The sequence below is a fragment of the Pelmatolapia mariae genome, linkage group LG3_W, assembly GCF_036321145.2.
Source record: "Pelmatolapia mariae isolate MD_Pm_ZW linkage group LG3_W, Pm_UMD_F_2, whole genome shotgun sequence".
NCBI classification, from domain to species: domain Eukaryota; kingdom Metazoa; phylum Chordata; class Actinopteri; order Cichliformes; family Cichlidae; genus Pelmatolapia; species Pelmatolapia mariae.
The window spans coordinates 21395870-21540048 of record NC_086229.1 but is presented as its reverse complement, the minus strand read 5'-3'; the positions used below and the strand labels follow the sequence as shown (position 1 = coordinate 21540048).

Genomic DNA, 144179 nt, shown 5'->3' with positions numbered 1-144179 from the left:
CTGAGCATCTTCATCAGTGTGCAGCTGATCTACAGCTAATGTGCTGATTGATGAGCAGCCTGTTCATGGTGATGATGAGGAACAGATTTGATTCAAAGCACAAATGAGTGAAAAAGGAGCAGCAGCCATGATAGAGCGAGTCATCTGCTGACAGAAATAGTGGAGTGAAGGATTTGTGCAGCGTTTCTCTGTGAAAACAGCTGATTCAGATCAATGAGAGGAGGATGAAGGAGAAGCAGCATGTTTCTGATAGAAGGATCACTGCTGTGCTACAAACTGCTGGGACTGTGTGTGAATGTGTGTGTGTGACGGCTCAGCTGGAGGCAGGATTGGTCCAGAGGAGAGCTGCTTTATTCCAGACTAACTCTTCTAGAAAGCTGAAATCTGTGTGGAACAGCTGACCTGTACCATGTGGAAAAGAACAGCAACATGATTCAGCGTCAGATCCCGACACATCCACGGATTCATCCCGTTACAGGAACTGTGCCACACGTGGCCTCTGTTTGTTCTGCATGTGATGCTGCAGGGATTTCTTCAAGTCACTATAATATAGTGTCAGATGGACACATGAAGCTAACACGGCACATCTTTGTGAGTCTGCAGCATGTTGACACACATGTCAGTGTTGTACAGATCTGAGAGCAGCACAAACAAACTCCATCAAAGTGATTTGTGCTGTTGCAGAGCTGTGTGACTGCATTTGTCTTCATTATGGACACATTTCTACAAATGGGACTAAACATGTGACCCTCTGCACATCCATGGGCTCAGGCTCAACAGTGCACCCATTGGCTGGATGCAGCTTGTATTGTGGCTCCTCCCCCTTGACCTCCGTGTTAGCTTCAGGTCAGTTTAGCTGTGTTTCCTCCAAATCCCAGAATTCCTGAGGAGCAGGAATATGTGGGGCTGGGCTCTAAACACTCAGGGTGAGGACTGAGTGAAGAGCTACAGGACAGAGCCAAAGTTTCAGCACTGCGCTCACAGCTTTGAGACGTCCAATCAGCAACTGGTCCTGATAACATCTCCCCTCTCATTCCACATACATGAAGACTGCTAGAAGCAGCTATCAGCCACATCAGGCTCACATCATGCTTGGTATTAAACATGCTGCAGTCTGCAGTAAACTCCCTGCCACAAAGCTTTGAGTGCTCTGAAAGGGAATCTCCTCCAAATCCACCTGTAACAAGGTCACCTGCAGAAATAACTGTGTCCACGGGCAGAGTCACTAACACTCTGCACCAGAGCTAAACCTGCTTTGGAGCTAAAAAGCTGCTGTCAGGGTTTCCTGCAGAGGTTCACAGTAAATGTGGAGACTGAAAGCTGTGGACAGTTTCTGTGGCTGGATTATTTCATATGTGTTTGTAGGAGTTTCACTTTCAAAGTTTGGAGTAAAGTGTTGAAATAAATCAGGTCTGTGACGCACACTTTACTGCAGATTGTTCTCAATGGAACACAAAAAGCAATCAAAATGTGATTGATCCTGATGTGATTGTTGCTTCTAGCAGTGGTCATGTATTTGCACAGAGAGGGGGAGATGTTATCAGAGTGTGTAACTGATCAGATCTGATGCTAAATCATGTTCATGTACAGTCAGCTGATCCTCACAGTTCACTTTGTAATCATGCAGCTCTCCTCTGATCAATCCTGAGCTCCACCTGAGTCTCAGTCCTCAGGACCTCACACAGTCCCAGCAGCTTCTATCAGCAGAGTTCTCCCTGATATCACAAACATATTGATCCTCCTTCAGCCTCCTCTCATTGATCTGAACTGTTTCCACAGAGAAACTCATCAGTGAAACCTGAGCTTACTGTGGATTATTCTGGTTGCTCCATCACTCTCTGCCTCACACTCCCTCATCTGCTGCTTTCCTCTGATTGGCTGCTCTGACAGAGTCATGATTGGCTGCATGTTTGTATAGAAAGCAGCACGTTGCTGGTAGATCAGCCATCAGCTCATGTTTGTGACTGCAGCATGGCACCAGTTTGCTCCTCGTGTTTCAGTCCCAGACTGACCTGCAGCTCTTTAGTAAATTCAGACAGCAGCTTTTGAACTGTTAGTAAATCTGACCATGAATCTCATTATGACACCTCTGACCACTCATTCTGTCTTTATTGGCTTTCATACATGAAACACGCTTAAAGTCACCATTGAATTTAAACTGGATGAAAGCAGCTGTGAGTCACTGCAGCAGCTCTACACCTGTGCCAACAACCAACCAACACCTGGGTGGAGTCCCAGCTGAAGCTGAGAGATACTCAGAGATCAGAGACAGAAGCAGCTGTATGTGTGTGTGTGTGTCTCTCTCTCTCTAACGGTCTTTTGTCTCCTCTGCAGGGAGAGTTCAGAAGCGCATCGTCAAAATTGTCGTTGAGGAGATCCTCTGAGGAAGGGGAGCGTTCCTACAAACCACATGATCACATGACCTGAGGGGCGTGGCCTTCAGTGGTAGTAATAAAGGAACAGTCCACATGTTCCACTTTGAAGGCTCATCTCCAACAAAGCAGACCTGTGATCACTTTAACTCAGTATGATGGATTGTTTGGATTTGTCTTTGTTTCTCTGGCTTTTCTTGTGTGTTTGTGTGTGTTTGTGTGTTGGATAGAGTCATGTGACCTGCCCAGGGACTACACATGGAAATGAGCAGTTTAGCTCAAATCTGGCAGGTTTCCATCTTCTGTTTTTATCCTGATGTCCATGAACATGAACACTGTCCCTGTCAAATACATCCAGATTGTTAAAGGATTTTTATATGTATTCTGCTCTATTGTAGTTAAAAATCCCTAGTTGTTTAGCTTCATTTAAACTCCTGCATACATTGTGTTTTGACAAAAGCTTGCATGAGGAAAACTACCACAGGAATCCTCACCCTTGCTGAGTTTGCTGAGATAAGCTTGACCAGTTACTATTTTTAACTGTTTGAACATATGTTTCATGCTTATCACCTTGTAAGGAATTGTCTTTACTCACAAGGGGCGCCGCCCCGACATATTTTAGGAAGGAGCAGTGTATAAATAAAGAGGGAACTGAGGGCCTTAAGTGTGAGTCTGCTCTAAGATCACCCATGTATACATGTCTGAGTTGCATCTTTCTTTGCCTGCTGAAACAATTCTTTGACACAGATACAAAGATCAAATCTACTGAGCATCATCAGCGTGTCAGCCGCTAACTGCATCTTCAAATAAATACAGGGAGTGCAGAATTATTAGGCAAATGAATATTTTGTCCACATCATCCTCTTCATGCATGTTGTCTTACTCCAAGCTGTATAGGCTCGAAAGCCTACTACCAATTAAGCATATTAGGTGATGTGCATCTCTGTAATGAGAAGGGGTGTGGTCTAATGACATCAACACCCTATATCAGGTGTGCATAATTATTAGGCAACTTCCTTTCCTTTGGCAAAATGGGTCAAAAGAAGGACTTGACAGGCTCAGAAAAGTCAAAAATAGTGAGATATCTTGCAGAGGGATGCAGCAGTCTTAAAATTGCAAAGCTTCTGAAGCATGATCATCGAACAATCAAGCGTTTCATTCAAAATAGTCAACAGGGTCGCAAGAAGCGTGTGGAAAAACCAAGGCGCAAAATAACTGCCCATGAACTGAGAAAAGTCAAGCGTGCAGCTGCCAAGATGCCACTTGCCACCAGTTTGGCCATATTTCAGAGCTGCAACATCACTGGAGTGCCCAAAAGCACAAGGTGTGCAATACTCAGAGACATGGCCGAGGTAAGAAAGGCTGGAAGACAACCACCACTGAACAAGACACACAAGCTGAAACGTCAAGACTGGGCCAAGAAATATCTCAAGACTGATTTTTCTAAGGTTTTATGGACTGATGAAATGAGAGTGAGTCTTGATGGGCCAGATGGATGAGCCCGTGGCTGGATTGGTAAAGGGCAGAGAGCTCCAGTCCCACTCAGACGCCAGCAAGGTGGAGGTGGAGTACTGGTTTGGGCTGGTATCATCAAAGATGAGCTTGTGGGGCCTTTTCGGGTTGAGGATGGAGTCAAGCTCAACTCCCAGTCCTACTGCCAGTTTCTGGAAGACACCTTCTTCAAGCAGTGGTACAGGAAGAAGTCTGCATCCTTCAAGAAAAACATGATTTTCATGCAGGACAATGCTCCATCACACGCGTCCAAGTACTCCACAGCGTGGCTGGCAAGAAAGGGTATAAAAGGAGAAAAACTAATGACATGGCCTCCTTGTTCACCTGATCTGAACCCCATTGAGAACCTGTGGTCCATCATCAAATGTGAGATTTACAAGGAGGGAAAACAGTACACCTCTCTGAACAGTGTCTGGGAGGCTGTGGTTGCTGCTGCACGCAATGTTGATGGTGAACAGATCAAAACACTGACAGAATCCATGGATGGCAGGCTTTTGAGTGTCCTTGCAAAGAAAGGTGGCTATATTGGTCGCTGATTTGTTTTTGTTTCGTTTTTGAATGTCAGAAATGTATATTTGTGAATGTGGAGATGTTATATTGGTTTCACTGGTAAAAATAAATAATTGAAATGGGTATATATTTGTATTTTGTTAAGTTGCCTAATAATTATGCACAGTAATAGTCACCTGCACACACAGATATCCCCCTAAAATAGCTAAAACTAAAAACAAACTAAAAACTACTTCCAAAAACATTCAGCTTTGATATTAATGAGTTTTTTGGGTTCATTGAGAACATGGTTGTTGTTCAATAATAAAATTATTCCTCAAAAATACAACTTGCCTAATAATTCTGCACTCCCTGTAAATGTGTCTGATCAGCGGTGATAAGAGGAGAGACGCTGAGCGAGTGAAACCTTAAAAACTGACTGAAAAAATTCTTGTTGGCTTCATTTTTTCCTTCCAGTCTGAAAAAAACTTCCATTTAATGATTTTGTGGAAATATGAGACATTTGAAGACCTTCGTTTATTTGAATTTCAGAGTTTTTAATGAGCCACAGCAGCCCTGAATAAACACTTGAATTACTGTCTGAGCTGCTGCAGTTTCCTGCTGCGTCCACTGGGTGTCAGTAAAGCTGCAGGTGTCTCACCTGTGAGTCCAGCTGTGGGGAAACAGTCCAGCTGCTGGTTCTGCCTCCAGCTGAGGAAACACTTCATTCCTTTTATTGCTGATCTCTCTTTATGAATCCACCTGAACTCGTCTGATCCTGGAAACCTTTCACTTTCCTTCCTTGCTGTCTCCGTCTGTCTCTCACTTTCACATTGGTTGGTTCCTCTCTGAATCTCTCCTCTTATCTGTGAACATTCATGAGGAAAAAGCAGAATCAGTTCAGGCTTCGCTCTCACAGGGTTTTAATGTTTGTGCTCAGAGTCTTTTCAATGAGCTCCATCTTTTTCCTGGAATCATCTCCAGAAGGAGCTGAAAGGATCCGTGTTACACAACGTGGCCACTTTAAGTCCATGAAAAGGATCCAGGAAATAGTCAGAGCCCAAAAACCATCAGGGGGAAGTGAAAGTTGTGTTTTCTTTGATGACGTCACCAAAATGAGAGCTTTGTAAAAACAGGAGAAAGAAATGTGCCAGTTTATTAAACACGTCTCATTTCAACTTCCCGATGAAAGTGTCGCTTTGAAGTCAAAATCTGAATCCAAGACTGAGCTGTGTTTTTGTTTCTGCAAAGTTCTTCCACAAACTCAGGTTTTCAAACAGCTGTGACAGCTGCCTCTGTGTGTCAGTAAGTCTTTGAGCTTCTTTATCATAATATCAGCAGCCTTAAAAATAAAGACGGACTGATGTGGACGATTATCAGTAATCAATGAGACCGATCACTGATATCTGGAGCTGACACAGATTTAGAAACAAATCAAATCCAGCAAAGAAAATGTATTTTTCTGTTGTGGCAGAAACGGTTGGTTTCAAATATCTGATGATGTTTAAGTGTTCATGCAGCTGTTACACATCTGTACTCACAGCCAGCTGTAGTGCTCAGGCCTGCTTAGCCTCTAATCTGCTGGCAGAGAGCTAATAATCTACTAATAATCTCACTCATACGTTACAGGATGGCTGACAGTGAACATCACAGCAGTTGTGTTACTGAGGTATAACAGGGCAGCACTAACCATGAATGTGCATCAGACCAACTCACCAGAGGAGTTTGTGTGATCACAATAACTCCTGGACACAGCTTCAAAGTGACTCCTCACTCTGACAGCACATTACACTCATCAGTTTCACTCACACACATTTTTATAAACTCATCATAACTACTTTGAAACAAAGTTCCAGCACACAGAGGAAAATCCACAGCTGCAGTGTGTGGCTGCCACGCCCACATCAACATCACCGTGGCGTGTTCACTGACCATTAAACAGTAGGAAATGTCACTCAGCAATGAGACCTGGGTCACGCTGACATCATGGTTGTGTTCTGTGTCCATATGAGTTTGAATCTGCTTCAGTGAGGAGAACATCACAGTCCACGCTTCCTTCAAACAGTCCACAGACCCATCAGGTCTGAGCGTCGGGAACATTTCACGCTTTTTGAAACCAGCTCTCAGGATTACAGCAGCTCATGGATGTCATCAGTTTCCTGTTCTGGTGAGTTCACAGCAAACAAAGTTCCTCCTCGTGTTCCTCTGTGAATCCAGTCGTGCTGGAATATTTGACAGTATTCCCACAGTAATGATGTCATTTCTACAGGAATTGGTTTTATAGAAACATCCTGATATCTGACAGCTCATGGGAAGGACCAAAGGGAGGAGGCCAGATATGATAGCTGAGCAAAAATGTTCTATAACAAAAGTAAAATAAGCAAACTCATGTAGCTCAGTGAAGTCAGCGGGATGTGCAGTGTCTGGATCTGTGACATGGACTGAAAGAAAGCATAACACAAAGCAAACAGCCAAAATCAAACTGCAAGTAGAGACAGAAATCCTGCTGCCACCATTCATTTCTGTTTGGAAGCAGACATAAAGTCCTCGTGCTGTCAAATCCAGAACCACTCGAGCCTTTTGGAGCCGTTTACATCTGTGAAAAAGGTGGAAACATGTCAAACATGTGAGGAAGAACCAGCAGCAGCTCACACGTTTACCACAACCACACACAGTCCTCTGAGAGCAGCGTGGCCTCCATCTTTGAAACAAAGTTCACAGTGAAAATCAAACAAACTCGCTGATTGATTATTGATTGATTTTCAGAGATGATGTCAGATCGGGGCTGCTCAGGGTGCTGTGGCTATAAAACACCAATCACATCCACTCAGAGAGCCTCACTAAGCCCCGCCCCTCTTCATACACCTGGTCGGGCTCACGGGGGCGGCGGTCTCAGCGCACACGCTCACACCTCTTTCCACGTCCTCCAGCTCTTCTGGGACGCTGAGGCGTTCCCCGATGACTCGACAGACTGAATCTCTCCAACGTGTCCTGGGTCCGCCCCGGGGTCTCCTCCCAGTCGGACGCCTCACCCAGACGCCCTTCAGAGGAAGCTCACGGATGGCGTTTGTACCTTCAGCCTGATCCTTTCAGTCACAGCTCGTGCAGTCACAACACTGTTGCCAATAAAGTGAAACAAAGCATCATTCAATTCAATTCAATTTCAATTCAATTTTATTTATATAGCGCCAAATCACAACAAAAGTCGCCTCAAGGCGCTTTATATTGTACAGTAGATCGCACAATAATAAATACAGAGAAAAACCCAACAATCATATGACCCCCTTTGAGCAAGCACTTTGGCGACAGTGGGAAGGAAAAACTCCCTTTTAACAGGAAGAAACCTCCGGCAGAACCAGGCTCAGGGAGGGGCGGCCATCTGCTGCGACCGGTTGGGGTGGAAGAAGAAAAACAGGATAAAGACATGCTGTGGAAGAGAAACAGAGATTAATAACAGACATGATTCGATGCAGAGAGGTCTATTAACACATAGTGAGTGAGAAAGGTGACTGGAAAGGAAAACTCAATGCATCATGGGAATCCCCGGCAGCCTACGTCTATTGCAGCATAACTAAGGGAGGATTCAGGGTCACCTGGTCCAGCCCTAACTATATGCTTTAGCAAAAAGGAAAGTTTTAAGCCTAATCTTGAAAGTAGAGATATTGTCTGTCTCCCGAATCCAAACTGGAAGCTGGTTCCACAGAAGAGGGGCCTGAAAACTGAAGGCTCTGCCTCCCATTCTACTTTTAAATACTCTAGGGACAGCAAGTAGGCCTGCAGAGCGAGAGCGAAGTGCTCTAATAGGGTGATATGGCACTACGAGGTCATTAAGATAAGATGGGGCCTGATTATTTAAGACCTTGTATGTGAGGAGCAGGATTTTGAATTCAATTCTGGATTTAACAGGAAGCCAATGAAGGGAAGCCAAAACAGGAGAAATAGGCTCTCTCTTTCTAGTCCCTGTCAGTACTCTTGCTGCAGCATTTTGGATTAGCTGAAGACCTTTCAGTGAGTTTTTAGGACATCCTGATAATAATGAATTACAGTAGTCCAGCCTGGAAGTAATAAATGCATGAACTAGTTTTTCAGCATCACTCTGAGACAGGATATTTCTAATTTTAGAGATGTTGCGCAAATGGAAGAAAGCAGTCTTACATATTTGTTTAATATGTGCGTTGAAGGACATGTCCTGGTCAAAAATGACTCCAAGGTTCCTCACAGCATTACTGGAGGCCAAGGTAATGCCATCCAGAGTAAGAATCTGGTTAGATACCATATTTCTAAGATTTTCAGGGCCGAGTACAATAACCTCAGTTTTATCTGAATTAAGAAGCAGAAAGTTAGAGGCCATCCAGGTCTTTATGTCTTTAAGACATTCCTGCAGTTTAACTAATTGGTGTGTGTTACCTGGCTTCATGGACAGATAGAGCTGCGTGTCATCTGCATAGCAGTGAAAATTTATGCTATGTCTTCTAATGATGCTACCTAGGGGAAGCATGTATAATGTAAATAGAATTGGTCCTAGCACTGAACCCTGTGGAACACCATAATTGACCTTAGTGGGTGAAGAGGACTCTCCATTCACATGTACAAATTGGAGTCTATTAGATAGATATGATACAAACCACTGCAGTACAGTACCTGTAATACCTACAGCATGTTCTAATCGCTCTAATAGGATATTATGGCCAACAGTATCAAACGCTGCACTAAGGTCTAGCAGGACAAGCACAGAGATGAGTCCACTGTCAGAGGCCATAAGAAGATCATTTGTAACCTTCACTAAAGCTGTTTCTGTGCTGTGATGAGCTCTGAAACCTGACTGAAACTCTTCAAATAAGCCATTCCTCTGCAGATGATCTGTTAGCTGTTTGACAACTACTCTTTCAAGGATTTTTGATATAAAAGGAAGGTTGGAGATTGGCCTATAATTAGCTAAGACAGCTGGGTCTAGAGATGGCTTTTTAAGTAAAGGTTTAACTACAGCCAGCTTGAAGGCCTGTGGTACATAGCTGATTATTAGAGATAGATTGATCATATTTAAGATTGAAGCATTAATTAATGGCAGGACTTCTTTGAGCAGTTTTGTAGGAATGGGGTCTAAAAGACATGTTGATGGTTTGGAGGAATTCATTATTGAAGTTAACTCAGAACGATCAATTGGAGAAAAAGAGTCTAACTTAACATTGATGGTATTAAGAGTAGCTGTAGATAATATTACATCTGTGGGATGATTATTGGTAATTTTTTCTCTAATGATAAAAATTTTATTTGTGAAGAAGTTCATGAAGTCATTACTAGTTAACGTTAAAGGGATGGTTGGCTCAACAGTGCTCTGACTTTTTGTCAGCCTGGCTACAGTGCTGAAGAGAAACCTGGGGTTGTTCTTATTTTCTTCAATCAGTGACGAATAGTAAGATGTTCTGGCTTTGCGGAGGGCTTTCTTATAAAGCAGCAAACTATTTCTCCAGGCTAATTGATGATCCTCTAAATTTGTGACACGCCATTTCCTCTCCAGTTTACGAGTTATCTGCTTTAGGCTACGTGTTTGAGAATTATACCACGGAGTCAGGTACTTCTGATTTGAGACCTTAGTTTTCACAGGAGCTACAGTATCCAGAGTCGTACGTAGTAAGGAGGTAAAATTATTAACAAGATAATCAACCTCTGTTGGAGTAGCATTCAGATAGCTGCTCTGCTCTATGTTGGTACAGGGCATTGAAGATGATAACAGTGGGTGGATTATATTCTTAAACTTAGTTACAGCACTTTCAGAAAGACATCTACTTTGATAAAGTCTACTCTCCACTGCTGTGTAATCAATTATTGTAAATGTAAATAAAGCCATTTCAATAAACGCACACACAGAGTTATCACAGCACTCATGAAACATGCACACTGGGCACAAACTAACTTCTAACATGTTGAACAACTGCTCAATGTTCAACCGTTTATTTGAACTAAACGTGACGCTCCCCCCATGTTCTTCTCTAATTGTCTTCTATGTCCTCCCTCCTCATCCAAGCCGTGCCAGCCCACAGACCATAATCAGCCCACACACTGAACTGACACATGAAACTCCACCTGACGTGGTTTTACATCAGCATCAGCAGATTGGACGCAGCTTTGTGTTCATCTGTAAATCAGCATCTCCCTGGAATCGTTTGATTCCTGTGGATTAAAGGCAGACAGTAAACTGAGCTTCCAGGCATGTAGGCAGCTACAGTAATGCTGCACTAGACAGCACGTCCTCGCCCATTAGCAGGCATCATCTTTACATTTGATTTTATAAAAACAAATCATGAATTAAATCCAAACTGAACAACTGCAGACTCATGAAAGGATTTGCAGTTTTGCAAACTCCTGTTAAAAGGGAGTTTTTCCTTCCCACTGTTGCCAAAGTGCTGCTCATGTATGTATTATTGTAGGTCTACCTTACAATATAAAGCAGCTTGAGGCGACCGTTGTTGTGATTTGGTGCTGTGTAAATAAAACTGAATGTTTAATAGAAGAAATGCAGTTTTTAAGAGCAGCTGTGTCATTTAGAAATATGAAAATCTTTTCAAACTGTTAAATAGTTTTAATTACAAATTCATCATCTGAAAAACCAACGGCTGTTTTTATAAAATGATATTTCAAATGTTTGTGTGAAGAGTGAAAAAGGGGAACTTTTCTAATGTGTTGTAAAGAGCAGCATAACTGGAAGTTGAACTGCTCAGTCAAAGCCTTTTTTCCCTTTGAGCTTCATTTCAGGTGGAGTCATTCTGGATTCTGAGTGTGTCCCAAAGGCCACAAGGATCCTCCAGGATAGAGGTACAGACTGCACTCCGGGACAGAGGAGCAAGGAAACATGTTGCTCTTCATAACTTGATGTCAGAGCTTTGAACTAGTTTGGGATTCAGCTCCATCCTGTATCTCTGTGAAACCTGACCTGTGTGGCTTTTGTCCCCTCTGTGAGAAACATGCACATTATAAAGCCGACACATTCATTCAGTTTACTCTTTCATTCTAAAGTGAAAGTGACTGTGTGAGCTTTCTATACAAAGATGTGTAGTTGTGTTTACTTCAGTTTCAGTCAGAATTAAAGAGACTAATTGTGTTTAAGAGAGGAGGCAGAGACACCACTGATGTCACAGTTCCAACTACTCACACCAATCACATTCAGTCCAGTTCATGTGGACAATAATTAGATGTTGTAAAAGCAGAATGGGAGTCTGCATTTAAATCAATAATGAGTTCAGAGTTATTTTTCAGGCCGACCACAGTTATTCTATAACATGCTGGTAAAAAGGAGCCTGTATATTTGATGGATCTGCTTGAATGCAGAAGTTTGTGAAAGAAGTTCCTCCAGTGATTCTCTGCAGTTACCTTGAGTGGGTCCAGTCCAGCTCCAGTTCCATCATGACCATTGTACAACATCTGTTGCAGCTGCATGCATGAACCAATAACAGCTAATACATTGTTGGAAACGTGTCTCTGTCCTTGGAGCAGATGTCTGTTCATGCAGGGTTTTACTGCTGGTTTCTTATTCCACCTTATTACCCACTCTGATACATGACTGAGTGTCCATGTGCATCAGTGGGTCTGGGCTGCTTCTCACAACAAGAGATTTAAGAAGAGTCTTCCTTTAACTAGGAAGTGATCCACAGGTGGCCTAACACATGGAGACAGACGAGCATTGGCACATTTAGACTCAGCAAATAATCCAGGCAGACGTGGGGAGAACATGCAGACTTCTCACAGAAAGGCCCGACGGTGGGTTCAAACCCGTCGGCTCACACGGAGAAAATCTTCCCTTATTACCCGCCGACTCAGCAGATTTGTGTCTCTACAGCTTTGTGTTCTTCTTCAAAATGAAATTCAAATGGAGGGTTTTGTTTGACACTAGAGATCAGAGATGCCCCACAGACCAACACATGAAGTACTTTCTATTTGTGGATTAGAAGGAGAAATATATCTGTATTATCAGTTTATTATAATCTACCTGAATCAGTGTTTGGGATCAGATTTCTGTGTGGCCTGGTTCACTCACTTCATCATCATTTTAACATCATTTTCTATTGACTTTGACTGTATAGAAATGATGCACACTTAACCTCCGTCTGTAGATTTCTTTGGTTAGTAGACACCTGCCTTTGTTCGCTCTAGAGTGGATATTATAATCTGATTCCTGACTGGTCTCTACTCTGTGTGGGTCATGTCTAAACCCTGGGCTTCAGACTTCGGGCAGAGCTCCCTACAGCCATGTTAAAGAGCTGGAAAAGCTTCAACGTTGTGAATTGACTGGCAGAGCTTACAGGCTCATAAAGGTTCACCTGTGATTTACAGGAAGCACTTCTTTGATCTTTTTAAGTCTTTAAATCAAAATCATGGAAACTTCCTCCTCCAGTGACAAACATCAGAGTTTCATGTCTGACCGCTCACGGCACTTTTACACTTTTGTAGCCTTTTAGGCACGACTGCAAAACTTTGGACATTTCCATAAATGTGAGAAGACATTAAAGACCTCGGGGAGTGATGCTCCATTCATTGGATTTTGGCTCATGTCCTTGCAGTTTCTCACATTACAAATATCTTTGTTGTCTTCTGTGTTTCACTTCAATGATGTTCTCTCAAGGGCAGCAACATGTCTGCCATGTTTCTGCAAACAGACCAAAAGAACAGTAATAATTAGGATTATTAGCCAATCGGTGCCTCTTCCTGTTTATCACAATGTTACCGTTATTTAGAAAATAGCTGTTGATGAACAGACGAGATCAAACTTTCCTCTAATCAGCGATGTTTGATAGTGCTCTATGTTGAGGCTCATAATGACACTGGCACAGTGACTCGTACTGTTTAATAAGCTGTCAACAAACTAAAGTGTGCATGTGAAACATGTCTTATCTTTGAATGTGGCACACACAAACTAAATGAAAAGAACTGGTCAGGGTCCTGTTACTGTACTGGTCCTATACAAGGCTTCTCAGAGCTGCTGTCATCATATGTAGAAAAATATGTAGAAGAGCTTCTAAAGGAGGTGAAGCTTTTTCAAGCTGCTGCTTTTTATTTGTCCTTAACTTCTTCCCTGCCAGGAAGACAGAAATCATAACAGAAAAAGGGCTTCATGAAGTAAACAAATTCACTTTGTTCTTCTTATTCAAACGTTTCAACCAGCTGCCATTCAGCAGCACAGAGGTTACACTCTACTGTCTTATTAAAGGACTGCAGGACGATCCATCTCCACAGGTTTATGGTGCTGAACTGGCATTTTTCTTTGTCTCATCTAACAGGTACATGAAGGGACACAAAGATGTAAATCCAGCTCTAATTATGTCCCAGACACATTTGGCAGATTGCTGCAGTGTAATGTTGAACTGCACAGCACACAGCTGGGACTAATCACACATGACAAGACAGAGAGGAAGCAAAGCAGGATGCACTAACACAGGACACGGGATTGTCAAAGTAAAACAGGAAATGTACAAACATCAAAGACGAGAGCGAGACGTAACACAAGGGACAGAAGAGAGACACAGAAACAAAATCTAAAGACTAGAAAGCACCAAAATAAACCAGAAACTACCTGAAACGAAGCAAACTTTTAAAAACACACAAACACGGAGTCATCCTGCTCTGGACCGTGACAAAGTGGCCCTTCTTGAGTGAGTTGTATTTTCATACGTTTTATGAGTTATAATGGACTTTTCTCAGCGTCCTGCTCTAGTGTTTGTGTTTTGTATGAGGTTGTTTGGAATTTGGGCTTTCAGCATATCTAAAACACAGTGTTGTGAAACATGAAATTTAAAAGAAAGTCCTGTGTTTCCCACGGTCTCTGAATGCAGCAGCAGTGTTCCAGGTTGTGTCCTGTGTGATGTCACACACATTTAAATAAGTCTTCACTGAAGCTGCTGAAGCTGCTGAATGTCTTTATGTGAGCACTGATGTCCACCAGCAGAGGGCGCCCTCGCCCTGCTACAGGGATGCATTTAAGGCCGTCCACAAAGGTTTGTTGGACTGGGAGAAACGTGCTGAGAACCACAGAGCTCCAGTAACAGACTCTTAGTGTCGGACTGAAGCTGATCATGAGTTAGTGCAGTTTGTTCTTTAGTATAAACCATAAAGACAAATGTCTCACATGTCAAACCTCCTTAAAGGACAGCCTCTCCCATCTGTGGACCCTCAGTACTGCCGGACTCATCTCATACTGAACACACCCACTCTGTGTCAGTCATCAGTGGATTCACTGTTTGTCAGGTTTCATTAAAGGTTTTTCTACATTCTTTGTTCCTGTCAGAGCCTCACGTGAGTCATTAAACATCAGTGATCAGTATCAAATATGGAACATGTACAGGACACGTCAGTCTGTGTGGACCTGCTGATGTCATCACTGTGTTTACTTTATTGTTTGTTGTCTTGTGGTTGGGATTCAGAAATGTTCACTGCCATCGTGTGTGTGTGTGTGTGTGTGTTTAGTTTGTGGGGCGTCCACACTGTAACACTATGTCAGGTTAACTGACTGTGAGAGAAGAACAGTGACTGGAACAATCTGAGCTCATATTGTGAATAGAAGCAGAGAGAGCTGTGCCAACTGGAGCTCAAACAGAAACATTAAGATTCATTAAACATTATGAAGAGAAGTAAACCAGTTAAACCAACTTAAAGTCTGAATGATTAAGTTAAGTGTTTGCTCATAGGGGGTCATCAACCTCATGTTTGTCAATGTGGGAACTTTGTGTCGACTAAATGCAACTTAAAGCTCGACGGTTGCCCAAATGTTTTTTTTGTTTTTGTTTTTTTTGTCTGTCCCATTTGGTTCTTTAGCCGTCAGAATTGTTGTCTGAAGACCAACAAGGATACCAAATGGATTTATTTTGCCAAATGGATCATCATGGCATTGCTGTATTGGTCCATTTGATCAAACTTTGTTGTTATTATTTATTTTATTTTCAGTTGTTACAGATGGGACAGACATGACTGGGGGATAGGAAAGGGAGAAAGAAAGAGAGGAAGAAAAAGAAAAACAGAAGGGAACAGGGACAGTGAGAAAGGGCACTTACAAAGACAAAGAGAAAGAAAAAAAAAAATCTCCTGGATCACCTGTTGAGAGAAAAAGAAGAGAAGACAAGCAAAAAAAACCAAACAAAAACAAAGCAACATACTAAACACAACACCATCACGTTAATCTAGCTAAGTGTGAACAGCAGTAAATACTAAATATTGAAAGTTGTTGTGCAGCACGCAGCACAGACAGCGCCCAATGTGCTTTGAAGTAGCAGCTAAGAAAGGTGTAGTTTATATCTACGAACAGTGAACACCCGTGTACACACCTGTGTGGATCAACGCGCTTGTATACAAAAGGTTTCCCCATGTAACGGTCTGCTAGAGGGTGTGGAGGCCCATAGCCCCGTCCCCCAGGGCATGAAGCAGGCATGGAGGAGATCCAGGCTCCAGACATCCAGAGGCCCAGAGTGCGAGAGCCCAAGGAGGACCACCGGAGGGGCATCCGTGCCACCTTCCTGGGAAGGGCTGAGGAGATCCCCAGACGAGGGGGTCACCCAGTAGCCACGGAGCAGAAGCCAGAGGGGGCTGCACCGGCGTGCCCGCCGGCTCTGCCGGCAGCCAGCTGTGCCAGAGTGAACCGAGTTGCAGGCCCCGAGGCCGGAGGCCCCCTTTGCCCCGGAAGAGGCCTGACCGAGCGACAGGCACCAGGCCCCGCCAAGTAGCCACCGGGAGTGAGCTGGTGCATACCTGAGCGCCCAGCCCCGGACACCAAGAACCACCAATGCACCAACCCCTGAGGGCATCAGTTACCAGCAGGGAGTGTGGTGAGGGCAGATAGGCCTCCACACTTGGAGGGCCTGGGAGTACCCAGGGAGGTGGAGTCTAAGACCCGACCTGACATATAGACACAGACAAACAGGCACACACAGACATAAACATGCTTTCCCACCCTCATGCACACATATACAAACACTCAGCACTCACCCAACGTAGGGACAGACATACATAGACATGTACACACAATCATACTCCCCAAACATACTCTATGCCCCGGGTCCAGGTACCCTCGCCCCCAGAGGGGGAAACGGCACCCAGACCCAAGAGATGTGACCCTTTCCCCCGGGGTGGAGGCAAGCAGACCGCCCCAGGCTCCGCAGCAGCAGGGAGGCCAATCGGACAGCCAACACCTCCTCCCAGCCCCCCCGCCCCGATGGCTAGTAGAGAACGGGGGTGTGTGAAGACCCCATACCTCCCTCCTCCCGCTCATGTGTAGTGATGCTGCGTGTTGTTCTAAAGTGCATTTAAAACAAGGGAGGGCATGGTGCTGCTGCCAGAGAGCAGCAGGTGTTAGCACGGCCCCTCCCGAGAACCCTCAATGTCTACATGGATTTAAAATTGAGAGGTGGGCACCAGCGCCAGAGGTAGGGTTGAATACACAGACCGTCCTCTGGACGCCGTTAACGTGGTCACCCTCAAGGCCCTATATATATATATATGTGTGTGTGTGTTATGAGAATGTGAATAATGTGGATGTCTAAGTTGTGAAATAAAATTGAGGCACAGGTGGCCAGAAGGGGACAGAGGGGGGGGGGGGAATGCCTCCCCTGCACCCTGGTGACACACCCGCACCCCAAGGCCCTACCTGTGTGGGTGGGTGTGGTGGAGCGGGAAGAGGGAGGCAGCCGGGGATGGGGAGGAAAAGAAGGGAGGGGCAAGATGCCCCTCCTTAGGGCCAGCTCCCCGGCTGACCCCAGTAGGCACCCCCGTCCTCTAGTACCCACCAAGGCAAGGGAGCCCAGGCCCATCCAGACCGGGGCCTATGGCAGCAGCACCGCTAAGCCCCACAGGACCTGGGGAAGCCCACTATACCCACCCCAACATTCAATCATCTCCAGACTACACAAGACAACAGACACCCAGGTTAGGTTTATTCTCCACCTCTCCTGTGTCTCTCCCCCACCTGCAGAGTGGACTTCTGAAAGGATGGAACAACCTCCCTGCCAGTTGAAGAGTCCCCCAGTTAGGCCGATGCACCAGAGGCCCCCTGCGCCAGGGCTGAGCCCCCGTGCACCCACCCGCCCACAACCTCGGCGACACACCGACAAGGACCGAAGCCCCCAAGGCCCAGCCAGAGCCCCATCACGGAGACGAAGCACCCCCGAACCCCAAGCCCCCCTGCCTGCCCCGGATCCACTCAGGGGCAGCCAGGCTACCAGGCCAGTAACCTACGTCCGCCAGTACAGACCATCCCCCAGCCCCGCTGCACGCAGCCACGAGGAGAACACCCTCTAAGAGTGACCAGAGCCACTAACCAGGTTATGACCACAACCCCCCGGGTTGAGCCCTCCAGGGATAACGTCCCTAGGGGTTCTCCTGGCGCCCTAAGCCCATCCCAAACTCCACATCAACCACAATAGCGAAGGCAGGACCAAACCATGACCCCCCACCCCCACTAGGTGATGAAGCCGATCAAAGGAGCCCAAAGGGATTGATCACATGTGGTGGCAGAGGCTGTATCAAGACTAATGTGATCTATTAGATGGTTTTTATATTGATTAGAATTAAGATTGTTTTTATTTTTCCAGTTAAGGAGGACCGTTTTCTTGGCAATGCATAGGGCTGTAAAAACAATGTGGGCTGTGTTTATTTCTGCAGTGACCTCATCCAAGTTGCTCAGCAAGCATACTAAAGGGGAGGCTGGAATGTTACATTTCAGACACTTTGATAAGTCTTCACATATCTCACGCCAAAACTTCTGCACTGGTGGACAGAACCAAAGGGCGTGGATGTAATTGTCTGGTGTATTGCCTTGACAGTGTGAGCAGTTGTTGGAAGATGTAAAGCCCATCTTGAACATCCGATGACCTGTATAGTGCACTCTATGTAGTATTTTGTATTGTATTAATTGCAGACTGGGATTTTTAATCAGTTTAAAGGTTTTTAAGCATACCTGAGACCAGAAGTCTAAGCTTACTGATAAATCTGCTTCCCACTTTGCAATAGGAAGGGATATTGATTCATCTATTTTAGAAAGTGTTCTGTATATTTTAGATAATAATTTGGGGGATTTAAGAGTAAGAAAGTGTACCGCACTTCGTGGTGTTTGTAATTCAGCTTGACTGAGGTTAAATCTCTTTTTTACTATGGATTTAATTTGTTGATATCCTAAAAATCTTTTCTTAGCTCAAACAGAAACATTAAGATTCATTAAACATTATGAAGAGAAGTAAACCAGTTAAACCAACTTAAAAGTCTGAATGATTAAGTTAAGTGTTTGCTCATAGGGGGTCATCGACCTCATGTTTGTCAATGTGGGAACTTTGTGTCGATTAAATGCAACTTAAAGCTCGACGGCTGCCAAATGTTTTAAAGAAGTTGATAAATTCAAAAAGCTGTGACACTTGTTGCTCAACATTTTTTAATTTTTGTTTTCAAAGCTTCTTTTGGTACGAGACTGACATGCCAGTGGGAGGAGTCAGCAGACGACCTGCTCTACCTGCTGAGCCTCAGGTGGAGTCATTAGGGTGCAGATGTGTTCCTGATGTTCACTGACTTTTATTTGGATTTCATTTGGACTTTTTCTTTGGATTCACTTCAGTTTCAGTGAGTTTCCTCAGATGATTTTCTTCTTTTACTTTAGTTTGGATTCTTTCAAATGTTTCCTTTTTCTTTTTTTCTTTTTTTTTATACAGGATATTTGACTGGACTAACGGAGTTAACGAGGTAATTGCAGGCTAGCCGACACGTTACCAGGCTAACAGCTGACAAAGCTAACAGCTGACTGAGGAATCAGCCTACAGAACCTGCTACCAGGGTAACCAGATAAAATGGGGCCGAAGAGGACACCGACAGCTGAGGAAGTCGAGGACATTAAAAAGTCTCTTGACTTAATAATGGAGGGAATTTCCACTATCAGGTTGCAGCAGAAAAATATCATTGAAATTGCGGAGGAGGTAAAGCTCCTCATATACTATAAAACCACATTACGTTCACTTTTTACTCTTCAAAAAAAAAAAGCAATTCGAATCATCCACAATGCAGGTGAACTGCCAGGTAATATTCAGAGTATGTTTTTTTTTGTTTTTTTTTTAAAGAATGAAGCTATAATTTAAGGGGCTTTTGTAACTTCAAAAACAGGGAAGGTACGTACTACAAGAAAAAGCTTTTGTGTTTCTGTTCATGGAGTGAAACTGTGGAACAGTCTGAATATGGAATTAAAGCAATGTCCAAACATAAAACTGTTCAAAAACAGTTATAAAAACATGATCTTCTCGAACTATAAAGAAAAGGAAAATATTGAAATTAAGTGAATGTCTCTATTTTAAAAAAAATCATGATGTGATATTATAGTATATAGTATATCAGAAATCTGTTCACTATTTTTATTACAAGTTATATCAGTAAGGAAGCTGACTAATTATTAACTGATAATTTATGGCAAAGGGGTGGGATTAAATAAGTGTTTACTTCTTCCCACTCCCTTTCAACATGTAAATGAATCAGAACAGTAGCTATATTGAAATGTATTGATTTTTTTTTTGTATAGTATTTTCTCTCTGTCTTATTTTCTTTTCTAAATGTACCTGTATATTGTTTACATGTTTGAAATAAATTACCAATCAATCAATCAATCAATTGTTTCAGTCTCACTTTGAGTCTTTGTCCTTGTTTTTGTGTGGAGGGCAGATTGATGAAAATCAGTGCAGGGATTAGAATAAAAAGCTTTATGAAAGCAGTGACTCACAGTCTTGTAGACGTCCAGAGTCTCAGTAAACATGAGCATCAAAGCCTCATCAGGCGAATCACATTTTTACCAAACTAACAAACACTCAGACTCAGGAGATTTCCTCTACATTTGATTGGATTTCACTTTTTATTCTTATTTTTCTCATTCAAATGTTTTCCACACTTTCAGTGCTCAGAGGTGAGTTGAAGGTAACCATGGTAACCGTGAGTCTGTTGCTTTGATCCTCATTTTTCTGATGACTTTGAGAACTTAGTGCTGGAAATGACTCACAGCTGCTGGACATCCAACACTGACTGAAGGTGGACACTGATCATGTGACCCAGTCATGTGGTACTGACACTGTACTCCATTACTGACAGCAGATCCTAATGAAAAAGTACGTGTGTACAAAGTGATTGATGGAAAGAGTCCAATGTAAAGCAGGAGAGTGTGAAGCATCACAGTGGAACATCACAACAACAATCACACAAAGTTCAAAGTGTAGAAAAACACAAAGTCAAATATATGAAGCCAGAATCCAAAGTCAAACAGCTTCTGACTCAATATCATCCTCATTCATCACAAACTCATTTTGTCCATGAAAGAAAAAACATGTGAAGAGTTGAACTAAGAAAGGAGGTCCTGTTCAAACAGCACAAACACACATGAAGACAAAGCTTTGTGTTTGTCACACTGAACACATGTGACACTTTCTCACAGCTGAGTGTGTTCCAGTAAAGTGTGAGCAGCACAAACACAATCAGAGTTTGTCTCTGTCAGCTTTCAGTGAGTCACATTTAGTGTGGCAGCTGTGGAATGGGTGAGTGGGACAGATCTCAGTGCTCACAGTTCATGAAGACATTCAGCTGCTGAACAGGAAAACATTGAAACATGGGTGATATCTGTGTCTGATGAAGCAAATGAAAGTGTTGTTTCCAGGACAGAGAGCTGAGAAAGCTCTGAGGTCAGCAGTGGAAATGATGAGATTTGGTTGCACTGAGAGATGAAGCTTCATATTCATTTACCTCCATGTGAAGCTTAGAAGATCCAGCTGAGCTGCTGTTTGTTAACTATTTCATGTTGTTTGTAGCACATAGTTCCAGGCAGACATGAGGAAGAGTCAGACTGCTGTGTGGCTGTGATGTGACAGCATCAGGTCACTAGTTTAAATATTCTTACTGTGATTTTAATTCATGAAGCAGCACAAAATCAAATATTGGGCTTGTTGCACAAACTCTTTGTCCATGTGTGAGAGCTGCTGTTCCTCTGAGGATTCACTGATTTGACCTGCTGCATGAGCTGATCTGTTTATAGTGAGCTGAGCTCCCGGCTGTTCATGTTCACTCATATTTACTGTGGAGCCCCTGATCACTGTTGATGATGTCATGTCCTGTGTTGGAGGCTCCGAAGGCTCTGAGCCACGGTCTCAGATGGTAGCGGTGCTGATGGACGTCCACACAGAATTTAGGACGAGCACATGATTTTTAGAAACATCAGCTGGTGCTGACACACACTGTGTGTAAATGTGTGTGTGTGAAAGGATACACAGCAGCTGTGTGTTTAGCACAGTTTATAGACGGCTGCCACACTTTTGAAGGCAAATGTAAGTAATGACACGATGTTCAGAGCCAAATGAAAAACTGAAGCCGAGTCCAAATAAAGTGAAACAAAGTGACAGCGCTGCACTGGACTCTGATCAACAACATGACAGGAGTACCAGGACCACACCTGCTCACTCCCTCATGCTCTCACTGTGTGCTGGATGGAGACAGTGAGCAGTGCTGTGAGCAGACTTTGCTGTGGAAGAACAGATGTGAGCTCACAGCTGTGCAGGGAGAGCACACAGTGAGGTTTTGCATACATCAGCATTTCCAGTGAAGTCATGAAGCAGCTTTGAATGGCTAGCCCCATTCAAAGCTGCTCTGTTTGCTGTTTGAGTCTAAGCAGCAAACAGAGATCAGTGAGTGAATCTGCTGACACACAGAATCCAGAGCGGCAGCATCATGGAGAGGATCCTGCTGTGTGTCTGCTGCTTCTCAGGTAAGTCCAGCTGTTTGTCGTCTACAACAGCACTTAATACTCAGATCAGTCTCAGGCCCTGATAGGCTCAGAGTCTCAGATAGACTCAGATTGTCTCTACAAACTGACCCAGTCAAACTTTCTCCCTTTCAGGCTGGCTCGTCTCCACCTGTCGTCCCCATCAGTACCACTATGTTGATGACGCAAAGACTTGGACTGAAGCTCAGAGCTGCTGCACACAGACTCACACAGACCTGGCCTCCATCGAGAACACTGAAGAAATGAAGCAGCTGAACAGCACAGTTTCACCTGCTGCTCACAGCTCTGAGCTCTGGATCGGTCTGTACAGTCAGATCAGCTGGAGGTGGTCAGACGGGCTCACAGGGAGTGGAGCTAACTACAGAAACTGGGACACTTCTGAATAGGAAGCAGATTTTTCCTCTTGGCTTCAGTTCTGTTTCCTCTTTAGAAGGAAGATGGTGGGATTAGAACTGCAGACAGAAGCTCCAGTTTATTTGCTACAGAGGTCAAAAACAAACTTCTACATTTGATTTAAACTTTGATTAAAATGCTCTGTTCAAAGAAAAGTTTCCATGTTTGAACTTTCAGGATCACAGATGAACCCTGAGTTTGATTTGGTGGATAAAGACATGAGTCCGTCCGATGCTCGGAGGTACTGCAGGGAGAACTTCTTAGGCCTGACCACTGTGAGGAACCACAGAGAGAACAAAAAAGTCTAAAGGCTCAGAATAAAAGGGTGTGGATCAGCCTGCACAGATCCACATATTTACTGGTCTGATGGCAGCAAGTACTCATTCTCAAACTGGGCCAGTGGGATGAACCAGTTTGGGTGGATGAGTACGATCTGTGCAGCTCTGCCTCGTTCAGGAGAATGAAAGACTTTGTCCTGTGAAACAACTCTACCATTGGTCTGCTACAGCCTCCCTACACCTGCTGAGCTTTCACTGTCTGTCCTTCAAGGGTCACAGGCAACATTACACACAGGACTGTGCAAAAGTCTTGAGCCAGTCACAGCAGCAGCAGCACTGATGGAAATCTGATGGTTGAAATCTGCTAGGAATGTCCTTCTGTGCTCATAAATACCACGTTGGCTTCATTTCTCTTCTCTTTGTGTGGCTGCAGTAAAGAGGCAGGAAGTGAAGATCACAGGAAACCTGGAGGACTCTTCTGTGGATCTGGATGACCCTGCTGTGAAAGCACACCTCCTGACAAGTTCCCACAGTCCACCTTCACACTCACATCTTTGATATTTATATGCATTTCTGGATTTGACATGAAAAGAAAAACATTGTAGTGACAATCTGGACTTCCACAATCTTCTAACAGTGGCTGCTGTTTGACAGCTGAAGGAGCAGCTGAAGAATAAAAGAGTGGGTGGAGTCAGTGTGAGGTGGAGAGAGCAGCCTGATGGAGATGGAAGAAGAAAGAAGACTGAGCTGTGAGAGAAAAAGAAGAAGAAACAAAGATGGACAAGTTTCAGAAGCTTTTCTACCCACAGTGAGGAATCTAAAGCATGCAGCAGAACATCAACATCTGCTTTTAATGACTGAAGCTTCAAACTAACACACAAACTGTGCAGGTTAAAGGTTTGGCATGAATCATGTGACTTTATTATCCACACATCATTCTCCCAGCTGTGTCGGAGCACAGATGTGGGCTTACATGTGTTTTTATGCTCTTCTGTCACAGTGTTTGTGGGCGTGGCCTCTTCTGTGGCTTTCATAGAGATAAATGCAGACGTGTTTGTGAGCCACAGGTTTCTGCTGACACACGTTCACTTTTGGAAATCAGAGAGACAAACATGCTGTCCGACAGCTGGTCACCCCAGTCACCATGGAAACAACCACAGGACATACAGCAGGCTGAAACCGTCGTGGTCCTGGCTCTTTGAGTTTCTGGACTTTGTGTTTATGATGAAATATTTTCTGTCTGATTATTAGTTTGCTGATTGTTTCTGTTTCACCTTCGTTTTATTCCTCAGTGTTTCAGTCTGGAGGGTTTAGTTCCAGTAATGTTGCTGATACTTTATTTTATTCCCTCACTGTTTCCTGTCTCGTCCTTCTGTGGTAAGTTCTTTCATCTGTCTGTGTCCACATGTAGTCATGGTTTCACTTCCTGTTTTATTTTGGTACTTTTTTCCTTACAACTGCATTTCTGCTCATTTTGTCTTTTTTCTATAGAGAATATTAAAAATGCAGTCTGGTCACTAAATAGCTGCATTTCTCCAGCTGCTGGTTTTATATATTCCCCCTCAGAGAAGGAGCATCACAGATGTTTGTGTTACTGACAATGTGGACTTCCACACACCTGTAATACGAGGTGAAGCAGGAGTAAAACGTTGGAGACTTTAAGCTCATTATGTGTTTGAGTTACAGAGCAGTGCTGCCCTCTGGTGTCTGCAGGAGTGTACTGGTCATAAAAACACAGTGACACGTCCTGTATAACTACAGTCAGAGGCAGCGTGACCAGTGAAATCTGCAGATAAATGTGAAATGAGTTCTCAGACTAAGAGATCTTAATAAAGTGCTGGGCCTCCACACTGCTCTGGAAATGCTTCAGAGCTCTTCAGCATCTCTGAACTGGAGGGACGAACACCAGAAGATCCTCCATCATCTGCTGATTGTGAGCTGCTGAGGAGCGTTTTCTATTAACTGGTTGTTATCTGATTATTAACAGGGGGAGCTTTGGTGTACGGTGGGAGCTCTGCTGGGTGCTGAGGGGTTCAGTCTCACTCTGTTACAGTCTCTCACCCTCATTTTCAAGTACGTTTCATGAGAACAGACACTCACAGTCTCTCTTTCTCAAAGTCTCTCACACTCATACATCTATTAAATAAACACTTTTGGTCAAGCAGCTTTTTGTTTTTCACAAATTAAATATATGCACAGACCGCATCATCCGGGCAAGGACAGAGAGAGTCAAGAAGAGCTTCTATCCTCAAGCCATCCGGACCCTAAACCAACACCCCCCCCCCCCCCAACACACACACACACACCCGCCATCTCACATCATCTATAATTGACTGAGACTCTCCTCCAGACACTCAATTCCTTTAACTTTAAATATGTTTATAGTGTCCATTCTGTAAAATAGTCAGATGTCTATTCATATTAATGTACAGATTACACATGCTTCTACTGCACATTCACCCAATGTATATACTATATATATTTATAATGTTATTCCTCTACACCCCCCCACCCCTGTTTTTGCACATGTCGAGGAGCGTGTCAGGATACATTTCACTGTGTGTTATACTTGTATAACTATGCATGTGACAAATAAAGAACCTTGAACCTTGAACCTCCTTTGGATTTATAATTAACAGTCAAATAAAATTAATCACAGATGATCCATGTTTCATTACATCATTAATATGTGTATTTAAAGATTTGGCCTCTGTTGCTTAGCTTGCTTATATCACTGAGACTTTTACTGCTTAAATAAACTAAAAGTATTTTGTGGGTTTGAAGATGGAAACTCAGACATCAAACAACACTTTAACTTCTACATTTACAAATTTCTTTATCAGTTGCAGAGTTTTTACAAATCTGCAGGAAATATTTCCTACATCTCTCAGGACTGTACCAGAGAAATCACACTGTAAACACAGTTTGAATAATCAGGATTATTAATTATATATAAAAAGTAAGTACAGCAGACATTGGTCACCATCTGAAAGGGCAGAAACACAGGTGGTGCCACTACAATGTATCAGAGCCACGATGCAGCTCCACCCATCAGCTTCAGGTTTCCTGCAAGGAGTCTGAAGCACGACAATAGTGCTGCAGATCAAACCAAATGAAATATATTATATTAAATATATTCAGATATAGATATTAACTTCATGTAGTCATTAGTGTATTTAGTTCTCAGTTCTGAGTTGCTTCAGCTTTATTCCTCCTTTAGTGTTCTTCCCTCCTGTGTCAAGTCTCTTGTGTGGAGTTTATTCACGTCTGTGTTTTCCTGTGGAGTTATCTCACTTCCTGTTTTATGTTTGTTTCCTCTGTTATGATTCTGTTCAGCTGTGTCTTGTTTTCCCCAAACAGGTACAAACAGCTTCTCAGTAACAGCTGCTTAACATGAAGGTTGTTCTGTGAAGAAGATGAAAGTAAAATGTGTGATTATTTCTGAGGGTGCACGTTTAAACTGATCCATTCAAACATTAAAGCTTCCCACAGCCTGATGAAGGACACATGGAAATCACTGCAGTTTGTCTCAGATCAAAGAGAAATGAATGTGATTGATCGATCGGTGTTCTTCGTGTGTGTCTGTGAAATTACAGCAGTGTGAGCAGAACTTAGCAGCAGATCAGAATCAAGCAAGAGAAAATATTTAAACATTTCTGCATCACAAAACTTGAACGTTTGAGTGAAACAGTTTGCACTGTGGTAACTTTACAGCCTTTCATGATGTCACTGAGGTACGACTTCACAACTTGAACATGTAAAACATTTTCACCCAGCAGAAAATGTGTGACTCTGTCCTGCACTTCACATTTATAAAAGTCAGATCTCAAATTTATGAAGGTTATGACTTAAGTGAACGTTAATGACAGGTTATGATACGACTGTAATTTATTAAGGCTATGCCATAACTCACATTATGTTATTAATCTGTGGCAGATCTTATTACTGGTGGGGCGATCGTGGCTCAAGAGTTGGGAGTTCGCCTTGTAATCGGAAGGTTGCCGGTTCGAGCCCCAGCTTGGACAGTCTCGGTCGTTGTGTCCTTGGGCAAGACACTTCACCCGTTGCCTACTGGTGGTGGTCAGAGGGCCCGGTGGCGCCAGTGTTCGGCAGCCTCACCTCTGTCAGTGCGCCCCAGGGTGACTGTGGCTACTATGTAGCTTGCCATCACCAGTGTGTGAATGGGTGGATGTCTGGATATGTAAAGCGCTTTGGGGTCCTTAGGGACTAGTAAAGCGCTATACAAATACAGGCCATTTACCATTTATTACTGCCTCATGAATCAGATTTTAACAGGATGTGTTCAGTTTAACTCTCTCATCACTATAAGGGCTGAAGATTTAAATTATAATGTAATAATTATAATAATGTTTTATTTTTATAAAACACATTTTAAATGTAAACACTTTTATAATTTCACCATAACAAAGTTCACTTCCTGCATGAAGGTGATCACAGCTCCATGAACTATTCCCACAAACATCACTGAGCCTCAGACTTTCTTTAACAGGCCTGTCAGACCACAATGATCCAGCTGTTTGTGTTCATGTGCCACATTTATACGTTTTATTTAAAATCTACTTCACACACATTTTATTATCTGATATCTGCGACAGACGGAGACTTCCTGTTAAACAGAAAGTAAACTTTGTGCGTGGGCGTGTTTGGGAGCTGCAGGTGTGTCCAGGTGTGGGTTCGTTGGGTCAGCAGAGGATTTAACGGGACTTTGTGTCGGTTTGAGTTGTTTTTAAAGGAGGATGAAGACGCTGGTGGTGTTCCTGCTCCTCATGAACGGTAAGAAAGTCTCTGTTTAACCTGCAGCAGCTCCGCAGACAGTCCTCTGTGACCGGAAGTGTTACACTCAGGTGCAGCTCGCGCCTCTGACGTCATGGAAATTCACACAGTGTTGGAAATACAGATTTAATGATGATGCTTTAATAGTAAAAGTATGAGGGAAGGTTAGAAACAGACCAGACTAACAGACTGTGGACTTTGTAGTCACAGATTGGACACTTCCGGTATGGCAGAGCTAGCTAACCATGCTAAAGTAGCCTCGTGTCTGCGCTGTTTCCGGTCTGAGCCGAGCTCATTCAGCCCTCTGAGCTCCGTTTCTCCGCACTAAACACAGCACAGGTGCACCTGGGGCCTGTTCTTCGTACCTCGCTAAGTAAGTTAGCCGGATTTGAATGTTGACGATTTGGCGTGATCTTGGATCGTTCGGTTCTCCGAAGCTCATCTGGGACTTGCTGTCATAGCAACAGAGCCGTAAGAGTAAGCCTGCTCGGGAGCAGGCTTACTTTATGTAAACAGGATTAGATCGCGGCCACTCAGGTATGTCCGCTGCATTTATACGAAAGGAACAGCGATATTTCGCCACTGTTTTACCATAAATAAATATTATCAGTGTAACTAAAGATAATGCAGTATTTGATTCTGTTATTGATGTCATACAGATACATACAGGTCATTTCAGAAAAAAAGGGAAATGTACTATTAATCATTCTATTTCATGTAATTGATTATTCCAGATGTAATTCATATTTTAGAGTAGTAATAGTAAATTACTTCGTGTAATCAAGATCAGAGACCGCGGCTATAAAAGCGAAGGTGGAGTTGGGAAGTCTGTTGCAGCCATGTCCTGTCCGTTTGTACGCGAGCAACCCATTGCGGAAGGTGCAAGATTGATAAGGAGGGTTTACAGAATTCAGCGTAGATTGCGGGATAGACGGGATCCTTTAGCTCAGCGCGACGGTGTGCTCGTAGAGAGATATCGATTCTCCCGTGAGGGTATTATTTACTTTTCTCTCTCTCTCTCTCTCTCGATATATATATATCTCCCAACTTACTGTGCATGCTTCAGTCACCCCTTGCATGGGAACAGGTAAAAGTGATGGAGTGTTATGTCAAACTACACACAAAAAAACCCACAATGTCAATAAATGGCACAGTACGTAAAGGGGTGTGACGAGGGGGTGCAGGACCACCACCTGTCTTTATTTGCTCTGCCCTTTTCTTGGTTGCTGTTATAAACAAACAAACAGATTATTCCAGGGTCTCTTGTCATAGACTAAAAGCAATATAAGTGATGAATATTACCATTCTGTAGAACATTCCTATATTTCACTTTTACTTGTTCCCATGTTCTAGTGGGTCCTGTTGTGGCTCTAATGTGGAAGAGGATATGGTGTAATATAATATAATGTGGTATAATATAATATCACATGATATAATGTAACATCATGGATCACTTACGAGTGTAATTTGTCAGCAACTTTCTGCCAGCCCTCTCTCCTTGCTTTTGCAGCCTTTGCAGTGTTCTCCTGCGTTTTAATTAAACTCTGAAACTCCTGATATCCCAAAATCAAGAGTTCTTGCTCTGCTGCCGTAAAATACTGAGCGCGCTCCTTCCACATCTTCGCCGACCAATCACAGGGTTGCCGATCAATGTTTCTACTATCGATGCGTAGCCCCTTTTAAGTCACCCAGTGATCTCAGATTACTTCATCCAGCTGTACTAATCGTCAACAACAGGTGCGTTCGGAGAACCGGATTAGCGAGCTCACGGTTAGCGCGATGATTTGATCTTGGATGTGTCATTTGATCTTGGATGTAGTAAGCGAGGTACGAAGAACATCCCCCAGATCAGCGGTGACAACAAACCGGAAATAAACACGGTGATATTTGGAAATGTAAATCTGTCTGTAAGCTCCAGCTGAACAGAAATGTCAAATACAACTTAGTAAACCAGGTGAACATTTAAATAAAAACACTGAAAGGCATAAATATGTAAGAAAGCAAATAATAATAATAAGAAATGTCTGTGAAGGTTCTCAGTCATCGTAGTCTAAGGAGCTTGGAAAGAAAAACTCTGGACGTCTTTAAGTTTCCCTGAAGACGTTTCACCTCTCATCCGAGAAGCTTCTTCAGTTGTTATAACAACAACAACAACAAAAACAACAACAACAACAACAACAACAACAACAACAATAATAATAATAATAATGATGAATATAATTTTTAAAGATACCATTATATCCAAGGAATTAAAAAAGACAAATGTGGTAGAAATAATGTTCTGCTGTTTGAGTCCCAGCTTCATTTGAGTTTTAAAAATGTATTCTCAACAATTATTTACACATGGATAACTATATATATGATCTATTTAGCCTTTGGTGCATTAGGGAATTTTAAATAATCAAGTTACTCTTTACACTCATTAAAGGAGTATCTGTGAACAATACACAAGAACAAAGTGATGCAGGACTTTGACATTTATACCACAGGTGCATCTACTGGGAGGCTGAGGGGAGCACTGGTGGCTGTCAGTATTTTTCAAAATATAATAATGTTTTTGTGTTTGTCTGATTTTCCAAAAGAAATACAAAAGGATGCTGATTAATAGTTCTGATTATATCCAAAGAATGAGCTGGATCAGTGAGTCTGAAAGATCTTCCACTTGATTAAATGTCTCTGTTCATCCATGGAGATCAGGATCCTGGGTATTTATGTCTCACTGGTGGACCTTCAGTCCACATGTCCTGGGGCCCGTTCTTCGTACCTCGCTTACTACATCCAAGATCAAATGACACATCCAAGATCAAATCATCGCGCTAACTTTGAGCTCGCTAATCCGGTTCTCCGAACACACCTGTTGTTGACGATTAGTATAGCTGGATGAAGTAATGCGAGATCACTGGGTGGCTTAAAAGGGGCTACGCATCGATAGTAGAAACATTGATCGGCAAACCTTTGATTGGTCGGCGAAGATGTCGAAGGAGCGCGCACAGTATTTTACGGCAGCAGAGCAAGAACTCTTGATTGAGGGATATCAGGAGTTTCAGAGTTTAATCAAAACGCAAGGGAACACTGCAAAGGCTGCAAAAGGAAGGAGAGAGGGCTGGCAGAAAGTTGCTGACAAATTAAACTCGTAAATAATTTATTATATCATATTCCATTATATCCTCTTTCACATTAGAGCCACAACAGGACCCACTAGAACATGGGGACAAGTAAAAGTGAAATATAGGAATATTCCACAGAATGGTAATATTTATCACTTATATTGCTTTTAGTCTCTTGAAAAGAGACCCTGAAATAATCTGTTTGTTTGTTTATAACAGCAACCAAGAAAAGGGCCGAGCAAATAAAGACAGGTGGTGGTCCTGCACCCCCTCGTGTGTGTGTGTGTATGTGTATATATCTATATCTATCTATCTATCTATCTATCTAGATAGATAGATAGATAGATAGATAGATAGATAGATATAGATATATAAGGAGGAGGAAGGACAGGAAGGATCCTGTCTATCCCGCAATATACGCTGAATTCTGGAAACTCTCCTTATCAATCTTGCACCTTCCGCAATGGGTTGCTCGCGTACGAACAGACAGGACATGGCTGCGACAGACTTCCCAAATCCACCTTCGCTTTTATAGTCGTGGTCTCTCATCTTGATTACACGAAGTAATTGACTATTACTACTCTAAAATATGAATTACATCTGAAATAATCAAATACATGTAATAGAATGATTAATAGTACATTTCCCTTTTATTAGGAAATGACCTGTATGTATCTGTATGCAATCAATAAAAGAATCAAATACTGCATTATCTTTAGTTACATTGATAATATTTATTTATGGACAAACAGTGGAGAAATATCGCTCTTGCTTTCGTGTAAATGCAGCGGACATACCTGAGTGGCCGCGATCTAATCCTGTTTACATAAAGTAAACCTGCTCCCGAGCAGGTTTACGCTTACGGATCTGTTGCTATGACAGCAAGTCCCAGATGAGCTTCGAAGAACCGAACGATCCAAGACCACGCGAAATCGTCAACAATCAAATCCGGCTAACTTACTTAGCGAGGTACGAAGAACGGGCCCCAGGGCTTGGTGTTCCGGTGTGTACTGAGTCACTCCTGGCATCTGCTTGGTGTGGCCTGGCCCCCTTGGCTCTGTCGGCTCCCTGCTGGGGTGTGGGGGGGCCCTTGAGTCTCAGGACTCTGGGCCTGGTGCGTGGTCTGCTCTGGCATAGCCGGGTGCCGGTGGAGCCTGCGGGCTCTTCGCCGGGGCCCCCTGGGGCTTCTGCACTGTGTCTGCTGGCTGACCCCCGTCCAGGGGTCTGCTTTGGTCTTTTCTGAGTAGGTAGTGTGTTAACGCGGCTAATTCATTTTAACATGTTAACGCTGACAGCCCTAATTCAGTCTGTGCTGCTCTCACTCAGAGATCAGAGTTCATGTTCAGTAACCACACTGACAGCAAGAGGAGGAAACGATTGGTTTAATTTAAAAGAACAGTCTGAGCTGTGGATTAAAACAATGAAAAATATATAAGTGAGTCACATATCAAACACAGACCATTAAGTGTAATAAGAAGCAGAATAAAAAGCTGAGTGTGAGGGTCAGGGTGCTGTCTCACTGCAGAGGCTTCAGGCTGAATCCTGCTGAGCTCACAGAGTCAGACTCACCTGTGCAGCTTGGACAGGTAAACACATCAGGACATGAGGAGAGTTGGCAAAGTACAGACATTCAGTACTTAAGTAGAACTACAAATACTACTATTAAAAATACTCCAGTAAAAGTAAAAGTACTGATTCAACTTCTTTACTCAAGTAAAAGTAAAAAGTACAGGTTCTGAAATGTACTTAAAATAAGAAAATAAGAAAGTAGCTCTTTGAAGGATGTTTGTAAAATATATTTATACTGGGGACACAAGTCTGGTCTAAGTCTTCTGTCAGAAAGACTGCAGCAGTCCAGGAGTTTGTTAATTGTCTTTAATTAAGTCCCACAAAAGATTTGTTTACATGAAAATGTTTGTGAGGCTTAATCTGAATTCGGTGCAGCCATGCTTGAACTTGTTGTTTTATAGTAAACAGCACGTGTGACTATAAACATGTTTTTCTGGAAACAGAAATGGGCAATTTTATAATTAGTAGAGTCATAGATAACTAGGAAAACAATCACAACACATCATCTACTCAACACAAGCAATATCTCACAATGTCCACAAGGGGTCACTGCAGACCCAACATTGGCTAAATAGCACATGTCTTACAAGTTGCTAATAGTGAGGCATAAATATGGCGAGCTAGCAACAGTTAAAGGAAACCATAGAAAAGTCCTTTATTCCTCATCCCGCTGATTGTAGTCATTGCAGGAGATTACAGCCAGATTATAATCAGTATCATGTTAATGAATCTGCCAAAGTAAGAACACTAAGAACAGGTAACTGAACCTTGTGCTGTATTAACATAATGATAAAATCATATCAGTATATGTGAGTACAAACTTTAGTCTAACTTTTTTATTCTAATTGTATTGAGCTTGAACCAGAAGAAAAAGAAGGAAAATAAAACTATATTTCTATTTCCTGTTGCTACATTGTAGAGGGCGACTTTGCCTCTAAACAGGAACATGTGTACAGTCCTGCATCAGCAGCTTCATTCTTATACAGACCTTTCTACTCTGTTTGTTAAACTGAGCTCTATGTTTGCTACATAGCAGTCAATAAATCCAGTTTTTATACCACAGTTAAGTTAATGTAGTTAAATCTGTGTATTTGTAACTCAAATATTCAGTGATCTGTTTTAAACAGAAACCTGACTTTGACATATTTAAGTTGGTATGAACACAGTCAGAGCTGCTGCTGCTTTTATTGTTCTGTTGCTTTTTAAAAGCTTTCTGTGCAAATCAATAGAAATATTTATTGTTGCATTTTAAAGCTGACAGCACAGCAGCAGCATGAGGAGAAGAGTGTTTGCTCAGGAAATACACGGGTCCCTGAAGAGTTCAAACAGGAAATATTCCTGCATTAAATCTGCAGTTCAATCATCAGCAGCTCTCAGGTTGAATCAAAGCACAGATTACTGTCAGTGTCATCTGTCACCAGGCAGGTTTTAACAGGCGTGTAAGCCACATATTATTATAACACCCTTTTATATTTGTATGATAAACACGTCATTTAGTTGTGTTTGGTCTTTGAACTTGTGCTCAGTTTGCACAATGAATTCATGATGGAAATCTCTAATAAACTATCAAAATAGACACTATTTACCCCCCAACACTCTCTGTCGGTGGCTGGTACCCCCATCCTCTGGTGAGATGGTGGTTCTTGGTGCTTGGGTGTGTGCTGGCTAATGGCTGCTTGGTGGGGCCTGGCCCCCCTGGCTCTGTCAGGCCCCTGCTTGGGGGTGAGGGGGCCCTTGGGTCTCAGATCTCTGGGCCTGTGCGCGCTCTGCTCTGGTGCAGCCGGCTGCTGGGATCCTGCAGGCTCCTCGCCAAGGCGCCCTGTGACTTCAGCACCATGGCTGCAGTTTCTCTTTTGTGTGTGTGTGTGTGTTTGATTGTTTTTTGTTTGTTTGTTTGTTTGTTTTGTTTTTTTCAGGTTTGGAGCAGATCCTCAGTGTTTTTTTTTCTCTCCCTCTCCTGTTACTATGAATCTATGTAATCAATAAACACCAATACTGTAACATTACAGTATTGACCTGAATGAGTTTTGCCTCCTGAGGGTTACAGCTGTGTATGATGTGTTTAACAGGCACAAACTAAGATTTACAAACATGTTCATCCAAACTTAACGTTAAATACACCTCCATGAGTCACCTGATACACACCTGTGCACGTGTAGTTTTGAGACTCTGTCAGCTTTCAGTGAGCTCACATTTAGGCTACGTCCACACGTACACGGGTATTTTTGAAAACACAGATTTTTCCATGTGTTTGTACCTTTCGTCCACATGTAAACGACGTTTTCGATCACTGAAAACTGAGATTTTTAAAACTCCTGCCACGGGGGGGGGGGGGGCTTTTTGAAAACTCAGTTTTTGCTTTTACGTGTTGACGAGGAAAACGGAGATTTAGTCACACGACGTCAAAGGTGTGCGCCTTTTTTGACGTGACGCTGTGTGCCATGTTGTTTACATGAGATTAATTTCTATAATGGTGGATATACACAAAATACTGTTAATCTGACTATCAGACACTCTCATAACCTAAATCCAGACGCCGACGTCGTTGTCGGTTTAGTATAAATTTAATTTGTATTTAATTAAAATGTATGCATGCTGTATGCAAATTCCTAAGTTGTGAGTTTACAGCAGCCAGAATACTGTTTTTGGTCATTAACGTTTGATGAAGGCACTTAAAAACACAAACACTTTTCAGCAGTACTTCAGGTTTGTATAAAACCCTGCTTACTCTTTCCCTCCCAGGCTTCTACACTTCTGATTGGTCAACATTTCTACACGGCTAGATTTGACATGTTCTTGACAGTGTTGGGCTGCGTTTCTGGTGGGATTTTCTTTAAAAACAAAATCAGAAAATCTCAGTTTTCCAAAGTACGTGTGGACGTAGCCTCAGTGCGTGCAGCCAAACATGATGGCAGACTGCCACAGATCACTTCTGAGGAAAGAGGAGGCGTTCAGCTTCCTCATAGTTTCACACCTGCATGAAGCAGCCTCACCCTGACAGCTTCAAATCACTGTGTCAGCTGATCACTTCCTGTGCTGTGATTGGCTGCGCTTCAGGCCTTCTCTCAGTCAAACTGGAAACAGGGATTGAGACAGTGTGAGGGTTTGTGGAGTGCCACAGTGCTGTAATGAATCCTGTAGTGGAAGAAGTTCTTTCACACTCTTCATCCTGGAGCTGCTTTATGTCCATGATCTGCATGGAAACACATCTATGGAGAGGAAATCCAGCTGCTGAGGGTCACATCTGCATCATTGTAGCTACAGTGGATGTTTCAGTGTCAGGACTGAAGGTGGAGCTTTGTGCGTGTCAGGGTGAGGCCGCAGCAGCCGCCTCCAACCGGAGCGCTCAGACGTGAAACTAGGAGGAAAGCCGACGTCCTCCTCTTTCCTCAGAAGTGATCTGTGGCCGGCCGGACTTCATTCCACAGATGTGCTTTAACAAAGTGTGAAGCTGAACTCTGTGACAGTGTGAGCAGTGTGAGAGTGTCAGTAGATGATCAGCAGAGGAAAGTGAGAGCTGCTGTGAGCTGATGTCCTGAAGGGCTTTTAAAGAGTCTCTGAGTTTGACAGGAACATGAAGATGTTTGTGGTGTTTGTGATCCTCCTGCACGGTAAGTACACCTTCCTCTCTCTGCTCTCATCATCATCTCTCTCTCTTTAATGTGTTGAAGTGCAGCAGGAGGAGATTTCCATCAAACACTGGATTCTGATTCAGATCAAACTAACAATCCAAAGCAGCAACTTTCAAATCACTGGATTCTTCTTGGTGGCTTTCAGATGAGCTCATGTTACAATCAGCTGCTGTGTGTGTGTTGTTGTGTAGCTGAAGCTCTGACTCACATTTCATATGTGACCAAAGGAAACTTGGTGCTGTGTGACACACTTTAGATTCTCTGCTGCTGCTTTGAACTCTTCAAACTAAAGAGCCAAACTGATGATTGACTGTGCAGCTCTGACATGGCACCAAATGTCCCTGTTATCAGCTGCTGGATGGACGTTATCAGAGCTTTTTAGTCCCACACGGATCACCAGGAGCTCCTCCTCTGTCTGCAAACAGGCTCAGCAGCTCTGATCATTCATTGGAGTCAGCACAGAGTGTGGAGACATCTAGTGGTCGTGGAGAGAAGTGCATGTAACATGTGTGCATCAAGCTTTAAAAATTTTTGTCCAATCACTGACCTTCTCATCTTTTTAAGTATAGACAACATGCACACAGCTCAGGATGTGAAGCTTGTGTCCCAGTTTAGCTCAGTGAGTCGAGCAGCTGAAAGGCTGCTGCAGGGGCTCAGGTTCAATTCTGCAACAGATTTCATTGAAAGGTCCGATCAGACTGAAGTTTGTCTCCATTTCTTTGGATATTCCATATTTCATGGAAATATGAGAATTCACAGAAGACCAAACATCAGCACCGAGTTTGCTGAACAGTCAAACATGTGACGAGTCAGACTGACATCATTCACACAGGGAATAGCGCGAGCTCAGCAGGTCACATCAATAAGAAGCAAAACAGAAGGAATCATTAAATATAATATAACATAATATAATATAATATAATATACACTGACTGTCTGATATCCTCATGTTCACACTGTTCTATATCATAATCAGTGTTGGGTGTAATGCGTTACTAAGTAACGCGTTACTGTAATTAAATTACTTTTCCACTGAAAAAGTAGAGTAACTAATTACTGTTCATTTTTAGGTATTTTAATTACAGTTACTTACAATGTATTTGTGTTACATTGTAAAATAATTAAACTATCTGAATATCATTATTTAATTTCAGTAATTTATCTTCTAAACGTAGAAGTAAACTCTGCCGCTTTAACATCGCTGTAGTGCAGCTGCACGTCATTTCGTGCCAGTTTGCTGCATAGTCGAATTCTAAAGCGGAAGATGTCGGACTCGGCTGAAGCGAGCGGCTGTTTTATGAAATGGACATATTCCCGTCTCTTCACTTTTCTGAAACAAGCAGACAAGAACATTACAGCAATATGTAAAAACTATCGGCCGCTGTTAATAGTGCGAGTAATCTACTGAAGCGCCTGACACAGAGCATAGACGAACACTTCTGAGTGATCCTTGTTCATCATCCATGGATAACACCGCGGCAACTCCTGCTAAGCAGGCAAACCTTGATTTTACTTCAGCAGCACAGAAAGCGTCTGAAGGTGAGCTTACATTTATATGTGAAGCAGACTTTAAAAAGTCTACTCGGCTCTCAGCCAAGTGCCCCTCCTCCAGCTTATCCACAATTAATCTGACAGATTTTTAACAAACTGAAAGAGACGAGTCCTCATCAGTCCATCCTCACAGCACAGGCAGCCTGTTAGATACAGACCTGACTTTAACCTTGTATTCATCACTTTTAAAGCTTCTCATCAGCTCTTCCTCCACTTCCTCTGAACTTCCTGCCTCTTCCTGTTTTATCTGTGAGATGTTAAAATGTTGAATGTTTCTGTCGTTCTGTCTCCTGGTTTCTGTAAATGTGTCTAAACTTGATCTTTACCTCAAAGTGACTCATGGAGTCTCTGTCTGTGTGTCCTCAGTTTCCCAGCATGCCTCAGCGGTGGAGTCGTATGAGGGGGACTCGTTCATCCTGCTCTGTCAGTTTGACACTTTCAATCTGAGAAACCCCACAGTGGTGTGGAGTCGCTCCGACCTCAGTCCTCCAACCGTCCACCAGCGTCAGCTTCAAGGAGACGAACTGAAAGATCAAAACCAGCGTTACAGCGGCCGAACATCCATGAAGACTGACGCTCTGCAGACTGGAGACCTCAGCCTGAACCTGACCAACCTCCAACTGTCTGACAGCGCCACCTACACCTGCTCCGTCAGAGACAAGAGGATAGGACAAAGGAGAGTGACAGATGTACAGCTGGAGGTCAAAGGTCAGCTAAAAACATTTGCTGTAGATACATCTGGCATCACTTAGGTAAAACTTTATTATACTAATACTGTTAAAATAACATGTTGGCTCTTTGATTGAAGTAAAGGCCTATTCATTAAATTCATTCAGTCAGAGGTCAAAGGTCATGTTGTTCCTTGTGTTTCTCCACAGAACGGTTTCCATCCTGGGCCAAAGCTCTCCTGGTTCTCCTGGTTCTTCTTGTGGTTTCTGGAGGTCTTTTATTTCATTTCCGGCACTATTTCATGTCAGGTGAGTGTCTCCTACTACACTACCCATAATGCCGATGGTTAGCAGGTGTCCTCTGGTGGCTCCTTGACTGCGGCTCACACAAACTTGTTCCAGAAGCTGAAAGAGTTGAGAGTTACAAACAGCTGATACAGAGAGCTGAAGAGAAACTTCCAGGTTTGTTCCAGAAGTCAGAAAACCTCCTTCAGACTCAGTCATTGATCAGTGAAACAGCTCCACAACATGACTTTACTAAACAGTGTGTGTGCTTCACTGCATTGATCTGACACAGAGGCTGCATGTGCACAAGCTGTTCTTCTTCTGTGGTGGTAAACAGCAGGCTGACATGGAAACATGTGCTGACAGTAAATGTTGCAGCAGCTTCAGTAAATGTTCCTCCTTTTGTGTCAGTCATTGATCAGTCACCATGTTTCTGAAATTTCTAGGGTCGAGTACAAGAACCTCAATTCTGTATAAATTAAAAAAAACTGAAGATTATCAAGGTTGTTCACTTTACGACATGCTCATAATAGTCATCTTTTGTCATAGATTAGTAAAGCTGGGGTTCATCTGCATATCAGTTAATATGTTTACAGTGTTTTCTTATATTGTCTAAGAGAAAGATTTATAATGTGAATAGAGCTGGTCCCAGTACAGAACCTTTTGGAACTCCATGACTAACGTTTGTAACTGAGGAAGGATCCTCATGAATCTCTGAGATGGATATGACAGAAACCACAACAGCAGCATAATTACTTTGTTGTCAGTGTTTTCTGGTCTATCAAATGCAGCACTGAGGTGCAGTACAGAGATAAGTTCACTGTAAGGAGGCCATCAGATCATTATTATAAATGTTACTACAGCTCATGTTGTGCTTTGTTGTCCTCTCAGTCCCCTGGGTGGAGGTGGATTCAGGGGTGGAGTCTGTCCAGCTGATCTGCAAAACCACAGTTTGTCTGCCTAAAGATGCTAAAGTGGAGTGGAAGGACAAAAACAACAAGAAGGTCCACGTGTATGAGAACGGCTCTGACCAGCCTGAAGAACAGGATGATAAATACAAGAACCGAACAAAGATGAAGAGAAACTTACTGGAACCTGGAGACCTCAGTCTGACCCTGAAACACCCCACAGATGGAGACAACTCCACCTACACCTGCACCGTCTACAGCAGGGAGGGAAACATCCTGATGAAGAAACAAGTGGAGCTGAAAGTCAGAGGTCAGTGCTGTAGATACAGGTCAGAGGTCAGAGGTCAGTGATGGTGGTTCAGTCTCAGTGGGCTCCATCCAATAATGTTACAGTGTTAGCATGTCTGATGTTTGTGGCTGTTTTGGTTTTTATTTGATTTCCACCCAAATGTAAAAGCTTCAGCAGATGAACTGTAGGAGCAAAGTTCATGTGTGAGACTTCATCTGAAAGGTAACATCTTCTAGTTTCTGAACATGTGTTTGTTTAGCATGTGGCTAAAACACAGGCTAAGCTAAGTCAGTTCAAATATCAGTAAAAACCTTCTTTGGTCCTCATCTATAATCAGTCATATCTGAGTCACAATAACTAGAAGATGATTTCTAGCAGAGCTGTGAAAATCTCCACATCCTTTCTCCATGTTATCATCCAAAGCTGTGTGAAGTTTCAGAGCTCTGCAGCTAACAGAGACTTTCAGTTTGCTGCTCTCTTCCTCTGACAGCTCCATTCTTAGGGAGCGTTAGTTCTCTGTTTCACTTTATTCCACTTATTCAGTCTGATGTTCTCTGATCTGTTTCTCTTGTTTAGTGTCTTAAATGCTGCCAGTGCCTCTCTTTGCTTTAACCAACCTTTCTCTTTATTTCTGAGCTTTTTAAGGACTTTAACTGATGCATCAACCTTTGAAAATGGAAAGAAATCAGTCAGATTCATGGCTGCATCAAAGTGTCACATGTAGTTCTCCCACATCAGCTGGATTATATCTATAGCAGCAAACAGCAGCTGATCCACAAATCTTTGTCTGTGTTAATAAAGTTGGATCAGTTCAAATAGTTTGTTGCTCTGCACTTGAAAGCAGCATGTAGTTTACTAGCTAAGCCCACCGAGCATCAGTGTTTCAGTGAATTAAAATGGAGATGCTAATCAGGGTTAGCATATTAGCCTGCTAGCAGGGTTAGCACATGAGCAATGTTGTAGCTCTATAAGTTACTAAGTTTGTTCATGTGGAGAATTTAACAGATCTAAGCATGTGTAGCTCCCAGTGAAGCAGCAGCATTCAGCCTGTTAGAGTCAACACAAATGTCTCCATCCAAGCTCATGTTGTGCTTTGTTGTCCTCTCAGTCCCCCAGGTGGAGGTGGATTCAGGGGTAGAGTCTGTCCAGCTGCCCTTCAACACCACACTTCACCTGCCTGAAGACGCTAAAGTGGAGTGGATGGACAATTATAAAAGTTATGACAACAGGAAGGTCCACGTGTATGAGAACGGCTCTCACAAACAGCACCAAGATTACAGAGACCGAACAAAGATGAATGAAGACCTGCTGAAAACTGGAGACCTCAGTCTGACCCTGAAATACCCCACAGATGAAGACAACTACACCTACACCTGCACCGTCTACAGCAGGGAGGGAAACATCCTGCTGAAGAGAAAGGTGGAGCTGAAACTGAGAGGTCAGTGCTGTAGATACAAGTTTTTCTTTGTATTTTCTGTCACACTAACCCAAATGGAAAAAAGTGATAGCAAAGTTACTGAATCATCAAGGTGCACGTACGAGATTTAATTTGAAAGGTAACATGTTGTAGTGTAGAAATATTTGTGTGGACGGTCCAAATGTGAAGGGACAAAAACCTTTCTGAACAGGTGAAGGAAGTCCTACAGTCAAACTTTTAAGAGACTACATAAATCACAGCTCTGGCCAGGAGGCGAAAACATAAAAGAAAAATGTGAACAACAAAATATAAAAATAGTATCTAAAAATCCAGTGATGAGTAAAGCAGTTCAAACCTGCACACTTCATTAACAGCTTTCCATGTCTGCTCCATCACCATGAATCACTGCTTGGTGGCCAACAGGCTCATGCTGATAGTTCAGTGGTGGAGCATGAGCTGTGGCAGGTGAAGATAATTAGTAATCAGGCTGCTGTCCTAATAATAAAAATATGAAATAAAATAAAATAAAAAATAAAATAAAACCCATAACTCGAAGGATTAAAAGCAAAATAAAGATTAAAACATAACTGTAAAAGATAAACTGTTTTGCAGTGTTTTTTTAACACATCTTATCTAAAACCAAACATCAAATAAAGCACCCTTCCCCTGGGTGATACATGGAAGTGCAAAAAATTAAGCTAACACAGTTCAGATACCACTAATACCTCCTCTCTCGTTTCATATCCTGCTTTCTTTGACCTCGGTGAAAGATTCAGTGAGGTTCAGGAACAGTAGGTAGGAGAGTTGCTAAGGACTGAGGAAAAGAGAAGAGTCCTGTTGTGAGAACTGGAACAACGTTACTCTTGTTTCTCCTTAACGATGTGGCGCTGTGTTAAAACTACAATGTGCAGAAGATGGACTACAAAACGCACATCTTACTTAGTGTGTTCTAACTGCAGTTTTATGCAGGTCAGATTATCAAGAACAGCCGGTGAAAAATCTCCTTTTATTACAAAGTATGAAAATTTAAAGAAGGAGCATTTAGAGCCACATTTGCTGACATCTGCAGCAGCACAAAGACACACATCAGCATCCAAAACAACACTTACACTCAGAACAAGTTTCTTTCTTTTCACTTTGTAAAATGTCTTTTACTTTGTGAGCAAGAGTCCAAAAACTTTCTCAGACTGTCAGCAGATTTTCACAGAGTCGTCCCAACTAGTAGAAAAGCACCAAAGCTTTCAGCGTCTCCAGTGATCTCCACCTGTACAGACACACATGGAGGTTTCCAGCACTCATTAATACATTTGGCCCTCTTACTATTAGGACAAATAATTCATTTAGGTTTGATGAACGTCGGCCTAAATCCACCTCCCACCACCAGGAACTGAATAAGCAGTTATAGATGTAAATACATCTGTTTCATTATCATCTGGAGACCCAAACAGTCGAATGTACAGAGCTAAAATCATGTGTTTGATTTTTGGCTTTTACAAACAAGCCATTACTACCACACTTACTGGCCACTTCATTAGGTCCACCTTGTTAGTAATGGGCTGGAGCCCTTTTTCCTTCAGAGCTGCTTCATTCTTTGTAGTATAGTTTTAACAAGGAGACATTTTCACCATGTTAACATGATAGTGTTACACAGTTACTGCACACGTGTCATCTCCACATCCATGATGCAAATATCCACGTCCACCACAGCCAAAGCTGCTCTATTGGATCCAGACTTGGTGGATTTGAATCCAGTGAAGTGATTTTCATGTTTGAAGAACTGCTTTGAGATGATGTCAGATTTGCTTCTCCTGCTAGAAACATCCACACCAACCAGGTGTTTCCACACAGAGAGCTGCTGCTCACTGGACAGCTTCTCTTCTTTGGACCATTGTCAGTAAAGCCTGGAGGAGGCTGTGGTCAAATCCCAGCACATCAGAACAACCGAGCCCTGTTCACAGTCATTTAAATGAGCTTTCTTACAAGGATCCATGTGCAAGTGACAGGAAACTGCAACAGTTTTACAAGCTGTGTTACAAAATGAATGTCACAGAGCAAACTTAGATATAACACTATAAGTCTTTCCTCTTTGTTTCCTTAGTGCAGCTTTAATGATCTCTGGTTACTGTGGGCCCATTAAAAAGTGTGGACGTGTCATTTCCACAGAATATTTTACAGACAGTAAGATAGAAGCATAACTTCATAAATATAGTGTTTTAAATGCACATGCTGCAGCTCACAGTGATGCTGCTGTGTGACAGGGTTGTGTTGTTCACACTGTCATACTTGGTTGTCTTGGCGACAGACTTTCTGGTATCTTTTCATAATAACTTGTACCTGTGGGTCACATGATCAGGGCTCGTCACTAAAAGAAGAAAGAAACATTCGATTCAATCTGTTTACTCAGTTTGATTCTTTTAGTACTTTAGTTTCTTTCACTAATCTGATGCTGCGACTACAGACAGAATCATTTTGTCCTCTTTAATGGTTTTGTAGATTCCCAGTAGCTCGACAGAAAGGCTGCTTTTAGTGCTCCACATAATATGAAGCCAGTAAGCAGCTGTGTGGATAGTATATGGTTCAGACTGGGACTGTGATTAGATAGGACGGCAGAGTGCTTTCATTAAAATGACATCATCTGAGTGGGAAATACTAAATTGACTCAGATTTGTAACAGGAAGTGTGGACTGTGATGTCATCAGACAGAAACAGTCATTCAGTAATAAAGTGATTTAATATTCAACAACAGAAAAATAACATCAAACATGTTTGTTTCATTCAATGTTACAGCTTCAGCTCATTAAGGCTAAAGTTCACTTTTTAAACTGTAAACTTAATAAAACCAAACTGAAAGTAATATTTAGAATAAACACATGTTTGTATATAAAGTGAAGCCAGCAGGAGAAGCTGAACACATCCACAGCTGTGAGGGACACTGGTGCTGTGACTGATTAAATACATCAAACACATCTGTGGACTCAAGCTGTCAATATTATTTGTCATATTTGAAACAGCTTAAAAACAGTGCTGTGTTAAAGCTGTGCTGTGATGTCTGATTATATTTAAGGGCCAATCATGTACTTGTGTATTTGTAACTAAGCAACGATGTGGGCGGAGCTTCAGCTCTGAACTATCAGGAAACATTTTAGAGCATCAGCTGATAAAAACACTGTGAGACAGGAAGGATTTGAAGTCTTCTGCGCTCTTTATTCTTGCTTGTGCAGAGTTTGTGGGCTGCAAAGCGACCGTCAACAACAACTGCTTCCTCTGCTGACAGGAAATGACATCATCCCACCTGAGGCTTTGATTACAACAATAAAAGAACTAAACTGCTGAGTAGAGAAAAGATGGGTTTACTAAAACAGAGTATCAGATGTCAGGTCAGTTAATGTCTTCATTTAATCCAGTAACAAAGCAAAGGTTCCAGATTTGAGCTTTTTGAAGTCCTGTTATTAAGTCTGTTCATCATTTTCATTTCATTTGATAACTTCTACCAATAACAACCAATTATTTTCAAGCTGAGAGATTTAGTGTGAAAAACAGAAGCAGGAAATGATGCTGTGCAGTATATTTGTGGAAAACAATGATGAGGCTAAAATCAAAATCACACACAGGTAAAAATAAACACAACATTTGTGTGTAAATATACGAGGTGGAACATTTATTTGATGCTTTAGCTGCTACTTGTGATACTAAATGTTTGCAGTTGTGCTTCATGGTTACTGAACGTAACACAAACACTGCTGATTGTTGGTTTGTGTGTTATTTGTGTTGTATTCAGGTGACTATAGAAAGACTAATAACACAAATATTATGGATGAACACATTTCCTGGGCTGTTTCAGGTTTTCCATACAAACACTTGATGTTTGGTAGTTCCAGGTTCAACATGGTGCATGGATATATCCAGCGTCCCTCTTCTGCACGTTTCCATCAGTCTCAGCCTTCCTCTCTATCTTTGTCCTGTAGACTCCTCAGCCTGAGCTGTCCCTGTCACCCACTCATTTCCATCCTTTCTGCTCACTTGTTCAAATCTTCTGCCACCTCCAGGTCGCCTCCTGTCTTTGTGTCATGTCTCCATCATCACAGCCTCACTAGGCTGTAAAGCTTCATATTGACTTTAGCTGCTGTCCTCCTGTCACAGATCACACCTGATACATGTGTGCACCCACTCCATCCTGCCTGTACTGTCACTTCACCTCTGTTGGACTTTGCTGCTTTGTATGGAGGACTTCATGTATTTAAACTGATCTACCATCACCACCTCGACTCCTTCATCTTCACTGTCGTATCTGCAGCTTCTTCACACACATGTATTCTGTCTTTCCTTCCTCTTCTCTTCAGAGCATACCTCCACCTCTCCAGGCTCTCCTCCACCCACCTGCTTCCTGCTCTCACTACAGATCACAATGTCCTCAGCAAACAGAGCTGCTGAGACTCCTGCCTGAGCTCATCTGCCAGCCTGTCCATCAGCACTGCTAACAAGAAGGGGCTTAGAGTGGATTTCTGATGTAATCCCAGCCCCAGCAGGAACCCATCTTTCCCTGCTACTGCAAACCTTCCCACTGTCTCTCTGTCCTCATACATGTACTGCACCAACCATTGTTTGCATGCACACAGAAACAGTGCAGCTCCTCCTGACCTTCTCTGTACATCTGAAGTGCTTGTTCTTGTCATGAAGCCATCCTGCTGCTCACACGTCACTCTTCCACCTTCTCAACACACTCTTTACATGTCAGTACATTTACACCTCTATCTGTCATCACACTAACCTGCTGTAAATCCTTTCAGCTGGAGCTTCTTTGTAGACACTTCCCTACATTGCAGCCTGATTACAATGCAGACAGTCGGCTACAGTGTGGCTGGATTTCCTTTCTTAGCGTCCTTTGCTATAAAATACCAGGATGTTAGGCTGATCCATAATATGAGCCGCGGCCCGGAAAGTACAAAGATGGAATATTGATTGTTGTTCTGGAAATTTCCCATGAAATAACCCAGCACTTAAAATGACTGACGCTGTACTTAAATGTACTTACAGTGTAATTATTTTATTCTTTCTGTACAAACCTGCTTGTTACACAAACTTACAGGTAACTACAGGCTACTTGTGCCTTATTTGCAGGTCGTGTTATAAAGTGTTACTGAAACAGCTGCTGACCAAAGTGATGCACATTTAAATGAGTCAAAGTCCTGAAATAATTCAACAGATTAAAAACAAAACATAAAATGAGAAACCATGAGTGAAACAAACAGTATGGTGGTGCTGATCATTGTTGCCTCACAGCAACAAGTTCCTGAGGTCATTTCCACCACCTGAGTGGGGCCTTTCCCCCGACACTCCTCTCTGTGTGCTGTGAGTGTCTCTCTGTGTTAGCTGGGATAAGGAGAAGAGGAAGAGGATGGAGGGTGTTGAAGGTCTCTAATGTTGCGTTTTGTTCCACAGTTTAGGAGCAGCTGCAAAGCCCTGATCTCCTCTGTGTTTGAACCTGATCTGGAGACAGTGAGAACCAATAACTGAGGGCAAAATAAGGACACTGAAACTAAAAGCATCTACAGGGACGACTTTATGTTAAAAACACCAAACCATGAAGCACTGGTGCAGCTGACTCACACAGACTCTCCTCCACACTGTCCTCAGTTATAAAGTGCTTTACAAACACAAACATTATGACTAACAGCTGGATTTTCCTGTTTCAGTGCAGCCAACTAACAATGAGCCAACAAGGCCTCACGTAACATCAGTCAGTGAGAGTTTCACTGTTTCAGCAGCTCTGTTCACTCACACTTATTAATATTAATGCTCATTACAAATGTTACAGCAGCTGATCCACAAATCTTTGTCTGTGTTAATAAAGTTGGATCAGTTCAAATAGTTTGTTGCTCTGCACTTGAAAGCAGCAGTTTTTCTAATGCACCACCTTCATGTTTCCTTCATATTTGAATCCCCCTGTAGATAATGACAGGTAACCATGTCACACAGAGCTCAAGCCTTTGAATCCAGCTGTGATTGTTGATTTTCTATTGAATGGACTTTTTCAAATCCAGCTGTAGGCCTGTGTTTGTGAGCTCATTAACAGCTGTTTATTTAGAGATACGTGGTCCTCACAGGACAGCCACTACAAACATATGATTTTATAGAATATGATGCATTACTGCAGATTCAACACAATAGAAAGGATTTGAAATGAGCTCAGCCTTAAACATGTGCAGCAGTAATATTGATCCATAGACACTGATGGGAACATTTTTCTGCACAACAAGTACTTTGACTTTTCATACTTTATGTACAATTTGCCAGTACTGCAGTTTTGTGTGTAGTGAGGTGTTTTCATGGTGTTTTATTGGTGCTTTTACTAAAGGAAGGCTTCTATCAAATTCTTCCAAATGTTGTCAAACTGAGCTGTGTGATGAAGTGAGTGTGACAGAAACACTCAGACTGTGTTTCTCTGCTTCATCAAGTCAAATCTGGTCCTCAGAGACTGAATAAAGTCCTGTCCCACTAACAGCAGCTCCAACAGTCTGTTCACTGCTTTCTTCCTGTCAGTCTTCATCTTTCTGCTGCGTCTCCTCTTCACACTGACCACTTTCTATCTAACAGTGAGCTCCCAGTGAAGCAGCAGCATTCAGCCTGTTAGAGTCAACACAAATGTCTCCATCCAAGCTCATGTTGTGCTTTGTTGTCCTCTCAGTCCCCCAGGTGGAGGTGGATTCAGGGGTGGAGTCTGTCCGGCTGCCCTTCAACACCACACTTCACCTGCCTGAAGACGCTAAAGTGGAGTGGGAGGACAACTGTTTAATTCATGATAGTTACAGGATCAGATACAGGAAGGTCCACGTGTATGAGAACGGCTCTGACCAGCCTGGAGAACAGGATCAGTTTTTCAGAGACCGAACGAAGATGAATGAAGACCTGCTGAAAACTGGAGACCTCAGTCTGACCCTGAAACACCCCACAGATGGAGACACCAGGACCTACACCTGCACCGTCTACAGCAGGGAGGGAAACATCCTGCTGAAGAGAAAGGTGGAGCTGAAAGTCAGAGGTCAGTGCTGTAGATACAGGTCAAAGGTCAGAGGTCATGTAGGAGTTTATTCTCTAAAAGCTTTTAGTTTGAATCTATTTTCAGTTCATTCAAATAAAATAAATTCTTTGATGTTTTGATCTAAAAGCCAAAAATGTCAGGCGGAGCAACTGTGTGTTTAAATGAACAGACTAAGAAGACCATTAAAAATGATCCAAACTTCAAAATAAAAGCCTCTGGCATGATTTGCGTTTGGATCAAATCAATAGTTTTGTTAGTTTAGTCCAAATCAATGTAAATGTATAAATATCAATAGTTTTAAAGCTGCTGAGATCATTCAAACACTTTGATCCAGTCATTTGGATGTTGTCACATGTCAGGGTGGAGCAGCCATAAATATGAGGCTTTTATTGTGAAAATGATGAGTGTGATGATCCAGAGGAGCCCATGGGGTGTTTGTGGCTGGATGCAAAGGTTTGTAGCTCTCCTTGTAAAGAGAAACAGCTTGAAGCTACAGAGGAGCGTCTGCAGAAGAAGACAGGGGAAAGAGGAAGAAGCTGAGGCCGCTGGAGAAAAGACAGGAAAAGAAAATCAGCTTTATTTGTTGGAGGCCGTTTGTTCATCACACTGAAATATTCCCACTTTAGAGACATGAAACAAAGTGAAGTGTGGATTGATGTTTGTCTCAATGATTTGGGCCCTGGAATCATTTCTTCATCTCCCACTTTAAGACATATTAATGTCAGCCTCACATGTCCCACAGTGGACAGATTTCTATTTCTAGATGATATTTGGAGGATTTTCATGTGTTTCTCTGCTGTCACAGCTCTTTGTGATATTTGAGCGCAGCTGTAATGTTTGTGTGGTTAAAGCCACCAGACTCCACTGACAAAAACTCTCATTTTAGCCGGAGAACACGGGGCTGCTGTGGGACTTTGTGTTTGAACAGATTTCTATTGGAGGCATTTTTGCCTTTATTATATAGGTGCAGAGAGTAGACAGGAAAGTGGGGAGAGAGTGAGGGACACACAGGCACCTGTAGTAAGCCCCGCCTTCAGTCCACCTGCTCAGCCAGGTGAGCTATAGCGCTGCTTTAACATGTTAGTGTGATTGAGAGTGAATGAAAGTGAGTGATGGAGGCAGCAGGAAACTAACAGGCTGTTTGTTCTGAGAGGTCACATGACTGTTTTTCTCAGCAGAGTCTGATGGATTTGATGAGACCATGAGAGCGGCTTCAGTTCCTCATCAGAAAGAGTCTGACAGAAGCTCCTCCCTCTATACCCCAGTAGACTTCTATTAGACTGCTCCAGATTCCTGAGAGTTCACACAGAAAACTTTACAAACAGCCAAAGAAAAACTATTGAAAAGGCTTCAAGATGACAAAGAGCTCTTTCACAGCACATATGAGCCATTAAGAAGTGCACATTTGTGTTTTCCATAGTCCATCATCCAATAATATCACAGGACAAACTGTGAGGTAAAAAGCCTTCAGCTCTTTGTGAATGAAGCAAAAAGACTTTGGTCCTGAGAGATGGTTCAAAACACAATTCAGACCTACCAAAGTATTATTGGTGCCAAACACATGAAGCCTTCAACTTTGTATTTGTCCAGTCAGTGTGGCAATAGAAGTCACTGTGAGCATTTTCAATGTGCTATCAAAGAGCATCCAAACAATCAGGTGAGAATGAAGAGAATTAGTGTGGATGGACAGAAAATCCATATCCAGTGTGATTTAGGAGCCGTTCATATATAATGAGTGAAATGAAAGAAGAGCACAGACAGTAAGAACATGAGTGAGCAGACATTTTGGAGCTGCTGATCCACACAGGGCTGGATGGAAGGAGTGGGAGTCCATGATGGCTCAAAGTCTCTGATCCTAACTGTTCCTGAGCCTCTCCCCCTGCCTCCTCTTTGGATCTTCTCCTCCTCTTCTTCCTTATCTGCCTCCTCCACCACTGCTCTCTCCTCCCTCATCTCCTCCTCAGCTGAACTGAAGTCAGGGCTGTAACATGAGGAAACGTGCAGAAATGACTGAGTCAGCATGTTGTTGAAGTGAGTTGAGTGATTGTGAGCAGATTAGATGTGCGAGCCTCCCCTGTAGAGAAAAGCAAATCTTCTCCAGAGTTTCCCACCTCATGTTTTCCTGTGTCACAGCTGATTGTCAAATCCTGGCTGTCACTAAATGAGTGGTCCAAAGGTGGAAGGAGGAGCACAGTTAGATTGTTCACCTCCTAACCTGTGAAATCAATCAGCTGAATGAAAAACACTGTGATCCTATGAGCTGCTATCAGGGCTGCTCCATTCTCAGGATTCTCATCTGGATGATTGAAGCAGATTATTGATGAAGTCAGCAAACAGCTTTCAAAATGGCTCTTTTTCCAGGGGAACTCCCTGAAATGTAAATCTCATGGAAATGAAGAAGAAGTCCAAAGGCGTGGTTAGGCCCAGACTTGTGGCTGTTTTCAATGTAAAGCCCATGTTGCAGGCAGCTGCTGCTCCTTACTGGCCCACAGTCTCCACTGATGGATGTGTCAGCTCACTTGTACTGTAGCCACGGGGAGAGCGATGGAGAGATGAAGCTGACAACCAGAGGTGTAGTGCTATTTGTTGAAGGAGCCCAGCGCACCGTGTGCCATGTAAGCACAAGTTTCCAGAGATGATTGGACTCTGAAATGATCCATGTTGGACTGAATGTAAGAACAGATCATAAAGTCCTCTGTGTGCCCGTCTGTCTGAGCATCTTCATCAGTGTGCAGCTGATCTACAGCTAATGTGCTGATTGATGAGCAGCCTGTTCATGGTGATGATGAGAAACAGATTTGATTCAAAGCACAAATGAGTGAAAAAGGAGCAGCAGCCATGATAGAGCGAGTCATCTGCTGACAGAAATAGTGGAGTGAAGGATTTGTGCAGCGTTTCTCTGTGAAAACAGCTGATTCAGATCAATGAGAGGAGGATGAAGGAGAAGCAGCATGTTTCTGATAGAAGGATCACTGCTGTGCTACAAACTGCTGGGACTGTGTGTGAATGTGTGTGTGTGACGGCTCAGCTGGAGGCAGGATTGGTCCAGAGGAGAGCTGCTTTATTCCAGACTAACTCTTCTAGAAAGCTGAAATCTGTGTGGAACAGCTGACCTGTACCATGTGGAAAAGAACAGCAACATGATTCAGCGTCAGATCCCGACACATCCACGGATTCATCCCGTTACAGGAACTGTGCCACACGTGGCCTCTGTTTGTTCTGCATGTGATGCTGCTGGGATTTCTTCAAGCCACTATAATATAGTGTCAGATGGACACATGAAGCTAACACGGCACATCTTTGTGAGTCTGCAGCATGTTGACACACATGTCAGTGTTTCAGTTTCAGTTTTCAGTTTTATTTGTCATATGCAAGTTAGCACAGGGTCAACATCGCAATGAAATGTGTTTGACGAGCAGCGGTCTCTCAGCAGCATGGTACAGTAGGAAAAAATATAATAAAATATAATATAATAAAATAAAATAAAAAATAGAAAAATAGTAAAGAGCAAAATATTAGAGAGACATGGTAAAAGAGAAAAGATGACTAAATATATATGTATCTATAAATATAAATATATGTACACTAGTGATTAAATAAGAAAATCTTGAATAGAAATATGACAGGAGGGCAGATGGGATATTGCACAGGAATGAGCAGCAGAAATTTACAGTATTGCACTTTTTAAATATAAATTACAATAACAATAAAGTGAAGTGACCAGTGCAGATTAATCAGAGTACTTGTGAAGCTGCAGGGTAGCTTCTGAGTCCTGTGTTGTGTGTGTTTAAGTGTTGTGGTTGAGGTGTCGTATGGCTTGATGGTAGAAACTGTTTTTAAGTCTTGTAGTCCGAGCAGACAGACTCCTGTAACGTCTGCCAGATGGTAACAAGGAGAACAGCTGATGTGCTGGGTGGCTGTGGTCCTTGATGATGCTGTGTGCTTTACGGAGGCATCGCTGGTGATAAATGTCCTGAATGGCAGGAAGCCTCGTGCCAGTGATGTGCTCTGCTGCCTTCACCACCCTCTGTAGTGATTTCCGGCTGCTGGCAGAGCAGCTTCCGTACCAAACTGTGATGCAGCTCGTCAGCAAGCTCTCAATTGCACACCTGTAGAAATTTGAGATGATGCTGGCGTTCATGCCAAACTTCCTCAGCCTCCTCAGGAAGTAAAGCCGCTGGCGAGCTTTCCTGATAGCAGTGTCTGTGTGAAGGATCCAGGAGAAGTCCTCAGTGATGTTGACTCCAAGGAACTTGAAGCTGCTGACCCTTTCGACCTTGACACCGTTGATGTGGATGGGCTGGTGTTCTCTGACTGCTTGTTTCCGGTAGTCCACTATCATTTCTCTAGTTTTGCTGATGTTGAGAGTCAGGTTATTTTCCAGACACCACCCGTACAGTGCCATCACCTCCTCTCTATAGGCCGTCTCATCATTACCTGTGATGAGGCCTATGATGGTTGTGTCATCAGCAAACTTGATGATGATGTTGGACTCATGTTTAGCAACACAGTCATGTGTGAACAGGGAATATAGGAGGGGGCTAAGCACACAACCCTGGGGCGTACCTGTGTTAAGGATGAGTGATGAAGAAGTGTGCTTACCAACTCTCACCACCTGGGGCCTGTTTGTGAGGAAGTTTAGAATCCATCTGCAGATCGGTGTTCCCAGCCCAAGGTCGACGAGCTTCGTGGCAAGTTTTGAGGGGATGATGGTGTTAAATGCCGAGCTGTAGTCGATGAAGAGCATCCTTGCATATGTATTTCCTTTCTCCAGGTGAGTGAGGGTGGTGTGTGTTGCCAGGGCGATGGCATCCTCTGTGGCTCTGTTTGTCCGATAGGCAAACTGAAGAGGGTCCAGTGTGTCAGCGAGGGAGGAGCAGATGTGACCTTTGACCAGCCGCTCCAGGCACTTCATGATGACGGATGTCAGTGCAACAGGACGGTAGTCATTCAGACAGGAGACCACTGATTTTTTGGGAACGGGAATGATGGTGGATGCTTTGAGGGACGTGGGGACCACTGACTGCCTCAGGGAGAGGTTGAAGATGTTGGTGAACACCTCTGCCAGCTCGTCTGCACACACTCTGAGTAGCCGGCCTGGGATGCCGTCCGGTCCTGGAGCTTTGTGAGGATTGACCTTTTTAAAGGTCCATCTCACAGCTTCTGTTTTCAGAGTTAAAGTTGCAGCCTCACTGTCCTCCTGAGGGTAGAGGATCTGCTCTCTGTTGTCTGCATCAAATCGAGCATAGAAGTTGTTAAGCTCGTCTGCGAGAGATGCAGTGGGCTGAACACTGACTGTGTTGACCTTCTTGTAGTCAGTGATGCAGCGCAGTCCGTTCCACAGTCGCCTGGTGTCAAAGCTGTGGTAGCTGGACTCCATTTTGTCCCTGTAGTCCTTTCTGGCCTTTTTTATGGACTTTCGGAGGTCGTACCTGGCTGCTTTATATGCATCAGCATCCCCGGAGTTAAAGGCAGAGGTCCGCACTTTTAGCTTGGCGCGAACGTCTTTATTTACCCAGGGTTTCTGATTTGGGTATATGCGGACAGTGGTTTTTGTGATGATATCATCCATGCACTTTCCAATATATCCAATGACAGAGTCTGTGAGTTCATTGATGTTGCCATCAGCTGCATCCACAAATATCTGCCAGTCAGTTGTCTCAAAGCAGTCCTGCAGGACCTCCTCAGCCTCACTGTACCATTTGTAAATAACCCTGGAAGCTGGTTTTTCCTGTTTTAGTCTTTGTCTGTATGCAGGCAGCAGCAGAATGGAACAATGGTCTGCCTTACCAAAAGCTGGGCGGGGGAGGGGTTTGTAGCACTCTTTGAATGGAGTGTAACAATGGTCCAGTGTTTGATCACCTCTTGTGGGGAAGGAGATGTGCTGATAGTATTTGGGGAGAACCTTCTTCATGTTGGCTCTGTTGAAGTCTCCCAGCACAATAAAGGCAGCTTCTGGATTTTTGTTCTCAAGTCCAGTGATGATGTCATACAGTTCATCCATAGCCGTAGCTTTATCAGCGTGTGGTGGAATGTAAACAGCTGAGAGGAGAACTGAGCTGAACTCCCTCGGGAGGTAAAAAGGCCTGACTTTAATGGTCAGCAGCTCGAGGCTCTGAGAGCAGTAAGTTTTTAAGATACACACATCTCTAGCCCACAAGGAATTAACCATAAAGCACACCCCTCCTCCCCTTTTCTTGCCTGAGTCCTTCGTTCGGTCTCCCCGGTAAACAGTGAATCCATCCGGCGTGATGGCGCAGTCGGGGATGCTGGGCTCCAGCCATGTCTCTGTGAAGGCCAGAACGCAGCAGTTCCTGATGTCTTGTTGGTGTTTAATCCGTGCACGCAGCTCGTCAAGTTTGTTGTCCAGAGACTGGAGATTCGCGAGCAGGATGCTGGGGAGAGGTGGCTTGCTGTTTCTCTGTCGCGTTCGGCACAAAACTCCGGCGCGTTTCCCCCTCTTTGTTTTCCCCCGACGTCGCGCGAGTAAACAAAGGATCCCAGGCAGCAGAGCGTCCACGGAGTCGAAACCTGCTGTAAAGTCCGAACTGGCTGACGAACGTAGCTCCAAGAGCGTTTGTCTGTCATACCGAGTGTATGATCGCGCTGTGCGCACAGTAATAGAAAGCAGAACAAAATAAAAAATAACATTTTTGCTGAGATGACTGGGAGCTCTCGTCGGTGCAGCCATCTTACGGCGCAACCGGAAGATGTACAGATCTGAGAGCAGCACAAACAAACTCCATCAAAGTGATTTGTGCTGTTGCAGAGCTGTGTGACTGCATTTGTCTTCATTATGGACACATTTCTACAAATGGGACTAAACATGTGACCCTCTGCACATCCGGTGCACTCATTGGCTGGATGCAGCTTGTATTGTGGCTCCTCCCCCTTGACCTCCCTGACCATGAATCTCATTATGACACCTCTGACCACTCATTCTGTCTTTATTGGCTTTCATACATGAAACATGCTTAAAGTCACCATTGAATTTAAACTGGATGAAAGCAGCTGTGAGTCACTGCAGCAGCTCTACACCTGTGCCAACAACCAACCAACACCTGGGTGGAGTCCCAGCTGAAGCTGAGAGATACTCAGAGATCAGAGACAGAAGCAGCTGTATGTAAGCGTTCTACAGGACGGCTCACACAAACCTGATGTTACTGATGTCTCCTAGATAGATCTCATGGACCAAAGGCTCTCTGTGTCATCTTGGCTCCAGCTGAACTAAACTGAGAGTGAATTTGGGCTTTTAGGGAGGGGTGAAAGCAGAGCGCTGTAAAGGAAAGGGCTGTGATTGGTTCATAACACGTCAATGAGAAGAAAGGAAAGCTTCAGAGCAACATGAATGAAACAAAGTGTTTTGATGACGACTGAAAGCCAAAACTGTGACTGAAATCAGAATCCAGTTCATCTCCAGCCCTGTCAGCAGTTCCAGCTGTAGTGCTGTTACAATAATAGTCATCACTTCTAGTTTCACAGCAGGAAACTGGGAACATTCAGCGTCTCAAAGATTGACCTGTTAGCACCTGCAGACATTGTTGAGCTGGGTCTGCTGATCTTGTGGAGGTCTTCATTTCTCCACTATTTGGAGAAGCTTCAGCAGGATCCACAGTCAGAGTCAAAGTGGAGTTCTAGCATGGACGTAAGGCTTCAAGAAGCTTCAGACAGACAGTGTTCTCCAAAAGTTCTGCTCTAAAAGGAAACTTTGAGCTGGCTCTGTAATTGTTGTAGTCAGAAGGATGGAGGCTGGATCTTTGATGAGTGCTTGCACACAGGCTGTCTTTAAGTATTCTGGGACACAGCCAGAGGACAGAGAAGTGTTCATTATTGGAAGCAGCCGAGGGGCAGGGACATCCCAAACTTCACTCAGGAACTTTGGAGGAATCATATCTACACAGCTTGATGAGCGTTTCAGTTGTGCCACAGTCCTTCAAAGCTCCTCCACAGAGACTGGCAGAAAAGAAGATCAGATATTGTGGCTGGGGTCGGGGACATCAAGAAAAGAATCAGGAGCTGCTGTTTTGGATTTCCTCTCATTCATTTGATCCTTCAGAAAGTTTAGAAAGTGAAGACGTTCCTCACTCGATGCCGTAATCTGATGAAAACTTGCAGGATTTCAAAGACGCTCCTCTGAGCTCCAAAGAGCTCTGGGCTGTGCTTATTAGAATGAATTAAAGGAGAGAAATAGCCGGCCCTCGCCTCGTTCACCTGTTCATTGAAAGCAGTCGTTCATGCTTTCATTTCTTGATGACGGAGCTGAAGATTCACCTTCTTACGTCTCCTTTCTGCCCTCCGGCATTGTCTTTTCAGACTGTGAATGTCTTTGTGAATCCAGGGCAGCGAGCGAGCACCACGTTTAGTCCTGATCTTAAAAGGTGCAGTTGAATCTAAAGTGGATGTACAAAGGAGGTTCAGATCATTCAGAGTGTTTGTGTGTGTGAGGGAGGAGGAATACCAGTGGTGGTAGGAAACACTGATGAACATGTTTCTCCTGTTTCCTCATGAAAAGAGCGTCAGCGTACTGACACAGCTTCTTTTGCCTGATCACTTGGAAAAATGATCTCCAACAGAATCCATCAATGATCAGATAGAAACACATCAGCTCAAAGCCTGGAGTTCATACTGAAGCCCACAGTTATATGTAGGCCAACAACACGCTGTTTGAAACCAATGAATTTACTGTACTGAGGAACTCTGTGGCAAATGAGTCAGTAAGATCATCAACATGGATCTTAAAATCAGCAGCTCAGATCATGTGATCACACATAAGAACCATGGAGCAGGAAACATCTGAGAGCTCCAACTCTGATGGAGTCTTAGGAGGGCGGAGATACCTGCACAGATAGGAGCTGTTTCACACTTTACTTTAACAAGCAGCACCTCCAAACTACACCCTTCATCCACCTTAATAGGGGAGCATTTGAAGCCAAAGCTCCACCCACCCAGCCACTTTCTCTGGGCTGACTGAAACAATCATATGTGGGGTCAGAGTTCACAGACTAGACAGTCCTCTCCAGATTTCATCATGTTTCTGTTCAAAACATCAAATCAAGCTGAGGGGAAGTTGTAAAATCCTTCAGAATAAAAGCCTGACTATTCAGAGCTCCAACATTAAGAAGAGCAAAGTGAACCAAGGTGGATGGAGGCAGCAGAGAAACTGTAGGGTGGAGCTGAATGCTTCATCAATGGGATGATGCAGCAGATTTTCTCCACCTTGCACAAACTGTCCTGTTAGTTATTATGACTGGAATATCCAAAATGTCTCCAGAGGCTCCGAGTCCAGCTGAACATGTATTAGTGTTTAGAGTGGAACTGAGATGATAGGGACTAGGACCTGGGGGACGTCAGTCAGTGACGGAGCGGTCAGCAGGTGTGGGCAGGTGTGGACAGGTACTTGATGGAGTGTTTCCTGCACGCTGGACTCCATATGATATTTTAGCAGAGAGGATCTGGCTCCTGATTGGTTGAAGTGGAGCCCATCTGCTGCAGAAAGATGCCTCCTGTCCCAGAAAACATTGAAGTTGTCTCTAAAGCCCAGGCTGTGGGAGTCACACACAGAGGAGAGCCAGGTGTGGAGGCCGAGCAGCCGCCCAAACACCCCACGGCCACAGGTGGGAGTGGGGCCGGAGATACAAACACTACGGTGGGCTTGTTTCACAGCCTCACAAAGACACACAAAGTCCAGTTTGAGGAAGTGAGAGCGCTGTTTGGAATCCGGTTTGTGCCCATGTGGATAAGGATGGTGTCGGCCTCCGGACGGGATCGTATTCTGCCAGGAAACTTGTCTAAAATGTCCCAGAGCGTCGGGCCGGGAAAAGGCAGAGCGTATGCCTCCTTTATTGTGAAATTCCTCACCATGGTAACTGAACACATCAGCTGGTCTGCAGCAGGTTATGTTCAGAGTTTGAGGCTCAAATTGGCTCAAAGTGTCCCATTTTCACTGATTGTTTTCCCGACGACATGCTTCAAGTGTGATATGGATCCTCTGCTGAAGGAATCTGCTTTCTATCCACAACCTGTTGATCCGTATCTGACTAACAGACGCGCAGGAAGCCCTGCAGTTATAGAGAAACTGTCTGAGTCGCATTGTTGCTGCAATTTACCTGCAACTGCTGATGAAGAAAAAGTCTCCATGTGTTTGTGTTTGGTCCTAATCTGCTGCCAAGTCTGTTTGACACTGCTGGATTTCCAGCTGATAGATGACAGATTAGAAACTGATCAGTCTGTTGATCACACAATATCCCATCAATAGAATTGATTTGACTTTGATTTGTGTAACAAAGTGATTTCCACGTCTCCTTCATGATGTGACAGTGTCAGAGCTGAATGCACTTGTAGAGTATCATGTTTTTATGGCTCACATTTAAAGTGTTCCAGCTCTAATGTACAGCTGTCATATTAGAAATAGAAGCAGCTCTGATTTTAGTGCTCAAATAAATCTATGAAGTTATGAATTCACACATGAACAGTTTTCTGCAGCGTTCCTCTCGGCCTTATTTGCAGCTCCACTCTTGTTTTTGCTCTAATAATTATTTCTCTCCATGAGCTGTTTCTCTGCCTGAAGGAGGCGCCACTCCATCGCTTCATTTAGTGCAGAACAAGAGTCACATGATGCTGCTCTGAACACCAATCACACTTTGTACAGCTCATGTTGTGTTTGTTGTCCTCTCAGTCTGTCAGGTGGAGGTGGAGGAGGGGGCGGAGTCTGTCCAGCTGCCCTTCAAAACCACACAAAACCTGCCTGAAGATGCTGAAGTGGAGTGGTGGAACATAAGTTCATACGACAAGGTCCATCTGTATAAGAACGGCTCTGACCAGCCTGAAGAACAGCACCAGGTTTACAGAGACCGAACGAAGATGAATGAAGACCCGCTGAAAACTGGAGACCTCAGTCTGACCCTGAAATACCCCACAGAGAGAGACAGTGGAGAATACAGCTGTGACCTTGACAGTGGGAACATTTGGAGATACAAAAAAGTGCTGCTCAAAGTCAAAGGTTTGTTTGATTATTTCTGTGTGTGTGTGTGTGTGTGTGTGTGTGTGTGTGTGTGTGTGTGTGTGTGTGTGTGTGTGTGTGTGTGCGTCTCTGACTGTGTTGTGTCTCCTCTGCAGGGAGAGTTCAGGTCCAGGATCAAACAGGGGACATCAGGAACAGAAGCAGCTCCATTGATCCGACTCCTCTGATGGCTGATCAATCAGTTTGATCTGTGTGTTCTTTGATTATTGATCAGTGATGTCAGAGTGGAGTCAGTGTGATGTTGTTGTTGTGTGTTTGAGACTTTTAGTGTCCATGAAGGTCTCTGCTGCCGTAGATCCTCTGACCCAGGGCTGGACTGGGACAAAAAATCGGCCCGGGCATTTTGACTAGAGACCGGCCCACCAGGATAGAGATTGAAAATGTGACGTCATTCAGGGGTAAAACCGCAAAGGATTCTGGGAACTTGTGGCAAGAGGTACTAGCGCACGCAGGCTTTCAACTGAACTCAGTTACACAGCGATAAAAAGAAACCCAAAAAATGGCAAGAAGCTGTTGTATTATTAACTGCAATAACCGGTCGCATGACAGCCATGGGAAGCCAACGGATAAAGAGATCGTTTTTTTTATCGGATTACGTCGTTGAAGAGAAATTTTTTAAGCCATGTTTCCGAAGTAAGAGCCGACGGATGGTCTGGATATACCAAATATAACGTCTCAGAACACTCCAGCTCATGTTAGTCTGCTCCAAGCATTCCCACAAAGGTCAGTGTTTTGTAGTAGTTAATACGTCATTTTTCTTAACATAATTGGTGATATAGGTTACAAACAAGTCTGGCGCTGAACAGAAATTGTCGCGCTATGCTCCTTTGTTTATTGTGCATAAATAGTGAATTGTCCTGACACAATATTGCGTTTCGCTTCTGTTATTACCACGGTACATTGACAAAAACATATACTTTTATTCACAGGATAAAACAGGTTTTTTTGTATCACTAATTGTCCAGTACGATTACAGCATACAATATTATTGTCACTGCTACATTTCTGTAATGCCTACCAGAAATGATTTCCACTACTAATTAATTACCGTTGAGCTCAAAGGTTACATTAATAAACGGTTAACGAATGTGTATTTATGACGACGATTTGTGAGACTGGTAAACTTACCTTTGTTTGTACGATGGTCTTTCGTACGATGGTCTACACGGTGCATTTCAAGGTCCTGTACCCATCCGTCGGTAAACTGTACCTGGGCTTGTTGCAGTGACCTGAAGTTACTAAAAGCTTCATGAGTGTATGCACTCACTCCAAGAACCGTGTAATTATAAATCTGAGCGTGGTGAAAGTTGGGCAGCACGCTGACGTCTTTTGTCCACTCTGTGTGCTCATAAGGGTCTGACCCTCTCACTCCTTTGATTTTTTCCTCGTATCTTTTCTTTGTCTTTTCGTCGAGTCTGTCTTTGTACGGACCGGCATTGTTCTCCTTAGTTTTGGACATTCCTTTTTTGTGCGGCAAAGAAAAACCAAGAAGGTATTGGAACCGGAGAATGAACGTTTTGCGGTGCTGCAAATGCTTGTATTTGATGCGGTACTTGGATTGTTTTGCCTCGAGTTCCCGGAATGCAATGCACGAAAGTCACGTGATCTGTCAATCGCTATAGGAAAAACCATAAAGCCTTTGCATGAAAACAACTGCTTTGATGTACACTGCCTTGTTGGTATATATGTATCAATCTAATAAACTTAAACCTACACCATCCTCCCTATTCTGGATTTTAACCAGTACATAGCGGAAACAAAAAGACTGCTTGGTCGAGTTAACCTCCTGAACTACCTACAACACATAGTAGAAACCTTAAATTAAGACCAAGAACACTAGAGGTGAGACATGATCATTAATTAATTAATATTAAAATTAATAAATGACAGATTTAGTGATATTTTCATAAACACCTCCTTTCCTTTTTTTGTTCTCCGTTTTCTTTAGTTCGTCTATAAGATTGCTAAACAAGGGGGAGGGTGCATCCGGCCTCCTCGGCTGTAATTGGTCCAGCCCAGAGTCGATCATGACCAATTGGCCAATCCAACACCTTACATTATATATACCCTTCCTAACAAAAAAAAAAAAATCCATCGGCCCATAAAAACAAAAAATCGCCAGCGGCCCACCGGGCAAATGCCCGGTATGCCCGATGGCCAGTCCAGCTATGCTCTGAACTGTGACAGAGGTCTCACTCTGGAGGAAACTCTCAGCACTTTCCAGCAGCTCCTCCATCATGGAGGACGTTCCCTCACTGTAACAGGTGGAGGAGAGAGGAGAGGAAGCACAGGTGGATCCTCTGAGGAAGAGGAGCGTTTCTACAAACCACATGATCACATGACCAGAGGACAAGCATGTGTAGAAACACATTAAAGTCAGCCTGTAAACACGTTTGTGTAAATTCTAGTCGTGTTTTTCTCTTACATTCAAATAAAAGCAGAGAAAGCAGAACAAATGCTGAAGCTGTCTGTGTGAAATAAAGGAGTTAAAGTACTCACTCTCACACACACACACACACACACACACACACACACACAAAATAATGAGGATTAGGAGTAACTCTGAGGTAATTATGACATAGACAGCAAAGAAACACTGACTAAAAGTTTCATCTTCATCTGAATCATCATGAAGCTTCAGTTTGATGAAAGCTGACAGTGTGACGTCACACACTGACTCAGGGAGGCACAAACCTCAGTAAATTAATGGAAATGGAGTCAACAAAAACACTTGAAACCATTTATTGTATCATTATCTCTTCTAACAAACCAACAGAAGCTGATGTTTTACAAACAGTCTTGCACAGGTGAAAAAGCTGTGGGGGGGTCAGCTTCACACATTCATCCTCTGATGCATCCATCAGAGGATGAATGTGTGAAGGAAACATACATGTATGCACAGTATGTATGTCGGCTGTCTGCAGTAAAAATATGGATAAAAGTCTACACAATACTTCACTTAATCCCACTTTCTAAATCTCGTAGTGTGGAATTTTAATAACATTCAAATCTATTACATACATTAAAACATTCATAAGTCAAAGGCACCAGGCTGTGTGGACTCCCAGATAGTCCAGGGTGGATCCATCCTCAGTCAGCAGATCCACGGAGTCCCTGATTCCACAGGATCAGCTCTCCTTCAGATCCATCAGACTCACTGCAGACCCACAGAGGATCCACTCATTTTATTTCTGACCACGATCAGACTTTACAGAAGCTCTGTGGACTCAAACAGGTCAGTAAACTGTGCTGTCAGGTTAACTCATGTTTGCTGTTCAGTAACATCAGACTGGTAGGAGATGATGAAGCTGATCATGATTTATTTAGAAATGTGAGACCAGTTAGCTTAAAGCACATTAGCTTACAGCATATTAGCTAACGGCACATTTGCTAACAGCATATTAGCTTACAGCATATTAGTTAACACCATTTTAGCTTATAGCACACTAGCTAACAGCACATTAGCTAACAGCATATTAGCTTACAGCATATTAGCTGACAGCATTTTAGCTTACAACACATTAGCTAACAGCATATTAGCTAACAGCATATTACCTAACAGCACATTAGCTAACACCATTTTAGCTTACACCACATTAGCTAACAGCATATTACCTAACAGCATATTAGCTTACAACACATTAGCTAACAGTATATTAGCTTACAGAACATTTGCTAACAGCATATTAGCTTACAGCATATTAGTTAACACCATTTTAGCTTATAGCACACTAGCTAACAGCACATTTGCTAACAGCATATTAGCTAACACCATATTAGCTAACAGCATATTAGCAAACAGCATATTAGCTTACAGCACATTAGCTAACAGCATATTAGCGGACAGGATTTATTTGAGTGTAGCAGGTTTAGTCGTTCAGTTTTCTGTCCTGGTGCTGACTTTACTCCAGGACTGAGCTCACAGGAGTTTTTCACCCCTTCAGGAATAATTGCACATAAAGTTAAGCTAACTTAGTTAAGCTAACTTAGCTCACTTTAATTTCAATGAACTTTGCATGTCCAGATTAAAAACTAACTGCAGAGACAACCATCAGATTAAAGTGGGCCTTATTAAGTGAATGTCTCAGAGACATTTTTACTTATTACAGCCTGTTATTGGCAGATGGTTGAACTATTAGTAGTTCATTGAAACATAGCCAGATAAACACAGAAGTCAGACAACATTCAGTCAGCCTGTTTTATATGAATCTAACATGTGTGACAAACACACAGAGGACACACGAGTGTTGCTGAGTCAGCACAGACATGTTCTGACGCATCACTAATGTTTATGAGGAAACCTGAGAATGACTGAAAGTGATGCAGAACCTTCCAGAAACTTCTTTTAAATAAAGACGTCGTGTTGATTGCTCTGACTGAGACCTCTGACTGAGACCACTGACTCAGACCACTGACTGGGACCACTGACTGAGACCAATGACTGAGACCACTGACTCAGACCACTGACTGAGACCAATGACTGAGACCACTGACTCAGACCACTGACTGAGACCAATGACTGAGACCACTGACTCAGACCACTGACTGGGACCACTGACTGAGACCAATGACTCAGACCACTGACTGGGACCACTGACTGAGACCAATGACTGAGACCACTGACTCAGACCACTGACTGAGACCAATGACTCAGACCAATGACTGAGACCACTGACTGAGACCACTGACTGAGAACTCTGACTCAGACCACTGACTCAGACCACTGACTGAGACCTCTGACTGAGACCTCTGACTGAGACCACTGACTGAGACCTCTGACTCAGACCACTGACTCAGACCACTGACTGAGACCACTGACTCAGACCTCTGACTGAGACCACTGACTGAGACCTGTGACTGAGACCTCTGACTGAGACCACTGACTCAGACCTCTGACTGAGACCACTGACTGAGACCTCTGACTGAGACCACTGACTGAGACCTCTGACTGAGACCTCTGACTCAGACCACTGACTCAGACCACTGACTGAGACCACTGACTCAGACCTCTGACTGAGACCACTGACTGAGACCTGTGACTGAGACCTCTGACTGAGACCACTGACTCAGACCTCTGACTGAGACCACTGACTCAGACCTCTGACTGAGACCACTGACTGAGACCTGTGACTGAGACCACTGACTGAGACCTCTGACTGAGACCACTGACTGAGACCTCTGACTGAGACCTCTGACTGAGACCACTGACTGAGACCTGTGACTCAGACCACTGACTCAGACCTCTGACTGAGACCTCTGACTGAGACCACTGACTGAGACCTCTGACTCAGACCTCTGACTGAGACCTCTGACTGAGACCTCTGACTCAGACCACTGACTCAGACCTCTGACTGAGACCACTGACTGAGACCACTGACTGAGACCACTGATTCAGACCTCTGACTGAGACCTCTGACTGAGACCTCTGACTGAGACCTCTGACTGAGACCACTGACTCAGACCTCTGACTGAGACCTCTGACTGAGACCACTGACTCAGACCTCTGACTGAGACCTCTGACTGAGACCACTGACTGAGACCACTGACTCAGACCTCTGACTGAGACCACTGACTGAGACCTCTGACTGAGACCACTGACTGAGACCACTGACTGAGACCTGTGACTCAGACCACTGACTGAGACCTCTGACTCAGACCTCTGACTGAGACCACTGACTCAGACCTCTGACTGAGACCACTGACTGAGACCTCTGACTGAGACCTCTGACTGAGACCACTGACTGAGACCACTGACTGAGACCTGTGACTGAGACCACTGACTGAGACCTCTGACTGAGACCACTGACTCAGACCTCTGACTGAGACCACTGACTGAGACCTCTGACTGAGACATCTGACTGAGACCACTGACTCAGACCTCTGACTCAGACCTCTGACTGAGACCACTGACTGAGACCACTGACTGAGACCTCTGACTGAGACCACTGACTCAGACCTCTGACTGAGACCACTGACTGAGACCTCTGACTGAGACCTCTGACTGAGACATCTGACTCAGACCTCTGACTGAGACCACTGACTGAGACCACTGACTGAGACCTCTGACTGAGACCACTGACTCAGACCTCTGACTGAGACCACTGACTGAGACCTCTGACTGAGACCTCTGACTGAGACCACTGACTCAGACCTCTGACTGAGACCACTGACTCAGACCACTGACTGAGACCTGTGACTGAGACCACTGACTGAGACCTCTGACTGAGACCTCTGACTGAGACCACTGACTCAGACCTCTGACTGAGACCACTGACTGAGACCTCTGACTGAGACCTGTGACTGAGACCACTGACTGAGACCTCTGACTGAGACCACTGACTGAGACCTCTGACTGAGACCTCTGACTGAGACCACTGACTGAGACCTGTGACTCAGACCACTGACTCAGACCTCTGACTGAGACCTCTGACTGAGACCACTGACTGAGACCTCTGACTCAGACCTCTGACTGAGACCTCTGACTGAGACCTCTGACTCAGACCACTGACTCAGACCTCTGACTGAGACCACTGACTGAGACCACTGACTGAGACCACTGATTCAGACCTCTGACTGAGACCTCTGACTGAGACCTCTGACTGAGACCTCTGACTGAGACCACTGACTCAGACCTCTGACTGAGACCTCTGACTGAGACCACTGACTCAGACCTCTGACTGAGACCTCTGACTGAGACCACTGACTGAGACCACTGACTCAGACCTCTGACTGAGACCACTGACTGAGACCTCTGACTGAGACCACTGACTGAGACCACTGACTGAGACCTGTGACTCAGACCACTGACTGAGACCTCTGACTCAGACCTCTGACTGAGACCACTGACTCAGACCTCTGACTGAGACCACTGACTGAGACCTCTGACTGAGACCTCTGACTGAGACCACTGACTGAGACCACTGACTGAGACCTGTGACTGAGACCACTGACTGAGACCTCTGACTGAGACCACTGACTCAGACCTCTGACTGAGACCACTGACTGAGACCACTGACTGAGACCTCTGACTGAGACCACTGATTCAGACCTCTGACTGAGACCTCTGACTGAGACCTCTGACTGAGACCACTGACTCAGACCTCTGACTGAGACCACTGACTGAGACCACTGACTGAGACCTCTGACTGAGACCACTGATTCAGACCTCTGACTGAGACCACTGACTCAGACCTCTGACTGAGACCTCTGACTGAGACCTCTGACTGAGACCTCTGACTCAGACCTCTGACTGAGACCTCTGACTCAGACCTCTGACTGAGACCACTGACTGAGACCTCTGACTGAGACCACTGATTCAGACCTCTGACTGAGACCTCTGACTGAGACCTCTGACTGAGACCTGTGACTGAGACCACTGACTGAGACCTCTGACTGAGACCTCTGACTGAGACCACTGACTCAGACCTCTGACTGAGACCTCTGACTGAGACCACTGACTGAGACCACTGACTCAGACCTCTGACTGAGACCACTGACTGAGACCTCTGACTGAGACCACTGACTGAGACCACTGACTCAGACCTGTGACTCAGACCACTGACTGAGACCTCTGACTGAGACCTCTGACTGAGACCACTGACTCAGACCTCTGACTGAGACCACTGACTGAGACCTCTGACTGAGACCTCTGACTGAGACCACTGACTGAGACCACTGACTGAGACCTGTGACTGAGACCACTGACTGAGACCTCTGACTGAGACCACTGACTCAGACCTCTGACTGAGACCACTGACTGAGACCACTGACTGAGACCTCTGACTGAGACCTCTGACTGAGACCACTGACTGAGACCTCTGACTGAGACCACTGACTCAGACCTCTGACTGAGACCTCTGACTGAGACCTGTGACTGAGACCACTGACTGAGACCACTGACTCAGACCTCTGACTCAGACCACTGACTCAGACCTCTGACTGAGACCACTGACTGAGACCACTGACTGAGACCACTGATTCAGACCTCTGACTGAGACCTCTGACTGAGACCTCTGACTGAGACCACTGACTGAGACCACTGATTCAGACCTGTGACTCAGACCTCTGCACTAACAGCTCCAAACTGGAGGTTTTAGAAAGAACAAAGTTCAGTTGGACTCAACATTTACACCAAACAAAACTAAACAACATCCTCCAATAAAACTTTAAGTTGGTTCTGATATGTGTTCGTGTCCATTTCTACAAGACTCTCTGATGTCATCTTGTTATATGTAAGCAGGCAAATCCAACCACGTCAGCCTGCAGCAGGTGGAGGACGTCCAAGAAGCTGTGCTGCTGTAAGGAACATGATCCTGCTGCTCCATGGAAACAGGTTTAATGGTGCCAAAGCTTCTATCAGAGGCTTCACACAGAAGCTGAAGCAGTTTGTTTGCATGAACACAGAGTTAGACGGTGTCTGTGAGCTGGGTGGATGTTCTCCTCTCACTGTGATGGAGGTAAGGATGTTTATAAGGATTTGATTTGATTCATGTTTACACTTGTTTTGTGTTGACTTTGGGGATAAAACCAGTTAATAAGAATAAATAAAATTAATAATAAAATCACTAATGTGACATTTTAGTCTCTTTGTTTGTCCTTAAAAAGCACGACAATAAAAACAAACGTTTTTAGAACAGAGGCTCCAAATTTGATCTTATGACTGAAAATATTATAATATTACTATTAGTGCTGTCAATAGATTTAAAAAAAACAACTAATTAATCGCACAATTTTCTGTAATTAACTGCGATTAATTGATCAATCGATACTTGATCAATAGCTTGGTTGCAGTTACATTTTTTCAACTCTATATTTAAGCTTGTAACAGACATTTATGCAATATAATGAAGTAAATGCAGATTAAACACAAAGAATGTTAAATGCTTCAATTCAAAGAGAATTTAAATATTTATTTTATTTATGTTTTTATATGTTTATTCTGAGAATTCTTACCACCTTAACACTTAGTACCCAGCATAAATAAATAAACAAACACATGTTTATGACGCCGCCTTTATTGGAGAAGGTAAAGCAAACAGAGTGATGAGTTTATGGGCTCAGTCGCTGGTTTCAGGTCAGATTCTCTGCTTTTCACTGGTTTTGTGAATTACAGCCCCCAGTACAGTCAGAAGGACCCGGCTAACACAGTGATGCTCAAACTGGATCAGCCAGTCTGAGAACCACTTTTCACCTTCTGCTCTCACTTTTTACAGAACGCAGCAGAAAACATGCTGAACAATACAGTTTTATTTATATAGCACATTTAAACCTGAAGGCACACCAAAGTGCTTCACAGTAACACGTAGAAACAACATCAGTCAGTAACAGGCTACAGATCGGACACTAGCACAGACAGAATGGAGGCACCAATAGACCAGAAGAGTTAAATAAAATAGGTGTCAAACCTCAATAAAGAGGGAAGGTCAGTTTTCGAATACAAAATATCTACTGAGAAGATAAAAACAGCAGTAAAATTAATAATAAAAAAATAAATTTAATAAAAAGTTTAAAAGAGTATTAACTGGTCAAATAGATATGCTTTCAATCTTGATTTAAAGGACTGGATAGAGTCCAAGGCTCGAATCGAAGCAGGGAGGCTGTTCCAAAGGTTGGGTGCAGCTGAAGCAAAGGCACCATCGCCTCTGCTCTTCAGTCTGAACTTAGGTTGGATCAGGAGTAACTGACCTGATGATCTTAATGCACGACAAGGAGTGTACAGATTGAGGAGGTCAGTGAGGTAACTGGGCGCAATGTTGTTCAGGATTTTAAATGTGAGTAGCAAGATTTTAAACTCAATGTGATATTTGATCGGTAACCAGTGCAGATCAACAAGAGCCGGAGTGATAGGATCAAATTTTCTAGCTCCAGTAAGAAGGCGAGCCGCAGCAATCTGAACAAGCTGAAGCTACCAAGAGAGAAGGCTTGGTTGAAAACATTCAACATAAGATTACACAACTAGTACTGCAAGTAACAACATTATATACAGATTTCTGCATAACAAATGCATTTAAACAAGTATATGTATTTCTTAAATAACTGAGATGGCTCGAGTGCATGTGTGAAAAATGGCTACATCCTGTGGCTGTAGCTCAGAAAGTTGGTGGTGCGCGGGCGGCCCCCGGAATGGACACTTCCCCGTCGCTGGGCCAGGGCCTGGGGTGCCGGGGAAGGTCCGGGCCGATTCCCTCGCATGCTCGCAGGGGTGGAGTAAGTTCAGCCGGATGGCTCCCCGGCCTCAGTAGGGTGATGGGGGTATGTGGCAAGGCTTGGTCTGCAATGCTGCTGCAGGTGAGATGGATGCACCTGCGCGGCATCTGCAATCACGCCTGGTCAGTGTAAAAGGCTGAGCTGTTGTCATTACTCGTTGTTGTGGATGTGTTGGCTGGGACGCTGAAGTCGTTCATGTGTGTATTCAGCAGCCGTGTGCCTTAATAAAGCATTGCTGCAAAGTACAAATGTGTCATTGGGTCTGCTGTGGTGGTTTACATCCAGATGATTCCAAACAAAGTGGAAAATAAGAGCAACATTTCACTGAAGCTGTGGCTTCATTTATCACAGTGTCACAAAGAGTTTCCTGTGTCTGTTTTCAGCCTGTCAGCTCTCACAGTGTTATATTGCACATGTGCTGTGAGTAATAATATAAATAATAATAATAGAAATGAATAAATAAAGAGATAAACAGCACCAACAGGAGCCTGTAGAGAGTTTCTGGTCTTGCAAAGACAAACATGTTTGTTCCAACAGAACATTCAGATCATAATTCAGATGTGAAAAGCTGTCAGACAGGACAGGTTATATAAACACAGTGTTTAGTTTGTGAGAGCAGGTAAAGGCAAAGAACCAGGAATGAACTGTGGGGAACCTGATTGGACGCTTTGGATTTCCTGATCTCACAGTCTTTTTGTCCTGTTTCAGTAGATTTTGATGGCTTTGGTTCCATGAAATGTTCGGGCTGATGAGTGTTTGCCTCTGCTCGCATCCTTTGTGTGCTTTGAGCTTTTAAAGGAAGAGTTTGTGACAAAGTCCAAATCTTCCATGTCAGCAGACCTGCTGCCCCCAGAGGAAAAACCATCATTAATAAAGTGAAATAGCAAAGCGAGCGTGACACAGTGAGAGTTTGATCTGCTCAGAGTGTCGTCCTCACAGCTCAGAGACACAAAGTCTCCTTCAAACAGCTGCTGGACTCAGAGGAAGACGAGCTGTGAGGCTGGAGTGAAACCTGCTGACTGAACTCGTTCACAAACATGTGAATGAATAAAAGTGCTCCACAGCACAGAAGCTCCAGCACATTCTGTCACAGCTTTCCTCACAGCTCGCTGGAGCCACAGTCCACATGTTCACCTGTGAAAATGCCTCTAAAATAACACCGCTCCCTTTTTTCTTCTTCTTTCAGCTGCTCCTTTAGGGGGCGCCACAGCACATCATCTGCCTCCATCTCCTCCTATCCCAGCATCCTCCTCTGTCACACCAGCCCTCTGCATGTCCTCCTTCATCCATCAACCTCCTCTGAGCTCTTCCTCTGTTCCTCCTGCCTGGCAGCTCCACCTTCATCCTCCACCCTCCCTCCTCTGCACATGCTCAGACCGTCTCAGCCTCTGATGGACTCATTTGTGTCGTTAATCTGCTCACATTGTTGTCTGTTTTCCACACAGCTGATCCCACACTTCTCCACTGTGGTCAATAACTGACTGTGATCGATGGGATCAAAGCTTCTGTAGATCAATAGAAAAACAACAACACTCATCATTTTCAACGGCTTCTCTTATTCCTCCAACCGTCTCCATCACCGCATCAGTCGTAGTTCTGTTTCTCCTCCAACCACACTGCTGTTCATCCAATCATTTCTATTGATCAATAAACAGATCACATTGTTTCACAGATCATTTCTCTGATATTTGTGAACATTGATGAAGGAGGGATCCTGCTGCCTTCACTGTCTCTGCTTCTCTGCAGTAAAAACTGCTTCTAAAGTGGATTTTTCTTCCTGCGTGTCCTCTGCAGACCTTTAGTCATCCACAGCTTTTCTTTCTCCTCATCTTTAAGCAACATTTCCTAACAGGACAGAGTTTATGATGTGATTCTAAGGATGGATTTCAGATACACTGTATGCCTGATCAGGAACGTCAGCACACACTTCATCCCAGTGATGATCTGTTAGCTCCGTCTTTAAGGCTGTGTGCTGTGTACCTGTACAGGTGTGTGTGAGCTGAAGCCCACGCTGTCCGTCAGGTAGGAGGTGAACTGTTCAGGTCTGAGCCTCAAACTCCTGCAGGGACCAAACGTCTCCTGAAAAACATCCATAGAAAAGAATCTTTGACTGTGTCTGAGCTCATTTTCATATTCTCCACACTGCTGTGACCTTCTATATGTTTGTATTCAACTTTCAGGGCAACACAAATACCAACAATCATCTAACAACAACACAAACATTGGCCCCCAATGAGAGGGCTGTGCTTGGTTTGGTCCAATCAGCACTTCCTGTATAGAACCACCAACAGCCCTCAGCAGTCACATGGAGCCTTCAGCAGCAGGAAAACAAAGAAATGTGACAAAGACAGAATTTAACTGTGTTGTACAAAAGCTCACTAAATGTGCTCCAAATAGAACTAATGGATTTCACCAAAGTCCAAATGAATGAGTGAGATATATGAACAAGAAGTGTGAGTCATTATATTTGTGTGTGCAGTGTGTGTGAAACTAACACAACTCATACTGCATCAAAGTGTTGCTGCACGGGGGACACTCACTTCATAGTTGTGTGTCTGCAGGTGCGCCTGTCACACCAAACATCTTTTGCTGTGGATGCAGCTCCAGGATGAATAATCTGCCCGGCAACAGGCTCTGATAGGCCTGTTTAAACAGTCTGACTGCAGACATGTGATGGTGTCCTACTGGCCCCGCCCACTCCAAGCTTCCTGCTCTTTGTGGTTGTTTGTGCAGCTTTTTAAAGCTCTGAACTCGAGCCTGTGCTGGACTGTTTTTAAATCCCACTTCTGCTGTTTTTGTGTGTGACCCCGCCCACACCTGCAGATATACTGTATGATGAAATAAGTTTCTATGCACTGAATGTGTTATTTCAGTAGAACAAGAAGAGAATCAATAAAAACACAAAAGTCTCTGAGCTTTGGATCAAAAATACACAGCAACAATAATCAGATGTGCAAATATCAGATTATTGTGAACAAGAGCAGCTTAAAAACCAAAGAAAACCCTGAGACAGATTTCAAAGAAACACATTCAAACTTGCTGAACATCACAGTGAACACGATGGCTCTCAGGACCCGCTGTCTATTTTTAGCTGCCCGTTCCCGCCCGCAGCTCCTGCAAGATTGCGTTGGGTCCCAGTCCCAATGCAGGGCTCTACTCTGAACATCCAGAGTGTTTGTAGTGACCAACAGAGCCATCATAGTCTCTGCTGTTACGCAGCATCTGTATGTGGAGTTATCAGAAAGCAGCACAAAGCAGAGCTTCAGTCAGACGTCTCCGTGCTTCAGTCTGTGGGTGGTGTCCTCACCAAGTGTTGTCACTGCTGTTTGAGGTGGATTAAGCTCCTGAGGTGGAGCTGTGAAGGAGCACAAACACCTTCAGACTGCTTCTCACATAAATGGAGTCAGAGTGCAGATGTGCTCCTGATGTTCACTCATTTGATGTTTGGAGGATCAGTGAGTTCAAGTCCACACTGAACCTCTTTAAACAAAGTCCCAAAGCAGCATCCAAAGCTCACTTATTCTACTTTGTATTTCTACTGACTTTTATTTGGTTTTCATTTGGACTTTTTCTTTGGATTCACTTCAGTTTCAGTGAGTTTCCTCAGAGGATTTTCTTCTTTCACTTTAGTTTGGATTCTTTCAAATGTTTCCTTTGATTGTTTCAGTCTCACTTTGAGTCTTTGTCCTTGTTTTTGTGTGGAGGGCAGATTGATGAAAATCAGTGCAGGGATTAGAATAAAAAGAGAACTTTCTGAAAGCAGTGACTCACAGTCTTGTAGACGTCCAGAGTCTCAGTAAACATGAGCATCAAAGCCTCATCAGGCGAATCACATTTTTAACTAACAAACACTCAGACTCAGGAGATTTCCACTGAAGGTGGACACTGATCATGTGACCCAGTCATGTGGTACTGACTGATGTTCTCCAGTGTGCTCCATTACTGACAGCAGATCCTAATGAAAAAGTCCTGATGTGTTCATTAAAGAGCTTCAAAGTGATTGATGGAAACAGTCCAACGTAAAGCAGGAGAGTGTGAAGCATCACAGAGGAACATCACAATAACAATCACACAAAGTTCAAAGTGTAGAAAAACACAAAGTCAAATATTTGAAGCCAGAATCCAAAGTCAAACAGCTTCTGACTCAATATCATCCTCATTCATCACAAACTCATTTTGTCCATGAAAGAAAAAACATGTGAAGAGTTGGACTAAGAAAGGAGGTCCTGTTCAAACAGCACAAACACACATGAAGACAAAGCTTTGTGTTTGTCACACTGAACACATGAGACACTTTCTCACAGCTGAGTGTGTTCCAGTAAAGTGTGAGCAGCACAAACACAGTCAGAGTTTGTCTCTGTCAGCTTTCAGTGAGTCACATTTAGTGTGGCAGCTGTGGAATGGGTGAGTGGGACAGATCTCAGTGCTCACAGTTCATGAAGACATTCAGCTGCTGAACAGGAAAACATTGAAACATGGGTGATATCTGTGTCTGATGAAGCAAATGAACGTGTTGTTTCCAGGACAGAGCTGAGAAAGCTCTGAGGTCAGCAGTGGAAATGATGAGATTTGGTTGGACTGAGAGATGAAGCTTCATATTCATTTGCTTCCATGTGAAGCTTAGAAGAGAGAAACCGCGATCCAGCTGAGCTGCTGTTCGTTAACTATTTCATGTTGTTTGTAGCACATAGTTTCAGGCAGACATGAGGAAGAGTCAGACTGCTGTGTGGCTGTGATGTGACAGCATCAGGTCACTAGTTTAGATATTCTTACTGTGATTTTGATTTATGAAGAAGCACAAAATCAAATATTGGGCTTGTTGCACAAACTCTTTGTCCGTGTGTGAAAGCTGCTGTTCCTCTGAGGATTCACTGATTTGACCTTCAGCACACGTCACTGCTGCATGAGCTGATCTGTTTATAGTGAGCTGATAACTCCCAGCTGTTCATGTTCACTCATATTTACTGTGGAGCCCCTGATCACTGTTGATGATGTCATGTCCTGTGTTGGAGGCTCTGAAGGCTCTGAGCCACGGTCTCAGATGGTAGCGGTGCTGATAGATACACAGGATTTAGGACGAGCACGTGATTTTTAGAAACATCAGCTGGTGCTGACACACACTGTGTGTAAATGTGTGTGTGTGATAGGACACACAGCAGCTGTGTGTTTAGCACAGTTTATAGACGGCTGCCACACTTTTGAAGGCAAATTTAAGTAATGACAGGCGACAAAGCTTTTGTAACTGTGGCCCCCAGATTGTGGAACTCTCTCCCTTTGAGCCTGAGATCTGTGGACTCCGTGGTCGCTTTTAAAAAACAGCTAAAACTCATCTTTTTAAACTTGCTTTTGGTTGATTTTTCTTTTTAGGTTTTAGCTTCTGTGAAGTACTTTGTGATTTTTATCTTGTAAGAAGCTATATAAATAAAATTTTACTTACTTACTCAGATCAGTCTGAGCCCCTGATAGGCTCAGAGTCTCAGATAGACTCAGAGTGTCTCTACAAACTGACTGTTACGGCTGTGGCCATAAGGACTCTGTGTGGGCTGCTTTGTTTCTGTGTCTCTTCACTGTGCTTAAAAGTCTTTGCAGGTCCCTCCCCTAATTAAGAGTAGTGAGCTGCTGATTGGGCCTTGGAACACGTGACTGCGTTCAAAAAGCCGCTCTGACAGCTGCCGCCGGGGAGAGAGAGAGAGAGAGAAGCGAGCGAGCAGTTTGACAGCAGCCGCGGACCTGGCCCTGGTTTCCAACTCATACTTTTCTGTGTATTTGTGTGAGCGTGCTCTGTGAGAGCCGCCACTGGTGTGTTCACTTAGTGATTAGGCATGCATAGGCTGAAGCCGCCTTTTCTTTTGAACAGTTTTCTCCTGTTTTCGGAGCCAGGGAGCGAGGGATAGTATTGTCATTTGTTTGTTTTGTTTCTTTCTGAGGGTTTAGATAGTTTCCTCTGGCGGGACTTAGTTGGTTTTGTTTATCATTTTGGTCTGGGGTCACCCTGGAGCTATGCTTCCTGACCTTCAATAAAATCACCTTTGTTTTACGCATAACTGGTTTCGGATGTTTGGCTTGGGAATCAGGGCGGGTACTTGTCTCTCTCTCCTCCAACCTTATGTGCGTCTTGACACGCCTAGACTAGGGGCGTAACACTGACCCAGTCAAACTTTCTCCCTTTCAGGCTGGCTCGTCTCCACCTGTCGTCCCCATCAGTACCACTATGTTGATGACGCAAAGACTTGGACTGAAGCTCAGAGCTGCTGCACACAGACTCACACAGACCTGGCCTCCATCGAGAACACTGAAGAAATGAAGCAGCTGAACAGCACAGTTTCATCTGCTGCTCACAGCTCTGAGCTCTGGCTCGGTCTGTACAGTCAGATCAGCTGGAGGTGGTCAGACGTGTTCACAGGGAGTGGAGCTGACTACAGGAACTGGGACACTTCTGAATAGGAAGCAGATTTTTCCTCTTGGCTTCAGTTCTGTGTGTCCTCTTTAGAAAGAAGATGGTGGGATTAGAACTGCAGAGAGAAGCTCCAGTTTATTTGCTACAGAGGTACAAAAACAAACTTCTACATTTGATTTAAACTTTGATTAAAATGCTCTGTTCAAAGAAAAGTTTCCATGTTTGAACTTTCAGGATCACAGATGAACCCTGAGTTTGATTTGGTGGATAAAGACATGAGTTCGTCCGATGCTCAGAGGTACTGCAGGGAGAACTTCTTAGGCCTGACTAGACTTGTAGTCAAGACCGCCTAATCCGAGACCAAGACAAGACCAAGACCAGAGGGTATCAAGACCAAGACAAGACCAAGACCAAGACCAAGTTGAGATGAGACCAAGACCGAGACCGAGTCGAGACGAGACCAAGACCAAAACCAAGACCGAGACAAAAAAAGTCTTTAAACTGCAGCCAGATGCTGCTTCGTTTACAGGTGTCAGGCATATTTATGTGTTTTTGCTTTCGCACAGCCCTCCTCACCGCTGTCTACTGTCTCACTCACTTACTGAGAAGACAGACGCACGCTCCACTTGACTGTCGCGTCTCTCACCCTCTCTGTTTTTCACATAATGATATTATCCTATATCCTCGCATGTGATTGGCCACAATATGGAGGGATTGGAGCATAACTGAGCCACTGTGTGAGAGCTGAGCAGCGAAAGGAAGTGAAGTGAGGGTAGAAATGACTGAAAGATTATAAGGCTCTGTTTTGAGTTTTGTTCAAAAAAGAATGACTTCATATAGGAAAAAAAATAAATATCACATATGCAGGACACCTTAAACTAGTTTTTTAATTAAGCAGCAAGGCAGAACAAAGTCGGGCCTGTATCAAGACACAGGGACTAAACCCCAATTCAACCAGACCCAGAACTGATCCGGAATTAAAACAGGACTACAACAGTAACCAAGACAGAACCAGAATCAGAACTAGATGATAGTAGCACTGGAAATCATCTTAGACCTGCACTACACTTATTTTTTAATTCTACAAAAGTCCACTATTTAGATTCTGAAAAGTTTATATAATTATTTAGCCTTGTTGTGCAAACAAGCCTGCATAACTTAATAAATATAGAATTTGAAAAGTAACAAATGGTATCTAAAAAGAAACAGGTACTAGATACATGTTCTGATGAGTTTTGGCAAACAACCATTTGACTAACATGTGTGTCTCACCTGCTCTTGTTCTATCTCTGTTCTGTCCTCATTCTCCATCTCCCTCTCTGTTCCTCTCTCTCCCTCTCTGTTCCTCTCTCTCCCTCTCTGTTCCTCTCTCTCCCTCTCTGTTCCCCTCTCTCTCTCCCTCTCTGTTCCTCTCTCTCCCTCTCTGTTCCCCTCTCTCCCTCTCTGTTCCCCTCTCTCTCTCCCTCTCTGTTCCTCTCTCTCCCTCTCTGTTCCTCTCTCTCCCTCTCTGTTCCTCTCTCTCCCTCTCTGTTCCCCTCTCTCTCTCCCTCTCTGTTCCTCTCTCTCCCTCTCTGTTCCCCTCTCTCCCTCTCTGTTCCCCTCTCTCTCTCCCTCTCTGTTCCTCTCTCTCCCTCTCTGTTCCTCTCTCTCTCTCCCTCTCTGCTCCTCTCTCCCTCTCTGTTCCACCAACATCATCAAATATACAGTTGAAACCAGATATTTACACACTCTTCAGATAAAAACACAAACACTTTTTTAATTGTAACATCAAATCAGACTAAATGTTTATTTTTTTAGATTGATAAATATAAAAAACATATTTGTTAACTTTAAGAGTAAAGAGAGAAACTATCTGTATTTCTTAATTGCAAATGGCACCAAATTGTATTCAGAATTGATCCACACTTATGGAGCTCCACAATTCTTTCCTGGTGTTTTGGTTGACATCTCTTGATTTTCCCATGCCACAGAAACAGGCTCTGTGTTTTGCCTTATATGCATCCACAGCTGTGCCACCAATTTACTCACATGGACTCTACTAACCTATCAGAAGCTTCTTCAGCTCAGAATGGAATCGTCTGGAGTTTTTCTTATTAATTAACAATAAACTTAGTGTATATGTACTCCTACATTTGATGAAAGGGATAAAAATAGACAGCTCTGTCTCTCTTTATTCTGTCATTAAACTAATTCAAAAGATTAGTTTATTTATCTAAAACAAAAGTTTACTCTAAATTAATGTTTAACAGTAAAAAATAGTTTATGTTTTCTACCTAAAGTGTATGTAAATATCTGGTTTCAACTGTGAATATACTGCTGTGTATTGAAATTCCTCTTGTTTTGCATAGATATACTGAACAACATACAAAACATAATATATAAAATAACATCTACCTGAGTTTTTTCTTTGAAAGAAGCTCCTTATGTCCATTGTTGTGTTCATCAGTACACAATTGAAACCGATTTAGAGAGTTTGTTTAGCCGTGGAGAGTAACAACTGAAAATATGAAATGTAAGCTAAGACTCTCTAAAAAAATCAGCATTGTTGTTCGGCTTTTTATTTATCCATTTGTTGATTCACTCGAAGAGCAAGTAACGCAACCAACTGATCAGTTTGATATCAATCTTTTGTGATACACCGTCATATTTACATTATTAGTTCAGTACGAATGATTTGCTTTGGTACCTGGTCAAACTTAAGCTCTCCTCTGTCTGCAGCAAACTCGCAGGCAGCAGCTTCTCCCCCCTCGCTCACATGCGTGCTGTGCTCAGTCGCCTAGTGCCTGAGCTCGGATCATACCAAAATTAGGGGGAATTTACGACGGTGCCCCATGCTAATGAAAAAATGACCCGGGCTTAAGCCCAGTAAGCCACCCCCCCGCTCCGCTAATGGTTGACTCCAAATCTCCCGAACACTATGTCGATTTGAGAACGGAAGACCGAAACAGCGAGACCAAGACCGAGACAAGACAAAAGTCCGTCGAGACCAAGACAAGACCAAGACAAAAGTCCATCGAGACCAAGACCGAGACCAAGACAAAAGTCCGTTGAGACCAAGACGAGACCAAGACCGCGTAAAAGTGGTCTCGAGACCGGTCTCGAGACATCCAACTCTAAGTACATTTGCATAATGACTGAAACCAGCCCACTGAAAGAACAATGGGCTGTGAGGTCAGTTCCTTAATCTTAATTATGCAAATTCTCATGACCATTGACCAAAACTCACTGATCAAAGACATCAAAGATAAAAGAATCAGTGAAAAGGTGGCACTTCCAAATGATTTACTCTACAGATTACAAGTTTTACAGTTTTACTAAGTCTGTGCAGGTTGTCAGTCATAATGGCTTCAAGGCAACAGGGAACGTTTCCTCTAAGGTGGAAGAGAAAGAAAATGAACATTAAAACATGTGGTTATCCAAACTGGGCCTTTATGAAACTAGTGAAGACACAACAGAAGGAGTCTGAGACAGCAAGCAGAGAAGGGAGCAACACCATCATCTCTTATGTAGCAGGTTTATCAGAGAAACTCAGGAGAGTTTTCTCCAAGCACGACATCCCAGTGTACTTCAGACCCAGCAACACACTCAGACACAAACTGGTTCATCCCAAACACAAAACTCCTAAACACAGACTTAACAACGTGGTGTGTGCTGTACAGTGCAGCGAGGAATGCCCAGACCTCTACATTAGAGAGACCAAACAGCCACTTCATAAACGCACAACATAGAAGAGCCACCTCCACGGGACAAGACTCAGCAGTCCATCTGCATCTAAAGGTCAAAGGTCACAGATCCTTCTTGAAGGTTTTACTACACTGTCGCCATCTTGAAGTCCGGGCTGGTGGAGCTTCTCTGGGTTTCCAAGCTGGAAATCTGACTTCCCACTTAAGCTGGAATGAAGCATGTGTGCTGCTGGTTCAATGACTGGTCACAGGCTCTGATACACAAACACAGGATCTTCCACTAATCACATCACACTCATAAAAGCACACGACTACAATTTCATAGTTTTTATTATGTTTTTTTTTTTTACTGATTAGACAATAAAAGTAAAACAAACAAAAATCACAAAACAGATTCTCACTGATGTCAACATGTCCCATTGTTACTACTTAAATGTTCATCAGAGTAAATTGTGATGGATTCAACACAGACAATTAAAAAAAAAATGTGAAAAAGTCAGATTAGACTCTTTTTTCTCATCAGTACCTGAGCATTTATATCATAAATCACATTTATATTAGGTTATATTTTAATGAAAGCTATGACTTAAGTGGAAGTTAATCTTATTACTGCCTCATGAATCAGATTTTAACAGAATGTGTTCAGTTTAACTCTCTCACCACTATCAAGACTGATAAATAATGATATAATAATGTTTTATTTTTATAAAACATATTTCAAATATAAACGCTTTTATAATTTCACCATAACAAAGTTCACTTCCTGCATGAAGGTGATCACAGCTCCATGAACTATTCCCACAAACATCACTGAGCCTCAGACTTTCTTTAACAGGCCTGTCAGACCACAATGATCCAGCTGTTTGTGTTCATGTGGCACATTTATACGTTTTATTTAAAATCTACTTCACACACATTTTATTATCTGATATCTGCCACACACGGAGACTTCCTGTTAAACAGAAAGTAACCTTTGTGCGTGGGCGTGTTTGGGAGCTGCAGGTGTGTCCAGGTGTGGGTTCGTTGGGTCAGCAGAGGATTTAACGGGACTTTGTGTCGGTTTGAGTTGTTTTTAAAGGAGGATGAAGACGCTGGTGGTGTTCCTGCTCCTCATGAACGGTAAGAAAGTCTCTGTTTAACCTGCAGCAGCTCCGCAGACAGTCCTCTGTGACCGGAAGTGTTACACTCAGGTGCAGCTCGCGCCTCTGACGTCATGGAAATTCACAAAGTGTTGGAAATACAGATTTAATGATGAGGCTTTAATAGTAAAAGTATGAGGGAAGGTTAGAAACAGACCAGACTAACAGACTGTGGACTTTGTAGTCACAGATTGGACACTTCCGGTATGGCAGAGCTAGCTAACCATGCTAAAGTAGCCTCGTGTCTGCGCTGTTTCCGGTCTGAGCCGAGCTCATTCAGCCCTCTGAGCTCCGTTTCTCCGCACTAAACACAGCACAGGTGCACCTGATCAACGGTGACAACAAACCGGAAATAAACACAGTGATATTTGGAAACATAAATCTGTCGGCCCATTTTAATGCGTTAACACTGACAGCCCTAATAATAATAATAATAATACATGTAAAAACCAAACAGTGTGTCAGTTTGTTATCCTGGTATTCAGTCTGTGCTGCTCTCACTCAGAGGTCAGAGTTCATGTTCAGTAACCACACTGACAGCAAGAGGAGGAAACAATTGGTTTAATTTAAAAGAACAGTCTGAGCTGTGGATTAAAACAATAAGAAATATATAAGTGAGTCACATATCAAACACAGACCATTAAGTGTAATAAGAAGCAGAATAAAAAGCTGAGTGTGAGGGTCAGGGTGCTGTCTCACTGCAGAGGCTTCAGGCTGAATCCTGCTGAGCTCACAGAGTCAGACTCACCTGTGCAGCTTGGACAGGTAAACACATCAGGACATGAGGAGAGTTGGCAAAATACAGACATTCAGTACTTAAGTACAACTGCAAATACTACTATAAATAGTCCAGTAAAAGTAAAATTACTGATTCAACTGCTTTACTCTAGTAAAAGTAAAAAGGTACAGGTTTTTAAAATGTACTTAAAATAAGAAAGTAAAAAGTAGCTTTTGAAGGATGTTTGTAAAATATATTTATACTGGGGACACAAGTCTGGTCTAAGTCTTCTGTCAGAAAGACTGCAGCAGTCCAGGAGTTTGTTAATTGTCTTTAATTAAGTCCCACAAAAGATTTGTTTACATGAAAATGTTTGTGAGGCTTAATCTGAATTCAGTGCAGCCAAACTTGAACTTCTTGTTTTATAGTAAACAGCACGTGTGACTATAAACATGGTTTTCTGGAAACAGAAATGGGCAATTTTATAATTAGTAGAGTCATAGATAACTAGGAAAACAATCACAACACATCATCTACTCAACACAAGCAACATCTCACAGTGCCCACAAGGGGTCACTGCAGACCCAAAAGTGGCTAAATAGCACACGTGTTACAAGTTGCTAATAGTGAGGCATAAATATGGCGAGCTAGCAACAGTTAAAGGAAACCATAGAAAAGTCCTTTATTCCTCATCCCGCTGATTGTAGTCATTGCAGGAGATTACAGCCAGATTATAATCAGTATCATGTTAATGAATCTGCCAAAGTAAGAACACTTACAGATTCATCAACTCACTCAGTCACACAAAACTGCATCATAGCTGCGTTACAGCAGCTCCTTCAGTCATTCCCACTCTGTGTGCTGAGCACGTGACCACTGGTGCGCTTGTTTCCTTTGGGTGCGCTTGATTCTTGCTTCTAGACATCCTGAGGCCAAGTCAGAGCAGGAAATTTGAACAATGTTTCTATTTTTGTGCAAAGCTAACTGACCCTTGTGCTGTATTAACATAATGATAAAATCATATCAGTATATGTGAGTACAAACTTTAGTCTAACTTTTTATTCTAATTGTATTCAGCTTGAACCAGAAGAAAAAGAAGGAAAATAAAACTATATTTCTATTTCCTGTTGCTACATTGTAGAGGGCGACTTTGCCTCTAAACAGGAACATGTGTACAGTCCTGCATCAGCAGCTTCATTCTTATACAGACCTTTCTACTCTGTTTGTTAAACTGAGCTCTATGTTTGCTACATAGCAGTCAATGAATCCAGTTTTTATACCACAGTTAAGTTAATGTAGTTAAATCTGTGTATTTGTAACTCAAATATTCAGTGATCTGTTTTAAACAGAAACCTGACTTTGACATATTTAAGTTGGTATGAACACAGTCAGAGCTGCTGCTGCTTTTATTGTTCTGTTGCTTTTTAAAAGCTTTCTGTGCAAATCAATAGAAATATTTATTGTTGCATTTTAAAGCTGACAGCACAGCAGCAGCATGAAGAGTGTTTGCTCAGGAAATACACGGGTCCCTGAAGAGTTCAAACAGGAAATATTCCTGCATTAAATCTGCAGTTCAATCATCAGCAGCTCTCAGGTTGAATCAAAGCACAGATTACGTCAGTGTCATCTGTCACCAGGCAGGTTTAAACAGGCGTGTAAGCCACATATTATTATAACACCCTTTTATATTTGTATGATAAACACATGTCATTTAGTTGTGTTTGGTCTTTTAACTTGTCCTCAGTTTCCACAACGAATTCATGATGGAAATCTCTAATAAACGATCAAAATAGACACTATTTTCCCCCCACCACACTCTCTGTCGGTGGCTGGTACCCACGTCCTTCGCTGAGTTGGTGGTTCTTGGTGCTCGGGTGTGTACTGGCTGATGGCTGCTTGGCGGGGCCTGGCCCCTCTGGCTCTGTCAGGCCCCCGCTTGGGGGTGAGGGGGCCCTTGGGTCTCAGATCTCTGGGCCTGTGCGCGCTCTGCTCTGGCACAGCCGGCTGCTGGGATCCTGCAGGCTCGTCGCCAAGGCTCCCTGTAACTTCAGCACCATGGCTGCAGTTTCTCTGTCGTCTGGTTTTGTTGTGTGTGTGTGTGTGTGTTTGATTGTTTTGCTTGTTTTTTAGGCAGGTTTGGAGCAGATCCTCAGTGTTTTTTTTTCTCTCCCTCTCCTTCTGTAAACTTCCTCACCAATTTCTTTCTTCTTTTCTGTTCTGATTCTAATATCTCAAAATAAAAAATCCTAATAAATTTCTAATAAAATATGACCAATATAGCAAAAGCAGTAATGATGCACTTGGGAAAATCACAACACATGTAAGAAGTAGAAAGTTCAGATATGCGTTAAAAATTGTAGGGAGTAAAAAGTAGTTAGAAAAAAAACTACTAAGTTAAAGTACAGATACTTTAAAATTGTACTTAAGTACTTACTGCCCAACTCTGGAGAAGAGGAGAAGTTTTTATTACTCACATTATGTAAATTGATTAGCTGTTAGAATTGTCATCAGTTACTATGAATCCCTGTAATCAATATACACTAATAATGTAACATTACAGTATTATCCTGAATGAGTTTTGCCTCCTGAGAGTTACAGCTGTGTATGATGTGTTTATCAGGCACAAACTAAGATTTACAAACGTGTGAAATCATTTGTGCCTCAATCCAGACACAAATAAAAAACTAATGAAGTATTTTACAAATGTGTGAATCCAAAATATCATTTAAAGACACATTTTTGCCCCCCAAAATTCTTCCTGTGTCTGAAAATATTTGTTAGTTTGAGTCCCTGACAGAAAATTAAATATACCTGATACACACCCTTGTATGTGCAGTTTTACTTTCAGTGAGTCACATTTAGTGTGTGCAGCCAAACATGATGGCAGACTGCCACAGATCACTTCTGAGGAAAGAGGAGGCGTTCAGCTTCCTCATAGTTTCACACCTGCATGAAGCAGCCTCACCCTGACAGCTTCAAATCACTGTGTCAGCTGATCACTTCCTGTCCTGTGATTGGCTGAGCTTCAGGCCTTCTCTCAGTCAAACTGGAAACAGGGATTGAGACAGTGTGAGGGTTTGTGGAGTGCCACAGTGCTGTAATGAATACTGTAGTGGAAGAAGTTCTTTCACACTCTTCATCCTGGAGCTGCTTTATGTCCATGATCTGCATGGAAACACATCTATGGAGAGGAAATCCAGCTGCTGAGGGTCACATCTGCATCATTGTAGCTACAGTGGATGTTTCAGTATCAGGACTGAAGGTGGAGCTTTGTGCGTGTCAGGGTGAGGCCGCAGCAGCCGCCTCCAACCGGAGCGCTGAAACTAGGAGGAAAGCCGACGTCCTCCTCTTTCCTCAGAAGTGATCTGTGGCCGGCCGGACTTCATTCCACAGATGTGCTTTAACAAAGTGTGAAGCTGAACTCTGTGACAGTGTGAGCAGTGTGAGAGTGTCAGTAGATGATCAGCAGAGGAAAGTGAGAGCTGCTGTGAGCTGATGTCCTGAAGGGCTTTTAAAGAGTCTCTGAGTTTGACAGGAACATGAAGATGTTTGTGGTGTTTGTGATCCTCCTGCACGGTAAGTACACCTTCCTCTCTCTGCTCTCATCATCATCTCTCTCTCTTTAATGTGTTGAAGTGCAGCAGGAGGAGATTTCCATCAAACACTGGATTCTGATTCAGATCAAACTAACAATCCAAAGCAGCAACTTTCAAATCACTGGATTCTTCTTGGTGGCTTTTAGATGAGCTCATGTTACAATCAGCTGCTGTGTGTGTGTTGTTGTGTAGCTGAAGCTCTGACTCACATTTCATATGTGACCAAAGGAAACTTGGTGCTGTGTGACACACTTTAGATTCTCTGCTGCTGCTTTGAACTCTTCAAACTAAAGAGCCAAACTGATGATTGACTGTGCAGCTCTGACATGGCACCAAATGTCCCTGTTATCAGCTGCTGGATGGACGTTATCAGAGCTTTTTAGTCCCACACGGATCACCAGGAGCTCCTCCTCTGTCTGCAAACAGGCTCAGCAGCTCTGATCATTCATTGGAGTCAGCACAGAGTGTGGAGACATCTAGTGGTCGTGGAGAGAAGTGCATGTAACATGTGTGCATCAATCTTTAAAAAATTCTGTCCAATCACAGACCTTCTCATCTGTTTAAGTAGAGCCTACATGCACACAGCTCAGGATGTGAAGTTTGTGTCCCAGTTTAGCTCAGTGAGTCGAGCAGCTGAAAGGCTGCTGCAGGGTTTCAGGTTCAATTCTGCAACAAAAGGTCCGATCAGACTGAAGTTTTTCTCCATTTCTTCGGATGTTCCATATTTTATGGAAATATGAGAATTCACAGAAGACCAAACATCAGCCGAGAGTTTGCTGAACAGTCAAACGTGATGAGTCAGACTGACATCATTCACACAGAGCGAGCTCTCAGCTGGTCACATCAATAAGAAGGAAAACAAAACGAATCATTAAACATGATCACACTGACTGTCTGATGTCCTCATGTTCACACTGTTCTACATCATAATGTTGTTGCAGGACCATCACTGCATCTGATGATCATATTTTTGTGATGTTACATATTTCAGGGAATTTCTCTGAAGCAGGAAACAAAAGAAAACAATCAAACAAAATCCTGCTGCAGCTTCATCCAGTTATTTAAAGGGTTAAACACACTGGTCACAGTTTGAGGTTTAAAGTAGCTGCGTGTGTCCACAGATCAGCTGACCTGCTGGATCTTCATGATCAGTCTGGTTTCCTGCAGATAAAGGCTGAGACTCTTTAGTGCTTCAGTTCTCCAGAGAACCAGGAGCTCTGAGATCTGCAGACACACAAAAACAAGAGCTTAAAAATAGTTACTGTGAGAAAACGAGGCCTGAGCATTACTGAGTTTATACAGTTATTATACTTACTGCTGCAGAACATTGTCCTTTAAAAAAGATTTGCTGTTATTATAAAATAAAATCTTGCGATAAAGAACAGATAAGAGTTTCATTGAAGAACAACATGAGGAGGATGAGGAGTAACTATGAGGTAATTATGACACAGACAGCAAAGAAACACTGACTAAAAGTTTCATCTTTATCTGAATTATCATGAAGGTTCAGTCTGAATTTTCAGGGCTGAATCTGAAAACACTGATGAAAGCTGACAGTGTGACGTCAGACACTGACTCAGGGAGGCACAAAACCCTCAGTGAATTAATGTAAATGGAGTCAACAAAAACACTTTAAACCATTTATTATATCATTATCTCTTCTAACAAAACCAACACAAGGTAATTAGTTTACAAGCTTTGAATCAGAAAAACACCCTGCAGTCTTTATCACTGATAAAACAACAACAATCTTGCACAGGTGAAACACCAGTGATGGTTACAGAGCTGGTTTATGAATGTATGAAGGAAATATACATGTATGCATGCACAGGCTGTATGCAGTAAATATTTGATTAAAGTCCAAGTCTACACAAAACATCATTTAATTCCACATTCCAAATCTTGTAGTGTGGGATTTTAATAACATTAACATCTGTTACATACATACATAAAAAAAATCATAAATATTTTTAATATCTGCTGCCTGCATAGTGACTGCTCACTTTATTAAGAGCTTCTAAAATTCTGGTTATTTTCTTCATTCCTCATTTAAGCCTTGAATCAAACCAACAAGATTTGATTTAATTAAAAAACAAACAAACAAACAAATATTTTTTTAAATAAGTCAAAGGCACCAGGCTGTGTGGATGACTCCCAGATAGTAACAGACTCCGGGGTGGATCCATCCTCAGTCAGCAGATCCACGGAGTCCCTGATTCCACAGGATCAGCTCTCCTTCAGATCCATCAGACTCACTGCAGACCCACAGAGGATCCACTCATTTTATTTCTGACCACGATCAGACTTTACAGAAGCTCTGTGGACTCAAACAGGTCAGTAAACTGTGCTGTCAGGTTAACTCATGTTTGCTGTTCAGTAACATCAGACTGGTAGGAGATGATGAAGCTGATCATGATTTTATTTAGAAATGTGAGCCCAATTAGCTTACAGCAGATTAGCTAACAGCAGATTAGCTAGTATAGAGAAGATTTAAAGGGTTAAAGTTAAAAAATAGTCCTCATGGACAGGATTTATTTGAGTGTAGCAGGTTTAGTCGTTCAGTTTTCTGTCCTGGTGCTGACTTTACTCCAGGACTGAGCTCACAGGAGTTTTTCACCACTTCAGGAATAATTGCACATAAAGTTAAGCTAACTTAGTTAAGCTAACTTAGCTCGCTTTGTTTTCAATGAACTTTGCATCTCCAGATTAAAAACTAACTGCAGCGACATCTATTAGGTTAAAGTGGGCCTTATTAAATGAATGTCTCAGAGACAATTTTACTTATTACAGCCCATTGTTGGCAGATTGTTGAACTATTAACAGTTCATTGAAACATAGCCAGATAACTACAGCTAGCTGTTTAATACAGGTGAAATTGCATAAATGAGATTCTGAAGTGATGTTTTCCACAGTACTCGTTGTGTTAGTGGACAGAAATGTGTGGATGTATGTCATCATCATCATCCTATGAAAGTTTCATCACTCTGTCTGACGTCTTTTATGTTTGGAGATCAGTTTGATGGTGGAGGACGTCACAGGAGCTGTGCTGCTGTCCCCGTCCAGGAACATGATCCTGCTGCTCCATGGAAACAGGTTTAATGGTACCAGAGCTTCTACTGGACTAACAGAGGAAGCAGTGATCAGAGGCTTCAGACAGAAGGTGAAGCAGTTTGTTTGCATGAACACAGATTTAGACGGTGTCTGTGGGCTGGGTGGATGTTCTCCTGTCACTGTGATGGAGGTAAAGAAGCTTTCTTCAGTAACATAATGACACAGTTTAAGTTTTTAAGGATTTGATTCATGTTTACTCTTGTTTTGTGTTGACTTTGGGAATAAAACCATTTAATAAGAATCTAATAAAATAATAATAAAAACACTAATGTGACATTTTAGTCTCTTTGTTTGTCCTTAAAAAGCACGACAATAAAAACAAACGACTAGAACACAAAGTTTTTAGAAGAGAGGCTCCAAATTTGATCCTGTGACTGAAAATACTGTAATATTATTTTTTTAATTATATCTTTATTTGGAATGGACAGGAAAAATCAACCGATATAGCAATATATAAATGACATGAAAAGGGATTCCATCCAGATTTTTGGAGTTAAGTCCAGGAAATACAAATGACAAACACAGAGATCGCAGGTGCATATTGTCCTCTAATGAATATTACCAAGTGAATTAGTTAAATAAAGTTCTACAATGTTCACATATTCTCTAGGAAGAGACGCATATCATATCACATAAAGGTAGAACATTATATGGAACTATAAACATGAACTGGGTTGGTTGCCTGAGCTGCTGTCAAGGAGAAAGAGGAAAAAAAATCAATAAATGAATTAACAATGGTCAGAAGTTAGATAAGTAGGTTACAAAAGTATAAGTACCAGTGAGATCAAGAAAAGTCAGCTCTCGTGGGGGTAATGAGCAGGATCCATTTGTTCCACATTTGGTAGAATTTAGCATTTTGATTTCTTAACTGATATGTCAGTTTTTCCATCCTAAATATCTGTAATATTATTATATTATTATTACTTGCTGTGGGTGTGGCTATTTTAAGGGCTACGTATACAGCAGCTCTGGTGGGGGTGTTGTCCCTGTGAGTTTGGAATATAATTTCTAATCTCGACAGCCATGTCATCATGGAAATTATGGTTTCATCCATGTTTAATAAGAACTCGGTCGTGTTTGCAGAAAACAAGTTGATTTGCGTTCTGTGTGAATGTTTGAACTCGTGCTGTGTGACGTGGACGTTCTTCTGATTTCTGGATGTTTTCATCTCAAAATGCTGCAGTTATAAAACTGATCACAGGCCCACCTGAAGACAGCTTGGACATGAATACAGTGATGATAACAGCTTGGTTATTATAATATTATAAATGCATAAATATATCAGTGTGTATTTTGTGTCACAAAGGGTCTCAGTGATGTGTTAAATACAGAAATCTTGTTTTGAGATAAAACTTTAAGAAGCTGCAGGCGTGCACGACGGTGTGACCGCTGTAAAATAAGAGCGATGCTAAAATGAGCAGCTAAATGTATTTGTTGTTGACAGACTAAATCCTTAAAATCCAACAATATCTGTGTTTCTTCATTATATGAAACAAACATGAATTCCTGCCTGACTGGTTCAATTAGTTTGTTCAGTAGAGTTTAAATAAAGATCTAAAACTGAACGTCTTGAAAGATTAAAAGTTTTATTAAGAAAAAAAAATTTGCTGCAGTTTATGAGATTTTATTTTTTAAATAATTGTTCAGTTAATATTTGATGTCCTGATGAGCTGTGAGATGATGTCATTATTTCTGCCATTACTGGATAAAAATTTATCACATTTACAGAAAATCTCTGCTCTGAGAAAGAGATTAGACATGTTTCTAATCTGATGTAATCTGAGTATCACTGATAGACGACTCTGTGACAGCTGCAGCAGACGTGTTTAATGAGTCACTGTTTATACTGTTCATAGATCAGTCACAGTAACTGGATCTGTACCAAATGTTTGCGGCTCCATTTCACAGCTTTAAGAACACTTTCAGGACTTTTACTGTCAGAGCCTCAGTTTTTTTTTAACCTTTATTGAACACAAACAGTTTACAGAAAAGTATAAATATGACAGATGAAGTCACACAGTGCAGACAGCATGAACAACACATGCAATGCTCGAGTGTTTACTGAATTACAAAGACTCTGTTTTTGTTCTCAGAGACTGAGCTTCAAGTTATTTATAAAATGATTGAAACAAGATTAAAATGTGTTAAACTTTGGTTTTAGGTGTGGAAACTTATAGCTGTGGATGTGATATTCACCATAAATGAAAAATAAATCACCATCGTCCTTGGTAAAGATGGTACAAAGAGACAATAAAACCTGTTTTATGAACAAAGTTCATCACATCAGTCCAGCAGAGAAGCATCACTGTTTCAGAACGAGCAAAGTCAGCTGCAGTTTATATGTAAGAACATCTTCACAGCTGTGGATCATTTTAAAGTCACCTCTGAACGTTCAGGAGTAAAAACTGTGACTGTTTCCAGTTAATGTTCAGAGTTATTGATCCAAAGAGAGACAGAGGACGGAGACGTGATCGAGGATCTGAAAACAATGTTTCTGATCAGTTGGTTTGATAAAAAGTCTCTTATTTTTATATTTGTTGTTCCAGATGTGATTTTCATGGGATAAGAATTATGTTAATATTGTGTTTGTAGATAAATGGGCAGCTTAGTGACATCTGTTTGTGAACATAATCATTATACATTTAAGTTCCACCTTAATAAAAAGATCATCCTCTGACTGAATGAAAGATAAGAAGAGGTGTAGCATTCACAACAACATCTGGATTTTAAGGAGATTTTGAATTTATTTGGTTTTCAATTTGATCTAATATTTGATTCCACTTTTATCAGGAAATATTCTCGTTGTGACATTTATCATAATAAGTTTTTGTTTTTCCAGATAGAATTTCATGAATACACATTTGATGTGAACAGCTGTATTAAAAAAACTGAGTCAGACAAATATTTTTAACACACCAAATATTTTCATGAATGTTACACAACTGGTGAGTAAAGGCCTTAACAGTTCAGCTCTAATATAACTAATAACATTCTGAACCGTGGACAGTGTGTGGCTGATGTTTTATATCTTCACAGGTTTGTGTGGACTCCAAAAGTTTAGACTCACACACAGCTGATTCATGTTTCTGTCTCTGTCCTCAGTTTCCCAGCATGCCTTGGCCCTAGAGATGTATGAGGGGGTGGAGTCTGTCCTGCTGCTCTGCAAGGACACTTCTGTGCCTCGGGACCCCACTCTGATGTGGACACGCCGTGACCTCGATCCTCCAGTCGTCCACCAGCGTAGCCAGGCAGGAGATAAACTGAGAGACCAAAACCAGCGTTACAGAGACCGAACATCCATGAAGACGGACTCTCTGCAGACTGGAGACTTCAGCCTCACTCTGAGGAACCCCATCACCTCTGACAGCGGCACCTACACCTGCACCATCACTGCATTTGGAAACACACGGACACTGACAGAAGTAGAGCTGCAGGTCAAAGGTCAGCAACAAACTAAAAAGCTTGCTGTACAATCGGGTATGATGCCAGAGGTCGTTGCTGTAGATACAGATCAGAGGTCAGATGTTAACACTTTATCAGGTTTCTCAACAAACAGCAGGGAAACAGGAACTGTGGGAGAAGCAGAAGAGGGAGAGTATACATGTTAGCTGCTGCACATGGAGCAGAAAACCTTTGTATCGCCTTTGTTGTAGCTGTGCTTGTCTCTCTGTGTCCTCACAGTGTCCCACCAAGTCTTCACCCTGGAGGTGTACGAGGGGGTGGAGTCAGTCCTGCTGCCCTGTCACATCCCGTTTGTATCTGGACCCACCACAGTGGTGTGGAGCCGCTACGACCTCAATCCTCCAACCGTTCACCAGCGTCAGCAGGAAGAGGACGAGCTGACAGATCAAAACCAGCGTTACAGAGACCGAACATCTATGAAGACTGACGCTCTGCAGACTGGAGACTTCAGCCTCACTCTGAGGAAACCCCACATCTTTGACAGCAGCAACTACACCTGCACCATCAGAGTGACGGGAGAAGAACCCAGACTGACAGATGTTCAGCTCCAGGTGAAAGGTCAGTGGCACACGGCAAATTTTTATATATTAGTCTTCACCAAGTTAGTCTGAAGTTACTGCTAATGTTTTCAGACAGATAACTTTGTAAAACATTAATATCTGAATTTATTTGATTTATTTCTTAAACTCTAAAAATCACCTAAAATAGTCATTAAACACAGTGAAGATAAGAGCCTTCATACACATGTAAAGATCTTGCAGTATTAGGAGGAAAACCAACAGTCAGATGATCCTTTCTGAGAAGCACTTAGTGACAGTGGGAAGGAAGAACTCTAATATGAAGAAATCTCCAACAGAACCCATATAAGGGAGGGAGATCCAGCTGCTTAGACTGGGTGGGAGGCTGAAGGAGAAAAGAAAAATCTTGATGGATCTTGATGGGCTTGCGGATGAATCCTGAACTAAGGGCACCACTTAGAGTCAGACACCAACAAGGTGGAGGAGGTGTACTGGTTTATGCTGCTATTATCATAGATGAGCTAGTTGGGTCATTTCATGTTGAAGATGGACTTAAAATAAATAGGGGTGTCTGATTTCTCAGACTTTTTATCTGATTTAGTGCTCAGCTCAGATAAAATAATTATTGTGGGTGATTTTAACATCCATGTAGATGCTAAAAATGACAGCCTCAACATCGCATTTAATCTGTTATTAGACTCAATTGGCTTCTCTGAAAATGTAAAAGAACCCACCCACCACTTTAATCACACTCTAGATCTTGTTTTAACATATGGCATAGAAACTGAACATTTAACAGTGTTTCCTGAAAACCCTCTGCTGTCTGATCATTTCCTGATAACATTTACATTTACAATAATTGATTACACAGCAGTGGAGAGTCGACTTTATCACAGTAGATGTCTTTCTGAAAGTGCTGTAACTACGTTTAAGAATATAATCCACCCACTGTTATCTTCTTCAATGCCCTGTACCAACATAGAGCAGAGCAGCTACCTGAACGCTACTCCAACAGAGGTCGATTATCTTGTTAATAATTTTACCTCCTCACTACGTACGACTCTGGATACTGTAGCTCCTGTGAAAACTAAGGTCTCAAATCAGAAGTCCCTGACTCCGTGGTATAATTCTCAAACACGTAGCCTAAAGCAGATAACTCATAAGCTGGAGAGGAAATGGCGTGTCACAAATTTAGAGGATCATCATTTAGCCTGGAGAAATAGTTTGCTGCTTTATAAGAAAGCCCTCCGCAAAGCCAGAACATCTTACTATTCGTCACTGATTGAAGAAAATAAGAACAACCCCAGGTTTCTCTTCAGCACTGTAGCCAGGCTGACAAAAAGTCAGAGCTCTACTGAGCCAACCATCCCTTTAACGTTAACTAGTAATGACTTCATCAACTTCTTCACAATTTTAATCATTAGAGAAAAACAATTACCAATAATCATCCCACAGATGTAATATTATCTACAGCTACTTTCAGTACCATTGATGTTAAGTTAGACTCTTTTTCTCCAATCGAGTTAATGATACGTTCCCCTAAAAGGGTCCAGGTGGTGAGGGGAAAGTAACAAAATGTGTCCGGGTTAGAAAAAGGAGACAGAGGCAAAAATGGTTAAATTAAAGAGCTTTATTGACGTTTCTATCAAATACTAACTAAAAGAGACGGACAATCCACTATCACCATTTAAAGAAACAAAACAAAACTTAACCTCTTAAGACCCAAACTCTTCCATGGCATGCATTTTTAATTTCTCTTTGATATTTGGGCTTATTGGGGCCCAATGAATGTAAAAACAAAGAATTTCCAGATTTGTTTTTTTACCTTATTTTTGTTTTTATGAAAAATCAGAGCCACATATGAGGATATTCGTTTAAAATTTTGATAGAACAGTAGCAGTATAATGTCCTCGTAAGTGGATATCAGGCCCTTGTAGAGCAAAATTGAGTATTTTGGTCTAAATAACCCAAAATGTGATGTCCACATATGTGGACGCCAGGTCCTAGGAGGTTAAATATTGGTCTGAACATTTGACTGAAAAGTCAAAAAGAGATTAGTGACCAAACCCACTCCTCTCAACCGAGCAGGAGCAAGCAATCACAAAACACAGCTCACTAGCTGTAACCACTCACATGGCACTCTGGCAGCAGAACTCACTTTTCTCTGGGCTTAAATACCTTTAATTGCTGATGGGAGTCAGCTGCACAAAAGAAAAAGGTGGCACCTAAGGCAGGAGAGATGATAGGACACGCCCACACAGGCAACTTCAGAAGGAGGACCTGCTAGGGCCGTAACACCCCCTCTCATAAATACAAACCTGTGGTTTGTCAAATGGTTTTACCTGTTGCGATAACCAAAAATAAGGAATCATGTCCATAATCGTTTCATTACCGAGTTGTAGGCTTTCCACCTACCAAACCCCATAGCAACGGTTAGGCATCGTCTGCGGAAGCTGCCAACCCCATCTCAATGGGTTCAAAACACTGACTGAGGGTGGCCCCAGACCCTCAAAACAATGTCCCATGTGATAGCGAGGGCATTTGCTTTATGAGTCAGCATAAACTCATCTGCCAGGGTGGCAGCTTGCTGTAAAGTGGAAACCCTCTGTTCTCTTAACTAAAAAGCAATAGACTCAGACACTGCATTCTTAAAGTCCTCCACCAGCACAAGCTCACATAACGACCCCAAATCGTTAACCCGGCTTGCAGAGCACCATCTATCAAAAAACTTCGCCTTCTCCCTAGCGAAGTCAAGGTAGGACTGACCCTGTGCCAACTCCAAACCTCGAAAATGCTGCCTGTAGGCTTCAGGTACAAGTTCATAGGCTTGGAGGATGGCACTTTTAATCTTTTCATAAACTAGGCAGTCCTCCATAGACAAACCAGAACAAACCTCCTGAGCGTACCTGTTAACTTACATAGCAACATCACACACCACATGTCTTGAGGCCATTGCAGTGCAGTTGCTATGCATTCAAATGCAGTGAAGAAGCTATGAACACTGGACTCACAGAAAACTGAAACCAGGTGGATGTTATTGCTCACAAACGAGCCTCTAGACACCTGTGCACTGACATCTGTATCATCCATTTTGGGGGCAGAGAGGGTTTAGCAAACACACCCTAATTAAGACACCACCACACCCCTCTGCCAGCTCACTCAGATACTACCCAACAGTTAACCAATTAATGGTGAACTACACAACTTACTTTAACTGACCAACTTACCTTAAACAACACAACTTATCCAGTTCCTAAGCACACCAAACTATACCTACCTATCTTCTGGAGCGTGCTGGGCTCGAGGCGACTTGAAAGGCAGAACTTCAGCGACCGGAGCCCTGAATTGCCTACCCCCAACAGGGAACTTATCCCCGCCCAGGATTACTCCAAAAACAAGAAAGGCAAAATGATAAAAGAGCCCGATGGAAGAACTTAAAAAGCTCGGCTGGACACTCACCTAACTTAACTGGGAAGGTGTATTTCTACTCTTCTCAAAAGGCAACACGACTGTTACATAAAAGCAGAAAAATAAACAAACACCAATAATTTCAAACTCCTTTTTCCCCACTTATTTTACGTTCCCCTTAAAGAGTCCAGGCGGTGAGGGGGAAGTAACAAAATGTGTCCGGGTTAGAAAAAGGAGACAGAGGCAAAAATGGTTAAATTAAGGAGTTTTATTGAAGTTTCTATCAAATACTAACTAAAAGAGACGGAAAAGTGGAGAAGCAAAGTAACAGTTAACTTCAGTAATTACTTCCTCCCTGCACTTAGTGACAGTGGGAAGGAAGAACTCTAATATGAAGAAATCTCCAACAGAACCCATATAAGGGAGGGAGATCCAGCTGCTTAGACTGGGTGGGAGGCTGAAGGAGAAAAGAAAAATCTTGATGGATCTTGATGGGCTTGCGGATGAATCCTGAACTAAGGGCACCACTTAGAGTCAGACACCAACAAGGTGGAGGAGGTGTACTGGTTTATGCTGCTATTATCATAGATGAGCTAGTTGGGTCATTTCATGTTGAAGATGGACTTAAAATAAATAGGGGTGTCTGATTTCTCAGACTTTTTATCTGATTTAGTGCTCAGCTCAGATAAAATAATTATTGTGGGTGATTTTAACATCCATGTAGATGCTAAAAATGACAGCCTCAACATCGCATTTAATCTGTTATTAGACTCAATTGGCTTCTCTGAAAATGTAAAAGAACCCACCCACCACTTTAATCACACTCTAGATCTTGTTTTAACATATGGCATAGAAACTGAACATTTAACAGTGTTTCCTGAAAACCCTCTGCTGTCTGATCATTTCCTGATAACATTTACATTTACAATAATTGATTACACAGCAGTGGAGAGTCGACTTTATCACAGTAGATGTCTTTCTGAAAGTGCTGTAACTACGTTTAAGAATATAATCCACCCACTGTTATCTTCTTCAATGCCCTGTACCAACATAGAGCAGAGCAGCTACCTGAACGCTACTCCAACAGAGGTCGATTATCTTGTTAATAATTTTACCTCCTCACTACGTACGACTCTGGATACTGTAGCTCCTGTGAAAACTAAGGTCTCAAATCAGAAGTCCCTGACTCCGTGGTATAATTCTCAAACACGTAGCCTAAAGCAGATAACTCATAAGCTGGAGAGGAAATGGCGTGTCACAAATTTAGAGGATCATCATTTAGCCTGGAGAAATAGTTTGCTGCTTTATAAGAAAGCCCTCCGCAAAGCCAGAACATCTTACTATTCGTCACTGATTGAAGAAAATAAGAACAACCCCAGGTTTCTCTTCAGCACTGTAGCCAGGCTGACAAAAAGTCAGAGCTCTACTGAGCCAACCATCCCCAACCATCAACGTGTCTTTTAGACCCCATTCCTACAAAACTGCTCAAAGAAGTCCTGCCATTAATTAATGCTTCAATCTTAAATATGATCAGCCAAACCACTGCCCTGCAGCGGGTTGCATCATATCATCAGCTATGTACCACAGGCCTTCAAGCTGGCTGTACTGTAGTTAAACCTTTACTCAAAAAGCCATCTCTAGACCCAGCTGTCTTAGCTAATTATAGGCCAATCTCCAACCTTCCTTTCATATCAAACATCCTTGAAAGAGTAGTTGTCAAACAGCTAACAGATCATCTGCAGAGGAATGGCTTATTTGAAGAGTTTCAGTCAGGTTTCAGAGCTCATCACAGCACAGAAACAGCTTTAGTGAAGGTTACAAATGATCTTCTTATGGCCTCTGACAGTGGACTCATCTCTGTGCTTGTCCTGCTAGACCTTAGTGCAGCGTTCGATACTGTCGACCATAATATCCTATTAGAGTGATTAGAACACGCTGTAGGTATTACAGGTACTGTGCTGCAGTGGTTTATATCATATCTATCTAATAGACTCCAATTTGTATATGTAAATGGAGAGTCCTCTTCACACACTGAAGTTAATTATGGTGTTCCACAGGGTTCAGTGCTAGGACCAATTCTGTTTACATTATACATGCTTCCCTTAGGCAGGATCATCAGAAGGTGTAGCATACATTTTCACTGCTATGCAGATGACACCCAGCTCAATCTGTCCATGAAGCCAGGTAACACACACCAATTAGTTAAACTGCAGGAATGTCTTAAAGACATAAAGACCTGGATGGCCGCTAACTTTCTGCTTCTTAATTCAGATAAAACTGAGGCTATTTTACTCAGTTTCTAAATCTTAGAAATATGGTATCTAACCAGATTCTTACTCTGGGTGGCATTACCTTGGCCTCCAGTAACACTGTGAGGAACCTTGGAGTCATTTTTGACCAGGACATGTCCTTCAAGGCACATATTAAACAAACATGTAAGACTGCTTTCTCCCATTTGCACAACATCTCTAAAATTAGAAATATCCTGTCTCAGAGTGATGCTGAAAAACTAGTTCATGCATTTATTACTTCCAGGCTGGACTACTGTAACTCATTATTATCAGGATGTCCTAAAAACTCGCTGAAAAGCCTTCAGTTAATCCAAAATGCTGCAGCAAGAGTACTGACAGGGACTAGAAAGAGAGAGCATATTTCCCCTGTATTGGCTTCCCTTCATTGGCTTCCTGTTAAATCCAGAATTGAATTCAAAATCCTGCTCCTCACTTACAAGATCTTAAATAATCAGGCCCCATCTTATCTTAATGACCTTGTAGTACCATATCACCCTATTAGAGCACTTTGCTCTAACGAACCTCAGACTGATTCTTTATTTTTGAACCATTGTAGTCGTGCTAATCTTAACCTCATCGTGTTTTTGGTTTCTTACAGAGCCGTACGTTTTTCCTGCTGAGGCCTGGGTTCTCCTGGCTGTCCTGATTTCTGCTGTCCTTGTGGGTCTTGGAATATATCTTTGGAAATTATTCAAAAAAGGTATGTTGTGTGTGAGTGTGTACACAAGTCTAAACTTTAGTCATAAACAAAGTTTCCAGTGAGAAATAATTCAAGTCTGTGACAGTGTTTCACGTTATTCCTCTGTGTAATGCTGTGAGGTTCTTCCAGTGACCACTGTGATAATAATCGGGTCATTCAGTTTTTACATTTCATATCAGGTAAATATGCTCAAAATCAAAATGAATTTTCTTAGAAAAAAGCTATATTCAGCTGCTCCCAAAACACAAAGGGTCACAGCAGGTCACTCCACTTGTTGGATACTGATTTCATGTTGGATACTGGATAAGGGGGATTTTCGATATGGTACAAATAATTTTTGAAATGTTTGTATGTAAATATATATAAAAAAAAAATGATTATTTGAAATATTACCTTGAAACACATGTTGGAGTTTCTGTGTAATAAGCAGAGGCACCAAAAAGCTGCTGTTGGGTTTACCAAAGAGGCACAAAGGCCAGTTTCTGACTGGAAGCTAATTACAGTGGCTTGCAAAAGTATTCGGCCCCGTTGAACTTTTCCACATTTTGTCACATTACAGCCACAAACATGAATCAATTTTATTGTAATTCCACGTGAAAGACCAATACAAAGTGGTGTACACGTGAGAAGTGGAACAAAATCATACATGATTCCAAACATTTTTTACAAATAAATAACTGAAAAGTGGGGTGTGCGTAATTATTCAGTCCCCTGAGTCAATACTTTGTAGAACCACCTTTTGCTGCAATTACAGCTGCCAGTCTTTTAGGGTATGTCTCTACCAGCTTTGCACATCTAGAGACTGAAATTCCTTCCCATAGCTGAATATGTTTCCAAACCAACTTCATTCTAAGCCAAAGACTAGAAAATATGGTGAAGCATATCTTCCCTTTGGTTTCACCTGCACAAGTGCCAAGGTAGGTCTCCTCTGCAGAATTGGTTTTCCCTGTGTCGGGAGCACGCACTGGGTTCTTCAAATCAAGGACAAACAGTATCCCACATTCTTGATTTTTAGTTCACAAACACTTGTTGTAATGACTAACTACTCCTGACATTTTGGAGATGTTAGCTCTTTATACAGTAAAGTTACAGTGGGATACAAATAATATCAGGCTGATCCTGCCACGATTTGTTCCCTCGGTTCAAATCACGGACTAACAGTACAAACAGGATCCCACAGCTGTTTATGTTTTTAAACCCATTTTGCACAGAGAGGCATTTTTGAAAAATGTATTGATAGCAATGTTGAACATTATTACACAGGGAAAAAAAACAACTACACGTAAAATAATCACATCGTGACGCCTCTGCCTTTGTAAATGGAGGGACAGTAACTGAGTGTGTATATGTAAGCCTGTAAAAACTGAAGATAGTCAGATTAACAGTAACAGTATTTTGTCTCTATCTGCTTATCTGCAATTCATCTCATGTAAACAATAACGTGGCGCACAGCATGACGTGAAAAAAGGCACATACCTTTGACGTTGCGTGACGAACTCTGTATTCCTTGTCCACACCTAAATGCAAAAAAGGAGTTTTAAAAAATCTGCGTTTTCGGTGATTCGAAACGCCGTTTACGTGTGGATGAAACAGCTGCGTTTTCAAAAATACCCGTGTAGGTGCGGACGTAGCATAAAAGAGTTGGTAGTTTACTACCTGTCATTTTTAGGATGTGTTTTTGCTCCTCCGCTTGGACCGCTAGCGCTGGCCATAACTATCGCTTAACAGACCCACCACGCGCACCATACACATACTTTTTTTTCTTCTTTTTCGAATCTTCGGATCACGTGCGTGCTGAACTGTGGGGTGGGATCGGCTTGGATTACGGATCAACCGTGATCCATTGCACCACTAGTAATACAGTAAACTATTTGAATGAGACAATATGTTACAGATTAAGAAAGAATACCACTAATGTATACAAGGATTAAGAGAGGTGATTATAAATAAATAAATATCAGAACATTGACAAGAATATTACAGGAGTGTTTACAGTGTGTTAGGTGGAGGAGTTGTACAGGGAGATGGCCACAGGCAGGAATGATTTCCTGTGTCATTCAGTGGTGCTTTTTGGTAATCTCAGTCTCTCACTGAACGTGCTCCTGTGGCTACCCAGTACATCATGGAGTGGGTAGGAGGTGTTATCCAGCATTGTCTTTATCTTGGACAACATCGGCCTCTCTGACACCAGCTCCATCATCTCAACATTACTGGCCTTTCGGATTAGTTACCGTAATTGTCGGGCCATAAGCCGCTACTTTTTGCACAAGCTTTGAACCCTGCGGCTTTTAGTCAGGTGCGGCTTTTCTATGGATTGTCCATGATTTTTGTGATATCGTAAGAGGATTTGTTTTGTTTGTTCCGCTGTTGTACGGCACTACGTTGCCTGGCGGTAGGGCATGTGATCAGACACACAGGTACAAGAGTGGTATGTTGGTCACATGTCCGTCCGCCAGGCAACGTAGTGCCGTACGAAGTAGCGCGAAAAACAAACTTCAAAGTAGCGCTACGCGTTCAGTGGGAGGCGTGGAGGACGAGCGGCGATAAATCATTCACCAAAACTGGTCGCATGCGAAAAGCAAGTTATGCCCAACTCCACCAGTGGATTCTGACAGCGTGGAAAAGTGTGAAGACATCCACGATCACCAACGGATTTCGAAGGGCTGGACTGCTGCATGATGGAGAGGAGGACACCGCCACGGCCCTTCAGAGGGTGTTCGACTACAACACTGACAACGAGGATTTCTTTGGTTTTGAAAGTGACAACGAAGGAGAGAAGTGGAGAGTGGATGACGAAGCCATCCTGAGCCTGTTCGTTTCCGACACTGGAGAAGAGGACTTTGGTGGTTTTAGTGCGCAGGAAGAAGAGAAAGATGGTGGTGAATGACTGACTTTTCTTCTTGTTAAAGCCGTGTCACTGCACCTGGGCCTAAAAGGTAGTCTGAATCTATTTTTCTGGTGTGCATCTGGGCATTGTTATATACTACATTTGTTACTCATTTATGAAGCACAGTACATGTTTTGTACTTGTACATATACCTAAAAAGTTATGCAAATATGTACCCCTAACTTGTTTTTCAAAATATTAATAAAAGGGATGTGTCTCCAAACAGCCATCTCTTTCCTGACAATTCCCTTTGTGCATATTCTCTTACATATGATAAGTCAACATTGAAACACCTGCGGCTTTTAGTCAGGTGCGGCTAATGTATGTACAAAACAGGATTTTCCCCTGATTTTAGCTTGTGCGGCTAATATTCAGGTGAGCTTTGTAGTCTGGAAAATATGGTAATTTAGACTGTTGGCATCTGTGACCCTCAACCTGCTGCCCCAGCCTGCAGCAGCATAGAGGATAGCACTGGCCACAACAGACGAGATGATACATTCACAAACATGGAAAGTTCTAACTAGGGCTGGGCCAAATCATACCGTTCACGGTAATACCGGTACAATGTTAGGCAATGATAAGAAAATGAAATATCGCGATAGAATATGGGTAAAACTGTCCGGTGGCCTTGCGTAGGATAGGAAGAACAGTCTATGCACAGTCTGTTATCAGGGTGCTTTTGTTCAGCTCCAGCCTTGAGACTGCAGCTGGCGCTGAAGGGGTCTCCGCATGAAATGATGGTGGTTTTTACTTTAGTGCGAACAACTCACATAAATTTCAAAGCTGTCCTAGCTTTTGACCAGCCGATTCCACTTTCTTTAATCTTCGATAAGCCAGGGCCAAGCCAGCTCCGATCAGCAAGAACCCTGTTATCATGGTTCCGAATAGGTAGATATCTTCAGCGTCTTCAATCGACAGTTCTGCCAGGCACACGACCCTCCACTTCTGCCACCCGTCCATCGTGTATCTGGTAGGGAAAGTACCTCCAGGACACTCAGGCTCACCTGAGCCCAGATTTCCCATTGAGAAGAGGGTGTCAATTGCATTCAGGGACCAGTTGATCAAATCCATAAAAGTCATTTTAACAAGATTAACACTGACAGCACTAGTTTTAATACGACTTTGGTAAGCTACGAAGCCGCACCGCTTGATGGATTGTCAGAGCATTACGGGCATCGTAGGCAGGAGGCTCGTGGAGTGATACATACTGTGCTTCAACATAATTTTACCGTATTATGTGTGTATAACCTCTTTTTAAGCTTAGTGGATATTATACATAGTTATGCTGAAGATATGTCGGCCAGTTTCAACTGGAAATGCATTTTGGTTAAACTGTCAGCAAGGAATTTGCCTTTGCACTTTAAATTTTTTATATAGCTTTAATGCACAAAATACATTGATGGGGTTTATTTGCACTAATAAAGTTGTGGAGTTGTAAAGCATTTTGTCTCGTGTCAATTATATCGTCAGTTATGTCATTAACGCAAATTTTCAAATATATATCGTGATAAATATTTTTGGCCATATTGCCCTTCCCTAGTTCCAACTACTAATTGGCATAAAAAATATGAAGTCATTTCATTTATAATAACTAATAATAATAAGAGCAGCAAATCAGCAGCTCAGAAAAGAGCAGAGACAAGGAAGTAGTGTTTTACCAAAGAAGGATTTGGTAATGTTTGCACCTTTTGACCTGTGGAAACAGAGAGACAGTTCAGATCAATGAGAGGAGGCTGAAGGAGGATCAATATGTTTGTGATATCAGGGAGAACTCTGCTGATAGAAGCTGCTGGGACTGTGTGAGGTCCTGAGGACTGAGACTCAGGTGGAGCTCAGGATTGATCAGAGGAGAGCTGCATGATTACAAAGTGAACTGTGAGGATCAGCTGACTGTACATGAACATGATTTAGCATCAGATCACAGCCTCTGAGCATTGAAGTTACACAGTAACTGTATAATGTGGGTAAAAATGTGAATCACAGTTATTATATGTCTGCAGAGAATTTATATATTTAATAAAGTGATGGCATCACAGTCAGAGAGAGAGTGGGCAACTATCCCACAGGAAAGAATGAAAGAGACAGAGAGAAGACACATCCAGGGAGGAGAGAGATGGAAGCAATATGTAGAAGCTGATGAAGATGCTCAGACAGACGGGCACACAGAGGACTTTATGATCTGTTCTTAAATTCAGTCCAACATGGATCATTTCTGAGTCCAATCATCTCTGGAAACTTGCCACTGTGGTGAAAAGAACGATCGAAAACTATTTTGCAATTTTATTTAAATCTTCCGCTTTTTTCAGTTTTTAACTCTGGTTAACATGATTCTACTTTGACATCGAATATTTGAACAGCTCATGTTGTGCTTTGTTGTCCTCTCAGTCCCTCAGGTGGAGGTGGATTCAGGGGTGGAGTCTGTCCAGCTGATCTGTAAAGCCAAAGTTCACCTGCCTGAAGATGCTGAGGTGGGGTGGACGGACAGTTCACACAGGAAGGTCCACGTGTATGAGAACGGCTCTGACCAGCCTGGAGAACAGGACCAGGTTTACAGAGACCGAACGAAGATGAATGAAGACCTGCTGAAAACTGGAGACCTCAGTCTGACCCTGAAACACCCCACAGAGAGAGACACCAACACCTACACCTGCACCGTCTACAGCAGGGAGGGAAAAGTCCTGATGAAGAACAGGGTGCAGCTGAAAGTCAAAGGTCAGTCCTGTACAACTGAATAGAAGACACAAGACACATTTTTGGAAATGTTTCCACTTTTATGAAAGTCAGAACCCAGTTTTAAACAGAAATGATCAAACATCTGAATCTTCTGTTAAAACCAGTGGAGCTTAAAATGGGAGACAAAGGTCAGTAACCAGATAACACAGGAGGACTGAAAACTGGGTTTCAGGCCCTGCTGTGGTCATTTTGTATTTGTACAGGAACTACAATATACAGGTACTACAGACAGTAACGACTACACCCACCTCCTCCTGCCACTCTCCTTTATATCACTGAAACATAAGTGGGGAGTAAACTTTAAAGATGATGGAGATGAAGAATGTGATGAATGGAGATGATGCTGTAGATTAGATTATGCTGCTTCTCTCATAATCTGACTTCATCAGGACAACTCTGTTGCTTCTCTCATCAAACTTCATTATAACTGTTAATTAACATCAGGAATGCTTCATGATGGGAAATGTGAGAAGGGCAGTTTTATAACTGAATCACAGTTTTTTAGCATTAACCTTCCTCTTATGTTAGGGTCGGCATGACCCATTTTAAATTTTAAATGCATAAAAAAATCACATAAATTTGTTTATTGTATCAAGGCTTTTTCACTTTGTCAGGAAAAACAAAAAAAAATCTTTTCACTAAATTATAAAATGCTCTAGTTGAAATTATGACCTTTGTGTTTTTAGGGTCATTTTCGACCCAGTTATAATAATATGAGTATAAAGCAATATTTAGAGCCAAAACTGAAATCATAAGTGCAGTGTCAGCTGACACAATGACAGCCAGCTCCTCTCCTAATCATCTGAGCTTTAGGGGATTCTCATTTTGCGTGGTTAGGGTTAGTATACCTGCATGAAAACAAAACAAACAAAGACAGGCATGTCAAGACATGTGAGGTGAATTCACTCATTTGAGTGGCCATTTGACTTCCAGAGTGCACATTTACAATTTGCAGCATACAAAAATGAGAAGACGATTTAGAGTGAGCCAAGTTCTGGATCATATTTTTGGTGAAAATGAAGGAGAGAACACAACGCAGCATAGCGATTCAGATGAGCAGGTTTCTAAGGAGGAAGACAATGTGTAGTATCATCCAGAAGACACAGACACATCTGATCAGTGGAGGAGGTCGCTGGTGCTGATGCTGCTCCTGCTGAAACATTCAAGTCCAAAAATGGTAAAATCTTTTGGAGCTCAGTACCTCATGATGTACATGGCAAATGTCATCAAAATGACCCCTGGAATCACAAGGTTTGCTCTGACCAAAGTCAGTGACATCAAGACATGTTTTGAGCTATTTATGCCATTGTCACTAAAAAGGATCATCATTACTATGATGAACCTTGAAGGAAAAAAAAGTCCATGGTGACGTGGAAATATTTTGATGAGGAATACCTGGATGCTTTCATTGGTGTTCTTCTTGCTGGAGTGTACAGATCCTGCAATGAGGCCACTGATAGTCTATGGCCAGATCGACAGGCAGAAATATTTTCTGGGCAACAATGTCACATCAGACATTTCAAATGATATCAAGAGTCCTCGGATTTGACAGCAGAGGGACCAGAGCGAGATCTGACAAGCTTGCTCTCATCAGGGATGTCTGAGAGAGATCGGTGCAGCTTCTTCCGCTGATCTTCATCCCAGGGCCAGAGGTGAAAGTGGATGAATGTCTTGTCCCTTTTCGAGGAAAATACCCCTTCTGCCAATACATACCCAGTAAGCGAGGAAAATACGGCATAAAAATCTATGCCTGGAACATATATATATATATATATATGTATATATATATATATATATATATTTGATTTTTTGAACAATTTATTTGTGAATTACTGTGTCAAATAAGTATTTGATCACTTGATTATTAGCCAGATTTCTGACCCTCAAAGACCTGTTATTTTGCTTTTAAATAGTCCAGCTACACTCTGCTCATGATTCTAAATTAGTAGCACCTGTTTGAGGTCGTTAGCTGTCATAAAGACACCTGTGCACCCCATAAACAGCCAAAGTCTAAGTAGCAACATGGGCACAAAACCACAGAGCTGTCAAAAGACACAAGAGAGAAAAATGTAGACCTTCACAAAGCTGGAAAGGGCTACTGGGCAATTGCCAAGCAGCTTGGTGAAAAAAGAACAACTGTTGGAGCAAATGACAGAAAATGGAAGAGGGTAATGATGACTGTCAATGTCCCTTGGACTGGGGCCCCACGGAAAAGATCTCTCCTCGTGGGGTATCACTGATGCTAAGAATGGTGAAGAATCAGCCCAGAACTACACGGGAGGAACTGGTCAATGCCATGAAGAGAGCTGGGGCCATCGTTTCCAAGGCTACTATCAGTAATACACTGAGACGTCATGGTTTAAAATCTTGCATCACACAGAAGGTTCCCCTGCTTAAGTCAGCCCATGTCCAGGCCTGTCTGAAGTTAGCCAAAGACCATCTGGATGATCCAGAGGAGTCATGGGAGGAAGTCCTGTGGTCAGATGAGACCAAAGTAGAACTTTTTGGTCTTAACTCCATTCGCCATGTTTGGAGGAAGAATGATGAGTATCATCCCAATAATACCATACCTAGAGTGAAGCATGGGGCTGGAAGCATCATGCTCTGGGGTTGTTTTTCTGCACAGGGGACAGGACGACTGCACTGTATTAAGGAGAGGATGAACGGGCCATGTATTGTGACATATTGGGCAAAACCCCCCTTCCATCAGTCGGAGCATTAAAGATGGGTCATGGCTGGGTCTTCCAACATAACAATGACCGAAAGCACACAGCCAGGAAAACCAACGAGTGGCTCCATAAGAAACCTATCAAGGTTCTGGAGTGGCCTAGCCAGTCTCCAGACCTAAATCCAATAGAAAATCTTTGGAGGGAGCTGAAACTCCGTGTTGCTCGGCGACAGCCCCGACACCTGACAGATCTAGAGGAGATCTGTATGGAGGAGTGGGCCAAAATCCCTCCTGCAGTGTGTGCAAACCTGGTGAAGAACTACAGGAACCATTTGACCTCTGTAATTGTTAACAAAGGCTTCTGTACCAAATATAAAAATCTTTTGACTTAAGTGATCAAATACTTATTTGACACAGTAATTACCAATTTTTTTTTTCAAAAATCATACAATGTGATTTCTGGATTTTTCTTTCACAGTGGAAATGCACATATGCTGAAAATTGTACACACACACACATATATGAGAAACAAATTGGATGATAGCTTATTGTTTTTAGTGTATTTTATAGCTGATTTAATAGACAGGTCAAAACCGACCCGTTAACATAAGAGATGATAACAGAAAGCTAACACAAGAGGAAGGTTAAAAAATCATCCTGGTCTTCTGACAGAAACTCCTCTTTCTCTCAGTCCCCCAGGTGGAGGTGGCTCCAGGGGTGGAGTCTGTCCAGCTGCCCTTCACCACAATTCACCTGCCTAAAGACACCAAAGTGGAGTGGATGGACAAAGACAACAGAAAGGTCCATGTGTATGAGAACGGCTCTGACCAGCCTGAAGAACAGCACCAGGGTTACAGAGGACGAACTAAAATGCAGAGAAACCTGCTGAAAACTGGAGAACTAAGTCTGACTCTGAAATACCCCACAGACTGGGACACAAAGACCTACAGCTGCTCTGTTTACAGCAGGTGGAAGATGATTCGGATGAAGACTCAAGTGGAGCTGAAAGTCAGAGGTCAGTGCTGTAGATATGAGTCAGAACCAGCTGTCTATTGCTGTTTTCCATATAAAATAACCAGAAGTTTTCCTTCAGGAGCTAAAAAGTTAAAATTTTCCTTCAGCCACGTTGGTTTTTTCCACTGTAATGAAATATTTAAAAACATAATTCAAATAATTTCACAAAGATAGGTGTTCTCACTCATCACTTTAAAGAAACATCTTAAATATCTACACCATTGTCTGAGCTGGAGCTCTTACATACAACTTGCGGACGGTCTATCCTTTAAGCTCGGGTCCTCTACCAGAGGTCTGGGAGCTTGAGGGTAATGTGCAGTATCATGGCTGTTCGTAGGACTGTGCTCGTCTGCACAGAGATCTCAGATGTTGTTCCCGGGATCTGCTGGAGCCACTCGCCTAGCTTGGGAGTCACCGCACCTAGTGCTCCGATTACCACTGGGACCACCGTTACCTTCACCCGTCACATCTTCTCTGAGCTCTTGGTATTTCTCAAGCTTCTCCTGTTGCTTTTTCCTGATGTTGCTGTCATTTGAAACCACTACATCTATCACTACGGCCGTCTTCTTCTGTTTGTCTACCAACACTGTCCGGTTGGTTAGCCACCATCATTTTGTCCGTCTGTATCTGGAAGTCCCACAGGATCTCAGCTTGGTGATTCTCCACCACATGAGGGGGCGTCTCCTATTTTGACCTCAGGACTTCCAGGCCGTATTCGGCATAGATGTTTCTGTATACCATGTCAGCCACTTGGTTATATACATACATATACATACACAGTCGAGCCTAGGGCAGTGTTGCCAACTTAGCAACTTTGTCGCTATATTTAGCGAGTTTTCAGACCCCCTAGCGACTTTTTTTCTTTAAAAAGTCGCTAAAAAAAGACGTGAAAGCGCGTATCGCTTTTACTCTCAACAAGCAGCGGGTGCTGTAACACAGTCAGTTCTTCTTTTACTCTTTTACTCTTATGCTGTTTTGTGGATCACAAGGTTTAAAACTACTTATAAACACACACACACAAAGTAACTCCACCAGAGTACCTATTTCGGGTCACTTTTGCCGGTCCAAGCCCGGGTAAAGGAGCAGGGTTGGAATTGTGACATTAAAAAAAACAATAATTGCTAAAAGAAATTTAATTTGTAGTTCTAAATAAACTCTAAATGCATTTAGGACGTTTTTTACTCACTTTGTCTCTTCCACGATGTTATTTCTCTCTCCAACAACATAGGTTACAATTATATTAGCATGACCAATTATGCAAATTAGGTGATGACGTAATTTAGCGACTTCTAGCGACTTTTAGGACAACCAATAGCGATTTTCCTTACTGAGGAGTTGGCAACACTGGCCTAGGGCTGTGCGTATTTATTATACGGCGTGCTGCGGGGAAAAGCCTGTTCTAACGTTTGAGGCTAAGGTTTATTTCTTAGCACCTGACGGCTCTTTTTTGCTTCTCATACGTAAACTCACATACTCTCATACCCATACTCTTTCACGTGATTCTTGTGGAGGTGGTAGAAGAGGTTTGTCGTTTTTGACTCTGATGTGGGGACCGGTTTGCGACACAATTTGCATAGTACAGTTTTCTGGTCCATGTCAGGCTTTTCATAACCAAAACATATCTATGCTACAGAGTAGGGCTGCCACAAACAACTATTTTGATAGTCGACTAGTCACCGATTATTTTTGCGATTAATCGACTAATCAGATCATGCATCCACTGGATGTAAAACGTACAGCTTATTGCACCAGCATGCATCTGCTCTAATATAACTATCATTAGCTTACAGCTTTAAGTGTTTAAGGTATGTGCTAACTAAAAATAAAGACAAGATGATAGTTTATTTAATTTAATGAAATGTGCAGATTGTCTCAGTGGAGTTTAATAAACTCCTTGCTATCTAAAATATAACGGGACACCGCAGTATGTTCTCGAGCATCTCACACTTCTGATAGTCAGTTATCTGCTTAAAGTTTATTCAGCTGTGTAAAAACTATAATTTAAACTCAGCCAAATCGATTTACTCAGGAACAAATAAAATACTAAAAAAAGGCCAAACAATAACATTTTTAAGTTATCTAAGTGACTCATATATCATGTTTAACCTGAGTAGCGAAAGACGGCGGTGGGTTTGAAAACGATTTGCCCGGAGTCCGGTGTTCTCAACGGTTCTAGTGGGTAACAGATGTCTCCGAAAACGTCGGAGCGCTTTTGAAAATATGTGGTGTCTTCATAAACTGAGCAGATATTTGAGGTTTACACAGCTACATTCCCGCCTAAAAATATGTTAAACGTTTATTTTGTGACCCAAAAAGAATAATAAGAGTAATATTAAAACTAACTAGCTGCCGCCATTGTTGGAAACTGAGCTGGGCTGCGCTATGAATTCTGGGACACAGCTTCTTCTTCTTCGGGGTTTAACAGCAGCTGGCATCCTTGTACATGCAGTGCTGCCATCTTCTGTTTCAGTCCGTTATTACACTCGTAAAAAAAAAAAGATTTGCAAGTACAAGTGTTGCATTTTGAGGAGAAATTTATTTTGAGTGAAGAAAAGCTAAATTTGAGTGAATAAAATTTATTGCTATGTGCAAAAAATGTATTTCAGTGTTTGCTATTATCCATACACACACAATAGCAGCTCCTCTCGCTCAGGTTTTGCGTTTGCTCTTGCTCAGATCTCTGCGGACCTGCTCGCAATGTGTTGCTTGAGCTCTCAAAATCTCTGCCCCTGCGCGTTCAACTCCTTCTGTACACCGTTATATTTGTGCCACAAAACTTGGATGCAAACATTCTCATTGGCTGTTATCTGCTCGATTTATCAAGACATCAAATATTTGCAAAAGTGCTCTAATGTTTTCGGAGATGCCTGTTACCCACCAGCTGACCGGCTGGTCAAGGCGCGGAACCCACGCCACATCATTTGCAAACCCCCACAATCTTTCACTACTCGGGTTAAACATGATATATAAGTCACTTAGATAAATTCTAAATGTTATTGTTTGGTTTATTTCAGGGTTTTTTTCCTGAGTAAATTGGTTTGGCTGAGATTAAAGTTCAGCGTCATAACTGGACCATTTTATTTAATACTGAAGTCTTGGAGAGCAGTCAGTCTATTTTGAATTTCACCTGTCATATTCCCTGATGTAAAATGTTCTGTTCTTATTTAAACAGCTGACTCTGAATTAAATCTAACATTAAAAAAAAAATTAATTAAATTCAGGAGGAAATATTTTCACCCGGAACAAAATCAGCATGTTAATATGTGGAGATCCTGAAGGCTGCTCCAACAATCCTCAGATTATATGTTAAATATTTGTTCAATTATCTTCCAAACCCCAGCTGTCTTTTGTCAGTTTTCAGTATCTACTAAAATAAAAATAAAAGCACTCTAACAGCTCACCTATTCGTTATTATTATTATTTTATTATATGGCCAGTCTTCCCAGAATGGAGTAGCTAGCGAGCTGATTGGAGACCAAAACAGCCGATATGGATAATAGCAAACACTGAAATACATTTTTTGCATGCAGCAATGCACTTGTACTCGCAAATTTTTTTAGTCGAGCCTCTCAAGTTTAATACAATAACTACAAAAATAATGGCTAGTTTATCACAAACTAACTCAAATGTTTGGCATCAGTTTTGCTTGATTTGAAGAAGGTGGGGGGGTGAAACTTTACTCAGGTGCTGAGGGTTCACAATAGGTCAACCTGTTGGTTCCACTGTGCTTAATGTGGGCAATCGACATGTAAAATATTTGTACTGCTGCTCACTCCTGCCACTTACAGGGTTACATTTCTATTTTCTCTTTTATGCCTTGGAACTATAATTACAGTTAGTGCTTAAGATTTATTTTTATATATATGTACTTTACTTTTTTTTTAACTTATAATGTTATACTGTATTTCACTGTAAGAGACTTGTTTTCTGATCGTCAAACACATTTCATTGCAATGTTGACCCTGTGTTAACTTCCGTATCACAAATAAACTAAACAGAAACACTCAGCCCACACTACTGCACCACAGTGTGGGGCTCAGATGTGCTCTACATTTCACACCAGTATTGCAGCCCACAGTGGACTGAGTGAATCACAGTGCCTTCCCATGTGTGTATAGGGCATGATTCCTGGGCTATAAGAATGATGGCGAATGTTTCCATCCAAGCTCATGTTGTGCGTTGTTGTCCTCTCAGTCCATGAGGTGGAGGCGAATCCAGGGGTGGAGTCTGTCCAGCTGCCCTTCAACACCACACTTCACCTGCCTGAAGACGCTAAAGTGGAGTGGAAGGAGAACAGATACAACAGGAAGGTCCACGTGTATGAGAACGGCTCTGACAAACCTGCAGAACAGCACCAGGGTTACAGAGACCGAACGAAGATGAATGAAGACCTGCTGAAAACTGGAGACCTCAGTCTGACCCTGAAACAGCCCACAGACTGGGACACAAAGACCTACACCTGCACCGTCTACAGCAGGGAGGGAAACATCCTGATGAAGAAAGAAGTGCTGCTCACTGTCAGAGGTCAGTGCTGTAGATACAGGTCAAAGGTCAGAGGTCAGACTCATAATGGTGGTTCAGTCTCAGTGGGCTCCATCCAATAATGTTACAGTGTTAGCATGTCTGATGTTTGTGGCTGTTTTGGTTTTTATTTGATTTCCAGCCAAATGTAAAAGCTTCAGCAGATGAACTGTAGGAGCAAAGTTCATGTGTGAGACTTCATCTGAAAGGTAACATCTTCTAGTTTCTGAACATGTGTTTGTTTAGCATGTGGCTAAAACACAGGCTAAGCTAAGTCAGTTCAAATCTCAGTAAAAACCTTCTTTGGTCCTCATCTATAATCAGTCATATCTGAGTCACAATAACTAGAAGATGATTTCTAGCAGAGCTGTGAAAATCTCCACATCCTTTCTCCATGTTATCATCCAAAGCTGTGTGAAGTTTCAGAGCTCTGCAGCTAACAGAGACTTTCAGTTTGCTGCTCTCTTCCTCTGACAGCTCCATTCTTAGGGAGCGTTAGTTCTCTGTTTCACTTTATTCCACTTATTCAGTCTGATGTTCTCTGATCTGTTTCTCTTGTTTAGTGTCTTAAATGCTGCCAGTGCCTCTCTTTGCTTTAACCAACCTTTCTCTTTATTTCTGAGCTTTTTAAGGACTTTAACTGATGCATCAACCTTTGAAAATGGAAAGAAATCAGTCAGATTCATGGCTGCATCAAAGTGTCACATGTAGTTCTCCCACATCAGCTGGATTATATCTATAGCAGCAAACAGACTAGCCGTGGACATTTTCTGTGGCTGGATTATTTCATATGTGTTCATCGCTAAGCCAGTTCATTTATTTGCAAACAAGTACCCTGTACTTCCTGGGCTGTGGGCCGTATCATGGAGTCTTAATCTGGCTGAACTTTCATGTATTTTATAGGAAAGATGCAAATTGTCTGTGAATCATTTTCAGTATCGTAGCAGCCGAAGTCATTACTGAGTAAGTTCTGCTTCAGTCATTTTCTGCATAATGGAAGTTTCACTGTTCAGCTGTCTTTACATGTTACCTATAAAATGAATATGATAGGTTTGCAGCTTGAACCTATTCGCTGGAACGTTGAAGGCAATGTAATTACACAGCAAGCAAGACACGAGTAGGCAACATTCTTTATGTTTCACGTGCACGGGAGAGAACTGGACAGGCGCCGTTCCTTCGCTTGACCCCAGTTGCTCTCTCCGCTCTCCCGTAACACTGCTCTTTTATTGTGGTTACATGAATATGCATAGGTTCATTAACATATGACATAGGTATACATGTGAACAAAGAATACCTTGTGTGTGGGGGTCAAACTGTGACCCCAGGAAGACTCCCCAGAGCCGTCCATCTAAACAAAAGGCACTTAGCCTAAAACAGACATAGATACGTTTATCCTACCATAAAGCAATAAGACAAGGTATGACCTCTCCCATGCTCCTAACATGTGGGTGTGAAAGTCAGAGAGCTCTGGAATGCACACAAAGCTTGCAGACTATTAAGGATCAAACCTCCTATCACTACACAATTGATTATAAAACTCTAAGAATATATAAGTAGATATTTCTAAGCATAAATGACAATCACAATACAAATCTAACAGAATACAGTGATAAACACTTTTCTCCATTTCTTATTGGAAATGATACTTTGATCCGTACGATCAAACTGTGGAGAGCACAGCATCATGTGAGCTTATAAACATGGAGACGAGCTGAGCTGTGTTCATTCAACTTAAACTTAAAAAAGAAGAACATGAAACAATCCATAACTCTTCAAACATGAGCTTCAACAATCCATCAGCATCCAAAACAACACTTACACTCAGAACAAGTTTCTTTTCTGTTCACTTTGTAAAATGTCTTTTACTTTGTGAGCAAGAGTCCAAAAACTTCCTCAGACTGTCAGCAGATTTTCACAGAGTCGTCCCAACTAGTAGAAAAGCACCAAAGCTTTCAGCTTCTCCAGTGATCTCCACCTGTACAGACACACATGGAGGTTTCCAGCACTCATTAATACATTTGGCCCTCTGACTATTAGGACAAATAATTCATTTAGGTTTGATGAACGTCGGCCTAAATCCACCTCCCACCACCAGGAACTGAATAAGCAGTTATAGATGTAAATACATCTGTTTCATTATCATCTGGAGACCCAAAAAGTCGAATGTACAGAGCTAAAATCATGTGTTTGATTTTTGGCTTTTACAAACAAGCCATTACTACCACACTTACTGGCCACTTCATTAGGTCCACCTTGTTAGTAATGGGCTGGAGCCCTTTTTCCTTCAGAGCTGCTTCATTCTTTGTAGTATAGTTTTAACAAGGAGACATTTTCACCATGTTAACATGATAGTGTTACACAGTTACTGCACACGTGTCATCTCCACATCCATGATGCAAATATCCACTTCCACCACAGCCACAGCTGCTCTATTGGATCCAGACTTGGTGGATTTGAATCCAGTGAAGTGATTTTCATGTTTGAAGAACTGCTTTGAGATGATGTCAGATTTGCTTCTCCTGCTAGAAACATCCACACCAACCAGGTATTTCCACACAGAGAGCTGCTGCTCACTGGACAGCTTCTCTTCTTTGGACCATTGTCAGTAAAGCCTGGAGGAGGCTGTGGTCAAATCCCAGCACATCAGAACAACCGAGCCCTGTTCACAGTCATTTAAATGAGCTTTCTTACAAGGATCCATGTGCAAGTGACATGAAACTGCAACAGTTTTACAAGCTGTGTCACAAAATGAATGTCACAGAGCAAACTTAGATATAACACTATAAGTCTTTCCTCTTTGTTTCCTTAGTGCAGCTTTAATGATCTCTGGTTACTGTGGGCCCATTAAAAAGTGTGGACGTGTCATTTCCACAGAATATTTCACAGACAGTAAGATAGAAGCATAACTTCATAAATATAGTGTTTTAAATGCACATGCTGCAGCTCACAGTGATGCTGCTGTGTGACAGGGTTGTGTTGTTCACACTGTCATACTTGGTTGTCTTGGCGACAGACTTTCTGGTATCTTTTCATAATAACTTGTACCTGTGGGTCACATGATCAGGGCTCGTCACTAAAAGAAGAAAGAAACATTCAATTCAATCTGTTTACTCAGTTTGATTCTTTTAGTACTTTAGTTTCTTTCACTAATCTGATGCTGCGACTACAGACAGAATCATTTTGTCCTCTTTAATGGTTTTGTAGATTCCCAGTAGCTCCACAGAAAGGCTGCTTTTAGTGCTCCACATAATATGAAGCCAGTAAGCTGCTGTGTGGATAGTATATGGTTCAGACTGGGACTGTGATTAGATAGGACGGCAGAGTGCTTTCATTAAAATGACATCATCTGAGTGGGAAATACTAAAGTGACTCAGATTTGTAACAGGAAGTGTGGACTGTGATGTCATCAGACAGACAGAAACAGTCATTCAGTAATAAAGTGATTTAATATTCAACAACAGAAAAATAACATCAAACATGTTTGTTTCATTCAATGTTACAGCTTCAGCTCATTAAGGCTAAAGTTCACTTTTTAAACTGTAAACTTAATAATACCAAACTGAAAGTAATATTTAGAATAAACACATGTTTGTATATAAAGTGAAGCCAGCAGGAGAAGCTGAACACATCCACAGCTGTGAGGGACACTGGTGCTGTGACTGATTAAATACATCAAACACATCTGTGGACTCAATCTGTCAATATTATTTGTCATATTTGAAACAGCTTAAAAACAGTGCTGTGTTAAAGCTGTGCTGTGATGTCTGATTATATTTAAGGTCCAATCATGTACTTGTGTATTTGTAACTAAGCAACAACGTGGGCGGAGCTTCAGCTCTGAACTATCAGGAAACATTTTAGAGCATCAGCTGATAAAAACACTGTGAGACAGGAAGGATTTGAAGTCTTCTGCGCTCTTTATTCTTGCTTGTGCAGAGTTTGTGGGTTGCAAAGCGACCGTCAACAACAACTGCTTCCTCTGCTGACAGGAAATGACATCATCCCACCTGAGGCTTTGATTACAACAATAAAAGAACTAAACTGCTGAGTAGAGAAAAGATGGGTTTACTAAAACAGAGTATCAGATGTCAGGTCAGTTAATGTCTTCATTTAATCCAGTAACAAAGCAAAGGTTCCAGATTTGAGCTTTTTGAAGTCCTGTTATTAAGTCTGTTCATCATTTTCATTTCATTTGATAACTTCTACCAATAACAACCAATTATTTTCAAGCTGAGAGATTTAGTGTGAAAAACAGAAGCAGGAAATGATGCTGTGCAGTATATTTGTGGAAAACAATGAAGAGGCTAAAATCAAAATCACACACAGGTAAAAATAAACACAACATTTGTGTGTAAATATACGAGGTGGAACATTTATTTGATGCTTTAGCTGCTACTTGTGATACTAAATGTTTGCAGTTGTGCTTCATGGTTACTGAACGTAACACAAACACTGCTGATTGTTGGTTTGTGTGTTATTTGTGTTGTATTCAGGTGACTATAGAAAGACTAATAACACAAATATTATGGATGAACACATTTCCTGGGCTGTTTCAGGTTTTCCATACAAACACTTGATGTTTGGTAGTTGCAGGTTCAACATGGTGCATGGATATATCCAGCGTCCCTCTTCTGCACGTTTCCATCAGTCTCAGCCTTCCTCTCTATCTTTGTCCTGTAGACTCCTCAGCCTGAGCTGTCCCTGTCACCCACTCATTTCCATCCTTTCTATTCTGCTCACTTGTTCAAATCTTCTGCCACCTCCAGGTCGCCTCCTGTCTTTGTGTCATGTCTCCATCATCACAGCCTCACTAGGCTGGAAAGCTTCATATTGACTTTAGCTGCTGTCCTCCTGTCACAGATCACACCTGATACATGTGTGCACCCACTCCATCCTGCCTGTACTGTCACTTCACCTCTGTTGGACTTTGCTGATTTGTATGGAGGACTTCATGTATTTAAACTGATCTACCATCACCACCTCGACTCCTTCATCTTCACTGTCGTATCTGCAGCTTCTTCACACACATGTATTCTGTCTTTCCTTCCTCTTCTCTTCAGAGCATACCTCCACCTCTCCAGGCTCTCCTCCACCCACCTGCTTCCTGCTCTCACTACAGATCACAATGTCCTCAGCAAACAGAGCTGCTGAGACTCCTGCCTGAGCTCATCTGCCAGCCTGTCCATCAGCGCTGCTAACAAGAAGGGGCTTAGAGTGGATTTCTGATGTAATCCCAGCCCCAGCAGGAACCCATCTTTCCCTGCTACTGCAAACCTTCCCACTGTCTCTCTGTCCTCATACATGTCCTGCACCAACCATTGTTTGCATGCACACAGAAACAGTGCAGCTCCTCCTGACCTTCTCTGTACATCTGAAGTGCTTGTTCTTGTCATGAAGCCATCCTGCTGCTCACACGTCACTCTTCCACCTTCTCAACACACTCTTTACATGTCAGTACATTTACACCTCTATCTGTCATCACACTAACCTGCTGTAAATCCTTTCAGCTGGAGCTTCTTTGTAGACACTTCCCTACATTGCAGCCTGATTACAATGCAGACAGTCGGCTACAGTGTGGCTGGATTTCCTTTCTTAGCGTCCTTTGCTATAAAATACCAGGATGTTAGGCTGAGGCTGAGTCGCTCCATAATATGAGCCGCGGCCCGGAAAGTACAAAGATGGAATATTGTTTGTTGTTCTGGAAATTTCCCATGAAATAACCCAGCACTTAAAATGACTGACGCTGTACTTAAATGTACTTACAGTGTAATTATTTTATTCTTTCTGTACAAACCTACTTGTTACACAAACTTACAGGTAACTACAGGCTACTTGTGTCTTATTTGCAGGTGGTGTTATAAAGTGTTACTGAAACAGCTGCTGACCAAAGTGATGCACATTTAAATGAGTCAAAGTCCTGAAATAATTCAACAAATTAAAACCAAAACATAAAATGAGAAACCATGAGTGAAACAAACAGTATGGTGGTGCTGATCATTGTTGCCTCACAGCAACAAGTTCCTGAGGTCATTTCCACCACCTGAGTGGGGCCTTTCCCCCGACACTCCTCTCTGTGTGCTGTGAGTGTCTCTCTGTGTTAGCTGGGATAAGGAGAAGAGGAAGAGGATGGAGGGTGTTGAAGGTCTCTAATGTTGCGTTTTGTTCCACAGTTTAGGAGCAGCTGCAAAGCCCTGATCTCCTCTGTGTTTGAACCTGATCTGGAGACAGTGAGAACCAATAACTGAGGGCAAAATAAGGACACTGAAACTAAAAGCATCTACAGGGACGACTTTATGTTAAAAACACCAAACCATGAAGCACTGGTGCAGCTGACTCACACAGACTCTCCTCCACACTGTCCTCAGTTATAAAGTGCTTTACAAACCCAAACATTATGACTAACAGCTGGATTTTCCTGTTTCAGTGCAGCGAACTAACAATGAGCCAACAAGGCCTCACGTAACATCAGTCAGTGAGAGTTTCACTGTTTCAGCAGCTCTGTTCACTCACACTTATTAATATTAATGCTCATTACAAATGTTACAGCAGCTGATCCACAAATCTTTGTCTGTGTTAATAAAGTTGGATCAGTTCAAATAGTTTGTTGCTCTGCACTTGAAAGCAGCAGTTTTTCTAATGCACCACCTTCATGTTTCCTTCATATTTGAATCCCCCTGTAGATACTGACAGGTAACCATGTCACACAGAGCTCAAGCCTTTGAATCCAGCTGTGATTGTTGATTTTCTATTGAATGGACTTTTTCAAATCCAGCTGTAGGCCTGTGTTTGTGAGCTCATTAACAGCTGTTTATTTAGAGATACGTGGTCCTCACAGGACAGCCACTACAAACATATGATTTTATAGAATATGATGCATTACTGCAGATTCAACACAATAGAAAGGATTTGAAATGAGCTCAGCCTTAAACATGTGCAGCAGTAATATTGATCCATAGACACTGATGGGAACATTTTTCTGCACAATAAGTACTTTGACTTTTCAGACTTTATGTCCAATTTGCCAGTACTGCAGTTTTGTGTGTAGTGAGGTGTTTTCATGGTGTTTTATTGGTGCTTTTACTAAAGGAAGGCTTCTATCAAATTCTTCCAGATGTTGTCAAACTGAGCTGTGTGATGAAGTGAGTGTGACAGAAACACTCAGACTGTGTTTCTCTGCTTCATCAAGTCAAATCTGGTCCTCAGAGACTGAATAAAGTCCTGTCCCACTAACAGCAGCTCCAACAGTCTGTTCACTGCTTTCTTCCTGTCAGTCTTCATCTTTCTGCTGCGTCTCCTCTTCACACTGACCACTTTCTATCTAACAGTGAGCTCCCAGTGAAGCAGCAGCATTCAGCCTGTTAGAGTCAACACAAATGTCTCCATCCAAGCTCATGTTGTGCTTTGTTGTCCTCTCAGTCCCCCAGGTGGAGGTGGATTCAGGGGTGGAGTCTGTCCAGCTGCCCTTCAACACCACACTTCACCTGCCTGAAGACGCTAAATTTGAGTGGAGGAACAATTACAACACAAAGGTCCACGTGTATGAGAACGGCTCTGACCAGCCTGAAGAACAGCACCAGGTTTACAGAGACCGAACGAAGATGAATGAAGACCTGCTGAAAACTGGAGACCTCAGTCTGACCCTGAAATACCCCACAGATGGAGACAGCCACACCTACACCTGCACCGTCTACAGCAGGGAGGGAATCATCCTGCTGAAGAAACAAGTGGAGCTGAAAGTCACAGGTCAGTGCTGTAGATACAGGTCAAAGGTCAGAGGTCATGTAGGAGTTTATTCTCTAAAAGCTTTTAGTTTGAATCTATTTTCAGTTCATTCAAATAAAATAAATTCTTTGATGTTTTGATCTAAAAGCCAAAAATGTCAGGCGGAGCAACTGTGTGTTTAAATGAACAGACTAAGAAGACCATTAACAATGATCCTAACTTCAAAATAAAAGCCTCTGGCATGATTTGAGTTTGGATCAAATCAAAAGTTTTGTTAGTTTAGTCCAAATCAATGTAAATGTATAAATATCAATAGTTTTAAAGCTGCTGAGATCATTCAAACACTTTGATCCAGTCATTTGGATGTTGTCACATGTCAGGGTGGAGCAGCCATAAATATGAGGCTTTTATTGTGAAAATGATGAGTGTGATGATCCCGATGTTAGTGTCTGACAGAAAGAGTCTGACAGAAGCTCCTCCCTCTATACCCCAGTAGACTTCTATTAGACTGCTCCAGATTCCTGAGAGTTCACACAGAAAACTTTACAAACAGCCAAAGAAAAACTATTGAAAAGGCTTCAAGATGACAAAGAGCTCTTTCACAGCACATATGAGCCATTAAGAAGTGCACATTTGTGTTTTCCATAGTCCATCATCCAATAATATCAAAGGACAAACTGTGAGGTAAAAAGCCTTCAGCTCTTTGTGAATGAAGCAAAAAGACTTTGGTCCTGAGAGATGGTTCAAAACACAATTCAGACCTACCAAAGTATTATTGGTGCCAAACACATGAAGCCTTCAACTTTGTATTTGTCCAGTCAGTGTGGCAATAGAAGTCACTGTGAGCATTTTCAATGTGCTATCAAAGAGCATCCAAACAATCAGGTGAGAATGAAGAGAATTAGTGTGGATGGACAGAAAATCCATATCCAGTGTGATTTAGGAGCAGTTCACATATAATGAGTGAAATGAAAGAAGAGCACAGACAGTAAGAACATGAGTGAGCAGACATTTTGGAGCTGCTGATCCACACAGGGCTGGATGGAAGGAGTGGGAGTCCATGATGGCTCAAAGTCTCTGATCCTAACTGTTCCTGAGCCTCTCCCCCTGCCTCCTCTTTGGATCTTCTCCTCCTCTTCTTCCTTATCTGCCTCCTCCACCACTGCTCTCTCCTCCCTCATCTCCTCCTCAGCTGAACTGAAGTCAGGGCTGTAACATGAGGAAACGTGCAGAAATGACTGAGTCAGCATGTTGTTGAAGTGAGTTGAGTGATTGTGAGCAGATTAGATGTGCGAGCCTCCCCTGTAGAGAAAAGCAAATCTTCTCCAGAGTTTCCCACCTCATGTTTTCCTGTGTCACAGCTGATTGTCAAATCCTGGCTGTCACTAAATGAGTGGTCCAAAGGTGGAAGGAGGAGCACAGTTAGATTGTTCACCTGCTAACCTGTGAAATCAATCAGCTGAATGAAAAACACTGTGATCCTATGAGCTGCTATCAGGGCTGCTCCATTCTCAGGATTCTCATCTGGATGATTGAAGCAGATTATTGATGAAGTCAGCAAACAGCTTTCAAAACGGCTCTTTTTCCAGGGGAACTCCCTGAAATGTAAATCTCATGGAAATGAAGAAGAAGTCCAAAGGCGTGGTTAGGCCCAGACTTGTGGCTGTTTTCAATGTAAAGCCCATGTTGCAGGCAGCTGCTGCTCCTTACTGGCCCACAGTCTCCACTGATGGATGTGTCAGCTCACTTGTACTGTAGCCACGGGGAGAGCGATGGAGAGATGAAGCTGACAACCAGAGGTGTAGTGCTATTTGTTGAAGGAGCCCAGCGCACCGTGTGCCATGTAAGCACAAGTTTCCAGAGATGATTGGACTCTGAAATGATCCATGTTGGACTGAATTTAAGAACAGATCATAAAGTCCTCTGTGTGCCCGTCTGTCTGAGCATCTTCATCAGTGTGCAGCTGATCTACAGCTAATGTGCTGATTGATGAGCAGCCTGTTCATGGTGATGATGAGAAACAGATTTGATTCAAAGCACAAATGAGTGAAAAAGGAGCAGCAGCCATGATAGAGCGAGTCATCTGCTGACAGAAATAGTGGAGTGAAGGATTTGTGCAGCGTTTCTCTGTGAAAACAGCTGATTCAGATCAATGAGAGGAGGATGAAGGAGAAGCAGCATGTTTCTGATAGAAGGATCACTGCTGTGCTACAAACTGCTGGGACTGTGTGTGAATGTGTGTGTGTGACGGCTCAGCTGGAGGCAGGATTGGTCCAGAGGAGAGCTGCTTTATTCCAGACTAACTCTTCTAGAAAGCTGAAATCTGTGTGGAACAGCTGACCTGTACCATGTGGAAAAGAACAGCAACATGATTCAGCGTCAGATCCCGACACATCCACGGATTCATCCCGTTACAGGAACTGTGCCACACGTGGCCTCTGTTTGTTCTGCATGTGATGCTGCAGGGATTTCTTCAAGTCACTATAATATAGTGTCAGATGGACACATGAAGCTAACACGGCACATCTTTGTGAGTCTGCAGCATGTTGACACACATGTCAGTGTTGTACAGATCTGAGAGCAGCACAAACAAACTCCATCAAAGTGATTTGTGCTGTTGCAGAGCTGTGTGACTGCATTTGTCTTCATTATGGACACATTTCTACAAATGGGACTAAACATGTGACCCTCTGCACATCCATGGGCTCAGGCTCAACAGTGCACCCATTGGCTGGATGCAGCTTGTATTGTGGCTCCTCCCCCTTGACCTCCGTCTTAGCTTCAGCTCAGTTTAGCTGTGTTTCCTCCAAATCCCAGAATTCCTGAGGAGCAGGAATATGTGGGGCTGGGCTCTAAACACTCAGGGTGAGGACTGAGTGAAGAGCTACAGGACAGAGCCAAAGTTTCAGCACTGCGCTCACAGCTTTGAGACGTCCAATCAGCAACTGGTCCTGATAACATCTCCCCTCTCATTCCACATACATGAAGACTGCTAGAAGCAGCTATCAGCCACATCAGGCTCACATCATGCTTGGTATGAAACATGCTGCAGTCTGCAGTAAACTCCCTGCCACAAAGCTTTGAGTGCTCTGAAAGGGAATCTCCTCCAAATCCACCTGTAACAAGGTCACCTGCAGAAATAACTGTGTCCACGGGCAGAGTCACTAACACTCTGCACCAGAGCTAAACCTGCTTTGGAGCTAAAAAGCTGCTGTCAGGGTTTCCTGCAGAGCTTCACAGTAAATGTGGAGACTGAAAGCTGTGGACAGTTTCTGTGGCTGGATTATTTCAGATGTGTTTGTAGGAGTTTCACTTTCAAAGTTTGGAGTAAAGTGTTGAAATAAATCAGGTCTGTGACGCACACTTTACTGCAGATTGTTCTCAATGGAACACAAAAAGCAATCAAAATGTGATTGATCCTGATGTGGTTGTGATTGTTGCTTCTAGCAGTGTTCATGTATTTGCACAGAGAGGGGGAGATGTTATCAGAGTGTGTAACTGATCAGATCTGATGCTAAATCATGTTCATGTACAGTCAGCTGATCCTCACAGTTCACTTTGTAATCATGCAGCTCTCCTCTGATCAATCCTGAGCTCCACCTGAGTCTCAGTCCTCAGGACCTCACACAGTCCCAGCAGCTTCTATCAGCAGAGTTCTCCCTGATATCACAAACATATTGATCCTCCTTCAGCCTCCTCTCATTGATCTGAACTGTTTCCACAGAGAAACTCATCAGTGAAACCTGAGCTTACTGTGGATTATTCTGGTTGCTCCATCACTCTCTGCCTCACACGCCCTCATCTGCTGCTTTCCTCTGATTGGCTGCTCTGACAGAGTCATGATTGGCTGCATGTTTGTATATAAAGCAGCACGTTGCTGGTAGATCAGCCATCAGCTCATGTTTGTGACTGCAGCATGGCACCAGTTTGCTCCTCGTGTTTCAGTCCCAGACTGACCTGCAGCTCTTTAGTAAATTCAGACAGCAGCTTTTGAACTGTTAGTAAATCTGACCATGAATCTCATTATGACACCTCTGACCACTCATTCTGTCTTTATTGGCTTTCATACATGAAACACGCTTAAAGTCACCATTGAATTTAAACTGGATGAAAGCAGCTGTGAGTCACTGCAGCAGCTCTACACCTGTGCCAACAACCAACCAACACCTGGGTGGAGTCCCAGCTGAAGCTGAGAGATACTCAGAGATCAGAGACAGAAGCAGCTGTATGTAAGCGTTCTACAGGACGGCTTACACAAACCTGATGTTACTGATGTCTCCTAGATAGATCTCATGGACCAAAGGCTCTCTGTGTCATCTTGGCTCCAGCTGAACTAAACTGAGAATGAATTTGGGCTTTTAGGGAGGGGTGAAAGCAGAGCGCTGTAAAGGAAAGGGCTGTGATTGGTTCATAACACGTCAATGAGAAGAAAGGAAAGCTTCAGAGCAACATGAATGAAACAAAGTGATTCACCTTCTTCCGTCTCCTTTCTGCCCTCCGGCATTGTCTTTTCAGACTGTGAATGTCTTTGTGAATCCAGGGCAGCGAGCGAGCACCACGTTTAGTCCTGATCTTAAAAGGTGCAGTTGAATCTAAAGTGGATGTACAAAGGAGGTTCAGATCATTCAGAGTGTTTGTGTGTGTGAGGGAGGAGGAACACCAGTGGTGGTAGGAAACACTGATGAACATGTTTCTCCTGTTTCCTCATGAAAAGAGCGTCAGCGTACTGACACAGCTTCTTTTGCCTGATCACTTGGAAAAATGATCTCAAACAGAATCCATCAATGATCAGATAGAAACACATCAGCTCAAAGCCTGGAGTTCATACTGAAGCCCACAGTTATATGTAGGCCAACAACACGCTGTTTGAAACCAATGAATTTACTGTACTGAGGAACTCTGTGGCAAATGAGTCAGTAAGATCATCAACATGGATCTTAAAATCAGCAGCTCAGATCATGTGATCACACATAAGAACCATGGAGCAGGAAACATCTGAGAGCTCCAACTCTGATGGAGTCTTAGGAGGGCGGAGATACCTGCACAGATAGCAGCTGTTTCACACTTTAACAAGCAGCACCTCCAAACTACACCCTTCATCCACCTTAATAGGGGAGCATTTGAAGCCAAAGCTCCACCCACCCAGCCACTTTCTCTGGGCTGACTGAAACAATCATATGTGGGGTCAGAGTTCACAGACTAGACAGTCCTCTCCAGATTTCATCATGTTTCTGTTCAAAACATCAAATCAAGCTGAGGGGAAGTTGTAAAATCCTTCAGAATAAAAGCCTGACTATTCAGAGCTCCAACATTAAGAAGAGCAAAGTGAACCAAGGTGGATGGAGGCAGCAGAGAAACTGTAGGGTGGAGCTGAATGCTTCATCAATGGGATGATGCAGCAGATTTTCTCCACCTTGCACAAACTGTCCTGTTAGTTATTATGACTGGAATATCCAAAATGTCTCCAGAGGCTCCGAGTCCAGCTGAACATGTATTAGTGTTTAGAGTGGAACTGAGATGATAGGGACTAGGACCTGGGGGACGTCAGTCAGTGACGGAGCGGTCAGCAGGTGTGGGCAGGTGTGGACAGGTACTTGATGGAGTGTTTCCTGCACGCTGGACTCCATATGATATGTTAGCAGAGAGGATCTGGCTCCTGATTGGTTGAAGTGGAGCCCATCTGCTGCAGAAAGATGCCTCCTGTCCCAGAAAACACTGCCAAGTCTGTTTGACACTGCTGGATTTCCAGCTGATAGATGACAGATTAGAAACTGATCAGTCTATTGATCACACAATATTCCATCAATAGAATTGATTTGACTTTGATTTGTGTAACAAAGTGATTTCCACGTCTCCTTCATGATGTGACAGTGTCAGAGCTGAATGCACTTGTAGAGTATCATGTTTTTATGGCTCACATTTAAAGTGTTCCAGCTCTAATGTACAGCTGTCATATTAGAAATAGAAGCAGCTCTGATTTTAGTGCTCAAATAAATCTATGAAGTGATGAATTCACACATGAACAGTTTTCTGCAGCGTTCCTCTCGGCCTTATTTGCAGCTCCACTCTTGTTTTTGCTCTAATAATTATTTCTCTCCATGAGCTGTTTCTCTGCCTGAAGGAGGCGCCACTCCATCGCTTCATTTAGTGCAGAACAAGAGTCACATGATGCTGCTCTGTCAACACCAATCACACTTTGTACAGCTCATGTTGTGTTTGTTGTCCTCTCAGTCTGTCAGGTGGAGGTGGAGGAGGGGGCGGAGTCTGTCCAGCTGCCCTTCAAAACCACACAAAACCTGCCTGAAGATTCTGGGGTGGGGTGGGGACGTCTTGAACCTGAACCATTAGTGATTGTCCACTGGTATGAGAACGGCTCTGATCAGCCTGACAAACAGCACCAGGTTTACAGAGACCGAACGAAGATGAATGAAGACCTGCTGAAAACTGGAGACCTCAGTCTGACCCTGAAACACCCCACAGAGAGAGACAGTGGGAGATATGTTTGTAACCTGAGGAGGAACGCTCAGGTCATCCAAGTTAAAACAGTGCTCCTCAAAGTAAAAGGTTGGTTTCGCTGTGTGTGTGTGTGTGTGTGTGTGTGTGTGTGTGTGTGTGTGTGTGTGTGTGTGTGTGTCTGACTGTCTTGTGTCTCCTCTGCAGGGAGAGTTCAGGTCCAGGATCAAACAGGGGACATCAGGAACAGAAGCAGCTCCATTGATCCGACTCCTCTGATGGCTGATCAATCAGTTTGATCTGTGTGTTCTTTGATTATTGATCAGTGATGTCAGAGTGGAGTCAGTGTGATGTTGTTGTTGTGTGTTTGAGACTTTTAGTGTCCATGAAGGTCTCTGCTGCCGTAGATCCTCTGAACTGTGACAGAGGTCTCACTCTGGAGGAAACTCTCAGCACTTTCCAGCAGCTCCTCCATCATGGAGGACGTTCGCTCACTGTAACAGGTGGAGGAGAGAGGAGAGGAAGCACAGGTGGATCCTCCGAGGAAGAGGAGCGTTCCTACAAACCACATGATCACATGACCAGAGGACAAGCATGTGTAGAAACACATTAAAGTCAGCCTGTAAACACGTTTGTGTAAATTCTAGTCATGTTTTTCTGTTGCATTCAAATAAAAGCAGAGAAAGCAGAACAAATGCTGAAGCTGTCTGTGTGAAATAAAGGAGTTAAAGTACACACACACACACACACACACACACACACACACACACACACACACACACACACACACACACACATCTGTCTCCAGCAGCTGTCTGAGCTGCAGTCTGTATTGTGTGTGTAATATCTTCATATGTTTCTAATATTACAGTTTTATCTTCAGGTGTAAAATCAGCTGCTCTGCTGTCTTATCCCCTGATCCTGTGTGATTGATTAGATCCTGCAAACACCACAAATTTCATTTCAGCTTTTATTTGAAAGCCAGCGAGTAAAAGGATCAGCGATAGTTTTCAGAGCGATGCCAAAGCTTGGGTTCCTCTCCTACAGCAGCTTTTCTTTCTTTTCTCTCCCTGTGAAATACAGCAGCTGGACCTTTAGCTGCAACACACTGTGAGACAAACTGCACACAAACAGTTTGTGTGTTTGCTGATGTTTGTTGAGCTGATAGAAACGCTGCATTTGAAATTAGCTGACACTTCAAAAACCTTCCTCCCTTTATGCTCGCTCCTCTTCAGCAGGGCTAGCTAGATGCTAAAGTAGCGCTAACACAACTTACAGACACCTGCAGTGGTTCAGGTGTCGTCCCAAAAACATATCAAATAAAAACATGGCCCACTTTAAGCCCTGACTGTGACTCACAGTTTGACTCTTTGGTCTCTTTTTATGTGATTAATAAATGAACAGGATTTCCTTTCATGTGTTTCTGTTTAGGCTCAAATCACTTTGATGTTTGAAGGCTCGCACTGATGAAATAATAACTCCCCTCAAATGTGTTAAACCTAAAGTAACCAGCCTGTTTGAACATGTAAGGAGTAGAAAGTACAGATACCTGTAAACTCTACTTAAGTACAGTAACAGAGTATTTGTACTTTGTTACTTCCACCTCTTCCTACCGTTTTATCCCATATGACTAAAGCCAGGTAGGGGCTGGCTGGATTCAGCAGAGCAAACATCTAATGTAGTCGTGGGCTCACAAGTTTCTCTCTGAGTGCTGTCATGTTGTAGTTGCCATGGTTACACAAGGTTTGGCCCTGACCAAAGCGCTCGGCACAGACATGGTAGACAAGGCCGTCACTAAATGATGGAGGCGGGGAAGCGAGACTCAGAGGGGGTCAGGTATCCTGGTGTTACTGAGGAGAACTCTGCTCTCTCTTTCTAGTCCCTGTTATTTACTCACACTGTCCCATTTAAAGCAGCTGAATCCTCTGTGATGCTGTTCACACAAATATGGTTGGATCACACTGAGACTGAAGGAACTCTGACTGTCAGCTCACTCTTGAACACACTGAGTTTCTGGGAGTCTGGCAGATATAAGACCCTCTTCAGGAACTGACTCAAAGAAGAAAAAGGGTGGATTTTTTCATTTGGTTGTCATTTTTCACTGGACGTGGGTAAAACTCCTGGATATCAAAGACATTCTGAGGATCACTGAAGTTAAACGGCTGTTGCTGAAAGTTTAAAGAGAATTGTAAAATGATAAGATAATGATTGACTAATAAGATTATCTGACAGGTCCTTAAAGTGGCCCCTTGGTGGAGCTCAGCAGGACGACAGGTGGCTGTGAGCTCATTTTAAAATAATCATAGAATAAACAGAAACATTAGCAGATGACGTTTGAAGGCTTTACATGTGTTGGATATGAATGTTTGGAGCCCAGATCATCATTTGTCTTGTTTCAGTGGGAATGTTTTTCTCCATGTTGGCCTGAGGGTGGTGCTGTTTAGCCTGTACTGAGTATTTGTCACTATGCTGAGTTGTGGGTGGAGTCAGTGATTGGCTGAAGGTGCCTTCTTTAAAGCGGGAACACTGGCTCAGCTTTCCTACCTCCTTACTCCCAGCTGGACCACGCTGCATCAACAAGTGATTGTCTGTGTGTGGAAGAGTGATGCCATTGTACACACTGTAAATATCTTCTTCTTCTTCAGCTGTGTGGGTGGAGAAGCTTTTCTGTTAGGGAGACGGTGTCCTTCTCACCTTCAGACATGAGATTAGAAAGAGAGGGAGAGAGAGTTCAGATTACAGTGCAGATATGAATGAATGAATCCGTGCTCGTCCTCACGGCTCCTGCATGCTTTTAAAAAAGTGTGTGTTCAGCTCTGATCTCCAATCTGTTCTTTTCTCTCTTTGTTTCTTTCCTGGGTTCATGATCATCATCACACCGTCTGAGGCTCCTAAATATCCATGTTTGCTTGTTTCACTTTCACAGTTGAACTCTGGGAGTCAAAGATGTTTCAGCTCCAAACTCACTGAGAGCTCCTCGTGCCCACCACGTGACCAAAAACATCTTTGTGCTCACGTGCTGCACGTGTCTGAGACACTTTAGTTTGAAGGAGACAAACTGCAGACGCAGCATTTCCTGTTCCTGAGTGTAAAGCTGAGCATTTGAAATGAGCTCCACAGGGGAAGCTGTAGGTGACAGAGATACTCACAGACTCACTGACGTTACAGTCTGTTAGCATCACGCAGTATCACAGACACACGGCAAGATTTAGTGCAAGTGCTGAGAGACACACAGCAGACATGTTGACTGGAAACATATCAGACTGAAATAAAGCAGAAGCACATGTTAGCACATGCTAATATGATGTGGATGTGTTTAGTGTGGGAGCAGGACTCACCTGAGACACACCTGTGTGGATGATGCTGCTTCCTGCTCTGCTCTTTCTGCTGATTCAGCTTCTTCATCACGTCTGAGGCTCTGTCACAGTTTGTTTGTTAACATCATCATGGACACAACACAAGCACATTTATTTGACATTTTCTATGATTGTGATTGATGTGGATGTAGAACATGTCACTATTTCATTGTTTAATAAAGTAAATGTTCCATTAGAAACAAAGACAGTAGAATTATAAACAGAGTTTGAAACATGAGACATTTGATGGAAGTTTGACCTTATTTGACCTTGAAAAAGAGCTCAGAGCTCCAAAATGGCTCTAAAGAGCATTATTATCACTTTGACCTTCAGATCCATCTGTTGACCTTGAAAGTGAGGTCAGAGGTCAGATGTGAGCTGATATTTGAAACCTTCATGTGCTCCTTTCTACATGTTGATGATCCACAGCACACTTGTTCCAATCCTAGTTTCTAAGTTTGAGGCTTTTTCTCAGTTTCCATCAATAAATCATGAAGTCGACCTTGAAGACTTGGGTGGATGTGAGCCAGATTTGAATAGATTGTTAACATGAGCCCGCTCTACACCCCTACAAAGTTTGATCAGAGTTCATTCACAACTATTCGAGCTGTTCACACACAGAACGACACGCACACACACGCTACCAAAAACATAACCTCTGTTTTCAAGGTGAGCTAAAGCTCCAGGTGTCACATCAAACACTCACAGGGAAAACACCAATCACAGCACGCACACATATACTGAACATTACAGAGAGAATTATTAGAGATCAGCTTTTATAAGATTTATTCTTCCTCAAAGTTCCAACAGAGCCAAACAACCCAGAGGGAAATGTCCGGGTCCTCCCAACAGCCAGTGAGCTTCTGTAGAGAGGACACGTGAATAAAGCCGCAGTGATCCAAAAACACACAAACAGCTCTTTGCTGCCTTTGACTCCTTACTTGATGCAACAGCTGATGCTGTCAAATAAAAACAAACTTCATGTTGACAATCAAACTGATCTTTATTGTCTTTCTTGCAGAAAGTTTCATTATTTCATGGGCAGCTGAAAGAAGTAAGAAGTGCAGAATATGACAGGAAATAAGTGGAAGAACAAAATCTTCATTTCCTCCAAGTCTTCTGGGCCTGGATGTGATGGAAACACTCACTGAGTCCACTGCTGTGCTCATTACTGAAGCTCATAATGCAGCAGGTAGTATTGCACATTTCCAGGACTGAAACATGTTTGGAAACCTTGGAGGATTTCCTGCGTTCTTCTCCAGGTCATTGAAGCAAACTGCTGGGCCTGAGCGGGCAGTTTCCCATCGAGTGTCCAAAAACTCTTTAACATGGTGGAGATTTCATAGCCACGCTGTAACCACGCTGTAAGAACATGAGGATGATCCCACCGTCACCGTTCTCATAGGGGGGTCGTCTGGTTGGTGGAGTTTCTCTCTGTTATTGTCGAGTCTTTACTTTACAGTAGAAACTCCTGGAGGTGACTGTTGTTGTCATTTGCTGCTGTAGAAATAAAACTGAAGGAATTTTGCAGGTAGAAGATATTTGATTTACAGCTTCTCACACACGAGACCAGGCCTGCAGCTATCCATTATTTTACTGTGTAAACAGACTCCGCCTCTCTGTGTAAACAGACTCCGCCTCCACGTTAAACTGTGACATCATCATGACTGCTGCAGTTATCAGTGTTTGTGTTTAACACTGGAGGCTGTGTGGGCTTAATGTGCTCAGACTTTTATTCACACGCTGCTCATAAACACGTTTCTATTGGAGGTCTGTGAGCAGAGGCAGGCAGACTGATTCTTGTATGTAATCTATGACACCAAATATGACAACATCAGTTTATTTTTCAAAGGTTTCATAGATGACACAGTTTGGACCATTCAAATCCTCTAAAACTGTTTTATTGATTCAGTTTCTTCACCTGTGTTTCCTTTTTCACTACAAAGAGACTTTCATGAGATTTGAGTTTTCCTGACTGTTCATCCAACCAGCTTTACCAGTTTACCTCTCACACATTTGTGTTTGTAAAAGCAGACTGCTTGGCTAAGAGCTTCATTTTAATCACATGACAATAGGACTAAAAACACCTGAATTCACAGATTAACAGGTGGGGCCCAACACTTTTGTCCATATAGTGTATATCCCTGTTTTTCCTTTGTTCTCTGTCAAAGCTGATGTTCCCACTTCCTTGTGATCCTCCCTCATGTGCTCCTGGTTTCTCTTTTGTATTCTTTGGACTTCTGTATACAAACCAATAAAAGATGAGTTTATAATGTTTACCTTAATCTAACCTTTAGGTCCAGTCCCTGCTCTGTCATTACAGGATGCTCTGACCAGTCATGGATCAGCAGATTCAATGTGTTCAAAGACTTTTGCTCAGACTCCACAGAAGCAGCTTTGTGGAGGATTCATGAGGAGACTCTGGAACAATGATGGCTTGTAGATGTTTTGCTGCTGTGGCTCAGGGACTTGGTAAGTTCTCACTCTCCAGCTTCATCTGACCAGGACTCCATTTCCCAGCTTTCCTACTAAAAGCAACACTCTCCAGTTCAGCAGAGTCCAGTGGATGTTGCTGCCTCTGCTGCCCTCAACCTCCAGCTCAGCCACCCTCTGCTGGTCCCTTATACTGCAGTGTAGCTGGAATACTGCTCTGCTCTCACCCACCTCCTTCTCGGCCTCCTAAAGATCTCTACCTCCACTGCTGAGACCAAACTCAGCTTTCTTAAAATGTGTTTAATTACAGTTAATTCATGATTAAATAAAGAGGAGCAGTTACAGGATGATCAGAGCATCCCCAGTGTTTCCTACCTCGCTGCACATCTTTGTGTCTCCTTCGTTTCCATCAACACAGACATTAACCCACAAAGTCTGACACTGTAGCTTCATGACCAGCAGGAAGATGATGACCATGCTGTGTTGTCTGTTTGTTGTACTGGAGGTTAGAGATGCAGAAGATAAAGAAGGTGGTGAGTGTGCCATGGATGATACAGTGGTGTCAAAGTCTTTGCCACACTTGCATGTTTCAGATCACCAAACAAAATGTAATATTAGACAAAGATAACCTGAGTTAATACAAAATGGAGTTTATAAATGATGATTTCATTGATTAAGAGAGAAAAGTCATCCAAGCCTGGTGCTGTGTAAAAAAGTAATCGTCCATCTTGTTAAATCATGAATTAACTGATTAACACATTCTTTAGAAAGCTGAGTTCACTTTCACTAAACACACTCCGGCCTGATTACTGACAGACCTGCTGAATCAAGAAATCACTTAAACAGAAGCTGACTGACAAACTGAAGCAGGTAACAGATCTCAGAAACAACACATCATGCTGCTGTCACAGTCCTGGGTCTGTGGGCCAGTCTGTGTAATTCTGGTTTAACTTATATTCTTTGATTCTTTGACGACTCATCAGGAGGTCACAAAAAAACCAGAACAACAGTAAAGAAAAAAAGAAAAGAACAAAAAGGCTCGTCTCACATTTGCCAAAAACATCTTGACTGACGAGACAAAAGCTGAACTTTGTGGAAGCTGTGTGTCCCATTACATCTGGTGTAAAAGTAACAGCATTTCAGAAAAGGAACATCAGACCAGCAGTAACACTTGGTGGTGGTAGAGTGATGGTCTGGAGCTGTTTTGGTGCCTCAGGACCTCAAAGACTCGCTCTGGTAAACAGAACCATGAATTCTGCCGTCTACCAAAACATCCTGAAGGAGAACGTCCGGCCATCAGTTCATGACATCAAGCTGAAGACCACTTGGGTTCTGCAGCAGGACAATGATCCAAACACAGCAGCAAGTCCACCTCTGAATGGCTCAACCCTTTAAGACCTACCACAGAACCAAGTCTGCCAGAGCTTATCTGTCTATATATACATGCTGGAGTGCCATTTTTGCAAGCATTTCAAGTTGTTGTACATCAATACAACCGTTATATCCCAAATTTTAATAATATATATGCATGAAGTCCATAGTAACTACATAAATTGCATCTTTGTATAACATTTAAATGTGTTTGATCTTAAACATTGAAATGTGGCAAACCTACATTAAACAGGAAATCAGAAAGGGCTCAAACATTTTCACAGCAGTGTTTGCAGAGTTTAGTTTGTGTGAGACCTTTATGACAGAATCAGAGCAGGATGACTTTGTTTCACACCTGAGAATGGAGCTCAGAGTCCTCTCACTGTCCTCAGATTCATGCTTCAGCAGACTGCAGCTCATTCTGAGCTCTGCACATAAAATTATTAAATAAAACTGAACACAAGAGCAGCTCACTCCGGTTTGGCTCCCAGGAAGAAACAATGTTTTATTTCTGACTTTCTCTCAAGTCCAAACTCAGAGATCCTCCACTCACAAACTTTGGATCAGCCGACCACAAAGTGATTCACACTGGAGTATTTAAAGTTAATAAATACTGTAAGATTACAACAGAGTAGCTCTACAGGACATTTATTTATGGCCTCACCTGCTGAGTATCCATCTGATAACAAACAGGGTGCTGTGCTCAAAACATCCTGTTCTAATCTAATCTACTTTGTGTGTGTGTGTGTGTGTGTGTGTGTGTGTGTGTGTGTGTGTGTGTGTGTGTGTGTCATTCAGCTGAAGGATAGCTGAATCTATACTTTGGTATAACTGATGAAAAAACACAGTCCAATATGTTATAGTTCTCACAGTATGTAATGCTTCATAGGTCAAAGGTCAAAGTGGGTTTACAGTGTACACGATGGGCTCCTGGGAGGAGCTCACAGCAGAGCTTTGAGATGTTGAAGACTGTCCGCTCAGAGTGACTCAGATAAACGTAGTAACCAGAAACCTGCAGAGCTTCTGTAGCTGAAGCTGCCAGCAGGAAGGTCACGAATGCTTGGACCTCGACAGCCCGGTGTACCCGCCTGTGACAGGGTCTGATTCTGTTTGTCTACAGCTGAACCCCCCAGCAGCGCTCTGTTATTATATTTATTATTTATTTGTTTTTTTGCTTAGTTTTGTCTGAGCTGCTCCACTTTCTCCAAGCTGTCTTTTAATAAACTATTTTCTGCACTTTGAAGCTGCATCTCCAGCATTTTGGTGCATGTGTTGAACCAACCTGACTACATTATTAAGAGTTTTGTGAGTTTAGCTCAAAGATCGTAAAACTCTGTGGAGGCTCTCAGAGACAGTTTTTAATGGCACTAACATTTGTTTCTACTTAATAATAAGATCAGTCTGACTCGTTCTCCGTACAGATGCACTAAGCTGTAGTTACACAGCAGACGCACAGTTCCTTCATCAGCCTTTTATGTTTTATGGCCATGAGAACGTTTGAATCTAGAGTCACAATATTATCCATTCACTTCTGCATTAAACATTAAAAACACACGTTGATTTCTAAACCGCGCCCCTGTGTCTGTGGTTGTTTGGTCTCAGGGCCGTGCAGAGATGTTTCAAGGAGCAGCTGTTCAAAGTTAAAAATGGGCACATAGAACCAGCCTGAATAACAACAACTCACATTCATCAAGAATCTAATATGGAATCACATCAACAATATCACTGTCATCAGGTGGGGACAATGCAAAGCAAACGTAGCCTATGTTTTACCTGATGGGTACAATGTTGCTGTTGAGGAGTTGCTGCTGCTCCTGCTGCTGATAGTGCAGGAGGGCTGTGTTGATCTGAGACTGTAGACATTAACAAGTCCACAAGAGAGATGGCAGCTGATTAAACAAGTGTTATGAGATAATAATAAAATGCAAAGATTGGTGACAGATTGGTGTCTGTTCCCCAAAAGCTCCACATTTGGATCCCCTCATTCTACTATCTGTGACATCAACATGCCAGTGGAAGAGCCAGAAGATGATCTGCACCACCTGCTGAGCCACAGGTGGAGTCCTCATGTATAAACTGAACCTTTGTCTAAACTTTGTTCCACAGACACACAAACAGCACTGTTGGAAATGTGCAGCACAGAATGTGGGTTCCCACTATGTGATATATTTGTGTGTATTGAGCCATCAGCTCTGACACACACAGTATAAACAGCACATATAAAGTCCACAGTGTGGACACCAAGCAGGGAGTGAACAGGCTCAGGCAGCAGCAGTGCTGATATATGCCTGGCCTCCATTCTTCTCATTAAAGCTGCCCGAGCCTCCAAACAACAACAACATTCACACATGTGAGCCTCACAAATATCACTGACGACCAAAAGTCCCATTTTTATATTGCTGTCAGCATTATTCCATCATGAAGCAACAATAGAAACACATCTTCATTTCATCTCTGTTGGAGCTTTTTGTTCAGTGAAAGGACAAAAAGCTGTCAGTGAATCAGATTTACTCTGCTGCACTGAAACACTGTGGACACAGTCTGGAGACACGCAGACTTTAAACTTTATTTGCATGATTTGAAAAGAAACCACATCATAAATGTGATCATGTGGGACTTTAGAAACAGGATCGCTGTGATCAGAGAACCCGGCCTCATTAATAACCTGTATTGATCTTTTTGTAGTTTTAAAGTCCCCACAGCTCCACACAGTCACACATGTGAGTGTAGAAGCTGTGGACCAATCAGAGGTCCCGGGCTAGCACATGTGACCTCTCTAAATCCTGACACAGTGTCGTTAATCTGCTCACATTGTTGTCTGTTTTCCAAACAGCTGATCCCACACTTCTCCACTGTGGTCAATAACTGACTGTGATCGATGGGATCAAAGCTTCTGTAGATCAATAGAAAAACAACAACACTCATCATTTTCAACGGCTTCTCTTATTCCTCCAACCGTCTCCATCACCGCATCAGTCGTAGTTGTATTTCTCCTCCAACCACACTGCTGTTCATCCAATCATTTCTACTGATCAATAATCAGATCACATAGTTTCACAGATCATTTCTCTGATATTTGTGAACATTGATGAAGGAGGGATCCTGCTGCCTTCACTGTCTCTGCTTCTCTGCAGTAAAATCTGCTTCTAAAGTGGATTTTTCTTCCTGCGTGTCCTCTGCAGACCTTTAGTCATCCACAGCTTTTCTTTCTCCTCATCTTTAAGCAACATTTCCTAACAGGACAGAGTTTATGATGTGATTCTAAGGATGGATTTCAGATACACTGTGTGCCTGATGAGGAACGTCAGCACTTCATCCCAGTGATGATCTGTTAGCTCCGTCTTTAAGGCTGTGTACCTGTACAGGTGTGTGTGAGCTGAAGCCCACGCTGTCCGTCAGGTAGGAGGTGAACTGTTCAGGTCTGAGCCTAAAACTCCTGCAGGGACCAAACGTCTCCTGAAAAACATCCATAGAAAAGAACCTTTGACTGTGTCTGAGCTCATTTTCATATTCTCCACACTGCTGTGACCTTCTATATGTTTGTATTCAGCTTTCAGGGCAACACAAATACCACCAATCATCTAACAACAACACAAACATTGGCCCCCAATGAGAGGGCTGTGCTTGGTTTGGTCCAATCAGCACTTCCTGTATAGAACTACCAGCAGCCCTCAGCAGTCACATGGAGCCTTCAGCAGCAGGAAAACAAAGAAATGTGACAAAGACAGAATTTAACTGTGTTGTACAAAAGCTCACTAAATGTGCTCCAAACAGAACTAATGGATTTCACCAAAGTCCAAATGAATGAGTGAGATATATGAACAAGAAGTGTGAGTCATTATATTTGTGTGTGCAGTGTGTGTGAAACCAACACAACTCATACTGCATCAAAGTGTTGCTGCACGGGGGTCACTCACTTCATAGTTGTGTGTCTGCAGGTGCGCCCGTCACACCAAACATCTTTTGCTGTGGCTGTTCCACAGCTGCAGCTCCAGGATGAATAATCTGCCTGGCAACAGGCTCTGATAGGCCCGTTTAAACAGTCTAACTGCAGACATGTGAACACACAGAACAAACAGCAGACAGAGAAAATAAGAAAAATGGCTCTCTGAAAGTTGAACATCAGCTAAAAAACCTAATATGTTTCTCAGGGTCTGATTGGACCCAAATTAGAGTTACAATGAGGGAATCATGGACTTGTATGTAAATACTACTCCAAATAAATGGAAATGTTTCACTGTGTGGGCAACTTTGTTGTGGAAGTGAGTAACAGAAATGTTTTAGCCTTCTTTCCAGGTGATACTGTCAGGTGTGATTGTAGCCATGCAGCTACCGAGTGGACAGAATGTAAAATCAAATCAGCTTTACTTCTCATTTCATGGATTTGATGCTTTATTTTAAATGTTAATACTTTTTTCTCCTCTATGTAAGCTGGACTTGGAGTTTGTCAAGCTCACAGCAGGAAAGACGGATCGTTTTTATGAAGATGGGAAGCCAGTATCATTCTGAAACTCACATCAGAGGAAACAAGAACGTCCTCTCTGCTGAAGGACTTTGAAGAGAAGACTGAAGGTATTTTTCCATAAACATAAACTCCTCCCCTCACGTTTACTGCCAGAAAGTAAAAAAAAAAAAAAAAAATGGATAATCAAATTAAGAAGTCTCCTTACTGTCTTTAGATGACGAGTAAGTGGACGTTTTTATGATGTTAATAGAAAAATTATACAAAACATATTTATAAATTTTTACTTTTGCTGCCACCCTCTGATAAACAGGTTGGAATATCACTGTGTTTACTGATGGGGCAGAATGAGGTCTATGGAGATGGTTGTGAAGAGGCTTTAAGTTATATGGCCTTGTGCAGCCGTCTTAGCTGCACATGTTTGTAATAAGTTTCTCCAGCTTTGTCTGAGAAGACAGTTTATCACATAGAAGCCAAAGGAGGAGCCTTTAGCCTCTGCATTTCTGATTTCAGCCATTTTTGTTGTACATTTCATGACTGATTGAATAACACATTTCTGCTTTGCTTTGTTAGATGAGGTTTGTTACTCTGCCCTGGTGGTGTAAACACACCTGCTCCCACCAGTTGGTGCCTGAAATCAGCAGCTGTTACTTCTGTTTAACATGAAGCCCAGATGTTGGTGTGGGTCAATGGGCACTGCTGTGGGCACCTTTCCCCAGCATCACATCACATGATCATTTAGTCCCAGAGTGATGCGTTTATATCTTCTGTTACCACGGCACGTTAACTTCCTGTTACTTTAACCATAAATCTGTGATCCCAGAGCTCAGTGAAGACAGGAAGTGAACCTGCTGCATCTACAGGAGGAAGAGGAGGGACCTGAGTTCCTGTTAGAGGAACAAAGTGCTGATTAAACAGACTGAACATCATGAGCTCTGAAGGACAACCTCAAAGTTTCATCTTCTCAGACTCACAGGGAGGAGCGCCTGCTGTCAGTGTCAGCAGCACAGCAGGTGTGAGGATGAAGGCAGACTCTGACCTGATGGTCACATGTCACATGACTCTTCTTCTGCAGAAATGATCCCTGTAACTGCTGCCTGCTCCAATCAGACGTCAGTAGATGATGATGATAAAATAATTTAAAATCTGTGAGGAAGATTAAATTAAAATGCAGCAGCTGTAACAAATAAGACGAGATTAAAGCAGAAAATCATCAATCTGCTGATTTAGTGCACAAAGCGGTAAACAAACATTTTAATATGATCATTATTTAACACTGAGCAACTTAGTGCTGCTGTTTATCTCTGAGGTGATGGCTGCACGTGTGAGTCTGAAGCTTTAAACCCACGTAAACACTGGAAGAACATGTAAACTCTACACAGAACATCTCTGGCCTGATGGTGGAATTGAACTCAAGACCTTCTAGCTTTGTGGCAACGGTGCTAACCACTGCACCGCCCTGCAGAATGCTACCTTTAAAATAGTCTGTAAATAAAGGAATCAGTGAAAAGGTGGCACTTCTAAATGATTTACTCTACAGATTACAAGTTTTACAGTTTTACTAAGTCTGTGCAGGTTTTCAGTCATAACGGCTTGAAGACAACAGGGAACGTTCCCTCTAAGGTGGAAGAGAAAGAAAAGGAACATTAAAACATGTGGTGATCCAAACTGGGCCTTTATGAAACTAGTGAAGACACAACAGAAGGAGTCTGAGACAGCAAGCAGAGAAGGGAGCAACAGACAGAACAACACCATCATCCTTATGTAGCAGGTTTATCAGAGAAACTCAGGAGAGTCTTCTCCAAGCAATGTAAGGTGGAAGGAGTAGTTAAAAAAAGAGAACAAAAAACGTGATGAAGATGAAAAAGGGATGAAGCACATTATTGCATATACAAGCAGAGCACTGAGTGATGTGGCAAGGAGATAGTTACAAACTGTGAAAGAAGCACTCGCCATCGTGCGGAGCTGTGAACATTTCCATTTGTATGTTTATGGACATCCATTCACACTGGTGACCGATCACAACGCACTCGAAATCATCTGGAATAACCCAAGATCGAAACCACCTGCCAGAATAGAAAGATGGGACTGAGACTTCAGCCATATAACTTCAGAGTGGAATACAGGAAAGGTGCTCATAATGCAGCTGACTTTATGTCACGTCATCCGGCGCCAACACAGGAGAATGAAAGTGCTCGTGCATGTAAGGTTGCAGAAGAATATGTCAAATTCTTCTCTTATCACTCCACCCCAAAAGCCATGACACTTCAGGAGATAAAAACAGAGACTCTGAAAGACCAGGTTCTGCAGGAAGTCATCAGTCACATCAGGAACAACACGGGGCATCTAACAGATAAATCCCAGCATGCTGACGTTTTGAAATCATTCAAACATTTTCAAAGCGAACTAACAGTAGCTGACTCATCTGACTTCATACTCAGAGGCACGAGCATAGTTGTTCCAACTGTCCTACAAGAAAGAATACAACTGGCACACGAAGGGCACCAGGGTATCGTCAAGACCAAAGCGCTGCTACGTACCAAAGTTTGGTTCCCAGAGATCGATCGGAAAGCAGAATCTGCAGTTCAAAACTGTCTGCAATGCCAAGCTAGCACACCTGTCACACACCCGACCCTCTGCAGATGTCACCATGACCCGAAACACCCTGGCACAATGTCAGTGCAGATTTTTATGGACGGCTTCCTACGGGGGAATATCTGCTCGTCATCACAGACGAGTATTCTCGCTATCCAGTCGTTGAAAGTGTACGCTCAACATCAGCATCTTCTGTTATCCCAGTCATTGACAACGTGTTCTCCATGTTTGGAATCCCAAGGACGGTAAAGACTGATAATGGTCCTCCTTTTAACAGTGAGGCTTTCTCACAGTTTGCAGACTAACTAGGATTTCATCATCGCAAAATCACACCTTGTTGGGCTCAGGCGAATGCCATTGCTGAGAGGTTTATGAGGACCCCAGGCAGAGCACTGAGAGTTGCCGAGACACAGGGCACACCATGGAAACAGCAACTAAACATCTTTCTTCGTGAGTACAGATCTACACCTCACAGCACAACGGCGAGCTCACCAACCGAAATATTGTTTCAACGCCAGCTATACACCAAACTCCCCTTCTTTAACACCACTCCACGGAAGAGTTCAGATGCTGAAGTGAGAGCAAAGGATGACGGTGCCAAGATCAAGATGAAGGTGATTGCAGATGAAACCCGTCACGCTAAACCACACTCACTAAGTCTGGGTGACACAGTGCTGCATCGCCGACCCAAGCACAACAAATTATCCACACCGTACAATGTAAAACCTACAAAGTGACCAAGGTTAAGGGTTCTGAAATTACAGCTACAAGGAATGGACACTCGATTGTCAGGAATGCATCATTCTTCAAGAAAACATGACATGGACTTGAAAACGCCTGGACTGCATGTCGACCCTGCCTTAACAGACAAGCCCAGATACCCAGTCAGATCTAACAGACCCATGCATCTGTCTGATTACATCAGATCTAAGACTTGAACATCTGAGTGACCAGTTGAAGGTTACACTGTGTGAACATGTTTGATGTGCCTGAATCTAACACCTGTGTTTAGTCAGAGATCTGCACAAATGCAGTGCTGTTCAATTGATGTTTAGGTGTGGAGAAACTTAAGTAATAAGAACGTTCAGTAATTTTATCAGGCTTGTTTGTCATAGGTTCAGATTAATAACTCACCTCACTGAATACCTAAGTTTGTTTAAGAAAAAAAAAAGGGAGGTGATTGTGATGTTTATTTTGAAAGGTCGAATGTAAGGCGGAAGGAGTAGTTAAAAAACAGAGAACGAAAAACGTTAGAGGAACAAGTTAGCGCTGCAGACTGTGTTGCTGCTGCAAGCCTGAGAATTACAGAATGGAACTGATAAACACTGAAGGTGTCATCATTAATATTTGAGGCATGCAAACATTACAGGAGAGACCAAACAGCCACGTCATAAACACACAACACAGAAGAGCCACCTCCACGGGACAAGACTCAGCTGTCCATCTGCATCTAAAGGTCAAAGGTCACTCTTTCGAGGATGCCGATGTTCACATTGTGGACAGAGAAGACAGATGGTTTGAAAGAGGAGTGAAAGAAGCATCTATGTCCACTGTGAGCGACCACCTTTAACAGAGGGCGGGGCTTACAACACCAGCTGTCTGTCATCTATAATGCAGTCTGAGATTCTTCACAGACGCCTCAACACCCACTCACATTCAGGTGACCTCAACATGATCAATAGTTGGTCAATAACTCTCAGCACCACCTCCAAGGTGACAGCCCCTCTAGGAGTAACATACCTGAGACTCTCCAGGTATCACATGAGAGCAGAAACATCTTCCAAGAACCAACAAAGATCCTTCTTTAAGGTTTTACTACGCTGCCACCATCTTGAAGTCCAGGCTGGTGGAGCTTCTCTGGTTTTCCCAGCTGGAAATCTGACTTCTGACACTGAAATCTGACATTGAGGCTGTGGACAGCTACAGGTACCTTGGTGTTCATCTGAACAATAAACTGGACTGGTCTCATAACTCAGACGCCCTCTACAGGAAAGGGCAGAGCAGGCTGTACCTGCTGCAGAGACTCAGGTCTGTTGGAGTGGAGGGCCCACTGCTGAAGACCTTCTATGACTCTGTGGTGGCCTCAGCCATCTTTAACGGTATGGTCTGCTGGGGCGGCAGCATCTCTGCTGGGGACAGCAAGAGACTGAACAGGCTGATCCGCAGGGCCAGCTCTGTTCTAGGATGCCCTCTGGACCCAGTGGAGGTGGTGAGTGACAGGAGAATGGTGGCTAAGCTGTCATCCCTGTTGGACAACATCTCCCACCCCAGACTCTGACAGCACTGAGCAGCTCCTTCAGTGGCTGCGGCACCCACGGTGTGGGACGGAGAGATTTCGCAGGTCTTTCCTCCCCACTGCTGTCAGACTCTACAACAAAGACTTTAACTGATCAAACACATCCACACATGTGCAATAAGACTAAGTGCCATACTCTCTCTCTCTGACATCATTGTATTATACTCATATTGTATATAGCATTTGTATTCTCTTTTATTTGATTGTATATAGTATTTTATTTTATTTTAATTCTATTCTATTGTGTACAGTATCTTATGGATATATTATTTCAGTGTTTTTTCTCTAATTTTTCTGTGCAACTTTGCACTGTCCACTGCTGTAACAAAACAAATTTCCCATGCGTGGAACTAATAAAGGTTATCTTATCTTATTATCTTATCTTATCTTCCCATTTAAGCTGGAATGAAGCATGTGTGCTGCTGGTTCAATGACTGCTCACAGGCTCTGATACGAAAACAGAGGATCTACCACTAATCACATCACACTCATAAAATCATGACTACAATTTCATAGTTTTTATTATGTTTTTACTGATTAAACGGTAAAAGTTAATAAAAAAAAAATCCCCAAACAGATTCCCACTGATGTCAACATCTCCCATTGTTACTACTTAAATGTTTAGCAGAGTAAATTTTGAAGGATTCAACACAGACAATTAAAAAGAAATGTGAAAATGTCACATTTGACTTCTTTTCTCATCAATACATGAGGATTTATATCATAAATCACATTTATATTGGGTTATGTTTGATCTCGTATTACTGAAAACTATGACTTAAGTGGAAGTTAATGAAAATTGATTATATTACTCTTAATTTATTGAGGCTCTTCCATAACTCACATTATGTTATTAATCTGTGGCAGATCTTATTACTGCCTCATGAATCAGATTTTAACAGGATGTGTTCAGTTTAACTCTCTCATCACTTCAAAGGCTGAAGCGTTAAATTATACTAATATAATAATTATAATAATGTTTTATCTTTATAAAACATATTTTAAATGGAAACACTTTTATAATTTCACCATAACAAAGTTCACTTCCTGCATGAAGGTGATCACAGCTCCATGAACTATTCCCACAAACATCACTGAGCCTCAGACTTTCTTTAACAGGCCTGTCAGACCACAATGATCCAGCTGTTTGTGTTCATGTGCCACATTTATACGTTTTATTTTAAATCTACTTCACACACATTTTATTATCTGATATCTGCGACACACGGAGACTTCCTGTTAAACAGAAAGTAAACTTTGTGCGTGGGCGTGTTTGGGAGCTGCAGGTGTGTCCAGGTGTGGGTTCGTTGGGTCAGCAGAGGATTTAACGGGACTTTGTGTCGGTTTGA

The 144179-nt window shown here is 42.7% G+C and overlaps 1 protein-coding gene across 1 annotated transcript; it reads left to right on the top strand.

Annotated features, from left to right (window-relative positions):
- The first annotated feature begins 57566 nt into the window (after nucleotides 1–57566).
- On the top strand, nucleotides 57567–112882 carry LOC134621204 (uncharacterized). Its single transcript, XM_065469971.1, has 12 exons — nucleotides 57567–57932; nucleotides 58754–59069; nucleotides 75469–75654; nucleotides 75928–75991; nucleotides 87845–88032; nucleotides 91043–91381; nucleotides 91622–91960; nucleotides 98218–98319; nucleotides 103592–103918; nucleotides 107299–107622; nucleotides 111816–112145; nucleotides 112285–112882. Exons 1-12 carry the CDS (start codon nucleotides 57567–57569, stop codon nucleotides 112308–112310), a joined length of 2907 nt encoding a protein of 968 aa, XP_065326043.1. The 3' UTR covers nucleotides 112311–112882.
- Nucleotides 112883–144179: the final 31297 nt, after the last annotated feature.

What these genes read in the sequence shown, in the direction of transcription:
- LOC134621204 (XM_065469971.1), top strand. Translation starts at nt 57,567, where the DNA reads ATGCCTCCTGTCCCAGAAAACATTGAAGTTGTCTCTAAAGCCCAGGCT. An exon ending in CAGCTCTGAGCTCTGGCTCG is followed by an intron (nt 75,655 to 75,927) that starts GTCTGTACAGTC and finishes TTGAACTTTCAG; the next exon opens with GATCACAGATGAACCCTGAG. An exon ending in TTGGAAATTATTCAAAAAAG is followed by an intron (nt 98,320 to 103,591) that starts GTATGTTGTGTG and finishes TTGTCCTCTCAG; the next exon opens with TCCCTCAGGTGGAGGTGGAT.